Here is a 144,179-nt window from a genome sequence, read left to right as displayed (position 1 = left end):
TAGTAACCTCCATCTCCACTGCATTTTAGTCATTCACTGAATGAGAAATTGTCATTTCTTATCAAGTCTTTAAGGACCCAAACCCTTAAATTTCCTCCTTTAGCTCTACAGTTCTCTGTTCTACATCCTCACACATAATGAGCCTGATATTTAATCTCTTCATGAGTATTTCCTGGTCTTCTAGTCTGCTGATCTGCTTTCCAATTCTTCTATCTTACCACCCCAATTTTTAGTTAACAATTTGTTAACTAAATATGTCCTAAGTGCAAAATCCCAAATGTATAATGTCTTATTTTTTAATCTCTGTGTTTTCTGGTTTTCCAACCCCACTGACTGTATTGTTAAAAAGCTCAACACTTTGTCACTTGTGTCCACCATAATTCATGGTATCTAGTCTGAGGTAAGCCTTACCTGCTGTCTAGAAGCTTTTTTACTTTTTGCTCATAATAAGTTCTAAAGTGTCTCTATGAAGGTTCAATCCTATCCTATTTCCACCCACACTAGGAATCGTACCTTGAGACTACAAAAGCCAATACTTTTGAACACAGCATCCTAACTTTCCTTCTCCCACTTCAAAGGCAAAAGTTTATTTGCCTAAAAACACTAATCCCTTGCTCAAAAACTTCCAGTGGTTTCCCACTGCCTTTGGTGTAGAGTCCAAACACATTAGCCTCCCATACAAGACCCTCTAGAAAGTGGCACAAATTTACCATTCTATAATAGTCTTCTATTATCTTCTTAAATGACATGCCCTAAATGGCATCAAACTGAACTAGTTCTACTCCCCAAAACATCTTGCATTCCATGATGCCATTCCTGGAGGAGTGAAGATATGATCTTTCATTTATATAATCTGACTTTCAATACTAACTCATCTATTCACCAGCTTGGGGACTTCAGTCATGGTTATAGAATCAGGGATCCTCAAGTTTCTTCCCTAGCTACTTGAGAGAATCAAATAAAACAATGATTATTGCAGTGCTTGAAAAACTGCATAATGCTAGTAAAATTTAAAGTGTTCTTTCATTCAACAAATATTTATTTAGCACCCACTATTTGCCAGGCATTATAGTGCTGTTATTCACTTTCCAAATCAATGTTATATATACACTTAAGGAGACTAAACCAATCTACATCCACCAATCAACATAAGCAAAAGCAACTAACAGAATCAAGACATAAAAAAATAACCCACATAAACTTGAAGTTTGGCAGATATTCTTTTTGAAAAACATCCATTATGAATGGGTCGATGGCCTGTTTCAGCCCAGAATCATTTCCTTTGGATTATGGTTATTTGCTCATACTTTTCTGGATACCAAAATCCATTGATCCATTCAGATCAATAACCTCAACAAAGGAATTCTGAAACTTTTTAGAAATAGGAGTAGAATTTATTCCTTTCACTCCTCAGAACGTGAATCTGATTGAAAAAAAAAAAGCATGCTTAAAGTAAGCCCATGTCTTGAGTCTTTTCAATCCATGCCAGATGGAATGTTCAGGAGCAGATTGTACAAGCAGGCTTGGGAGGGAACGTGGTTTTGTAAATATAGCTTCTCTCGTTGATGGCTGTGACTCTACTTGGTACAAGGGAAGACCTTACTGAAAGAGTTTTTTCACTATATTCACCAATACAAAAAGCATACACCAAAAAGTATATTTTCTTCAGTACTGACAGACTTGTTTTACTGGTGCCAATAAAATGATTGTTGATTTCCAGAGAGTTGTGGGCAAGGCGAGGCGGGTGGACAAAAAGCTACCCAGTGAACAAGCTGTTTCTCTCTCTCTCCCCACCCCTCATTTTAAAAATATCCAAAATAGAAATTTCAAAGCTTGAAAAACTTCAAGGCAATTTAATTTAAGTTGCTTCCCATGACTTTAAATACTAAATGTTCACACCTACGTCAGTACTACATTGAGAACCTCCCACTCAGAGACTGTATTTAGGAAAGAAAGGATGCCGTGGTCTGAGATGAGGCCTAGATTTGAGGGACCTTGAGTTCTTAGACAAGTTCTTCAGCAAGACTCCACAAAGTTCAGCAGATTTAATTATTACTCGCCAGTGAAGGGTCAGGTTAGGAAGTTTCCCTTTAGGGATAATTATTGGAGATAAAAATATTTACTACAAGATAAACACAGTAAAATCCCTGTATAACCTGCTTCATCATTCACATATATCCTCCTCCATGCAATGGTTTTTTTTTCCTAAGAATCTGGATACACATTGAGTTTCAGCCTTCAGGACTCTCCTGTTATAATCCTGAAGGACAGACATTTCTATTTCTTCCCACACTTAGGCACTGACCACAATCCATGCTCTATTTTCTTTAATAATGGTTGCACCTTTATTAGTTTTTAATATATGGTGTGAATTTACTGATCATCCCTTTTCTGGGAAAGCAAATCTGAGTTTTAGTGTTTAAGCCACAACAAAGCTAAATTGTATATCTGGCATATTATTTCACACTCCACCATTTTCATGTTTTTTTAGTTTAAGCCAAGCCAGGTGAGTAGGCGTCATCCAAGATAAAATCTTACTGACTTTTTTTCCCCCAAAGAAAAGCTGGCGAACAGGAGGTGATAAATGCTATGCTTCCTACTCAGACTCTGTCACATAAGATGTCAGTTTTTTATTTTAATTATATTCTTTGCCAGCTCAAAGAGGCAAGTGATTTTGCTACATATTATCCTACCTTTGTTAGAGTTCCTCACAAGCAGCAGTGAAAGGCCTTTCATTTGTTGTGCCAGAGCTGTTCTTAATATCCAATTCCAAACCAATCTCTTGGCATCCTAGAGAAAGAAACAGATTATTAGTTGTCAAAAAAGCAGCCCATATGATTACTAAAATGCAAGCCAGGTATGAATAATGAAATACTCTTCTGAAACAATATAGCAATTGTAGAGTTTTTCTTTTAAACAAAACCTATATACTTAATCTGCTGAAGTAGTAGCATTGACCAAATGAACTAACATAGTACAGCATCAAGAAGATGCTATAAACAAAGGCAAAACTAAGAGCTTATATCTTAATTGGATTTCCAAGAATTAGACCCTGACATGAGGATTGTATTGCCAGCTAGGGGGAAGGCATCATTTTCAAGGACAGGATCCATTATTAAGCCAGCCACTACAGTGGACAACTGAAGCTTAATCCTGAGGAAAAATATGGAAAATGTTATAAAATATATGCCTCAGGATTATCCCACCCAGAGACCAGGGGAACTGGGACAATTATACCACAATTATTGGCAGTCATTGGTTAAGGACTGCCAAGGTGGAGGAAGGGCAGAAATTATTTCATCAATATTTATCACCTACCTTGACCATTTTAGGAGAAGCCCTCAGCCCCAAGAAATGTAGACGGAGCTAGAAGAGGGCTAGACCATACCATCCAGTCAAGTCCAAGGGAAAGAGCAGCAGACTACAGCATCTGCTACAACTCTCCTTTGTACCTAATTATGTATCTTTAGTTGAGAATGTTGTCCTAGTCTTTGTCATGGGACCTGCAGTTAGGATCAACAAATTTAGCAAAAAAATAAAAGATTTTTACCTAGTTAAATTTATATTTTATATATATTAAAATTATATTTCAGATAAGCAACAAATCATTTATTTGTATATCTTTTATGAGATGGTCAGATGTGGTCAGATGAGGAGAGTCTCAGGAGAAAAACAAATTTTATTTTACTCACTGATCGTAGAGACAGGAGGCATGGCACACCATTCAAAGTCATATGGGAAAGATACCAGAATGGTTAGGAAGCAGAAATCAGGAGCAAGGAAAAGGTTTGGGTAACTGTCTTTATTGGGGTTTCCATAAGAAAGTCAAGGAAGGGCAGGGTCAACAGTTTAAGACTGACTAGATTGAATAATTTCATCAGGCTTTGGACTTTAGGGGTGTTTCTTAGTTTGCCAGGCAACTTGCGATGACTAAAGCAGAGTAATATGGTCTTGTGGGGTGTAGAGGCCAGATAGAGAAAGTGTAGCCCTCAAATGGTTAGTTTGCACATCAAAAATATGCTCTGCTTAGGCCCTTTGCGATCTCTAAGAATTGGCTAGCTCAGGGAGGAGCAATCATTCTCCAGCCAGAAAGGTTTTGCTTTTATTTTAGGGTGTCAAAATATCATAATATATAGAAACCTTAAAAATATTTACAGTATAGTATAAATATGTCCATAACAGCAAATGGTTTGTTGTTTATCTAAAATTTAAATTGATCTTGGTGTCTTGTATTTTATCTGGCAACCTTACCTCTAGATAGACATGACAGATAGAGGCAACAAGGTTAGCATGTCTAGGAGAGAACAATGTACACTTGTACTTCCTCTACCTCCCCCCCCTTACCTACATCTTCCACTTGTCATTTACTTGAGTCAGACACTTTGCCTTCTGTGTGAAAGATAGAGGTGGTGACCCTGTTCAGTTTATTTATGGGAGGAAAAGGGACAGGCATTTGATCCTAGATATGGATAGATGTAAGTCTTTTTCATGTTGATGTGTATGCAATAAATAATAAAATATGTTCACATTTATTGAAGCTTTTCTTAATGCTAAATACCAATTTATATGATTTATACATATTGTTCAGTTAATCCTCACAACAAGATTATGAGGTAGGTACTATTATTATCCCCAATTTACAGATAAGGAACATAAGACACAGAAAAATTAAGTAGCCTGCCAATAGCTACATAGCTAAAAACTATCTCTGAAAACTATGCTCTTAACCACCATGCTAAAGATTGAAAGAGGGGATGGTTGATGAGAAACAGGATAAGAGGTTCACAAAGGAACAGATGTGAGAAAAAGGTGGAAAAAGATCTCTGAGCAGTAGATTGGACTTGAGAATTCCAGATATTTTGAACAAACTGAAGAAAAAAATACCCCACAAGAGAAGGGAAAGAGAACACATAATTATCTAACTGCTTTTCCTGCCACCATGGGAAAGGAAAGTTAGGAAGCAAAGCTACCAGGGCAATGGGATCTAGGTAAGTGCTACAAATGAGCTAATGCAGATCTAATTGTCGTTATCACTATTGTAAAAAATTATAAACCTTGTTTAAATAAATACAACACCTCAAACTTGACAGATACTTCCCAATTTTTTAAATTAAAATTACCCCTTTTATAGTAATGAATTTGCAAATGCAAATAAGATATCCACAAAAAACAAAAGCAAGATAAAGTGAAACTGAAGAAAGTGAAGTTTTATAAAAGAACACTTGAGAATAATAAGATATTATCTTGCCTTTGAACAGAAAATAATTCTGGCTGGAAGCTAATGTAGTTTCCACACCTTTCAAATAGCCAAACTATGTCCTTGAAATATGATGTTCTCTTGGCAACTAGGAATGTAATGTAATGAGATGGTACAGAGTGTAATTTGGTATCCAGCCCTAGCCTGGCTGTGAAATGGGGGCAAAGAACAGCAGCAGAAAAAAAAAAAAAAGCAACCTGGAAAGCAGTCACTGAGGTCTTTTCAGTAACCAAAGATGTTAGTAAGTCTGGAAGAGAGAGAGGTAAAATTGCAGATAGCAACATCTTCCAACAGCCAACAGAGAGAAGAGAGTTCACAAAAGGGCACCACACAGAAGGCACACCTGCAAATCCAGTTCTTTTGGTTATCCATCAGAATAATGAAAATGGAAAGATCAAAATAAATTCATTATTTTTTGAAAAAAGATTTTTTCTGGCTCTGTGCCATGAAGAGGTCTGGAGACACTGACCCTGAATAGCAGTGAACACACCTAATGCCCAGATTTGGTGTTTAAATACCATTTCTCTCTGAAAGGAAACAGGGCTGCTTAGAGAAATGATTGTTCATAGGTCTGGGGAAGGAAGAGTATGGGAATGAGCCTGAAATATTTTTCCATGCCAGAAAGCAAAAAAAAAAAAAAAAAAAAAAAAGCAAAAACCAAAAAAACACTCAATGAGTGCTAGAAGGACATAAGAGCCAACTTGAAGGAGGTCCTACTTGGCAAATTTGAGACTATTTGAACATCAAAAGGAATAATGGCCATAAATTATTACAATGCTAAATAAATAAAAATCCATGGGTACAAGTGATACTCAAGGAAAAGAGGGAGAAGAAAAGAAATGTCCTTTCTACAGAAAGATGTCAGCTAATAAAAAACAAAACAAAACAACAACAAAAAAGGACTGACAAAAATCACCCTTTGCAACCATAACATAATTATTGGTTGGTACAAGAATGTTAAAGTCACTGGGTAAAGGTTTATTGGGGGAACAAAATATTTGGATGGTGTCAAAATACCTCCCTTTGTATTACTTGGTAATTGCAAAGAGGAAGGTTTTTCTTTCATCAGAGAAGTCTGGTGGAACCAATGGAGCAGTTATCTATAATATGAATATGATAATAGTAGCTACATCAGAGAGTTATTATAAGGATGAAATAAGCCAATCCATGTAAACTACATACCACTGGACCACAGAGTTAAGGCACAATAATTTAACACTATAATAATTACAAAAATAATACTTGCTATTCATATTATTTTATCTAAGATGAAGGATACCAGAGGCCTAAAGTCCAAGCAGGTCAAATGATTTACTTCTCTTTATTTTCCACAAAGATCATAGCCTAATCAAAACTTTAGTAGTTGGATGGCTAATATAAAAAATGGCAAAAGTAAGAGCATTGATCTAAAAGCAGAGAGTGCCCCAATATCTAGAAAGAGTTTGTGTAGACAATTTACTCCAGACCTTTCCAGAGTATGCTGTTCCCTAGCTGTCTAGCAAAGAAATGCAGACTTCTTATTCTCCTCCCTTTCCCATAGCAAGGAGAAGGAGGGAGTAAAGAGATTCAAATAGAAAGAGATGGCTAAGTCTTTTTCCAGTTGGCAGCATCCTTGGTCCCCGTGACCACTACTGCTTTAAGGAAGAAAATGCTCTTGAAGATCTGAAGTGGGGATCCAAAAACAAAATGGTGTTTGAGATTTCCCCTAAAAGAAACATATTACTCCAATGCAAGTTAATTTAGTTCCCTCCTGCTAATATTTCACACCCTACAAAGTGTGTCTGGATGAGAAATTGTACCCCTTTAAGTTGATCAGTCCTCAAAACTCTTCATCTTCAGAGTAAGGTGAAGCAGTAATGATAGAGCCAGTAGGAGTTTTCTATGAGCATCTCTTGGCTTACATCTAGATTAGCAGGTGTTTTTGGACCTTATTCTTTTTTTTAAAGATTTATTTTTTAATTTTAGAGACAGAAAGAGAGAGTGAGAGTAGGGAGGCGGGAGGGGCAGACAGAGAGGGAGAGAGAATCTCTTTGCTGAGCGCAGAGCCTGACACAGGGCTTGATCCCATGACCTTGAGATCACAGTCCCAGCCAAAAAGCAAGAGTCAGTTGCTCAACTGACTGCACCACCCAGTTGCCCCCATAGACCTTATTCTTTTAGTGCAATCCTGTCTGAATGGACTCCATCACCAGCACCTGCATCTCTTTGCCAGAGAGTTTTCTCTAGCAATTTGGACCAGCTCTATCTACTCCACAGCAGATCAGAAGTCCTAGAGAATTAATGCCCCTTGGAAAAGTCTTCAGTGCATGACAAAAAGGACTTGGAGTATTTATTCCCCAGATCTCTATTACCTTAGGTGGGATGACTCTAAGGTGAGTTCTCCAATAGAATGAAGCACTAATTTCCCACAATGCCATCTTGCTTGATAAAAAACACTTTATCGGCTGCCTTTCCTTCTCTGTCTCACTTTCCTACTTCTTTATTGATATTTTCTGAGGTCACCTTCTTAATAAGCTATTTGTGCCAGAATCCTTGTACTTCTGGGAGAACACAAATAATGATGGTTTCCTAAACCAAAATTACCACTTCTAACATCACAAATGAACTGCATGATCAAGTCAATCATGAGGACGAGTATAAAAAGCTACACTGGGGCACCTGGGTGGCTCAGTGGGTTAAGCCTCTGCCTTCGGCTCAGGTCATGATCTCAGGGTCCTGGGATCGAGCCCCACATTGGGCTCTCTGCTCCGCGGGGAGCCTGCTTCCTCCTCTCTCTCTGCCTGCCTCTCTGCCTACTTGTGATCTCTGTCTGACAAATATATAAATTTAAAAAATCTTAAAAAGCTACACTGACAATGTGTATCTATAACCTGAGAGAGAATGTAGAACCCTAGGAGAAGTCTCCAGGTGTCTGCTATATATGCCTGTCTGAATGTCTAAGGATGGTTTATAATCTATCTTGGGCAAAGTTAGTAGATATATATGGGATATATAAGTAATATATATACTTATATGGGATGTCACTGAAACATTTATCTACTGTAACAACATAAACTCTGGAATAGTATCCTAAAAAATGTCAAGAATGGTTCCAGGACAGTTGTGATAGGAACAACAGCTGATTTCTGGGCCAAGGTCATTTACTAACCAGTAGGGTAATATTTCACAATTTTAATAATCAGTGCAGCCTACTAGTGTATCTGCCCTGTCCTAAAGTACTAAGATGATTTTTATTTTTGGATGAATAGGAGATTCCCAAGGTTAAAAAAAATAGCCTCCTTATTGCCAGCACCTCAAAAAGAACTGCAAATAATAGTGCAGTACAATCTGTGGTATACAATGTGGTCTGAGAATTAAGTGATTTGGCATAACAGTTACAACCTGGGCTATCAATTTTAGAAAAATTATCCTACAACAAAATACACTGAGTATCAAAAACCAAAAATAGCATGTTTTAGCTTTTTCTTCAAAATGACTTCAGGGTCATTATTACAAATAACAATTTTCACTGTTTTGTAGCTAGGCTGGAAAAAGCAATTGTAAAACAGTTGACTCCATACTATACACGACAGTTTTTACAAAGTAATTATGATAAAACAGCTGTGTGACTTTTGGGCACATTTGCTTTCCTTAGAATATTTACAACCATGAGGATTTTTTTTCCAAATCTTAAAGAGCTATTTTAAACACTTCTCTTACAGGATTACCAGTAAAAATATAAATTCAATTAGAGATGCCATTTCTGTAAACTCTGTTGGAGCTTATAGAATACCAATAGGGAAATATCAGAATGCAGAATAAAAGATAAACCTGATTCACAGTATATGAGGGATAATTGTATGAGTAGTTCACCTACATGAAAACCTCAAAAAGCATACCTTCAGCTTCAGATAACAGTTGGATCCTAAAAAATCCTTTTAAAGTAAATCAGTTTTCAAAAAATATAGATATAGTTAAAAAATAAAGAGGGGTGCCTGGTTGCTCAGTCTGTTAAGCCTCTACCCCGGCTCAGGTCTTGATCCCAGGATCCTGGAATCAATCCCACATTGGATTTCCTGCTTAGTGGGAAGTCTGCTTCTCCCTCTCTCTATGCCCCTCCCCACCATTTGTGCTCTCTCTCTCAAATAAATAAAATCTTTAAAAATAAGAATAATTTTTAAAATTTTCAAATAAAGATTATTTTCCAGTAATTTCTTTTGAAACTAAGTATGATGAATATTCAGAGAAAAAAATAACAATAAATATAAAGTAACTATAACCTAATAACTATGTAACTATACAAATGCTCTAGAGATAGTGTGAGATTTTTTAAAAAATTTTTAAGAAAAGAATAAAGTTGTATCAGAGATTTCCATCAAAAACAGACCCTGAAAAAAAAAAGAAAAAAAAAAGACTCTGCTTCCAGAGAAGATGGCAATATGAGCCTAAGTGTCTAATCCTTCTTATTGTTTCCTATATGTCCCATATCTTTGATGGTTTTTTTTTCTTTCTCACTTTCTTTTATATTGAGTGTTTTTATTCTCTCTTTTTTTAATATTTTATTTATTTATTTGACAGAGAGAGGGATAGCGAGAGCAAGAACACAAGCAGGAGGAGTGGGAGAGGGAGAAGCAGGCTTCCTGATTAGCAGGGAGCCCAATGTAGGGTTCGATTCCAGGACCCTGGCCTCATGACCTGAGCTGAAGGCAGACGTCTAATGACTGAGACACCCAGGCACCCTTTATTGCTTTTTAGCAATGCATGATTCTCATACTGTGCGGTATTTATCTTAAAATTACAACATATATCCTTGGCTTGTTAAAGTCTAATGAAAAGTGGTACCACTTCCCAGAAAATGAAAAGACCATGGTACTCTTACTTCATTAACCCCCTTTTCACGTTGTTTGTTGTATATTTTAATTCTAATGGTATTTTTAAATTTAATTTTATTTCAGTGTTCCAAAATTCATTGTTTGTGCACCACACCCAGTGCTCCATGCAATACGTGCCCTCCACAATACCTATCACCAGGCTCACCCCACTCCCCACCGCCCCCCTCCAAAACCCTGTTTGTTTCTCAGAGTCCACACTCTCTCCTGGTTTGTCCCCCCCCCCAAAAATTTCCCCCAACTCACTTCTCCTCCCCATCTCCCAATGTCTTCCATGTTATTCCTTATGCTCCACAAGTAAGTGAAACCATTTGAAATTCTAATGGTATTTTAAATCACATCAAACATTACACTTTCATGGATTTTGGTTTTCAGCAGTTTTACTAATATATGCCTCAGTATGATTTCTTTGAATTTTTCCTGCTTCGGATTTCTATAGTTTTTTGAATATATAGCCTGATGTTTTTTATCTGTTTTTGAAAAATTGTCTTTCAAACATTGTTTCAGCTCAATCTGCTTTCTCTTCTCCTTCTGGAACTTCAATCATCTTTATTAATTGAAAAGGAAATTAATGAAAAAACCAGACTGTTTCATTGTTCTCCATTTATCTTTAATGCTCTTGTCATATTTTTCATCTTTCTGTTCTCCATGCTTCAGTCTGGATATTTTCTTCTCATCTATTCCAGTTTATTACTCTCTTTTCAGTTGTGTCTAATATGCTATTAAATCATTTATTGAGTTCTTAATTTCTGAAATTTTATTTTCAATTTCTTGCATTCCCATTTGAAAATACTTTATATTTTTCATTTCCCTGTTTAAATTCATGTTGTTATTTAAATTCTTGAAAATATTAATCAGCTGTTTGAGTGTCCATGCCTAGTTAAATACTTTCTTCAAATTTTCCTGGGTGTTTATTTTTCTATTGTCCTTTGATCAGTTTATATTGTGTGCATGACTGGTTATTTTTCATTGAATGCTAGCCATTGTCTATGAAAATTTTAGAGATAATTTGAGGCTGTTGATGATGTTATATTTCTCCAAAGAGTATTTATTCTTGCTTCTGGCAGTCAGTCTAAAAAAGATTTCTAATCTTTAATGCTATCAAAGATTCAGCTGACCCTAAGTGAACTTCTGACTTAGGGAGAGCAGGTCTATTTCTGGTTCACCCTAACTCTTAGGTAGTCCTTTAGGGTTGGAATTTAAGACCAAGAGTATTTATGGGGCTATAACTCCATTGCATGTATTAAACTCTATTTTTTGCCCCCAAACTGCCACAAATTCTACTTCTATTTTGACTTCTTTTTTCTCTGAGATATTAACTCTGCATGTCCTTGCTGTATAGTGACTCTGATGATTTAAAAAAAATGTTTCATCCAGTTTTGCTCTCTCTTCTCTTCAACATGGTTCTGAAACAAGCTAGTAAATCATTTTTAGAAACACACCTCTTTCCAGTTGGCTTTTTAGTCTCCTATCTTGAAGATGAGTAGACAATAAAAGCTTACCCAATTCTGAAAAGAATTTGAATATAGAAAAAAGAACATCAAGTTACTCACCTTAAATATATATATATATATAATTTTTATCTGTCAATTATACATCAATAAAGTTGAAAAATTGTGCTAAGACAGTTTAATACACATATGGAAAAATAATAAAATTGGATCTCCTGTCCACAATCAGTTCAAGATTGCTTAAGACCTTAAAATTAAAAAGCCAAAATCTTACACTAAAAAGTAAAAGAATATTTTAAAAAATAAAGAACTAGAATATTGAAGATAGACCAAAACTAAGAGATTAAAAAGTGCAACCCCCAAAAAGCATATGCTATGCTAATAGAAGTCCAGCAAGGTGTCATAAATATCCTTAGAGAAATAAGAGAAGATAGTGTACACATGAAATAAGAAAGAATGATACAAATTTTTTATAATAAGTCAAATTATAAAATAGCAACTTGAAGAATTGAGAAAATTTTGAAAAGAAGTAAATACACTTGCAAAAATTTTTCAAATCAAACATCTTGGAAATCCTAAAAAAAAACCCAGAATCATATGCATGTATATGGCCTGGAAGCCATGTGACTCAGAGAAAATATTAGCCTTATATTCTTTTTTACAGCCTTGGAGAGAGAATCAGGATAAAATTAAGCAATGGATTTTAGTAGCTAATGATTAGTGATAAAAATATCAAAAAGTTTTCAAGGTATAAATTTTTAACAAATGCTTTATGATAGTAATTAATTATTAAATATTAATCCCTTGTTATTTGGATTTTATTTATTATTATTATTATTCTTTTGAAATTTGACTTTCTTTTTATTATTTTGGTTTTGTGGGGTTTTTTCCTCATTTTTTTTTTTAATTTTATTTTTTATAAACATATATTTTTATCCCCAGGGGTACAGGTCTGTGAATCGCCAGGTTTACACACTTCACAGCACTCACCATAGCACATACCCTCCCCAATGTCCATAACCCCACCCCCCTCTCCCATACCTCCTTTTGTGAGATTAAGAGACACTTATGGTTTGTCTCCCTCCCAATCCCATCTTGTTTCATTTACTCTTCTCCTACCTCCTTAACCCCCCATGTTGCATCTCCTCTCCCTCATATCAGGGAGATCATATGATAGTTGTCTTTCTCCAATTGACTTATTTCGCTAAGCATGATACCCTGTAGTTCCATCCATGTCGTCGCAAATGGCAAGATTTCATTTCTTTTGATGGCTGCATAGTATTCCATTGTGTATATATACCACATCTTCTTTATCCATTCATTTGTTGATGGACATCTAGGTTCTTTCCATAGTTTGGCTATTGTAGACATTGCTGCTATAAACATTCGGGTGCACGTGCCCCTTCGGATCACCACGTTTGTATCTTTAGGGTAAATACTCAGTAGTGCAATTGCTGGGTCATAGGGTAGTTCTATTTTCAACATTTTGAGGAACCTCCATGCTGTTTTCCAGAGTAGTTGCACCAGCTTGCATTCCCACCAACAGTGTAGGAGGGTTCCCCTTTCTCCGCATCCTCGCCAACATCTGTCATTTCCTGACTTGTTAATTGTAGCCATTCTAACTGGTGTGAGGTGGTATCTCATTGTGGTTTTGATTTGTATTTCTCTGATGCCAAGTGATATGGAGCACTTTTTCATGTGTCTGTTGGCCATCTGGATGTCTTCTTTGCAGAGATGTCTGTTCATGTCTTCTGCCCATTTCTTGATTGGATTATTTGTTCTTTGGGTGTTGAGTTTGCTAAGTTCTTTATAGATTTTGGACACTAGCCCTTTATCTGATATGTCATTTGCAAATATCTTCTCCCATTCTGTCAGTTGTCTTTTGGTTTTGTGAACTGTTTCCTTTGCTATGCAAAAGCTTTTGATCTTGATAAAATCCCAATAGTTCATTTTTGCCCTTGCTTCCCTTGCCTTTGGCGATGTTCCTAGGAAGATGTTGCAGCGGAAGAGTAAATATTATTATTATTTTTTTAAGATTGTTTTTTTGAGAGAGAGAGAGAGAATGAGAGAGAACAAGAATGAGAAGGGGAAGGTCAGAGGGAGAAGCAGACCCCCTGCTGAGCAGGGAGCCTGATGTGGGACTCGATCTTGAGACTCCAGAATCATGACCTGAGCTGAAGGCAGTCTTCAACCAACTGAGCCACCCAGGCGCCCTGTTATTTGGATTTTAGAAATTATATTTTTATAAAAGGCACAAATACATGAAATATATGGTCTAATCTGACGATTCAGTCATCAAAGTCATTGAAAATCTGACTCTTTGAATTTTGCTATCCTGGATGGACATCACTTCTTATGAAAATGTATCCAAATTTTGGTCACTCTAGTGTCTAAGAAAATATAAAAGCAGCATAAATGCTAACCTTTAGAGTCCAAACGTATAAAATAAAGACAAATTCCCAGAAACTGTACTAATGATCTGCATTCAACCCCACGGTTTTCAATCTGATACTGTCTTGATCACAGCCAAACAGAATGTAAGCTCTACTCTCAAAATCCCATAAGAGATTTTAGGACAATTATTTTATTCTTCCATTTTAACTTTTACTATTAATCATAGAACCTGTAGTGTTGAGAAACAATGCAGAGAAACTACTATTTGAAATATATGCTTAACATAACAACATTATGAAACCACATGACATAATATGGTAATTAGTCAATATATATTCTGAGCTCTTTAGCAAACCCTACTCAATAATTAAGTTATTTCAAGTTTATGTGCCACATCATATCATAATATATTTCTTTTCTCACAAATGGAAAGGGGAAGAGGAATTGTGTTATCGTCTTCACCTATTCCCACCCTTGACAGCCTGTAATAAGCTTTGAGATTCTCCTCCTCCTTTACTACAGAACAGTAAGTCACCTAGTGTTACATAACACTCAGTTCCTAGGAATCTAAATTTCTCATTTTCTCCTTAATCTCAAAAGTGCTTATTGCTTAAAGCAAACAACAACAACAAAACAGTTTTAAGGAAATATTGACGACAACAAAAAGAAGGGGGGAAATTGCGAACAATTGCCAGGATGTGCAAACTGTGATGATTGTCTTTCCATGCACTCAGAATCATGCAAGTATCAATTCTCCATTTGCATGAACCTGAGAATGAGCATCTCCTTAGTTTGTGCCCTAGGCACCTTGTTTGTCTCACCCTATGTCCTACTATGAATGGAAAAAAAAATTTTTAGAGATTTATTTATTATTTTGAGAGAGAAAGAGAGGGAGAGAGAGCTCGCACATGTCGTGGGGGGAGAGGAAGAGGGAGTATCTCAAACAGATACCCTGTTAAGCACAGAATCCCATGTGGGCTCAATCCCACAACCCTGAGATGTGACCTGAGCCAAAATCAAGAGTTGGATGCTTAACCAACGGAACTACCCAGGTGCCCCAGTGCAACATATTCTTGACCTATATGTTTGAGGAAATTATTGCAGCATCAATTGTGACTACTGAAACAAAATAGGTGCTATAGAGGATAAATTGAATAAATTTTGATACATACTTATAAAATTAATAGAATACTACGGTGTTGTTCAAAAGAATGAGTGATCTCTCTATGTAATGATATAGAAAGATCTCTAATGTCTGTCATTATATGAAAATATCAGAAGAGCAGAACAGTGTTTTTCATATGCTCCAATTTGTGATTTAAAAAAAAAACCTTAAAGACTATTTTATTTAGTTTTGCATAAAATGTCTCTAAAAGGAAACAAACAAAAAAACCCTCTAGCTAATAGCTGTTGCTTCTTGAAAAGGGAACTAAGCTGAAAAACATCAGTTGGAAACAGAGACTTATTTTTTGAACTTTTAAAATATTGTTTCAAGTGTATATGGTACCTACTGAAAATTACAGAAACAAATAAAATGAAAGCTTTTCATTGTACTCAGCAAAAAGAGGTTGCAAATAACCTTAGTAGTGGTTCCTTCAGAGACCTGGTAGGCATAGGAACGATATTGCACTGGATTAAAGAATTAGACTGAAGTAAATGGGGACATTCTACTGACATTTTAAAGCTCTTTGGCCCTGGATAGGATAAGAGTAATAAGATAGTAGCCAGGCGTGGACTGAAGGTGATGAAATTGAGGGGTTAAATATCTACATGAATACTGATGTCACTCAACAGAGCAGAATACAGTGGGTAACTTACTTAAATAGTCTCTACCCATTTTGCTTCTACATCTAAATAAAGGTTAATGGCATATCCAGTGCTTTGCAGGATCCAAGAATGATTGTCTAAAAGTTATTTACTGGAATTGGACAACCTGATTTCAATTGGACAATCGGCTTCTGGCTCAAACTGTGTAGGATTGGCGAGTTATTTTATTTCCCTGTATCTCACTTTCCTTACCTGCCAATTTCATATATATATGCTTTGAGGATTAAATGAGTTAATAGAGGTAAAGTACTTAGAACGATGCCTGGCACATAGTAAATACTGTGTGTATTAGTTTGCTAGTGCTGCCATAACAAAATGCTAAACATTGTGTGGCTTAAATCACAGAAATATATTTTCTCATGATCTTGTAGGCTAAAAGTTTGAGATTAAGGTGTCAGGAAGGTTGGCTGCTTCTGAGACTTCTCTCCTTGGCTTGTAGATAATTATCTTTTCCCTGTATCTTCACATGATTTTCTTTCTATGTGTGTCTATGTCCTAATCTCTTCTTCTTATAAAAGCACCAGTAATATTGGATTAAGGCTTACCCTAATGCCCTCATTTAACCTTACATACCTCTTTAAAGTCCATACTTTCTAATAAATCGCATTCTTGAGTACTGGGGTTAGGACTTTAACGTATGAGTTTTGGGTGGACATAGTTCAGCCCATAACACTCTGTTTGTGGCTGATGTAGTGTTCAGGATAATGGCAGATGTTTGGATACACAAGAGATCAGTGATACTTTGTATTAGTGTCTTCATGGATTAAGGGGAGGACCAGGGGCTTTATAGATGACAGCAAGGAGAAAGGGGAAAGAGTGGTTTAACCTCTGGAAATTAAAATGAATAATTATTGCTTTAACTTGATTCATTATTTAAGTCCTTAGAACCTCTTAATGGAAAACATTAAGAAATCTGTGGACACAAGTAATTTGTGTATACAATGCTCTAGCTTAGCCCTTAGCTTTTATTTGGATAGGGAATAATGAAGTTTGGGGGAGAGTTATATACCGGCTAGCACAAAATTTGAGTTAAATCTGTATGTATGCAATATATTCTTATCATGAGGTCAAATTTCTGTTTAGCTCTAATTACTAACAATATCAGAGATTTTTTTAACAGAAATATATTTTTAAAAATAGTTCTAAGAACTGTTGACTTATAACTTTGAGATTATCAATGTTTATTATCAGAAACTACATTTGTTAGCACAGAAAGCAGGATTTGTTGACTTCAAATTGTAAACTATGGTGACTAAATTTCTGTAATCTATGGAGGTTGCATTTAACACTGATAATCACTGAAGGTTAAATTTACTCATCATTTTTGGATAATTAACCTGCTTACTATGACCATACTGATCGAGCTTTAATTACTTAGCCATTATAAAAGATGATGCAGATTCCTTTAGAATTCAGAACATGTCTAAAGAATTTTTGTGTAAAAGTTATTTTCCATGTAAAGTAAATAGCATACAGAATAACTGGAAACAAGGCTGAATTTCAGTGTTCCATAATGAGCTGGTAGCATGAACATCAATGGGGTGTTTTTCTCCAAGAAGATGGAAAAACAATGTCCTAAAAGTGACAAGGGGAACTGAAGTGTGGAAAAAGAGTATTCCCCCTTGAAAGGGCTTTACGTGAAGCTGAGTCTTTGAAGGGAGAGGCCTGGCTCTGTTTCAACAAGAAGACAGAGGAAATCTCCAAGAGGAGGATGAGAATATGGGAAGTTTGTAACCATAGAAAAGGGAGTTCTTCAGGGTTCAGGGGAAATTTTTTGGAGAGTGGCAACCAGTGAGAGTTTGGAATGGGAGTGAAAAGGCACAGGGCATTCTGAAAATGTGAATGTGGCAGAGGATGGTCAGAAGACCCGAGACTTCCTATATTTGGGAGGTGACCAAGTGTTACAAAGATAAGAGATACATGGATTTAGCTTTCCATAATTCTGCCAAGTTAATCATTCCACTGGTGGACTGGATGGGCACTCAGGCCTTTCAAGCATCAGCCAAGATCCAGATGGATTGTATTTTCAATACAGCTCAAGTCAGGATGCCTGAGTGGCTCAGTTAAGCATCTGCCTTTGGCTCGGGTTGTGATCCCAGGATCCTGGGATCAAGTCCTGCATTGGACTCCTTCCTCCGCAGGGAGACTGCTTTCTTCTTCTACCTCTGCCTGCAGCTCCCCTGCTTGTGTTCTCTCTCTCTCTCTCTGAAAAAAAAAAAAATATATATATACATATATGTATATACATATACATATATACATATACACATATATATATACACACATGTCATATATGTATATATATAAATATATATAAATATATATAAATAATATACATGTCATACATATATATATAAATATATATATTTATATATATATATATATACATGTCATACATGTATATTATGTGACATATAATGACAGCTCAAGTTACTGGGAAAGGATTCCAGCCTCTTAAGAGGGTCAGGCTGAGGTCTTCATTAATTATGAAGCTCCAGGGGCACCTGGGTGGTTCAGTGGGTTAAAACCTCCGCCTTCGGCGCAGGTCATGATCCCAGGGTCCTGGGATCGAGCCCTACATTGGGCTCTCTGCTCAGCAGGGAGCCTGCTTCCTCCTCTCTCTCTGCCTGCCTCTCTGCCTACTTGTGATCTCTGTCTGTCAAATCAATCAATCAATCAATCAATCAATCTAATTGTGAAGCTCCATAGGAGAGGATTTGGGCTCCAGACTATTGGAAATGGGCTCCTTGGGAGTCATTAGAGCCCAGGCAGATACATCAGATGGTCTGGTCCCTAGGAGCTAAGGTTTACTTACGATCTAACTGAAGTCCTGTATCTTCTTATTAACCTTGAATACTCCTGGTGAGCCACATACAGATGCAGGGTCTTATTTACCAGTGCAGAGAGGAAGGTGTGGCTAGATGAAATATGAAAAGCATGACAGAAAAAAGTTTTGAAAAGAATGAATTGTTGACTTCTGAGTATGTTGAGTTTGGGAACATAAGTGGACCACTCAGGTATAACTGAGCAACAGGTAGTTTTAACTGTAGCCTAAAGAGAAAGGAAGGCAGGGAAGTTGGGAAACTTGCCAAGAGAGCTTCATCCTGTCCTCATCCATGGTATGCCTGGATTGTTGGGGAAAGACTGTATGTTGGCTCTCAGATTCTTTCTCCTGCTCCCTACCTCACTCACTTTATTTGTCATTTATCCTTTCTTCGGTTTCTGCCTCTTTTTCCACTTGACCCTTTCCCTTATCCATCAAGCATGCTTAGGTTTTCATTGCCTAAATAAATGTTCCTGAGTTCTGATTCTTCTGCAAGCTACTGCCCCCTACCTCTTCACACACATTCTTTTTTTTTTTCATAACTTTTTCCAAATAAGAGATGTATTTGGTGCCTACACTTTGTTTTTCTACTCTTTAGTTCCCTGAGATTTCACTTTCATAACCCTGTGGGAGATAGTCCTTAATTCATTTGGGGAGGTGGGTGGAGAGATCAGTGAAATAAATAAAGGGGATGAAGAAGTATAACATTCCAGTTATAAAATAAGTCATGGAGATGAAAATTATAGCACAGGAAATATAGTCAGCAATATTCCTGGGATGTCTGGGTGACTCAGTGGGTTGAGCATCAGACTCTTGGTTTTGGCTCAGGTCATGATCTCAGGGTCGTGGGATGGAGCTCCATAATAAGGCTCCTTGCTCAGTAGGGAGTCTGCTTCTCTCCCTCTCCTTTTGCCCCTTCCCTGCTTGTGTGCTCACTCTCTGTCTTTCTCTCAAATAAATAAATCTTTAAAAAAAATAATGTTGTAATAATGTACAGATGTACAGATGACAGATGTTAACCACACTTACCATGGTGAACACTGAACAATGTACAGATTTGTCATATCAATATATATTGTATACCTGAAATTATTATGACATTATATGTCAATTATACTTCAATAATAATTTAAAAAATTTTCTCTGATGACAAGCTAGTTTTCAACTAATTGCCAATTACAAGTAGTCATCCTGCTGACCTCTTGGCAGTGTTCTGTATTGTTGAGCACACTTTATTGATTCTCTTTCCTAGCCCTTGGCTGCTTTTCTTCCTCATTTTTCTCCTATCTCTTTTCTCTAAGCTTCACTAGATCCTCTTCCCTGGTTTTATGTTAAAGTTAGATATTCTGTATATTCTGTCTGTTGGATGCTTCATCCACCTAAAATCATGAGGAGGGTGGCTACCTGAAGCTTTGAGGTGCTCAGGGACACATTCGCCATTTGCAATCATCAATGTCATTTTAAGGACTCACCACCACCACCTGCTGCCACAACCATCAACAGAAGGAGAAGCAGGAAGATTTGTATGTGGATTTTCACCTAATATTCAAATGACTAAAAATATTTCACTAAAATAGGAGAGTCACAGAATGCAACCTACCACTTTGCATTCTGCAACTCTCAGCTCCAAGCTCCCAAAGCGGATTAAATTTGCACCACTTGCATTGCCCTGTATTGTGACCTCTACTACATTCCTTCAAGTAAAGGTGGTTCCTGACAGGGTGTTGAGAATTGGCACCAGTTAATTATCATCAAACCTACCCTCCTTTGTCCCTCTTATGTGTTGTCAGTATGATGAAATTCTGTAGGATTAAGACATGAGGACATTTAAGGTTCTATGAAAGTAAGCAGGTCATAATTGGGTGTTAGAAGTTTTACGCATTTGCTCTGACTCCCAAGCTTGGTGTAAGATATCAGGTCTGAGACCCCTGGTGCAAGACTGCCTTTGAGCCTCTTATCTGTCACTTTGCTTATTTTCTCAGCCCACCTAATCTCCTTCCCTAGCCCTGATTCCTGTCCTGGTCACTCTCAAGTAATCCATATCCATACTTCCAAGTGCTGATTGGATAACTCCACATAGATGTCCTGCAGGTAGCTTGACCTCAATTCATAACTGAACCTATTTCCTGTCCCCCCAACCCTTCATTCCCTCTCCCCAATAAAAACATACCTGTGGTCTCTACCTTCATAAATACCAACTATCCCCAACTCCTTCTCTCTTTCCAACCCCAGCAAACATTTCCCTTGATATTGACTCTTTGATGTTTCTCCATCTGTTAACTCCCTCACCCCCACTTCCACTGCCCTAGTTTCATGCCTCATCATTTACTGCCTGGATTTGTAATAACCTCCAGCTACTCCCCTTTCCAATCTGTCTTTTACAGTTTTGTCAGAAATGTGTTCCTTTAAAAATAAATATATTCAGTTCCTGGTTAAAAGTCTCTATGGAGGGGCACCTGGGTGTCTCAGTTCGTTAAGTGTCTGACTTCAGCTCAGGTCATGATCCTGGGGTCCTGGAATTGAGCCCCACAGGCCCCATGTATTCTACCTCTCCCTCTGCCTCTCCTACTGCTGGTGCTCACTCTCTTGAATGTGCTTGTTCTCCCTCCCTCTCTCATAAATAAATAAAATACTTCTTTAAAAAAAAACCTCTGTTGAAGCCTTGTTACATGCAAGACTAAATCCAAACTCATTAACCTGGCTTTCAGGATTGATCATTATGTGACTCCAAAATAATTTTCCCTTAGAGATTTTTTTAAATTTGTGTAAAATTTACATACAGTGAAATGTACAGATATAAAGGGTACAACTTGATTACTTTTGACAAATGTACACATACCCGTAACCAACACCTCAATCAAAATACAGAACATTTCCATCACTCTAGAAAATTCCCTCATGCCCTTTTCAGTTTCCACATTCCCATAGAAAATCACTATTACAATTTTTATCATATTGATTAATGTTGTCTGTTCTCAACATGAAGAATGTGTTATTTTTTCACACAACATAATGGTTTTGAGGCTCATTCATACTGTTTCACGTATCAGTTGTTCACTTTTTTTTATTGCTGAGGGGTATTCCATTCAATTTAAAGTTCTTTCTGTTTCAGGGTCATAGTGATAAAGCAACTATAAATGTTCTTTTTCTTCATTAAAATTTTTTAATTTATCAATTTTATACATGTAGATCTAATTCATTCATTTTAATAGTCCTATAATATCAATTGAATGAATATGCCACAGTTTATTTCCCTATTGATAGACATTTATATTCTTTCTAATCTTTTATAAACAAGGCCTTTGCACTAATCTTGTGTGCCCATGTGAGGTTTCTCTAAGTAATTACCTGGAGGTGGAGTTCTTAGACAATAGAGTAGCTTATTCTACCATTATTGCCAAGGTGTCCTCCTGTTTGTTTCTATTCTCATCATCCGTGTTTGGTATTTGCTGTTTTTCCACATTTTTGCTGATTCCTAACATTTTTAGACCTTTTAATTTTTGCCAGTGTGATGGGTATCATTGATTACTCATGACCTTGAACATCCTTCAGTATGTTTAATGACTCTTTTGATTTTCTTTTCTCTGAATTATCTGTTCATATCATTTGCCCATTTTTCTATTGATTTTTTGCCCTTACTGATTTGTAGAAATTCTAATTTCTGCATCTCTAATCCTTTGCTTATTTTATGTGTTGGAAATGCCTTCTTCCAATATGTTGTGGTAAGTCTTTTGACTTGGTTTTTAGTGACTTCTATTTTAATTTATCAGTCCTTTCCTTTAAGGTTTAGATTTTTGTGTGTGAGTCTTATTTCCTTTTCTACTTTGATAGTATAAAAGATATTCTCTTATATGAGTTTTATTGTTTAGCTTTTTACATTTAGGCTTTTAATCCATCTGGAATTTATTTTTTAAATTTATTTTATTTTTTTAATTTAAAATCCATCTTGTTTCATTAAATCTTCTCCTACCCTAAAATCCACTAATTAACATATAATGCATTATTTTTTTCAGGGGTACAGATCTGTGATTCATCAGTCTTATGTAATACCCAGTGCTTATTATAACAAATACCCTCCCCAATGTCCATCACCCAGTTACCCCAACCCCCTCCCTCATCCCCTCCAGTAACCCTCAGTTTGTTTCCTAAAATCCAAAGAAGACATACAAATGGCTAATAGACATATGAAAAAATGTTCAACATCATTAGTCATCAGGTAAATACAAATCAAAACCACAATGAGATGCCACTTTACACCAGTTAAAATGGCAAAAAATTAACATGACAGGAAACAACCAGTGTTGGCGAGGATGTGGAGAAAGGGGAACCTTCTTACACTGTTGGTGGAAATGCAAGCTGGTGCAACCACTCTGGAAAACAGTATGGAGATTCCTTAAGATGTTAAAAATAGAGCTACCCTACAACCCAGCAATTGCACTACTAGGTATTTACCCCAAAGATATAGATGTAGTGAAAAGAAGGAGCACATGCACCCCAGTGTTCATAGCAGCAATGTCCAGGATAGCCAAACTGTGGAAGGAGCCAAGGTGCCTTTCAACAGTTGAATGGATAAAGAAGATATGGTTCATATATACAATGGAATATTACTCAGCCATCAGAAAGCATGAATACCCAACACTTTCATCGACATGGATTGTGTTTCATCAACTGGAGGGGATTGTGCTAAGTGAAATAAGGCAAGTAGAGAAAGATAATTATTATATGGTTTCACTCATATGTGGAACATAAGGAATCATGTGGAAGACCACAGAGGAAGGGAGGAAAACTGAATGGGAAGAAATCAGAGATGGAGATAATCCATGAGAGACTCTTGACTCCAGGAACCAAACCGAGGGTTACAGAGGGGAAGGGTGTCAGGATGGTGTAGTTGGGTGATGGTTATTAAGGAGGGCACATGTTGTGATGAGCACTGGTGTTATATGCAACTAATGAATCGATGAACACTACATCAAAAACTAATGATGTACTATATGATGGCTAATTGAACATAATAATAATAAAAAAGAGTCTCTTATGGTTTGTCTCTCTTTCTGGTATCATCCTGTTTCATTTTTTCCTCTCTTCCCCTATAATGCCCTTCCTTGTTTCTTAAATTCCACATATCAGTAAGATCATATTACTCAGCCATCAAAAAAATGAAATCTTGCCATTTGCAATGACATGGGTGGAACTAGAGAATATTATGCTAAGCACTAGAGAATATAAGAATATTATGCTAAGTCAGTCAGAGAAAGACAATAATTAGCCTTCTTATATATGAACGTTTTGTGAAATTATGCTTTCATTTTTCTCGGGTAAATATATAGGAGTGGGGTTGCTGGTTCACATGTATAGTTATATATATATATATATATATATATATATATATATATATATATATAGTTGTACACTTGTATAGATGTATAGTTACCTGTCTAATAAAAGTTGGTTAAACAGTTCTCCAAAGTGATTTTATCACTTCCATGTCTCCAGCAATATATGAGTTGCTCCATATCCTTGATAAAATTTGGTGTTGCTGGTCTTTTTAATTATAGCCATTCTAATAGTTGAATACTGGTTTTAATAGCTCACTGTGGTTTTCTTTTCTACTTCCTGGATTACTAATAAATTTGAGCACTTTTCTATGTGCTTATTGGGCATTACTATGTCTTCTTTTCCTAAGTGTCTTTTCAAGTATTTTTATCATTTAAATTGAGTTTATTACCTTTATATTATTACATTAAAATCATTTTTTTAATATCTTTACTACAAGCCCTTTGTCAGGCAACTGTGTTGTGAATACTTTCCGCCAGTCTCTGGCTTGCCTTAAATTTTCTCTATTGTCTACTTTAATAAACAGAAGTTTTAAATTTTTATGAAGTCAATTTATCAGTTTTTATTTTATGTTTAATGATTTCTGTGCCCTATTTAAGAAATCTTTACCTATGCCTAGATAACACAAAGTCTCTAGTAGCTTTCTTCTAGAAGTTTTATAGTTTTAGCTATTGCATTCACACCTATTATACAACGTGTGTTTATGTTTGCATATGTTCTCAATATTCATTATTTTCCATATGAATATCCACTTGGTCAGGAGTCATATGTTTAAAGGAATTTCCTTTCCCTATTGAATTGCTTTAGCGCCTATATTAAAAATCAGTTGACCTTACAAACCTGGATCTACTTTTGCATTTGTTATTCTCCTCCATTCGTCTGCTTTTATGCCAATATGATATCATATTGATTAATGTAGCTTTATAGTAATTCTTGAAGTTATGCGGTGCAAGTGGCCCAGCTTTTGTGTCTTTTCCAAGGTCATTTTTTTTAAATTTAATTTCTTTTCAGTGTACCAGAATTCATTGTTTATGCACCACACCCAGCGCTCCATGCAATACTTACCCTCCATAATACCCACCACCAGGCTCCCGCAACCTTCCATCCCCTGCCCCTTCAAAACCCTCAGATTGTTGTTCAGAGTCCATAGTCTCTCATGGTTGATCTCATTTTGACTATTCTACGTCCCTTGAGTTTTAGTATAAGTTTTAGATCAGTTTGTCAAATTCTATTTTTAAAAACCTGCTACAGTTGTGATTAGGGTTGTACCAAATCTATAGATGAAATTGAAGATAATCAACATCTTAATATTGAATTTTACAATCTATTTACCATGGCATAATTGTCCCACTTATTTAGGCCTTTTATAATTTCTTCCAGCAATATTTTATAGTTTTCAGTGTAGAAGTTTATCTAGTATTTGTTAAATGTACTAAGATGTATTTATGTTTTTGACATTATTACAAATGGAATTTTCAAATTTCATTATTCAATTACTTGCTGCAAATACTTAAAAAAAATCAAGTTGGATTTTTATATTGGCCTTGTATCCTGGGCCCTTGATAAATTCACTAATTAGTTCTATTGGTTGTCTTTAGACTCCTTAAGATTTTCAAAGTAAAAATCACATTGACTATAAAAATAAAATAGTTTTACTTTTTCTTTCCAATTTGTATACCTTGTTTTATTGCCTTATCACATTAGGCAGGATCTTTAGTATGTTGTTGACTAGAGATGGTAAAAGAACTTCTTCAATTTGTTCCCAAACTCAGGGGAACACGTTTAACATTTCATCACTAGGGATGATTCTAGCTATATGCTTTTTTGTAGATGCCTTTACTCAAGTTGAGGAAGCTCATTTTATTCCTAGTTCTCTGAGTTTCTATCATAAATAGATGTACAGGTTTTGTTAAATGCTTTTCTTCATCTATCAAGATAATATTATAGTTTTTCTCCTTTATTCTGTCAATGGTTAATTACATTGATTGATCTTAACATTTAACTAGCTTTATATTCTTTAGAGAAATCCTATTTGGTTATGGTGTATTGTCCTTTTATATATTTTTATATATGCAGTAATATATGTATATATATATATATATACACAATATACTATAGATTATGTATAATCTACTACTACTTTTATATGTTCTTGGCTTCAATCTACTACTACTATTCAATCTACTACTACTATTGTTTTGTTAAGGAATTTTGCATCTGAGTTCATAACACACATCAATCTATAAGTTTCTTTTAGTCTTTGTCAATTTTTGATATTGTGATTTTGCTGGTCTCATAAAACCAAGTTGAGAGGTGCTAACCCTTCTCCTATTTTCTGAAATAATTTACAAAGCATGGGTAATATTTCATCCTTAAGTGTTTGATATAATTCATAGGTAAAGCAAGATGGTTTTGGAGGTTTTTGTGTAAAGAATTTGTATTAGCAATTTCATTTTTAATAGATACAGTAAATTCATATTTTCTATCTCTTGTTAATTTTCTTTTGTAATTTTCTTTTGATGAATTTGTCCATTTTATCAAAAATATTGAGCTTATTGGGATGAATTTGTACATAACACTGCCATAGTATCCTCTTAACATCTATAATATTTTTAGTGACATCCTTTTTTTAATTCATGGTATTAAGAATTTGTGCTTTACTTTTTCTTGATCATCCTCCAGAGTTTTCCAATTTTATTTATTCAAAGAATCAACTTTTGGCTTCGTTGATTTTCTGTTGTTTATCCGCTTACTGTTTTATTGATTTTTTTTCCCTCATCCTTATGATTTCCTTCCTTTTATTTATTTTTTTTAATTTATTCTTCTTATTTTATCTTTTTTAGGGAGGAAAATTAATTTGGTTTTAAACTTTTCTCATTTTAAATATAAGCATTTAAAACAGTGAACTTTCCACTGAATACTGTTTTCATAGTATGCCACAAAATTTGGTATACTTTCACTCGGTTCTAAATAATTTCTAATCTCCCTTAGAATTTCTTTTTTGACCCACATTTTATATAAAATGTGTTGTTTAATTCCCTAATATTTAAGGACTTTCCAGATGTCATATTGTTATTGATTTCTAATTTTCTTCTATTATAATCAGAGAATATACCAAGTAGGATTTTGGCCTTTTGAAATAAATTAAGACCATTGTTATGACCTGGCATATGGTCTATCTTGGTGACTATTTCACAGACATGTGAAAAGAATATGTATTCTGAGGGGGGTCGGGAGAGGGTGGTGGGGTTATGAACATTGGCGGGGGGTGAGTGCTGTGGTGAGTGCTGTGAAGTGTGTAAACCTGGCGATTCACAGACCTGTACCCCTGGGGCTAAAAATACATTATATGTTTATTAAAAAAAATTTAAAAAGAAATAAAAAAAAAGAATGTGTATTCTGTACTTTTGGAATAAAATATTCTAGAAATATTAATTAGGTCAAGTTCATCAATCATCTTGTTCAAATCTATTATATCTCTACTAGGGTTTTTTTGTTTTGTTTTGTTTTGTTTTTTGTCTACTTGGTCTATTAATTCCTGAAAAGGGAGTCTTAAATTCTCCACCTTGATTGTGAATTTGTCTCTTTGCCTCTTTATTTTGTCAGTTCTGAGTTTATGCATTTTTAAAAATGTTATTTAAGTTTCTTATGTATGTCCTTCTGGTGAATTGACCTTATCATTTTGAAATAATCTTCTTTATTTTTGTTTAATGTACCATGTTTTGAAGTTTATTCTGTAATAAATTAATATAGCTACATCAGCTTTCTGTTGCTTACTGTCTGTGTGATTTATCATTTTCCATTCTTTTATTTTCTTTATATAAAATGTGTTTCTTTAGAGTGCTTATAGTTGGATCTTGCTTTTTTATAGTCTATAGTTTTCTGCCTTCTATTTGAAGTATTGAATTAATTTACATTTACTATAGTTATTGATAAAATTTAGTGTAAGCCTACCATCTTGCTACTTGTTTTCTAATTGTCCTATTCATGTTTTGTTCCTCTATTCCTCCCTTCCTGACTTCTTTTGGATTAACAAATATTTTTTATTATTCCATTTTAATTCCTGTATAATACCTCTTTGCATTTTTTCGTGCTTATTTTAGAGCAGGGTTCCTTGGGGCATTTCGGTGGTGAACATCCAACTTGGTTTCGGCTCAGGTCTTCACCTCTGGGTGGTAGGATCAAACCCCACATGGGGCTCTGCACTCAGCACAGAGTCTGAGATTCTCCCTCTGCCCCCTCCACTCCTGCTCCCTCTCTAGAATTAATAAGTCTTTTTTTAAAAAAAACAGCATTATTTCTCAACCTCAGCACTATTGACATTTGTGATCAAATCATTATCTGTTGTGGGGGCTGTCCTGTGCATTGTAGGATGTTTAGCAGCATCTCTAGCTGGTACTTACTATACGCCAGTAACATCTTCCAGTTTTGAAAATGAATGTGTCTCCATACATTGTCCAATGTCCCCTGAGAGGCAAAATCATCCCCAGATGTGAACTATTGATTTAGGAATATAATATGCATTTTAACTTATCATAATATAATCAAAATAACATTGTAACTCTTAATATAAAATGTGAGAACATTTCAACAGCAAAATTCTGTCTTCCCCACCTATATGATATTATCATGTATTTGACATTTATATAAATATAATAAAACCCATAATATAGGGTATTGTTTTTACTTTAAATAGTCAGTTGTCTTTCTAAGAAATTCAGAGTAGAAAAATACAAGGACATTTATACTTACCTGTTTGTCATTTTTGGTAACTCCTCCTAAATTTGAGTTTCTGTCTAATGTCCTTTCTCTCCAGTTTAAAGAACTTCCTTTAGAATTCCTTTTAGGGCAGGTCTACTAGCAACAAGTTCTCCAAACTTTTTCTTATCTGAAAATGTCTTCATTTTGCTCTGCATTTTGAAGGATGTTTTCTGTAGATGTTTAATTCTGTTTTGTGTGTTTTTTTTCATCACTTTAAAGATACCATTTCATTGAATTATAACCTCCATTGCTTCTAATGAGAAGGCAGCAGTTTGACAATGATGTGCATAAATATAGTTTTCTTTGTATTTATTCCATTTGGAATTCAGATATCTAAGATCAGAAGAGTGATTGTTTTTAAAACAAATTTGGGGAAATTTTAGCCATGCTTTCTTTAAATATCATTTTCTTTCTCTTTCTGTCTCCGGTTTCAACCATGTTAGACAATTTGATATTATTCCACATATCACTGAAACTTAGTTATTTTAGTCTTCCCCCCATCTTTCTTTCAGATGAGAAATTTTGTTGATCCAGCTTCAACAGACTTTTCTTCTGCAACCTCCATTTTGCTGTTAATCTCATCCAGTGATTTTCTTATGTTGGATATTGTACTTTTCAGTTATAAAATAATTAGTTTATATTTATAATTTCTATTTATCTGCTGAAATTTCCCATCTATTCACTCATTATGACCATAATTTTCCTTTAGGTTTTAAAAACATATTTATAACACCCACTTTAAAATCCTTGTCTGCTAATTCCAACAGCCATACCCTCTCTTGTATTTCTATTGACTACTATTCTTGACTCCAGGGCACATTTTCCTGCCCTTTTGCATGCCTGGGATCATTTTATTTTGTATGCTGGATATCATAAATGGTAAGTTGTGGAGTCTGTATTATTTCTTCTTCTTTTAAAGAATGTCGAGTTTTGTTTTGAAAACCTCTTTAATTACTGGTGGATACTTTAGGTCCTGTTTGGCTTAATTTTATTCTGTTAGAGTGGGTCATTAACTTTTCGTTCTTTTCTGTAGAATATGGTCCTTTTTCCTGAGGTGTGGGCTTCTCAGATGAATGCCTAAGGTGTTTGTTCAGTGGGATCTCTCCTCTGGAGTTAGGCCAGAATATTAATATATTTTAGCACTACATAACCTATGGTATCTCCATTTAGCAATCAACCTCATCTTGCCAACACGTTTGTTTCTTGTTTTGTTGATTTTAGCCATTCTGACAGTTGTGAGGTGATATATCATTGTAGTTTTGATTTGGACTCCCTTGATGATGAATGATGTTGAGCATCTTTTCATGTGTCTATTGGCCACCTGCACTTTATCTTACCCGAAAGACCAAGAAGCAATTTCTGTTAGCCATCTTATGTCTTCTTTGGAGAAATGTCTTCTGCCCATTTTTAATTGGGTTATTTGTTTTTGGGTGCTGAGTTGTATAGGGTATTTATATTTTTTGATATAAATCCATGATTGGATATATCATTTACAAATATCTTCTCCCATTCATCATGTTGTCTTTTAGTTTTCTTCATTGTTTCCTTCACTGTGCAGGCAGTGAAGGAATAAAAGACAGCAGGTCTTTTATTTTGATGTAATCCCAATAATTTACTTTTGCTTTTGTTTCTCTTACCTCAGGAGACATAACTAGAAAGGTGTTGCCATGGCCAATGTCAGAAAAATTACTGCTTCTGCTCTCTTCTAGGATTTTTAGGGTTTCTGGTCTTACACATAGGTCCTTCCCCTTTTGAGTATACTTTTGTGTAAGGCATAAGTAAATGGTCCAATTTCATTCTTTGCATGTTGCTCTCCAGTTTTCCTAGCACCGATTGTTGAAGACACTGTTTTTGTCCATTGGTTATTCTTTCCTGCTTTGTTAAATATTAATTGACCATATAGTTGTGGGTTCATTTCTGGGTTTTCTACTCTGTTCATTGGTCTATGTGTCTGTTAATGTGCCAGTACCATACTGTCTTGATCACTACAGCTTTGTAATAGGACAACTTGAAGTCTGAAATATTGGCGCCTCTGGTTTTGCCTTTCTTTTTCAAGATTACTTTGGCTATTCGGGGTCTTTGTGGTTCCATACAAATTTTAGGATTGTTTGTTCTACCTCTGTGAAAATTGCTGTTGGTATTTTGATAAGGATTGCAATAAATGTGTAGATTCCTTTTGTGTTATAGGCATTTTTGCAGTAGCAATTCTTCCAATCCATGAGCATGGGATGGTTTCCAATTTCTTCGTGTCATCTTCAATTTCTTTCATCAAGGTTTTATAGTTTTCAGAGTACCAATCTTATGCCTCTTTGGTTAGGTTTATTCCTAGGTACCTTATGGTTTTTGCTATAATTGTAAATGGGATTAATTCCTTGATTTCTCTTCCTGCTGTTTCACTATTATTTCTATTGTATAGAAATGCAAAAGATTTCTGTATATTGATTTTGTGTCCTGCAGTTCATGTATCAGTTCTAGCAATTTTTTGGTGGAGTCTTTTGAGTTATCTATTATGGAGTATCATGTCATCTGCAAATAGTGAAAGTTTGACTTCTTTACTGATACCTTTTATTTCTTTTTGTTGTCTGATTGAGGGGTTTAGGACTTCTAGTACTACCTTAAATAAGAGTGGTGAAAGTGGACATCCCTATCTTATTCCATGCAGATCTAAGAGGATAACCTCTTGTTTTTTCCCTTTTGAGGATAATCTTTGCTGTGGGTTTTTCATAGATGTCCTTTATGATGTTGAGGTATGTTCCTTCTATCCCTACTTTGTGGAGGGTTTTTATCATGAATGGATGTTGTACATTGTGAAATGCTTTCTTTGCATCTATTGAAATGATCATATGTTTCTTTTTCTATTAATATGGTGTATCATGTTGATTGATTTGCAAATATTGACTCACCCTTGCAACAGAGTAATAAATCCTACTTGACTGTGGTGGATGCTTTTTTTAGCATATTGTTGGATTTGGTTTGCTAGTATTTTATTGAGGATGTCTGCACCTATTGGCCTGTAGTTCTCTTTTTTGTGTGGTGTGTCATCTGGTTTTGGAATCAGGATAATGCTATCCTCATACAATGAATTTGGAAGTTTCCCTTCCTTTTGAATTTCTGTAATTGTTTGCAAAGGATAGCTATTAACTCTTCTTTAAATGTTTGGTAGAATTCTGGGCATACCTCTTTCACACCTTTTATGAGTCCCACATACTTATCCCTTTGCTGTTTCTTCTGGGATGACTACCTGTGGATGCACTCCAGACCATTGCCTCTAGGCAATGTTGTCAATGTCTCGTTACTAGTCTTTAAAGAAAATCTCCAGATTTGAATCTCACTTTCTTTTCTGTAGTATCTTCATTTGAAGAAATTAAAGAATGCACAGTTTAAAGTTGAAAAAGCTTTCAGCAGTAGTCCTACTCAGGAAGAAACCAGAGGTGTCCTGGAGCAGCTAATGCCTGGGCATTGTAAGTAGAGCACATTCTTTAGACGTATCTAAATTTCTTTATAGGAACTGCAACATGGCATTTTACTGACTCCTGAAGAGTTCCTTGATCTAAGTATATTCTGGGTGTGGGTTGGGGGGTAGCTAACAAAACCCCCTTATGTCTTTACTGCTTAGGAAACCTCATACAAATTGTGCTTCTATGTTGTACCTCAAGAACCCAGGATTCCCCTAGGTAAAGTTATAAACTAGACTTTAAAATGACCCTAGGTGCACTGGGTGTTATACACAACCAATGACTCTTTGAACACTACATCAAAAACTAATGATGTACTGTATGTTGGCTAACTGAACATAATAAAAAATATTCTATGTGAAAAAAAATGATCCTGGCTTACATGTTTAAATCTGTCCCTATATTTTATATATGCATTTTTAATATCACATTCTGTCTACTATATTGCAACATCCTTGAGGATAATGATTGAATTTATTCTTTAACTAACAGGTTTCTGTTCTCTCTGTCAGCCTATTTGGCCCCTGATATAAAATTGTATACCCAAGCAATGTAAGTTGCCTAGTTCTGAACCAAATGGTTTCTCTACAATTATATTATAAACCATCAGAAAAGCAATACAGTCATTCAAATTGGTTTCTAGATATAAAATGGCTCTTAAAATGAAAACATGGCCAGTAGAACAATATTCCTGGAATGACATTTATTTACTGACATTCAGTCATTCATCATTGTAAAAGGATTATATATCTATGAAATAGAGATCCCAAGATGAAAATTTTCCGGTGATTAACTGACAGTGAATAGCAATGGGCATTCAAACATGGGGAATAGGATTTAACTATTTCCATGCAGGTTGAATCCCAGGTTTCTTTCCTTTTTCTTTTTTTAGTTTTTTTTTTATTATTTTTATGAACATATAATGTATTATTTGCCCCAGGGGTGCAGGTCTGTGAATCATCAGGCTTACTCATTTCACAGCATTCACCATATCACACACCCTTCCCATAAGTCCATAACCCATCCACCCTCTCCACACTCCCCCTCCCTGCAGCAACACTCAGTTTGTTTTGTGAGATTAAGAATCTCTTATGGTTTGTTTCCTTCCTGATCCCATCTCCTTTCATTTTCTCCTTCCCTACCCCCCAACCCCCCTGCCCTTCCTCTCAAATTCCTCATATCAAGGAGATCATATGACAATTGTCTTTCTCTGACTTATTTCACTCAGCATAATACCCTCTAGTTCCATTCATGTCATTGCAAATGGCAAGATTTCATTTCTTTTGATGGCTGCATAGTATTCCATTGTGTGTGAAATACACACACAAATATATATATATATATATATATATATATATATATATATATATATATATATATATATATATATATAACATCTTTATCCCTTCATCTATTGATGGATATCTAGGTTCTATCCATAGTTTGGCTATTGTAGACATTGCTGCTATAAACTTTCAGGTGCACATGCCCCTTTGGATCACTACATTTGTATCTTTAGGGTAAATATCCAGTAGTGCAATTGCTGGGTTGTAGGGTAGCTTTATTTTCAACTTTTTGAGGAACCTCCATGTTGTTTTCCAGAGTGACTGCACCAGCTTGCATTCCCACCAAAACTCTAGGAGGGTTCCCTTTCTCCACATCCTCGCCAACACCGGTCATTTCCTGACTGGCTAATTTTGGCCATTCTGACTGGCTGGTGTCAGGTGGTATCTCATTGTGGTTTTGATTTGTATTTCCCTGATGCCGAATGATGTTGAGCACTTTTTCATGTGTCTGTTGGCAATTTGGATGTCTTCTCTGCAGAAATGTCTGTCCATGTCTTCTGCTCATTTCTTGATTGGATTATTTGTTCTTTGGGTGTTGAGTTTGATAAGGTCTTTACAGATTTTGGATACTAGTCTTTTATCTGATATGTCATTTGCAAATATCTTCTCCCATTCTGTCAGTTGTCTTTTGGATTTTTTGGCTGTTTCCTTTCCTGCACAAAAGCTTTTGATCTTGACAAGGTTCCCAGAGTTCATTTTTACTTTTGCTGCCCTTGCCTTTGGCGATGTTTCTAGAAAGAAGTTGCTGTGGCTGAGGTTGAAGAGGTTGCTGCCTGTGTTCTTCTCAAGGATTTTGAAGGATTCCTGTCTCACATTGAGGTCCTTCATCCATTTTGAGTCTGTATTTCTGTGTGGTGTAAGGGAATGGTCCAGTTTCATTCTTCTGATTGTGGCTGTCCAATTTTCCCAACACCACTTATTGAAGAGACTGTCTTTTTTCCATTGGACATTCTTTCCTGTTTTATCCAAGATGAGTTGACCATAGAGTTGAGGGTCTATTTCTATTCTGTTCCATTGATATATGTGTCTGTTTTTGTGCCAGTACCATACTGTCTTGATGATTACAGCTTTGTAATAGAGCTTGAAGGTAGGAATTCTGATGCCACCATCTTTGGTTTTCTTTTTCAATATTCCCTTGGCTATTCAGGGTCTTTTCTGGTTCCATATAATTTTTGTATTATTTGATACATTTCTTTGAAAAAAAGTTGATGGCATTTTGATAAAGCTTGCCTTAAATGTGTAGATTTCTCTAGGTAGCATAGACATTTTCACAATATTTGTTCTTCCAATCCATGAGCATGGAACATTTTTAAATTTCTTTGTTTTTCCTCAATTTCTTTAATTAGTACTTTATACTTTTCTGAGTACAGATCTTTTGCCTCTTTGGTTAGGTTTATTCCTAGGTATCTTATGGTTGTGGGTGCAGTTGTAAATGGGATCAACTCCTCAATTTCTCTTTCTTCTCTCTTGCTGTTGGTGTATAGAAATGCAACTGATCTGTGCATTGATTTTATATCCTGACACTCTACTGAATTCCTGTATGAGTTCTAGCCATTTTGGAGTAGAGTCTTTTGGGTTTTCCACATAAAGTATCATATCATTTGCAAAGAGTGAGAGTTTGACTTCTTTGCTGATTCAGATTCCTTTTATTTCTTTTTGTTGTCTGTTGACACGAGGACTTCTAGTATTATGTTGACTAGCAGTGGTGATAATGGACAGCCCTGCAATGTTCCTGACCTTAGGGGAAAAGCTCTCAGGTTTTTCCCATTGAGGATGATATTTGCTGTGGGGTTTTCATAGATGGCTTTGATGATATTGAGGTATGTGCCCTCTGTCCCTACACTGTGAAGAGTTTTGATCAAGAAAGGATGCTGTACTTTGTCAAATGCTTTTTCAGCATCTACTGAGAGTGTCATATTGTTCTTGTTCTTTCTTTCATTAATGTATTGTATCTCATTGATTGATTTGCAGATTTTGAACCAACCTTGCAGACCAGAAATAAATCCCACTTGGTTGTAGTGAATAATCCTCTTAATGTACTGTTGGATCCTTTTGGCTAATATACTGGTGAGAATTTTTCCATCCATGTTCATCAGGGATATTGGTCTATAATTCTCCTTTTAGATGGGGTCTTTGTTTCATTTTGGGATCAAGGTGATACTGGCCTCATAAAATGAGTTTGGAAGATTTCCTTTTATTTCTTTTTTTGGAACAGCTTCAGGAGAATAGATATTAATTCTTCTTTAAATGTTTGGTAGAATTCCCCTAGGAAGCCATCTGTCCCTGGACTCTTGTTCATTGGGAGATTTTTGATGACTATTTCAATCTCCTTACTGGTTATGGGTCTATTCAGGTTTTCTATTTCTTTCTGGTTCAGTTTTGGTAATTTATACATCTCTAGGAATTCATCCATTTCTTCCAGATTGTCCAATTTGCTGGCATGTAGTTGTTCATAATATGTTCTTATAATTGTTTGTATTTCTTTTTTAAAAATATTTTATTTATTTATTTGTCAGACAAAGAGAGAAAGAGAGCGTGCACAAGCAGGGGGAGCAGCAGGCAGAGGGAAAAGCAGGCTCCACTGAGCAAGGAGCCTGATGCGGGGCTCAATCTCAGGACTCCGGGATCATGACCTGAGCTGAAGGCAAATGCTGAACTAACTGAGCCACCCAGGTGTCCCCAGTTGTTTGTATTTCTTATGAGTTGGTTGTGATCTCTCCTCTTTCATTCATGATTTTATTAATTTGGGTCCTTTCTCTTTTCTTTTGGATAAGTCTGGCCAGGGGTTTATCAATCTTATTAATTCTTTCAAAGAACCAGCTCCTAGTTTCATTTATCCGTTCTACTGTTATTTTGGTTTCTGTTTCATTGATTTCTGTTCTGGTCTTTATTATTTCTCTTCTCCTACTGGGTTTAGGCTTTATCTTTCTCCAGCTCCTATCGGTGTAAGGTTAGGTTGTGTACTTGAGACCCTTCTTGTTTCTTGAGAAAGGCTTGTATTGCTATATACTTTTCTCTCAGGACAATCTTTGCTCTATCCTAAAGATTTTGAACTGTTGTGTTTTTGTTCTCATTTGTTTCCATGAATTTTTTTTTCAATTCTTCTTTAATTTCCTGGTTGACCCATTCATTCTGTAGTAGGGTGCTCTTCAGCCTCCATGTATTTGAGTTCTTTCCAACTTCCCACTTGTGATTGAGTTCTAGCTTCAGAGCATTGTGGTCTGGAAATATGCAGGGAATGATCCCAATCTTTTGGTACCAGTTGAGAACTGATTTGTGACCCAGGATGTGATCTGTTTCTGGAGAATATTCCATATGCACTAGAGAAGAATGTGTATTCTGTTGCTTTGGAATGGAATGTTCTGAATATATCTGTGATGACCATCTGGTCCAGTGTGTCATTTAAGGCCTTTATTTCCTTGTTGATATTTTTCTTCAATGATCTGTCCATTTTAGTGAGGGGGTTGTTAAAGTCCCCAACTATTATTGTATTATTGTTGATGTGTTTCTTTGATTTTGTTATTAATTGGTTTATATAGTTGGCTGATCCCATGTTAGGGGCATAGATATTTTAAATGGTTAGATCTTCTTGTTGGACAGACACTTTAAGTATGATATAGTGTCCTTCTTCATCCTTATTATAGTCTTTGGCTTAAAATTTAATGTATCTGAAATAAGGATTGCCACCCCAGCTTTCTTTTGTTGTCCATTAGCATGGTAAATTGTTTTCTACCCCCTTGCTTTAAATCTGGAGGTGTCTTTGGGTCTAAAATGAGTTTCTTGCACAAAGCATATCATTGGGTCTTTCTTTTTAATCCATTCTGATACCCTGTATCTTCTGATTGGGCATTTAGCCCATTTACATTCAGGTTAACTATTGAAAGATATGAATTTAGTGCCATTGTATTACCTGTAAGGTGACTGTTACTCTATATTGTCTCTGTTCTTTTCTGATATTTTAGTTTTAGGCTTTCTCTTCACTTAGAGGACCCCTTTCAATACTTCCTGCAGGGACAGTTTGGTGTTTGCAAATTCTTTTAGTTTTTGTTTGTCCTGGAAGCTTTTTATTTCTCCTTCTATTTTCAACGACAGCCTATGTAACCCCTAGCTGAGAGCAGGTCAGAAGAGATGTGCAGTTGGGTGGAGAAAAATGGGGAAAATATATATATATATTAGACAGGTTAATAGAACAGAGCCACACACTTGACTTTGGGTGTATTTTGGTCTGTTAGAAGAAACTGCCTCCCAAAATTTTAAAGAAAGAAAAACTTATATATTTACAAAAAAAAGGGTAACATGATGGAGGGATGAAATATGACTGTAAAGACGAAAATTAAAAAAGGTTTTAAAAAGAATTGATATGAATTTGGTTGAAAAAAAATGGAGAGAGTGTAATCAGGCTGGAGACTAGAACAAAGTCATTCACTAGATTTAGGGTATATTTTGATCTGTTAGAAGAAACTGTATCCCAAATTTTAAAGAAAGAAAAACTTATATGTATACAAAAAATATGGTTAAATATAATGAAGGGATAGAATATAACAATGAAAAATTAAAAAAATTTTTAAAAAGGTATTGATAAGATATGTGCTGTATTCCCCTAGCTCTGAAGTTTTGCAGGTCTCACTGATCGATAAACTTGGTCTTGGCTGGATGTTCTTGTTGCTCTTCTGTGGGAGGGGTCTGTTGCAGTGATTCTCAAATGTCTTTGCCCAAGGCAGAATTGCACCACCTTTGCCAGGGGCCAGGCTAAGTAATCTGTTTGGGTTTGCCCTCAAGCATATTAGCTTTAGTTCCTTAAATGCTTTCCATACAGATTTGGAGGATGGGAATGAAGATGGCAGCCTCCCAATCTCTGGCCCTAGAAGAGCTGAGAATTCAGGTCCCATTCTTCAGTGTGTTCTCAGAGAAAAGCCATCAATCACTCCTGTCTCCCTGGTCTTGGGCCGCACTCCTAGCTCACCTGGACTGGGACCAAGTGTTTCTGTCTCTCATGCACGGCCCTGTTTGGGGTCTCCAAACCCAGCAGATTCCTGCAGCATATTACCCCACCACTCCTCCTGGAGGAAGAAGGTGAGTCTCCCCAGATTTGCTGCTTATTGGATCCCTGCTCAAATAGCAGTGGCCTGACTGTGCCTCTGGTCATGATTCAAGGTAATCCCAAGCTTAGAGCCCCTTCTTGACTCTGTCTTTGCAGACGGCTTCCCTGCTCCAATACTTGGGAGCTCTGCCACACTCAAGCACCCCCGACTTTCTGTGACCCCAAGGGACCTGCGACTACACTGTCCCCGTGAGGGCTCCACTCCCTGCTTGGCCTCTGGAGTGATGTCCCTCAGTGGAGCAGACTTCTAAAAGTTCTGATTTTTGCTCTGATGCTCTATGGCTTGCCAGGAGCTGGCACCGCCCCCCTCCCCCCCGCCACAGTCTGTCTTCCTGTATATCACCTGGGATTCACTTCTCCGCATGTCCTACCTTCCAGAAATTGGTCTCTTTTCTGTTCATAGAATTGCTGCTATTCTTCTCTTCAACCCCCTGTTGAGTTTGTAGGTGTTCAGAATGGTTTGATAACCATCTAGCTGAATTCCTGGGACCCGACAAAATTTAGGTCTCATACTCCTCTGCCATTTTGTTCCTCCAGGTTCTTGTTTTTAAATTAGGAAAGAGATTAATATTTGAATGGATTTAAAAGGTAATTGTGAAAAACTGCATTTCTCCAAGGTTTGTAAATCTAAATTTCTTCTTTAAAAAAAAATCTGATTTTAAGGTTTTGGAGCTCACATTTACCTTCCTTTTCAATTACTTGCTAACAGTAATTTCTCTTTTCTTGCCAATGATAATGGAAATGAATCCAACAATCATAAAGAGTTATTACTGCAGTTGCTTCATGCGAAATAATTCAAATTTCTGGGCTGAAACCAACTGCTGAAACATCAGATAGAGATGAGAAACCTTTGAATCCTTGAGGAAGAACAAAACGTAGTAATTTTTAAATGTGTATATGACTAAGGTGCCTGGGTGGCTCAGTGGGTTAAAGCCTCTGCCTTCAGCTCAGGTTGTGATCCCAGGGTCCTGGGATCGAGTCCCGCATTGGGCTCTCTGCTCAGCAGGGAGCCTGTTTCTCCATCTCTCTCTGCCTACTTGTGATCTCTGTCTGTCAAATAAATAAATAAAATATTTTTAAAAATGTGTATATGACTATACATTTTACTGTCACACTCAAGGATAGTTGCATTGATGCAATTGCCTCCAACGTTCAAAAGATGGAAAATTAACACACAGAGGCTTCACTCAAAAATAAGATTCTCTCAATGGAACTAAAACAATAAAAGTTATTTTAACTTCTGTCTATTAACATATCTGAGCTGCAAGGAATATATAAAATTGAACAAGTTCTAAACCTGTCATATAAATCCCATCTATTGAATTCCTAATTTCAGGGTTTATATTTTTTAGTTTTATAATTTCTGATTGATTCTTACAGCTTCCCATTTTCTACTGAAATTCCTCATCTTATCATGTAATTTATTGAACATATTGAGTTAAAATATATGGCTAATAAATCAATATTTGAATCAAGTAGGACTTGATTTTTTTTCCTTTTTATTTTTAAATAAATTGTGTCTTTTGCCATGGTTGGTTTCAGGTTTACTAACTGAACGCTGGACATCATGTTTTTAAAAAAATGGTAAAAGTTAATGTGAGGCTTTAAATGATAATTATCTTCCTCCAGAGGTGAGTTACTTTTGCTTTTGACAGAAAGTTATGGTAGGGGCAGGTTGTCTTATTTTGACTGGGATTGAGATGATTTGAAGCTTTGTTTAAATTTTTATGAGAGCGGGTCCATTACTAGTTCACTCATTATTTTATTATCATTGTGGCAAAATTCATGTAACATAAGACTTACTATCTTAACCATTTTTAAGTGTATGGTTCAGTGATATTAAGTACATTTACTTTGTTGTTAACAATAACCACCATCCATCTCCAGAACTCTTTTCCTATTACAAAAATGAAACTGTACCCATTAAACAATAATTCCCCATAACTCCTTTCTTTCTTTCTTTTCTTCCTTTCATCATTCCTTCCTTCCTTCCTTCTCTCTCTTTCTCTCTCTCATAAGTCTCCTCTTTTCCTACATGCCCCAGCCTCTGGTAACCATTATTCTATTTTCTGTTACTATGAGTTTGGAAATTATATATATATATATATATATATATATATATATATATATATATATTTCACCCATAAGTGAGATCATGCAATATTTTTCTTTCTATATCTGTCTTATTTCACTTAGCGTAATGAACCTTTAGGTTCATGCATATTGTTGCAAATGGCAGGATGCATGTGTGTTTGTATGTGTATGCCATTCTCTTTATACATTCATCTGTTGACAGACATTTAGGTTGTTTCCATATCTTGCCTATTGTGACTAATGCTGCAATGAACATGGGAATGCAGATATCTCAAGATAGTTTTTTTTTATTTTTTTTATAAACACATAATGTATTATTAGCCCCAGGGGTACAGGTCTGTGAATCACCAGGTTTACACACTTCACAGTACTCAGCATAGCACATACCCTCCCCAATGTCCATAACCCCAATCAAGATAGTTATTTTATTTCCTGTGGATACATCCTAGCCAACACATCTTGAACATTCTTTCATGTATCCATTAGCTGCTTGTATGTCTTCTTTGGAAAAATGTCTATTCAGATCCATTTTTAAATTTGCGTTGTTTGGTGTTTTGCTACTGAGTTGTATGAGTTCCTTATATGTTATGGATGGTTTCTAAATATTTTTTCCATTCCATAGATTGGCTTTTAATTTTCTTAATGATTTCTTCTGCTCTTCAGCTTTTTAGTTTTCATATACTCCCACTTACTTATTTTTACTTTTGTCACTTGTGGTTTTGGTGTCATATTCAAAATAATCACTGCCAAGACTCGTGTCAAAGAGGTTTACCTTGTTTTTTTCCATGGTTTTTGGTTTTATGATTTCGAGTCTTATATTTAAATCTTTAATCCATTTCAAATTGATTTTTATGACTGGTGTAAAATAGGAGTCTGATTTAATTCTTCTATATATGATTATCCATTTTTCCCAACACCAATTTATTGAAGAGACTATCTTTTCCTCTACTGACTATTTTTGACTCCTCTGTCAAATATTGATTGACTATATCAGTGTGGGTTTATTTCCGGGCTTTTGGTTCTGTTCTATTTGTCTGTATGTCTGTTTTTATGGCATTGTTTTCATTACTATAGCTTTGTAATATAGTGTGAAATCAGGACGTGTGATGCCTCCAGCATTACTCTTCTTGTTCAAGATTGCTTTAGCTACTGAGGTCCTTTATGGTTCCACATGAATTTTAAGATTTTTTTTTCTATTTCTGTCAAAAACACAATTAGAATTTTGGTAGTCTGTAGAGTCTGAGTCTTTGCTGAGTCTGTAGAGCACATTGGATAGTATAGACATTTTGTAGTATTAAACATTTTGACAATGTTAATTCTTCTAACCTATGAGCACAGTGTTATTATTTAGGTCTTGTTAAATTTTTTCCATTAATGTTTTATAGTTTTCTGTGTACAAGTCTTTTACCTCCTTCATTAAATTTATTCCTATTTTATTCTTTCTGATGCTGTTGAAAATAGGATTTTTTCGAATTTCCTTTTTGCATAGTTCATTTTCCAGTGTGTAGAAGTTAAACTGATTTTTGTATGTCAATTTTGTAAGTCTACTGAAATTGTTTATCAGTGCTAGCAGTTTTTTTTTGGAGTCTTTAAGGATTCCTATGTGTAAAGTCATGTCATCTACAGAGATAATTTTGCTTCTTCCCTTATAATTGGTGTGCCTTCTATTTCTTTTTCTTATCTAATTGTTCTGGCTAGGACTTCCAATGCTGTGTTGAATAGAATTGGTGAGAGTGGGCTTCCTTGTTGTGTTCCCAATCTTAGAGGAAAAGCTTGCAGATTTTCAACATTGAGAGTGATGTCAGGTGTGGGATTGTTGTATATGGCCTTTACTATGTTGAGATGCATTCCTTCTATACCTACTTTGTTGAGAGCTTTTATCATGAAAGAATAATGAATTTTATCAAATATCTTTTCTGTATCTGAGTTACTCACATAATTTTTATCCTTCATTTCATTAATGTAGCGTATCATGTTGGTTAATTTGCATATGTTGAACCATCCTTGCTTCCCAGGGATGAACCCCCCTTGATCATAGTATATGATCACTTTAATGATCTGTTGAATTAATTTGCTAATATTTTGTTGAGGAATTTTGCTTCTTTGTTCATCAGTGATACTGGCCTATAGTTTTCTTTTTTGTAGTCTCCTTGTTTGGCTTTGGTACCAAGAAAATTAATGCTGGCTTTGTAATATTAGTTTGAAAAAGTTCTCTCTTCAATTTTTAGAGGAGTTTAAGAAAGATTTGTATTAATTCTTCTTTAAATATCTGGTGTATTTTACCAGTAAAGCCATCTGGTCCCAGACTTTTCTTTATTGGGAGATTTATTACTAATTCAATCTTCCTTATTATTGCTATGTTCAGATTTCCTATTTTTTCATCATTCAGCCTTAGTAGATTGTATATTTCTAGGAATTCATACATTTCTTCTAGTTTATATAATTTGTTGGCACATAATTGTTCATAATCATTTATGATCCTTTGTATTTCTGTTGTGTCAGTTTTGTAGTGTCTACTCTTCATTTATGATTCTATTTGAGTCTTCTTTTTTAGACTCGCTAAAGTTTTATGAATTTTGTTTACCTTATTTAAGAAACCAACTCTTATTTTCCTTGTCTTTTATATTGTCTTTCTGGTCTATTTTTCATTTATTTTTGCTCTGATCATTATTTCCATCCTACTAACTTCAGGCTTAGTCTGTTTGTTTGTTTGTTGTTGTTGTTTTTCTGTTTCTTTGAGGTGTAAAGTTAGGCTGCTTTTTGAGATCTTTTTTTTCTTTTTCCTTTTTTCTTAATATAGGAATTATCACCATAAATTTCTTTTTCAGCACTGCTTTTGTTATATTTCACATTTTGGTATGTTATGTTTCCATTTTAGTTGTCTCAGGATATTTTTTATTTACTTTTTCATTTCATCTTTGACCCATTGATAGTTCAGGAGTCTGTTGTTTAACTTCTACACATTGTGAATTTTCCAGTTTTCATCCTGTTATTGATTTCTAGTTTCACACCATTGTGGTCAGAAAAGATGCTTACTATTATTTCAATCTTAAATTTGTTAAGATTTATTTTATTGTATAACATATCTACCCAGGGTAATTTCCATGTGTAATTGAGAAGAATGTATATTCTGCTGCCTTTGGATAGAATGTTTTGTATGTATTTATTAGCTCCATTTGATCTAAAATGTAATTCAAGTTCAATATTTCTTTATTGAATATCTGTATAGATGAGCTATCCATTTTTCAAGGCAGGGTATTGAAGTCCCTTACTGTTCTTGTAATGTTGTCAGTTTCTTCCTTAGGTGTGTTTTATTTGCTTTATATATTTAGGTGCCTTGATGTTGGGTACATAAATGTTTGCAATTGCTATATCCTCTTGATGAATTAACCCTTTTATCTTTATATAATGATCTTTTTTGTATCTTGTGACTATTTTTGACTTAAAGTCTATTTTTTCTGTCATAAGCATAGATGTCCCTGCTCTCTCTTAGTTTCAGTTTACATGGAATATGTTTTTAATTCCTCTGTTTTCAATCTATGTGATCCTTAAAGCTGAACTGAGTCTCTTCTAGGCAGCATATAGTTGGGTCTTATTTTTTTTCTCCATTCAGCCACTCTGTATCTTGAGAATTTAGTCCTTTTACATTTAGTGATTATTGATTGATAAGGGCCTACTATTGCCATTTTGTTCATTGTTTTTTGGGTATTTTGTAGATTTTTTTTCTTGATCTCTTGCTATATTCCTTTGTTATTTGATCATTTTCTGCTTTGATTAGTTTCTCTTTATCTTTCATGTATCTATGATAGGTTTTTCTTTGCAGTTACCACAAGGCTTATTTAAATTGTCTTACAGCTGTCTTTTTAAAGTTGATAACAACTTAACTTCCACTGTATATAACAGCTCTATACTTTTACTCCTCTTAACATTTTATGTTTTTGATGTCACAGTTTATATCTTTTTATATTATGCATCATTAACAGATTATTGTAGCTATGGTTATTTTTAATACTTTAGTCTCTTAACCCTTATACTAGAGTTATGTGTTACATACCACGATTACAATATTAGAGAATTTGACCATATATTTACTTTTTCCCTTGAGTTTTATACTTCCATATGTTCTTATGTTGATATTTAGTGGCCTTTTGTTTTAGCTTTAAGAACTCCCTTAACACTTTTTGTAAGGCTGGTCTAGTGATGAAGTCCTTTCACTTTTGTTGGTTTTAGAATATATTTATCTATCCTTCACACCTGAAGCACAACTTTGCTGGGCCAAGTATTCTTGGTTGGCAGTTTTTTTCTTTCAGCATGTTGAATATATCATCTCACCCCCTTCTGACTTACAAGGTTTCTGTTGAAAAATTTGCTTATAGTCTTATGGAAGTTTCCTTGTACATAAAAAAGTTGTTTTTCTCTTGCTGCTATAAAAATTCTCAGTCTTTAATTTTTAACAATTTGATTACAATGTATCTTGGTGTGAGTATCTTTGAATTCATCTAAAATTTTAAAGATTTTATTTATTTATTTGACAGAGAGATAGAGAGCACAAGTAGGCAGAGCAGCAGGCAGAGGGAGAGAGAGAAGCAGGCTCTCTCCTGAACAGGGAGCCCAATGTGGGACTCGATCCCATGACCCCGAGATCATGCCTTCACCTGAGCTGAAGGCAGCCGCTTAACCGACTGAGCCACCCAGGCGCCCTGAATTAAATTTAATATTCTTGGGGCCCTGGATCTGATGTCTTTTTCTTTTCATAAATTTGGGGAAAATTTTTCCAACCATTATTTTTTAATAAGATTTCTCTCCCCTTTTCTCCCTTTTCCCTTTCTGCAACTCCCATGATGTGTGTATTGTCTTTTTGATGGTGTCCCATAAGTCTCTTAAGCTATCTTAACTTTTTTCATTCATTTTCTTTTACTTCTCTGATTAGATGATTTCCACTGACCTATTTTTGAGTTTGACAGTCCTTTCTCTCATTTGATTTCGTCTACTGTCATATCCCTCAATTGAATATTTTTGGTTCAATTATTGTATTCTTCAGATATATTTTTTGTACTTGGTACTTTTTAATATTTTGTATTTCTTTGTTAAAATTGACACATTGTTCATGAATTGTTTTTCTGATCTCAGGGAGCATATTTATGACATTATTTTGAATTCTCTGTTGGGTAAATCACTTAATTCTGTTTCATTATGGTCAGTGTCTAAAGATTTATCTTATTCTTTTGTTTGGAACATATTATGTTTTTTTTCAATTTCTTTGATTTTATGTGTAGTTTTTGCACATTAGATAAAACAATCATCTCTCCACGTCTTGATAGAGTTACCTCATATAGGATATGAAACTCTACTCAAACTAGCCCAAAGCTCTGGGTGCCTGTAAAACTTGTGCTTGTCTATACCACCATTTTTTTTCTTAGTGCACCTAGGAGATTAAGGTGTGTGAAGTCCTATCAGTGCCATAAGAGTGGGAGAAATGCTCACATGCCTATTCAGGCTCCTGGAGAACTATTAATTACTGGGTAAGGCACTAGATGCAAGCTAATTGGAAGTCTGACCTTCAGGCAGCTTCTGGGAGGGTTGGGATGTTAGATATGCTGTCTATCCCCTATCAGGAAGATAAGGATTATTAGGGAAGGTAAGAAGAAGGATGGTCTTCCTATGGGCTCTGTACTGATCGAGGAGGAATAGCTGCTCAGAGTACTTGTGTACCCATTAAAAAACAGCTCTTTGTTCTCTGTGGTCCTGCTGGACTCACAAATGCTGAGTCCTGTCAGTTCCCAGACCTAGATAATTCAGGAGCCCATCCCTCAGATAGTAGCTGTGAAAGTTAGGGTGCTAGATGTGTGGCCAAAATTCTCCCCTCCTCAAGGAGAAGCTGAAAGTTGTGAGTTCTGTCTCAGTTTTGAGGCACTGTGCCAAAAGGAGGGTTTATGGCATGAGTGTGTCACAGGTTTTCCCACCATTTCGATGTGGTTATTTTCTCAGTTTTCTGATGTGTAGGAGTCACTCAACTAGCTTCTGGATTTCTCTCAGCATGAGCTGATCTATGTGTAGCTATGTATTCAAAATATCCACTGGAAGAGGAAAGATTAGGAGCCTCCTATTTTACCATCTTGCTAATGTACCAGTTCATACTTTTAAATAAGGTATAGTCCTTCAGGATTTCCAACTGAAACTCATGAGTATTCACAAGAGGTCCTCCTCATTGTAGAGTCCTGTACTCCAGTTTTTTTTCTCCAAACCCATGAGAATCCTAAATCCTCTGTTCAGTTTCTCAGCCTCTCAACTACTGCCCTCAAATTGGCAAATGTGTCAGGAGCTTTTGATAAGTACCTTAACCTGTCTGAATCACAGTTCCCTTACCTATAAAATGGGGCTAATACTACACACCTTACAGTGTTGGAAGACTTGAATGCAAAAACTTTTGTGACACAAAATGGTGTGATGCTTGGTACTTAATAGCTTCTCAGTACATGTCATTTTTCTTTTGTGGATTTTACCCTTCCTCTCAAAATGTTTAAGGAGAAACTACACTGACAGTCAAATGGCAGTTGTTCTAGACAGGATTTGAAAGGCAGAAAAGCCTTATTTCAATTGTCTTTTCCTAGCATCTGAAGTACAAATACCCTATGCTTAACTTACGTGTGGAATCCAGCATCACTGTTCACCTTTTTTCAAAATAAAAGCACAAGTTATTTAGAGTAAAGTATCTAATTCAGAGTGCAATATTTATAGACTAATTTGAAATTCCTTTGTGGAAGAATTCTAGCATTTTTCTTACCCTTGGAAAAATGAAAATGTATAGCATATGTATAAATATTAGAGGTCAAAGGGTGCACATGGGTTTGGGGATGCTTGTATTCAGTTATTCTCTCTCACATGCACAAAAAGGGTATAAAAATGGAAACCTTGGACACTACTTTACAGAACCATGAATCCTATCACAGAAAACGCCTCTTTTGTTTTCCTGTTCACTTATAAAGATAAGCTTCCTTATCAGAAGCTGGAGACTTCTTTGAGGCAGGCATCTGGAAAAAAAAATGCCATAATGCGAAATACTTACCTCCTTATCGCCAAGAAATTGGCATCCTCAGTCTGCATGAGAATAGCAATGGCCCTGCCATGGTTTACCACCATAATGCATTGGAATACATTATGAATACTGGGCTCCTGAGATACTTTTTAAAAAACAATGTTATTGAGTAATTATTTACATACAATAAACTGAGGCCATGTTAAGTGTATATTTTCATGAATTTTAATAATACATATGTATGAAATTACCAACATAATGAAATTATAGAAAATTTCAACATTCCCACCCAGAGATTCTTTGTGCCTCTTTGCAGTACATCTTTTCTTCCACACTGGTCCCAGACACCCACTGATGTACAGCTACTATAGATCAATTTAAATTTCTATATTAGCTTACATTTTCTGGAATTTTATGTTAATGTAACCATACAGTAAAACCTTTTGTATCTATATTCTCTCACTTACCATAAATATTTGCGGCATATCATATTGTTGTATGAATCGATAGTTCATTTCTTTGCATTGCTGAATAGTATTTCATTATGTACATATACTAAAATTTATCTTTTCACCTATTTTTAATTTAAATTTTTATTTTAATCCCCATATAGTTAACATTCAGTATTATATCAGCTTCAAGTGTACAATATAGTGATTCACTAATTCTATATATTACTCAGTCCTTATCAAGATGAGTGTACTCTTAATCCTTTTCACCTATTTCACCTGTCTGCCTACCCACCTCCCCTCTGTTAACTATCTGTTTGTTCTCTATACTTAAGAGTCTGTTTTTTAGGCTGCCTGGATGGCTCAATCAGTTAAGCATCTGAATCTTGATTTTGGCTCAAGTCACGATCTCGGGGTCATGAGATTGAGCCCCACATCGGGCTCCATGAAGCCTGCTTACAATTCTCTCTCTCCATCTTCCTCTGCCCCTCACTACCACTCATGTGCTTGCTCTCTCTCCTCAAAAAAATCATACAAATTTAAATTTAAATAAGAATCTGGACTTTTGATAGGTCTCTTTTTTTCCCTTTGTTCATTTTGTTTCTTATATCCCACATATGAGGGAAATCATATGGTATTTGTCTTTCTCTGACTTACTTCGCTTAGCATTATACTCTCTACCTCCATTGATACTGTTGCAAATAGGAAGGTTTCATTTTTTTATGGCTGAGTAATATTCAATTATAAATCAATAAAAAATATATGTATTTCACCTATATATATAGATATCTCACATCTCCTTTATCCATTCATCTATCACTGGTCATTTGGGCTGCTTTCATAATTTGGCTATTGTAAATAATGTTGCAATATACACAAGGGTGCATATATCTTTTCAAATTAGTGTTTTCATATTCTCTGGGTAAATATAGAGTAGTGGAATTACTGGACCCTATAGTAATTCTATTTTTTATTTTTTGAGGCACCTCCATACTGTTTTGTACAGTGGTTGCCCCAGTTTGCTCTTCTACTAACAATGCCTTTGTCATGAACTCCTTTAACTTTTGTTTTTCTGAGAAATTATCTCTTCTATTCTGAATGATAGCCTTTCTAGATAGAGTATTCTTGGCTGCAGATATTTCCCATTCATTACTTTGAATATATTATGCCACTTTCTTCAGGCCTGCAAAGTTTCTGTTGAAAGATAAGCTTATAGCCTTATGGGGTTTCCCTTATATGTAATTATTTTCTTTTCTCTTGCTGCTTTTATTTATTTTTAATTTTTTAAAAAAAAATTTTAAAGACTTTATTCATTTGTCAGAGAGAGAGAGACTGAGAGTGAGCACAAGCAAAGGCAGTGTCAGACAGGAGGAGAAGCAGGCTCCCTGCTGAGCAAGGAGTCCAACTTGGGACTCAATCCCAGGACCCTGGGATCATGACTTGAGTCAAAGACAGATGCTTCACTCTCTGAGCCACCCATGTGTCCCTTTCTTGCTGCTTTTAAAATTCTCTCTTAATCACTATTTTTCGGTCATTTTAATGACTGTGTCTTGATGTGGACCTCCTTGGGTTGATTTTGTTGGGGACTCCCTATGAATCCTGGATCTGAATTTCTGTTTCCTCTCCCAGACTCAAGAGGTTTTCAGATACTATTTCTTCAAATAAATTTTCTGCTCCTTTTCTCTTTCTTTTCCTTCTGAGATCCTAAAGATGCAAATATTATGCTTGATGGTGTTGCTGAGTTCCCTCAATCTATTTTACTTTATTTTTATTCTTTCTCCTGTTCAGCTTAATTGCTTTCCATTACTCTGTCATCCAGATCCCTGATCCATTCTTCTGATTCCTCTAGTCTACTATTCATTCACTGTAATATATTTTTAATTTTAGTTATTGATTTCTTCATCTGTGATAGTTTTCTTTTTCTATCTTTTTGTAAGGTCTCACTGAGATCCTCTACTCTTTTCTCAAGTTCAGTGAGTATCTTTATAGCTATTACTTTAAATTCTCTATCAGGTTTATTACTTATCTCTGTTTTATTGAGATATATTGCTGTGATTTTGTCCTGTTCTTTCATTTGGGGCATACTCCTCGGTCTTATTTTGTCTAACTCTCTGTGTCTTTTCTCATGTTAGGAAAGTCAGCTATGTCTCCTGCTCTTGAAAGTAATGACCTTATCAAGTAGTGACCCTTTAATGCCCTTCAATGTAATGCTCCTGTTCATCAGAACCTGGCACTTCAGGGCTGTCTCCTATGTGTGTTGCATGTGCTCTGCTGTTGTGTCTTGTTTGCTTTATTCAGTCCACTCATCACCAGTGTCTCTCTTTGCCTATTATGGGCAGTGTTCAGTCCCTATGCTATTAGATGGACAGTCTGGGCCCACCTTGGGCTTAAGCTGAGTCAGACCAGGCATTTGCCAGAAATGCAGTAGCACCAAACTGCAGAGCACTTTGCCGGTGTTGTTTTCTGACACCTTTCATTGGTGGGCAGAGCCTACATTCAGACAAGCTGTCCTCCACCCATCCACTGCTGGGGCTGTAGTCTGACTGGTGTGTGGTTATATTTCTCTCTCTTCAGGGCAGGAGCCACTCTAGAGTGGTGATGGTTCCTATTGGGGTTGGTTGTACATTACCCAGCCTATGGTACTCAGCAATGAAATGAACAAATCATGTTTACATGTAAAAATGTATAGCACATATTTGCAAAAAAAAAACACATAAATTTAAAAATGAGCAAAAGAAACCAGACCTAAAAGAGTATATATAGCCTATTCAATTTATACAAAGTTCAAAAACAGGAAAAACTAGTGTATGGTATTTAAAGTCAGATAATAGTTACCCTTGTTGGTTGAGGTCAAAGGATGGGATATGGTATAAGTAAATGGAAGTAGACATAAGCAAAGTTTCTGGGAGTACTGGTAATGTTCTATTTATATAGATATTGGTTACATTATTGGTGTTCAATTTGTGAAAATTCCTCAAGCCACGTACTTGTTTATTTTTGTGCTTCCCTATGTTTTACTTCAATTTTAAAATTCAAAAGAAATTAACCCCTTACTCTTTCCCCCTACTCCCAAAATTCAAAACCCTTTCCAAGGCTACAGCCTTCTTTCATTGATTATTTTCAAGGATCTACTTAAAAATTTCCTCATCAGAAACTGGGATAAAACCATTTTTTTCCAACAATAAGAATTTAGGAAAATCCCCTCTCCCACAGCTAGATGGTTATCTCCCTTCTTGTTGCCCCATATGGGAACAGAAAATAAAAATTCACAATAAAAAGGAGAGACTTGCACTTCATAGTGTCTTTAGGTAAAAATGAGTACATCTGGCAAGTTAATTCTAAGGAGCAGTCTTTGAGAATGAGTGACTCAGCAAGTCAGTAAGCACAAAGCAAAGAAGCAAAAACGTGGGTATTAAAAGGATTTTTTTATACTTCAGTTTGTTTAGGAAAAATAATCAGTGATCTTGGCCTGCTTCCACTAGTAAGTAGTGCTCTCCATATTGAACTACAGTTTCCAAAAACCAGCAGCCACCACAGCCATCAAAACAGTCCAGAAATTTAGATACACTGAAACCAGAGACCAGCTGCTTAAAATAAGTGAAATGTGTTGGTCTTTGAGTACATGTTCATATTCATTAATTAAGCAACTTAAATCATGTAACAAGAGAATAGCCAGATGCATAACCAATTTTTCTCTTTGAATGCATCAGGCAATTATGAAACCATGGCTTACATGGCCAAGTAGTTCCTTGTGAGATTGTAACCAACCCATTGTTGTTTATCATTCAGTTTTACTATTTGCTAAATTTCCTAGGTACAGCAAAAGTTGCAAAAATCTGTGTTACTCCTTTGCTTATGCTTATCAGAAGAAATGCATTTGTTGTCTCCTTAAGATACATATGAATTCTGCATCTAATGTAAACTGTCTGATCTCAAAGCAAAGTGTAACTGGATACTAACAGAGGAATTACTTAGTGTCTGGCTAGCCATAGTGTGGTTCCTGGATAGCAAAATTGGCTTTTCCTAGGAGATTGTTAGAAATGCAGACTCTCTAAATCAGGCTGATAAAGATGAATACCATATAATTTTACCCAATTGTGGAATCTAAAAAAAATGAATAACCAAACACAAGTAGAATCAGACCTATAAATACAGAGAACAAACTGATGGTTGCCAAAGGGGAGGGGGTGGGAGGTACAGGCTTCCCAGTCATAGACTGAATCAGTCATGGGAATAAAAGGTGCAGCATAAGGAATATAATCAATCATATTGTAATAGTGATATAGGGTGACAGATGGTAACTACACTTCTGGTGAACACACCATTCTGTATAAACATGTTGAATCACTATGTTGTACACCTGAAAGTAATATAATGTTGTACGTCAAATACACTAAAAAAAAAAAAAAAAAGAATGTAGACACTCAGGCCCTGCCCACACCTACTGAATTAAAGTCTGCATTTTAACCAGTTTTCCAGATGACGTCTATACACATTCATCTTTGGGAATCACTGCTGTAGGGTAAATAGAAAACACTAATTTTGAATAGCAACAGAATTTTCCCCGTATTGTATTAAATATAAAATGTTCTTTTTTATATAATGTAAAATAGGTACCAATTTGGAGATTGTGGTCCAGCTCTCTCCAAGCATAGAAAAGAGATGCTCCTATAGATGTTCCTGACGGTTTATGAACAGAGACAACCTATTAAAATTACCTACATTACTGAACGCCTTATCTGGTTAAACCTATGTTTCTGTTAAAGGAAAAAAATGAATTGTTTACAGGGAATCTAGGAGTGCTGGGACCACGGGTTAGGATGGTCAGTATAGCCCACCCATAAGTCCAAGGTATCAGATGCTTAGAAGTGCACATGCTGCTGACCACATGTCCACCTGTGAAAGACTTGTGCTTTGTGGGCAGGTGAACCACTGTAATGCGAAATGAAATGCCACTATTCTTATGTGTGGCAAAGACTGCTTATCATCCCCCAGTATCTGTTCTCCCTTTCTTCCTTTTAATATATTAGAACCTCTCCACACATATGGAGTTTTATCAAGGCCTACAGTTGGCTAGCTAGTGAGTACAGTTTTCATCCTGCCTTATAGGAGATAGATATATAGATATATATATATTATATTTACATATATATTTTTATATTATTTTATATGATAATATTATAATAATAATTATAATAATAATTATAATATATAATATATATTATTTTACATATATATTTACATATATATTTACATAATATATTTACATATATTTACAGTTTACATTAGATGCAGAATTCATATGTATCTTAAGGAGACAACAAATGCATTTCTTCTGATAAGCATAAGCAAATATAAATATAAATATATATACATATGTATGTATATATATTTAAAAGGAAAAAAGTAAACTGTTTGGTTTACCTCCCTCTGTACTCTCTTTCCTAAGGGCAGAAATGTAAATGTGGTGCCGAGGAAACAACTTTGCCCATCTCTACAAGAGCAACTCCCTAGAACAGAAAGCTGAAACTAAGTATCTACAAAGAGAAATGCCAGCAGGAAACAAGCTCCTTTGCCCTGTAGAATCCCAGAAAGGTTGAGAAACCAGACACACAAATACCTCAGAAGGTTAAGTGAAATATAAGAAAACTGATTGAAAGTGTATGGAGCCCCCCACTATAGGTTCTTTCTATAACCCTGCCCAGCCAGCTGCCACTCTGCAACTCATAATGAACCTGGGACAATTGAACCTGAGAGGCCCCAGAGCCTGGCACAATAAAGGGTATGGAAGAGAAGCAGGTGAAATTTTTGAAGTTCCTTTCCTTTTTTTAACTTCTAGAACCCTAGCAGTTAGGCTTCTACTACTCCAGGATGGAAGTTGAAAGAGTCTTTTTCTGAAGAAACAATCCCAAGAGAAAAACACTTATAGACACTTATATTTGAGGGTTATCCAACAAATTACTTGAGTCCCATTCAATCATGCAGAGCTATATAAATGGAATATTACTAAGCCATAACAAAGCATTAAATCTTGCCATTTGCAGCAACATGGATGTATCTAGAGGGTATAATGCTAAATATAATAACTCAAAGAAAGACAGATATCATATTATTTCACTCATGTGTCTAATTTATAAAAATAACAAACAAAGAAAAATAGACAAACTAAAAACCAGACTCTTAAATATAGAGAACAAACCAATGGTTACCAGAAAAGAGGTAGGTTGGTAGATGGGTGGAACAGGTAAAGGGTATTAAGGCTACACTCATCCTGATGAGTACTGTGTAATGCATAGAATTGTTGAATTACTATATTGTACACCTGAAACTAATATGACACTAAACATTAATTAAATTGGAATTTTTAAAAATAAAAATAAATAAATACACTTATAAAAATGTTCAAACTAAAAATAGTTAAAAGAAGGTAATGAAGTTATAAAAGAGACAATAGGACACTTCCTAGAAATTATAGACATGTTTTTAGAGTGCAAAAACTCACCAAGTGCCAAGTAAAATATAGATAGTAAGAACTACACATCCACCAGGCACATCATTTTGAGTGTTAGAATGACAGGGAGATACAGAGAAACCCTAAAAATTCCTAGAAGAAAAAAAAAATTTCTTCACTAAGAATCAGGAATCAATTTATTGTCAGACTTTCCAGCAGCAACACTGGAAGCTGGAGCAATGCCCATAATATTTTGATTAAAGTTTATTTCCAATCTGGAATTCTACCTGCAGCAAAACTAACATTCAAGAGGGAGAGAAGAACATTTTCAGGCATGAAAGAAATCTAAAATATATTTCCAGAAACCTACTCCAGAATGTGCTTTATTAACACAAAGGAGTGAACCTAAAAAGTGGAAGACTTAGGATCCAGGAGACAGAGAAGTCAACACAGGAGAGAAAAAAGAATTTCTTTATTAACAGAGGAAATTAACATGAAGTTGGTCTAAAGAAAAACTAATTCAGATTAAATCAAGATAACAGGAGATTCTAGGACAGATGGGACAGATGTCTCATGGGGAAAGAGTGGGGAGATTGGCTGAGAGGATACCAGATGTGTTTAATGGTGTTGAGAAGCATCTATAACTCTAAGGAAATGGGGAAGAATTAGTGGTTGGTTCACAGAAACTAAACAAACATAAAGAAAAGGCAATTATTACCTAGAGAAAAAGATGTATAATAAAGGAAACGGAATTATCGCATACTATATACCCCAAAAGTGAACAGTTCTACATAGTCATAATAGTGTTTGAAGCAGGATATTCATTTAACCAAAAATTATGTTACAGCTATATTGGAAAGCTTGAGAGAGAGAGAGAGATGGGTATGTGTAAGTGTACTAGACTCTAATCTTCAACCATAGAAAGTCAATAAATAAAGTACAAAATAGATAATATAAGAAACCACAGTATAAACATATTGTGTATAATTATGTAGGTAAATAGAATAAATAGCTAAAAGAATTGAAAGTTTTCTCTGAGGAGTGGTTTTTGGGGAGCAGGAAGGAGTGAAGCGGTAACTGTATTTTCTTACAAGTATTTTAGTGCTAATTGTGCTTTTTAAAATTAAGTACATTATTAATTTGATAAAAATAAAATAAAAGTATAGGCAAATCAACAACAAATTAGTTCTCCCAGAAGTATTCTTTTACAATTCGGATTCTCCCTCACAAACCCTGAAATGATTTATTTCTTGTCAAGAAATGTCAAGCAGTGGGAAGCAAGTACGTAATATTTGTGGCGAGCCCAGTATCCCTGAGATCACATCATAGTCTTCCACTTACATGAGGACTGGTCCTAGTCTACTATTAGTATGTATATCTGATAATATTGTGACTGTAATTTCTAAATAGGGTCAGCATTCTTGAGTAAACAGTTATGGCAGGATGATTAAATGATAAAAATCGAACCCATAGCATTTTAGCAGGAGTCACACAGTCCTGAAAGTAGAGTGAGCATCAGAACACCTGGATAGAGGAGTGTAAGATATAAACTTGGGTCTCACTATCCTAATCGTTCAGGAATCTTACTTTCCTAGCTAAGAATCATCATCAGTTTCATCTGACATGAGCAGCAGTCTTCCTCCAGGCAATACTAGATAGATGAGGCAGAATGGCTCAGATCCAGAGCAGAGTTCACAGGGCCAATAGCCGCCTGAGCATAAGGGAAGCCAGGCTGAAAAGAGCCCTTCAGTTTTTATTACTCATTATCCTGACTTAGTGGTTCCTCAGCCATCTTTGTGACAGCCGGGAACAGTGACTGGTGGAGCATTCAGTCAACAAATGTTACCATCACTACAATAATAATCATGTTATCACCCATGATAATGGTGTTTGTTCTGAGAGAAGACCTGAGGTTTCCATTTGGGAAAACTTAGAGAAGAAAGGTGATGTAAGCAAGACAGGTATGCCGGTAGGGGAGAAAAAAAAGGCATGTGGAATTAAGAGTGGAACAAAGGGGTAAAAGAGAAGTGGCAGTGAGGAAAGTGGCGCAATAAGACCTACACAATAAAATTTTTTTAAAAAACTGGTTTTACAACAATCTTGAGAATAAGATGTTTTTCTGCCACAGTCACATTATATCCACTCTGTAATGTGTTCATTAGTCAGATATACAATTGGGGATGTTTTTGATGATACAGTAGATACTGTCAGTGTTCCTCTTTTGTCCTCTTTGATCTCCTTACCACAACCATTGCATACCAGCCTGACCTCCAATAGCCTGTACATTTGTCTTTGCCAGAAGGCTGACCTGGGGCTGCTAGAACCGAGTTTATCTACACATACAATAGTACCTGGGACCAATATTCCTCCAGGGAGAGCCTTGAACAGATGGCTAATGGGTATGGAGGTACAAATGTCTTGGATACCTGGCTCCTTGGGTGGGTTATGCTACAATGTATATTTTACCACATTTCCAATGTTTTTCAATGGGAACAAACTTTGGTTGTCTACTTTTTTAAAAAACACCTTTTATTGACTGTTTTCCTTTCCATGTATCACCTCCCGTTTCCTACCCAGTGTTTCCTACCCAGTGTTTTTATTACCTCCCTAACATACATTCCATTTTTGTCTGATAGTATGCCTCTGCGGAAAACCCAACCAAGACAAACTTCTACTCACTTTCACACATGGCCAACATGAAGGGTTGACCTGTAGTATGTTATTCCTGCTAACTGAAACAGGGTCAGGTAGAGCCCAGATAACAGACAAAGGATGACTAGTAGTTGCAGCTCCTTCCCAAGATGCACCTCTTCCACAGAAAAAAATTTTTTTTTATCTAATGGGACCCAGCAGGCCAGGGTAAACAATGCAGGAAGTTCAATACAAAGAAGATCCCTAAATATAATATATCCAAGGAAGTCTGTATTTATAATAGTCTTAGGATGGAAGAAGCAATGACAATTTGTTTTTTAATGTAAGATTATATTTCTTTCACACAATTCAGAGCAACATGCTGCATGCCAACCAGGGTTTGGTGTTTGTTTTATGTGGGAATAATCATAAAGTTAACACTGGCCTTACTCTATAGGAGATAAATATAATTATTATATATATTAAGACATGATATATTTATTTGTAATATATTATTATCATAGGCCTATGACATATAATCATTATCATGTAGGTAGTTGTGTTAATATGTAAAGTATCAGTGGAGGGGATCACTTTGTCTTGGTCCAAGGGACTGGAAGTCCTCATGGCAGGACAATGATTGAAATTGTCACTCCTCCTGCAGAGATACCAAACACCAAGAACTATCCCTTAAACCCCCAGACTGATTGTTTTCCAGAAAGAAAAAAAAAAAAAAACAAAGGAAAGATGATGAAAGAGAGTTGAAAAATGTCCTTGGTCCAAGAACATTGTAGCTAGGTAGAAGGAGAGATGGGATATCCCCTAGCCAGCTAATCCTTAAAAAGCCTTCTAGATTGGATCCCACATTGGGTACCAGACCAAGATAACAAAGGACACCTTAAAAGATAGTAAATGAAACAAAAGAGTTGTTTCTTGGTGTGGTTCTAAAATCCTCAGAAAATAATGCAGAGCTATCTTAAGACATAATAAAAATATAACCAAAGTGGGAGACAATTCTAGCTCCCAGTACAGCTCAATGAGTGATTAAATGCAGAAGTGGCTATAGCCACATCAGACAGCAGAGAATTTAGTCCCTGAAATAATTCAATAAATATTTACTGAACATAAGCCCACAGTAGCAGGATACTCTGCTAAATATCAAAGATACAGTCCTCAGTAATAAAAGAATGAATTCTTACATGGTGCTGAGAACATACCAGGCACTATTCTACTTAGTAAGATTCACACAACACGCTGTTAGATATATATCCTTGTAATCCCTCTTTTAAAGATGGGGACAGAGGTTAGACAGCTGGCCCATGGCCATACCAATAGTGCTAGAACTGGGATTTGAACTCTACGATGTGCTGTCTTCCATATAGTCCTAGTCTATATTGGTCTCTTGTCTTGGAGTTTACATTATGGTGAGCAAAAAAGATCTCATATAAGACATTAATCATATTTGTTATCATTTAATTTCAATCTTAATCTAGACATTGTAGGAAGTGCTATGTACAGAGTGCCCTGAGCATATTCAGCAGCTTATCCACTACATAAATACATATTAGTAGCCTACTCTGTGCTAGTTTCTGTGGGAGATACTAGAAATTTAATGAGAACAAAACGGATACCTCCTCTGCTGTCTTATGGAGGGAAAGGGATGTCAGACATTATGTGACTAATGACACACATTTATATGTGATTACAAAGGTGGTAAATGCTTTGAAGCAAAGTACTGAACATATAATAGGAGGACTTGACGTTTAAAATGAGATCAATTGAGATCCGAAGGATGAGTAACAGTAACCTTGGCAAAGAGAAGAGGAAAACACATTTCAGAAAGGCATGTGCCAAGGCTCTGAGGTTAAAAAACAAAGGAAAAAAAGAAAGGAATATCTAAGGCAGTGAGAGAAGTGGTGAAGCTGGAGCCTAGTGAGTGGGATGGAGAGTGGTATGCAATGAAGGAGGGGTGGGTGGGCAAGGGTCACATGACTTATCAGCCAATCAGCATGCTTTTGAAATTGAAATGGGTGCTGATAATAATTAAACAAGGAGAACAGCCATAAACAGATACTGAATTGGGTGAACTGGGCAGATGGTAACTAATTTGTAAGGCCTTATAAAAGATTCATCCTCTAGCCTTAGAACTATAAGAAGCCATTGAATGATTTTAAATTAAGGATGAGGAAATGTATAATTATATTTATTATGATTATTTTTAATAATACTCTTGCTGTTATGTAGAGAATAAATAAGAGAACAAAAGTGAATGCAGGGGAACAAGTAAGGACATTTTAACAATAATACAGGTGATGGTGCTTTGGACCAGAGTGAAAGTCATAGAGATTGTAAGAAGGAGAAGGAACCTAGTGATCATGAGTGGTAAAATTAACACAACTTGGAACTGATTGAATTTGAGGAATAGAAGATGACACTGGAGCAATCCAGAAACTGTTTAATGAGGTTAGGAGAAGTGAGAAAGAAATGGCTAAATAAAGAATGAAAAATGAAAGAAATGATCAAACAAAATCTAATAAAAGATTGTCTTCTTTGTTTCCTTCTGGAAATTTTAGATATTTAGGTTTTATATTTGTCCCTGAACCTTTGAGTTAATATATTTACATTACAAGTTTTTCTTTTTTTCTTTTTCTTTGTTTGCATATGAATAGCTAAGAGTCATGGCCTTTATTAAAAAATACTTTCTCCAATAAAACATCTTTTCACTTTGGGAAAAAAATGGCTGCCATGGGCATTTGATGACTCAGGAGGAATTTGAAATGGTCTAAGAAACCTGCCATACCAGCACTGGGGCTACTTTTCATAGTCCCGGTGTTCTCTACCATGACTCATAGATACAAACCAATTTTTGCTGTCTGGACACATACGCACTATAAGAGAATGCATGTATATTTGAAAGATCTACAACTAAGTGAGTGGCGGAAGCAGGGAGATGTTCAAGGTTGGCAACAGGATTTCAAGAAGGAAAGGTATCTTGAGAAAGATTTGAAAGACAAGAAAGGAACCTGGCTTGTAAAGGAAATAAGTATTCCATATACAAGAAAACTCATGTGAAGAAACCCATTTGGGTTGTGTGTTAAGAATACGTTAGTGTGTTTCCAAAATTATTATTTAATGTTTGAGGATGTCTTTTGGGTTTTGTTTTTCAAATATAATTAACATACAGTGTTATATTACTTTCAGGTGTACAATATAATGATTCAACAATTCTTTACATTTATCAGTGCTCATCAAGATAAGTGTACTCTTAATTCCCTTTATCTATTTCACTCATCCCTCTACCCACCTCTCCTGTGGTAACCACCATTTTGTTCTCTGTATTTAAGAGTATGCTTTTTTGTACATTTCTTTTTTTTCTTCGTTTGGTTGGTTAGTTACTTAAATTCTGCATATGAGTGAAATCATATGGTATTTGACTTTCTCTGACTAACTTATTTCACTTTTAGAGTGTTTTTTATTAAATAGCAGAAAATAAGGAACCTAACCCAAAGTAGTTTCCCTTCCACAATAATCATTTTCTGTCTTTCTGAACCACTGTCAAATGTAATCAGATTCTGCCCCAACTGAAACAACCAAACTGGGGTTGGGAGATGGGGAAATCCCTTCAAGGGAATGTGTCCAAAGCACACTGATTTTCCTTGTGGATAAGTGAAGTCAGAATATAAACTTCTCTTAGCTAGTCTATCTTTTTTGTTGTTGTTGATTTTACTTATGTCTGAGGCTGATCAAAGTAAACCATGTTTAAAACAGCTCTCAATCAAATTCAAGTTCTCTTATTGATTTTAATAAAAATATAAATGTCACCCTTTCCAAAATTATAATCCTCATTCTCATTTGATGTGGACATTAGAGTGCAAGTATAAGCAGAAATTCTAATTATTATTGATATTTCTATAATGGCTCCATTTTTTTATTTAGTTGCATTATATCAGGCTGATATTTCACTCTTTCTACCAAGAATTCTGAAGGAAAAGAAAGATGATGATGCTTCAAAGCAGTTTGTCTTTACTGGGTAACAAATAATTCATAGTTAAAGACTTAGTCTTGGGATGAGATCCAGAGTAGTTACTCCAATTCTCATATTTTTAAAACTTAGAAAGTGAATCTCAGAAAAATCACTTGCCCAAAATTACATGGCAGAGTCAGAATAAGAGTTTAGTTTCCTGATGTCCAGGCCCTACTGTTTTCACCACATTGCATAATCCTAAAGTTTTGTTGGGCTTAATGTCTCATGAAGTTTCTAACAAGCTAATAGTGTGAGAAGAAATGATGATTTATTTAATTAGTATATTCCAGATGGAAAATAGTCATCTCTTTTAATATTAGTGTTCAATTTCTTTTAACATGAATGTTAATCAATGTCCTCTCTTAATGTGAAGGTAACTATAACTTCTTTTGGTCATTATATTGTAATGGGAGACTTTTCTGTGGTAGAATACAGCTAATTTCAAGAAAACCTCACAAATTCAATCTTAGGTTGCATTCTCATTTAATCTCCACTCAGATTTAAATCAGAGGAACCAGCTTCCTTTGAAACTGTAAAAAATAATAAACATGTTATTTGTGTTTTATTCAAATATAAAGCCAACAAAAAATGGCAAGATTAATTTGTACTTGATTTTGTTTAAAACTTTTGAAGAGGAATTACATCTGTTATATATGTTCAAATAAATATTCGTGTTACCTCAGTCCTTCATTGTTGAAAACAGACACGGATTTCTGTAATGGTTAAGAGATGGAAATGTTTTGATTAAAGACTTCTTTTACATAGGAAAGAAACATTAACCACATCCAGTTTAAAATGTTCTGATATTTGTATTTCTTAAGAAACAATACAAAAATTATTAGTGACCCAAATTACTTCATCTTGAAACTCAATCGGTTCCCCCTTGTTCTGTGGTTATCAAATGAGTTTAAGTTTTTGGTTACATAATTAACTAATATTTATAAAACATGATTTTAACTGTCCTAAAAAAAAATCTTTGCGCTGTCTTATAACCTTAAGCTTCTATCCTGACTCATTTATTTTTGAAAACATCAAACTTCTCAGGAGAGTATCTTCTCCCCTTGGCTTCGACTTCTCTCTCAGTCAATTTTTAATTCCTACCTCCATTGAAACTTAAGTCATAAAAGTCACTAATGAATGGCTGGCTTTTCTAGCCACTAACAAGATCTTTTGGTCTTTTTTTCTGTCATCATTCTTATTAACATTTACCCACACCATTTGACATTGTTGACATTGATATTATTTCTTATCATCTAGATTGCTAAACTATCCTGGGTCTTCAGTTGCATATAATATCCACTGTTCATTATATCACATGCCCTCCTTAATGCCCATTCCCACAAACACCCCTCCAGAAACCCTCAGTTTGTTTCCTATAGTTAAGAGTATCTTATATTTCATCTTCCTTTTGGATTTTATCTTGTTTTTTTTCCCTCCCTTCCCCTATGATCTTCTGTTTTGTTTCTTAAATTCCACATGAGTGAAATCATATGATAATTGTCTTTCTCTGACTAACTTATTTTGCTTAGCATAATACCTTCTAGTTCCATCCACATTGTTGCAAATGGTAAGATTTCTTTTTATTTTTTATTTTTTTGGATGGCTGAGTAAGATTTCATTGCATCTATATACCACATCTTCTTTATCCACTCATCTGTCAATGGACATCTGGGCATTTTCCATAACTTGGCTATTGTGGACATTGCTGCTATACACATTGGGGTGCAGGTGACCCTTTAGATCACTATGCTTGTATCCTTTGGGTAAATACCTAGTACTGCAATTGCTGGGTAATAGGGTAACTCTATTTTTAACTTTCTGAGGAACTTCTGTACTGTTTTCCAGAGTGGCTGCACCAGTTTGCATTCCCACTAACACTATAAGAGAGTTCCCCTTTCTCTGCATCCTTGCCAACATTTGTTATTTCCTGACTTAATTTTAGCCATTCTGCCTGGTGTGAGGTGGTAGCTCATTGTGGAAAACCTCAGACTTTTTGGAAGTATGCCTTGACAATCTCTGCAGGTCCCCATTTAGTATCTCATGTATATTTGTGAAGATAGGCACTCTCACCAAGAACCACTGTCCTAGCCCAGTGGACTGCAATATTCATGCAAGGTCCTCAATAGTACATCCTTTCTGGGTAACACTTTGTTGAGATTGATCCTGGGTTCTCAAATATCTTATAGATATTTAAGGATTCTATTTTTTAATTGCCATATGATCCCTCTTCTCCCTATGGACCTATACTAGTACAAGGGACAAATTTGAATGACAAATACCATGCTGTACTCAAAATCCCCATGACCTTGGAATTTCTAAGCTGTTATTTATTAAACTACCATTATTGGGCCTTCCTCTTTCTTTCTTCAGGGTGATCAGGATCACAATAGGGCCTTTTCACCCTATAGGAAGTTATTATCAAGCTTATGTAGAAAGTTCTAAGACTCAATATGGAACCCTTGCTATACTTCTAATATTTAAGCAGTTTGATTGGTGCAGCCTAGTGGAAAAAACAGAGTAAGCATCCTATAGGAAGTCACACATGGGCTGAGGGTTAACAGATGAATCAAGAGTATCCCAAGTAAAGATGAGGAATGATAATGTCATCAATGAGGTAGAATAAGCAAAGTATCTGTTTCATTTTAACATTGGATCACATAAGCTATTATTGTTATATAGTGCACATGGTGTGTGTGTGTTCCATTTCCAGTTTTACACATTAACAGATCACTAATCTAGTCAGTGTCAATAGACTGATAGAATTTGAACACACCAATGTATCATGGTGATGCTTATTTGAATATTTTATGCAGACACCAAAAGTTACAGTAATACCTATGAAAATCATAATTGGTAATCAAATTAAAATATTTATTTTAATTATAATAAAATGAAATTACCCTTATAGTTTCAAAAAGCATGGACAAAAATTTTTTTAATTTAAAATGAAGGCATACAACTGAGATAGATTTGAGAGCAGATGTAAAAACTAGTACTATGACCAGAACAGGAAAGAAACAAACTAGAAGAAGGTATGCCACATATTTCACAATGAATGGCAATTATAATCTGCAACAGCAGAACAAAACAAAAAGCTACTTGTGTGTAAAACACTTTAGAAAAAATTAAGTGGAAAATATTAAGAGATATTTTCAGCAGATACATAGTGAATTTGATAGGAAGTTCTGTATGAATAGTCAAAAAATAATGAAATCAGTCACTAGGAATCAATGAAATGTCCAACAAATTTTTAAAAAATAATTTATTATTTTGGCTAGCTATAAATTGAGTGGTTTAGATTCCTGCACAAAAAAATAACAAAACCCATGCTTAGATAGAGAAACAATAAAAGATTTATCATTACAGTTATGGAAATTGGGTTAAAAAATTATAAGGAGAGGCATCTGGGTGGCTGTCAGTAGAGCAACTGACTCTTGATTTCTGCTCAGGTCATGATCTCAGGGTCATGAGATGGAACCTCACATAGGGCTCCATGCTGGCCATGGCTTAAGATTCTCTCTCTTCCTCTTCTTCTGCCCCTCTCTTCACCCTCAAAAAAGAAAGTCATAAGGAAAATATTTTAAATAGTATTTTACAAAAAGTGAAATAATCTCAATTATGCCACCAAACAATTACCTGTGGCATACAAGAACTTTCAATTTCAAAGATCAATTGATTCAAAATTTGAAAAATTACACATGCTTTTCTGTAGCTTTAGATGAGTTATGCAATGTAAGTGACACTGCCAAATAATACTTTGGGTACATATGTCTCAAAGGACTTATAAATTACAAAGAAATTATGTCAATTAGCAGCCTAAAATTCAAATTTATGGGACAGGCATTTTTTAATCTTTTACATCTGTAAAGGAAGAATTTCAGCTAGATATAAAAAAAATTCATTTTTATCATAACAGGTGATGCTTCAGCTGTGTTAGTTTAAAAAATACAGATTTATTGAATTTTTAAACAAAAGACTGATGTTTCCCTTATTGTTTTTTTCCACTGTATAATATACATTATAAATTTTTGTGCTCAGTTTTTTGAAGCAAACCTAAGAAAAGTGTCATGGATATAGTTATTGAAATTGTTTGGTACACATGCAAATGCTATGAATCATTGCCAGTTTATGGAACTGTTGACAGAAATAGAAGACAATGATTGTCTGGTCTTTGCCAATACTTATTGACTGAATTGCAGAACAACTCTGAAAAGATTTATTGTACTGTACTATTAAATAAAATTCAGTATTTTCTTAAAGTAAAAAGAGTACTTGCCAGATAATCAAAGACAAAAATGGCAGTGGGATTTACATTTCTTCACTGATATCAAACTACACATGAGAAAACTAAACTTTTTATACCAGATTTATTGAAATATAATTCACATAACATACAATTCACCCATGTAAAGGTACCATGCAATGCTTTTTTAGCATTTTCACAGAATTGTGTAGACATCACCACAAGTTGAGAACATTTTCATCATCCCAAAAGAAATCCCATATCCATTAATAGTTATTGCCCAATTCCCTCCCAGTTTCTCCCTTTCCCCTGCTGCTGGCAGCCATCAGTTTACTTTCTGTCTTTATAAATCTGCTTATTTTGAATATTTCATCTAAATGGAATCATACAGTATGTAGTTCTTTATGACATACTTCTTTCAATCGTCATAATGTTTTCAACATTCATCCATGGTATAAAATATATCAAGCACTTCATTTTTTTATTGCTGAATATTATTCCATTATATAAATATGCAACATTTTATTTATCCATTCCTCAGTTGGTAATATTTGTATTGTTTCCACATGAAACATGACTATGAAATTCATGACTATTATGAATAATTCTGTAGTGGACATTCATATACAAGTTTTTGTGTAGACATGTTTTCATTTCTCTTGCATATATACTTAGAAGTGGAATTGCTAGACCATACAGTAACTACATGTTTAACTTTATGAGGAACTGCAAAACTCTTTTCCAAAGTGGTTACCCTAATTTAAGTTCTTAACAGTATATGAAGGGTCTAATTTCTCCACATTCTTGCCAACATTGTTTTCTTTTAAGTTTTAATATAAATTCCAGTTAATTAACATACAGTGCAATAATAGTTTCAGGTGTACGATATACCAATTCAACACTTCCATACAACACCCAGTGCTTATCACAAGTGTACTCCTTACACCCCATCACCTACTTAACCCAACCCCCACCCACCTCCATTCTTCTCTAAAGTTAAGAGTCTGTTTCTTGGTTGTCTCTCTTTTTTTCCCTTTGGTCATTTGTTTTGTTTCTTAAATTCCACATATGAATATTTGTCTTTCTCTGACTAACTTATCTCACTTAGCATAATACTCTGTAGCTCCACCCACATTGTTGTAAATGAAAAAATTTCATTCTTTTTTAATAGCTAAGTAATATTCGGGGCACCTGGGTGGCTCAGTGGGTTAAGCCTCTGCCTTCAGCTCAGGTCATGATCCCAGGGTCCTGGGATCGAGCCCCACATCAGGCCCTCTGCTCAGCAGGGAGTCTGCCTCCCCCTCTCTCTCTGCCTGCCTCTCTGCCTACTTGTGATCTCTCTCTACATCAAATAAATAAATAAAATCTTTTTAAAAAATAGCTAAGTAATATTCCATTGTATTAATTATACCACCTAGTCTTTATCCATTCATCAATTGATAGACACTTGGACTATTTCCATAATTTGTCTATTATAGATAATGTTGCTATAAACATAGGGGTGCATGTATCCCTTCAAATAACTATTTTTGTATCTTTTGGATAATACCTAGTAGTGCACTTGTTGGATCATAGGGTCATCTGTTTTTTACTTTTGGGGGAACCTCCATACTGTTTTCCAGAGAGGCTTCTCCAGTTTACCTTCCCATGAACAGTGCAAGAGTGTTCCTTTATCTCCACATCTTCACCAACACCTGTTGTTTCTTGAGTATTTTATTTTAGGTATACTGACAGGTGTGAGGTGGTATTTCATTGTAGTTTTGATTTGTATTATTTGTATTTCCCTGGTAATTAGTGATATTGAACATATTTTCATGTATCTGTTAACTATCTCAATGACTTCTTTGGAAAAATGTCTGTTTATGTGTTCTGCTATTTTTAATTGAATTATTCATTTTTGGGGTGTTGAGATGTTCTTTATATATTTTGGATACTAACCCTTTATCAAATATGTCATTTCCAAATATCTTCTCTCCTTCCTTAGGTTGCCTTTTAGTTTTGTTATTCATTTGGTTAGCTGTGCAAAAGCTTTTATTTTGATGAAGTCCCAATAGTTTATTTTTACTTTTGTTTCTCTTGCCTCAGGAGACATATCTAGAAAGGTATTGCTATGGCCAATGTCAGAAAAATTACTGCTTCTGCTCTCTTCTAGGATTTTTAGGGTTTCTGGTCTCACACATAGGTCCTTCCCCTTTTGAGTATACTTTTGTGTAAGGCGTAAGTAAATGGTCGAATTTCATTCTTTGCATGTTGCTCTCCAGTTTTCCCAGCACCAATTGTTGAAGACACTGTTTTTGTCCATTGGTTATTCTTTCCTGCTTTGTTAAATATTAATTGACCATATAGTTGTGGGTTCATTTCTGGGTTTTCTACTCTGTTCATTGGTCTATGTGTCTGTTAGTGTGCCAGTACCATACTGTCTTGATCACTACAGTTTTGTAATATAACAACTTGAAGTCTGAAATATTGGCACCTCTGGTTTTGCTTTTCTTTTTCAAGATTGCTCTGGCTATTCGGGGTCTTTGTGGTTCCATACAAATTTTAGGATTGTTTGTTCTACCTCTGTGAAAATTGCTGTTGGTATTTTGATAAGGATTGCAATAAATGTGTAGATTCCTTTTGTGTTATAGGCATTTTTGCAGTAGCAATTCTTCCAATCCATGAGCATGGGATGGTTTCCAATTTCTTCGTGTCATCTTCAATTTCTTTCATCAAGGTTTTATAGTTTTCAGAGTACCAATCTTATGCCTCTTTGGTTAGGTTTATTCCTAGGTACCTTATGGTTTTTGCTATAATTGTAAATGGGATCAATTCCTTGATTTCTCTTCCTGCTGCTTCATTATTGGTGTATAGAAATGCAAAAGATTTCTGTATATTGATTTTGTATCCTACAACTTTACTGAGTTCATGTATTTTTTCTAGCAATTTTTTGGTAGAGTCTTTTGAGTTATCTATTATGGAGTATCATGTCATCTGCAAATAGTGAAAGTTTGACTTCTTCTTTACTGATGCCTTTTATTTTTGTGGTTGTTATTATCTGATTGTTGGGTCATTAAATAAGAGTGGTGAGAGTGGACATCCCTATCTTGTTCCTGACCTTAGAGGATAACCTCTTAGTTTTTCCCTGTTGAGGATGATATTCACTGTGGGTTTTTCATAGTTGTCCTTTATGATGTTGAGGTATGTTCCTTCTATCCCTACTTTGTGGAGGGTTTTTATCATGAATGGATGTTGTACTTTGTCAAATGCTTTCTTTGCATCTATTGAAATGATCATATGGTTCTTCTCCATTTTTCTATTAATGTAGTGTATCATATTGATTGATTTGCAAATATTTAATCACCCTTGAAACCAAGGAATAAATCCTTCTTGATTGTGGTGAGTGCTTTTTTTTAGCATATTGTTGGATTCAGTTTGCTAGTATTTTATTGAGGATTTCTGCACCTATGTTTGTCAGAATTATTGGCCTATAATTCTCTTTTTTTGTGGTGTCCTTATCTAGTTTTGGAATCGGGGTAATGCTGGCCACATAGAATGAATTTAGAAGTTTCTCTTCCACTTGAATTTTTGGAATAGTTTGCAAAAGAAAGGTATTAAGTCTTCTTTAAATATTTGATAGAATTCCCCTGTGAAGCCATTTAGCCCTGGACTTACAACGTTTGTGCAGAGGCTTTTGATTACTAATTTAATTTCTTTGCTGATTATTGGTCTGTTCAAATTTTCTATTTCTTCCTATTTCAGTTTTAGTAGTTTATATGTTTCTAAGAATTTATCCATTTCTTCCAGGTTGTCCAATGTGCTGGCATATAATTTTTCATAATATTCTCTTATAATTGTTTGTATTTCTGTGATGGTGGTTGCTATTTCTGCCTTCTCATTTGTGATTTTATATACTTGAGTGCTTTCTCTTTTCTTCTTGATAAGTCTGACTAGAGGCTTATCAATTTTATTAATTTTTTCAGAGAACCAGCTCCAGGTTCAATGATCTGTTCAGCTGTTCTTAGTTTCCATATCATTTATTTCTGCTCTAGTTTTTATTATTCCCCTTCACTTGCTGGCTTTAGCCTTCATTTGTTGTTGGTTTTTTTTCCTAGCTTCTTATGTGTAAGTTTAGTTTGTTTATTTAAGATTTTTCCTGTTTTGAGGTAGGCCTATATTGCTATATAATTTCCTCTTAGGATCCCTTTTGCTGTATATCAAAGCTTTTGGACTGTCATATTTTCATATTCATTTGTTTCAATGTATTTTTTATTTCTTCTTTGATTTCCTGGTTGACCCATTCATTCTTTAGGAGCATGTTGTTTTGCCTCCATGTATTTGTGGTCTTTCTACATTTTTTCATGTGCTTGACATCTAGATTCACAGCATTGTGGTCAAAAAGGTGCATGTTATGATTTCAATCTTTTCTGTATTTGTTGAGGACTGATTTGTGACCTAGTATATGATCTATTCTATTGCATGTCCCATGTGCACTTGAAAAGAATATGTATCATGCTGCTTTAGGATGAAATGTTCTGAATGTATCTATTAACTATCTCTGGTCCAGTGTGTCATTCAAAGCCTTTGTTTCCTTGTTGGTTTTCTGTTTAGGTTATCTGTCCATTGATGTCAGTGGGGTGTTAAAGTCCCCTACTATTATATTATTATTAGCAATGAGTCCTTTTATGTTTGTTATTGTTTCTTATATATCTGAGTGTTCCTATATTTGGTGCAAAAATATTTACAATTGTTATATCTTCTTGTTGGATTGTCCCCTTCATGATTATATAATTCCCATCTTTGTCTCTTTTTATAGTATTTGTTTTAAAGTCTACTTCATCCCATAGAAGTATTGCTACTCCAGCTTTCTTTTTACATCCATTTCTTTTGACATGCATTTATATGATCAATGTTTCTCCATCCCCTCACTTTCACATTGCAGGTGTCTTTAGGTCTAAAATGAACCTCTTGGAGGAAGCATATATATGGGTCTTTCTTTTTTATCCATTCTGACACCCTATGTCTTTTGATTGGAGGGAGAATTTATTTTTTTGGAGGGAGAAAATATTTTTACATTCAAAATAATTATTGATAGATAAGTATTCCCATTTTATTACTTGTTTTGTCATTATTTCTAGATATTTTCTCTGATCCTTTCTTATCTGTGTCACTTTTAGTCTCTCCTTTGCATTCAAAGAGTATTCTTTAATTTTTCTTGCAGGACTGGTTTAGTGGTCACGAACTCCTTTAGTATTTGTTTGTCTGAGAAGCTCTTTATCTCTCCTTCTACTCTGAATGATAGCCTTGCTGAATAGAATATTCTTGGCTACAGATTTTTCCTAATCAGCACTTTGAATATGTCATGCCACTTTCTTCTGGCTTGCCAGGTTTCTGCTGAGTAATCTCCTGCTAGCCTTATGGGTTTTCCCTTGTAATTTAAGAACTCTTTTTGCCTTGCTGCTTTTAAGATTTTATCTTTATCACTATATTTTGCAAATTTAATTACAATATGTCTTGGTGATGTTCTGTTTTTGTTGATTTTGATGGGATTTCTCTGTGCCTCCTGGATCTGGATGTCTGTTTCCTTCCTCAGATTAGGGAAGTTTTCTGCTATTATTTCTTGAGTTGAATTTTCTGCACCCTTTTCTCTCTCTTTTTCTTCTGAGATTCCTATAATACAAATGTTGTTTGGTGGAGTCACTGAGTTCCCTAAGTCTATGCTTGCGTCACATAATTCTTCTTGCTTGATTTTGTTCAGCTTCAGTACTTTCCATTATTTTGCCTTCTAGGTCACTGATTCATTCCTCTGCTTCTTCCAGCCTGCTGTTCATTGCATCAGGCCTATTTCTAATCTCATTTATTGCATTCTTCATCTCTGGTTGATTCTTTTTTTAACTCCTTTATCTCCATGGCAAGGGTCTCACTGGTGTCTTCTATTCTTTTCTCAAGTCCAGTGAGTATCCTTAGGATTGTTGCTTTAAAATCTCCATCAGGCATGTTACTTATATATGTTTTGCTTAATCTCTGGCTGTAGTCTTATCTTGTTCTTTCATTTGGGATAAATTCCTCCATCTTGACATTTTATCTAAGTCTTTGCCTTCCTCTCTGGGTTAGGAAAGTCAGCTATATCTTCTGCTGTTGAAAGTAATGGCTTTGTGAAGTAGTGGTTCTGTAGTACCCTTCACTGCAATGCCCCTGTTCATCAGAACCTGATACTTCAGGTGTATGTCCTATGTGTGCTGCATGTGCCCTGCTGTTGTGTCTTAGCTGCTTTTCTCAGTCCACTTATCTTTTTGGTTCTCTTTGCCTGTTGGGGGCAGTGTTTGTTCCCTGTGCTGTTAGTTGACCAGTCTGGACCTACTTTGGTCTTGGGTTGAGTCAGATCAGGCATTTGCCAGAGACACAGTAGCACGAAACTTCAGGGCACTTTCCCTCTGCTTTCTAATATGAAACAATATGTAGAGAATGTACTTATAATTGATAATATTATATAAGTTGGCTACAAAAATACTCCAGGAAAAATTTTTTAAATTCTTTTTTTATTTTGACTAACTGAGTTGTTTTTTTTTTTTACTTTATATAACATCTTTGAACCTATTAATCACACTAAGTTGACACAAGATTTGGTGAATTTAGTTAACTTAGACAGATGTAGTTTTAAACAGATATGCTTTTCATTGAAAACAAATCAGTGCTTCTAAAAACAATAAACCAGTTTTGTCAATGTGGATGCAAATAGTAAAGGCACATGATTTTTTTTTTTTTTGGTACTTGCTTGATTCAAGTTATTGAAAAACTGTTAAATACATCTGGAAGAACTTAGGTATGTGAATCTATTTTTTCAACTGAAAATTATATGAAATCTAAATCCAGTTCAAGAATTTCAATAAAAATTTAGCTCACAAATGGAGACATAATGTAAGTACAAAGCACATGTCAATTTTCAATGGCTATTATGAAAAAAATACATAAAATATCTCAACAACATATTTTTCATCTTGATTATATATAGAAATGATATTTGCATTTATTGGGTTAAATAAATTATGTCCTCTAAATTCATTTGACCTATTTCCTTTTCCTCTTTGTAGTGATTAATTTCAAGTTTGATCTATACTGTTAAGGGGAATATCGGGACCAAAATTCTGCATATAAAAAAATACAATGAAATGAAATAGGAGAGTAGGTATGTCATCATGAAATTAAGTTGCCTAAACTGGAACTTTCCTGCCTTTTCACGGTTTAGGCCCAGTGCACCCACAAATAGAGAACTCTTTCTGAAGATCAGAAGTGGGTAATCTTGACCCAGAGGGATTAAGGGGTTAAGACCAATTTAAGTTGTGGTGCTTTGGTACCTCTGAAAATTCTTGTCCATCTATATATTTCTTCATTCTCTGGGATACCATATCATGCTTGGGATATGCAAACAATTTTTGAAGCAAATCTATATAAGTAACCAAGAAATACACATGACTAGTATATAATATTATTTCCACTTGCAGCCAGCCAGATGTAACCAGAACTGGACAGGAATAATACTACAGGGAAAAATTTAGAAATTTTAGTATAAGAGGTAAACTGATTGTTAAATGGAAGATTACAAAAGAAGCAGCAAAGAATTATTTATATATATATTATATATATATATGCTATATATGCTACTATTTTATATATGATATATATATACTACCTTTAAGTATAAGTACATTTAAAGTATGTATTTTAAAGTATGTATGAATATATGAAAACATATACATATATCCTTATGGAATGATATATAACACATGTTCAAAATATTAATAGTGGTTTTCTCTGGGAAACAGAATTACAGGTGATATTTTTCTTTTGCTTGACTCTGTTTTATAAATTATCTACAATGAACATGTATCCCTTTTTTTCTGGGGGAAAAATGTCTTTTAAAAAATAATCTGAAGACCTCCTGCCTATGTAATGGAAAACTGCAGTCTTCTGAGCAGAGCATGACTAGAAATAGAAGAAATTACAAAGAATAAAAAATCATCACCTCCCCTGAACACACAGCATAAAGATGAAAAGGCCTTCCAACAAATTAAGTCTCAGTGAAATTCTCCAACAGCCACTTTAGACTCAGCTGGAAAGCACACATTTTTTTCTTTGTTGCTAGGCTTAAGATGCCTGGTCACAGGCTCACTGGAGCGAAGTGATACCAGCCAGCCTCTCCCAAGCTCACCCAGCACATGGTTATCTGTGCAGTGCAGTGTAGCAGGTAAGGTTAAACTTTGCAGGACACCCCCCACTGAATCTGTTCCTGAGAACACATGAAAACCCCATTAACAAATTCTCAAAGTTTGCTACTGTATGCTGATTTTGCACATTGCTCTCATTCTCTTAAAATGCAAACAGGATGGATTGATTTCGGAGAGTAAAATGCACAGAAAATGATTTAAGGTAATGGGTGAGGGTGGGATTCAGTTTAAGAGTTAAGTGTCTGGAAAGTTTAGATTTCCATGGTCAATTGCATACTAAAGAATTTTCCCAAGTGAGTCTCTTGGTTATAAAGCTTTACTTTCTAAGCTCCAAACCCAATCTGCCCTGCTGTATTCTTTCTTCTGATATAGGGGCTGAGAGTTAGCCAGCCACTTCTTTGCTTGGCCAGATTTGCCCTGTTAGACTCTGCCAATAGGGGATCTCAGGAGAGAGTCTGGTGAGGAAGATGGAGGGAGAAGTGACTTATCCCCATTTGCTCACTGTTTCTGTCAGCATCACTTTCCTCACCCTGGCAGTGACATTTGCTCCCTCAAAGATATCAGCACCAGCTGAGCAGTACCCCCTCCTCCAAGCTACTAAATTTTAATAATCCCAACCTCTTCTCTGTATTCCTCAGTCCTGGGGGTAAGAGCAGTTTATTATATTTGGAATCTTGCAAGATCTTAGTGTTTCCCTTTTGCCTTTCTGGATCTCCAATATCTGGTTAACAATTTGTTATATTGAATTCTCTTTTGAAACAGCTAAAGTGGTTTCTGTCTCCTGACTAAAACTGACAGCAGCCAGAAAATTCAGTTTTGAAAAAGGTGAGGGGCACATTAATAGAACATACTAGACCACTTTCTTTTGTTCTAACAGTTGGTCCTCTAATTGAGGAAATGAAGCAAATAAATGAAACCATGTGTATTTATAAAATATACATATTACTAAGGACAGCTATACAGACATTTTAGTAATTGGGACCAGCTGTAGCTGGAGTAACCTAAGCCATGTAGTTAGTTCAAGAAAACTTCAAGAAGGAAATGAATTTTAGGGATGAATGATATAGACTCTCAGAGAGAAGGAAGGTCATTCTGGTATGGGCAATGTCATTTGCATAGGTTTGAATGAGAAAACAAATGAACCACATGTACAAGGAAACTAGGACAGTCTTCCATCATTCACCTCCTTCCCAGAACTTAGCACCTAGCCTGGAACATCAGAGATGATCCATAAATATTTGATTAATTATTGAACTCAATAATTGAATTGTTTTGTTTGTATAGAGATATTAGGTTATCTTACTCTTGGAAGTCTTACTTATGCATGACAATTTAGAATTATACCAAGTTCACAATACTAGTAGACAGGAAGAAGATACCTAGGAAGTATGATAGGAGGATGGGAAGTTTGGAGACAACAAAGAACTATTGCCTGAGTGCAGAAACCTCTGGACTTCAGCATCAATGACAAATGGTAAGCAAATGGAAGAAGAGAAGAGTAGAAGAAAGAATCTACAGTACCTGGAGATCAATTTAACAACAAAAGAGAGGGGATAAAAGCTATCATTTCAGTGATATGAATCTGAGAAAGGAAAAGAACTGCATAGGATTTGGGGAATGTCCAAATGGATATTGCCTGTGAGCAGAAGGTGGAAACGATCCTAAAAGAAAGGAGAAAATTTCAGGCCTGGAAACGAAGATGTATAACCCATATACACATATAAATTGTGACTGGGTAATCAGCAGTGTGAAAAAGAGAGGGGATTCCAAAGGCAGAAGAAACAACTATGTACCTAGAGGATTTTTAATGTAATTTACAATGACCAGTTATTCTGCTTGTAGAGAGGGAACAAACAAACAAAAATGGGTTTAAATTAGAGCTTGAGGGATTTAGATCAAAATCAATATTTGCTGACAATGAGAGAGGTTACAAAATATCCTTATCCAGACTATTTTAAAAATAACATTAATTCTCATTTGTCTATGGTGGTATGACTGTGGACATGCATAAACTTATTAGAATATAATTTATTATTTGATTTCCCTTACATCATAATGCTTGCCTAGGACTTTAAATGGTTAGTTAATTCACTCAAGGTCATGTACAGTGAGAGGCAAATAGAAAAAAATTTACCAAGTCTGAAGTGGGTTTCATCTAAAATGATCATGCTATATCTCTTCCTTCAAAGAAATAATGAACAGAAAGAGTGCAGTCTCTTGGATGTCTGGTGATTCCCACCTAGACAGAACTGTCCCTGGATCCTTACTATTCTCACTGATGTGGAGTAGCAGAAAGGGTAGACAGTCAAGTTTGAGGGAAAAAAAGTCAGCTAGCTTATTTTTCTCAAAATAACTAAAACTTTATACTTTCCACCCTTTTCAAAGAAATGCGAACTATCAACAACAAAAATAATAAGAGCAACCATTTCTAACTTTGACACTCAGTTGACATCTCCATGATAAGGATTTTTCAAACATCATTTCATTTAATCTTCACAATAACCCAACGATACAGATACTATTTTTTACAGGATGAGTTGTGTCCCCCTCAAATATTTACATGTAGAAGTCCTAACTTCCAATACTTAAGAATGTGACCTGAATTGAAAATAAGATTGTTACAGATATAATTAGTTTGGATGGGTCATGCTGGAGTATGGTGGGCCCCTAATCCAATGATTCACATCCTTACAAAAAGAATACCATAGGGATTTTGAGTCCAAGATGGCAGAGGAATAGGAGACCTTAGTTTCGTCTGGTCCCAGGAATTCAGCTGGATAGCTATCAAATCATTCTAGCACTTGCAAACTCAACTGGTGATCTAAGAAAATAATAACTGCAAATCTACAACTGGAAAAGCTACCACTTTCTGCAAGAATGACAAGATGGAAAAACTCAACTCAAAAAAAGAGAACAAGAGGTAGTACTGGCTACCAGGGACCTAATCAGTATGGATATAAGTAAGATGTCAGAACTAGAATTCAGAATAACAATTATAAAGATACTTGCCAGGCTTGAAAAAAGCATAGAAGACACTAGAAAATCCCTTTTGAGAAATAAAAGAACTAAAATCTAATCAAGTCAAAATCAAAATGGCTATTAACGAGATGCAATAAAAAAGTGGAGGCCCTAACTGCTAGAATAAATGAGGCAGAAGAGAGAATTAGTGATATAGAAGACAAATGATGGAGAATAAAGAAGCTGAGAGACATATAAACAACTACTGGATCATGGGGAGAGAATTCAGGAGATAAGTTATACCATAAAGCAAAACAATATTAGAATAATTGGGATAAAAGAAGAGGAAAGGGGAGGGAAGACCATATAATAGAACAAATTATAGTGGAGAACTTTCCTAATCTGGGGAAGGAAGCAGGCATTCAAGTCCAGGAGGCACAGAGAACCTCCTCAAAATCAACTAAAAGAGGTCAACACCTTGTCATATAATAGTGAAACATGCAAATCTCAGAGACAAAGAGAAAATCCTGAAAGCAGCTCAGAACAAGAGTTCCATAACATGCATGAGTAGAAACATTAGACTTGCAGCAGACCTAACTACAGAGACCTGGCAGACCAGAAAGGACTGGCATGATACATTCAGGGTATTAAATGAGAAAAATATGCAGACAAGTATATTCAGCAAGGATGTCATTAAAAACATAAGGAGAGATAAAAACTTTCCAGGACAAACAGAAACTAAAAGAATTTGTGATCACTAAACCAGCCCTGCAAGAAATATTAAAGGGGATCTGTTAAGAGAAGATATAACCCAAAAGTAACATAGATCAGAAGGAAAGAGACAATATACAGAAACATTGATTTTACAGGTAATACAATGGCACTAAATTCATGTTTCAATAGTTATTCTGAACATAAATGGACTAAAAGCCCCAATCAAAAGATACAGGATTTCAGATTGGATAAAAAAAAAACAAGACCCATCCATATGCTGGCTGCAAGAGACACATTTTAAACCCAAAGACACTCCCAGATGTAAAATGAGGGGATGGAAAACCATTTATCATGCTAATGGACATCAAAAGAAAGCTGGGGTGGTGATCCTTATATCAGAAAAATTATATTTTAAACCAAAGACTGTAATAAAAGATGAGGAAGGACACTATATCATACTTAAAGGATCTATGCAACAAGAAGATCTAACAATTATAAATATTTATGACCTTAACAGAAGAGCAATCAATTATGTAACCAACTAATAACCAAATTAAAGAAACACGTTGATAATAATACAATAATAGGAGTGTACTTCAACACCTTACTCACAGCAATAGGCAGATCATCTAAGCAGAACATCAGCAAGGAAACAAGAGCTTTGAATGACACATGGACCACATGGACTTCACAAATATATGGAGAGCATTCTATCCCAAAGCAACAGAATACACATTCTTTTCGGGTGCACATGGAACACTCTCCAGAATAGATCACATACTGGGTCACAAATCAGGTCTCAACTGGTACCAAAAGATTGGGATCATTCCCTGCATATTTTCAGACAACAGTGCTTTGAAACTTGAACTCAATCACGAGAGGGAATTTGGAAGGAACTCAAACACTTGGAGGCTAAAGAGCATTCTACTAAAGAATGAATGGATCAAACATTCATTATGGATTAAAGAAGAATTTTTAAAATTCATGGAAACAAATAAAAATTAAAACACAAACTTGTTAAAAAAAAACTTTGGGATGCAGCAAAGGCTGTCCTAGGAGGGAAGTATATAGCAATACAAATATCTCTCAAGAAACAAGAAAGGTCTCAAATACACCCAGCTAAACTGACACCTGAAGGAGCTGGAGAAAACAGCAAATAAAGCTTAAACTAAGCAGGAGAAGAGAGCTAATAAAGATTAGTTCAGAAATCAATAAAATAGAAACCAGAAGAACATAACAGATCAACAAAACTAGGAGCTCATTCTTTGAAAGAAATAGTACATTGACCAACCCCTGTCCAGACTTACCAAAAAGAAGAGAAAGGACCCAAATTAATAGAATCATGAATGAAAGAGAAGAGATTACAATGAACACCAAGGAAATACAAACATTTATAAGAACATATTAATGAGGAACTATAGGCCAACAAATTAGGCAAACTGGAAGAAATGGATGCTTTCCTAGAAAGTTGTAAACTACCAAAACTGAAGCAGGAAGAAATAGAAAACTTGAACAGACCCATAACCAGCAAGGAAATTGAAGGACTAATCAAAAACCTCCCAAACAAACAAGAGTCCCAGGATGGATGATTTTCCAGGGGAAACCAAATATTTAAAACCAAATATTTAAAGACAAATTAATACCTATTCTTCTGAAGCTGTTTCAAAAGATATAAATGGAAGGAAAACTTCCAAACTCATTCTATGAGGACAGCACTACCTTTATCCCAAAACCGGATAAAGACCTCACCAAAAAGAATTACAGACTAAAATCCCTAATAAACATGGATGCCAAAATTCTTACCAAGATACTAGTCAATAGGACCCAACAGTACATTTAAAGGATGATTCACCATGACTAAGTGGGATTTATTCCTGGGCTGCAAGGTTGGTTCAAAATCTGCAAATCAGGGACGCCTGGGTGGCTCAGTTGGTTAAGCAGCTGCCTTCGGCTCAGGTCATGATCCCGGCGCCGTGGGATCGAGTCCCACATCGGGCTCCTTGCTCATCAGGGAGCCTGCTTCTCCCTCTGCCTCTGCCTGCCATTCTGTCTGCCTGTGCTCGCTCTCTCTCTCTCTCTGGCAAATAAATAAATAAAATCTTAAAAAAAAAATTAAAAAAATCTGCAAATCAATCAATGTGTTACACTACAAAATAAAAGAAAGGACAAGAACCATATGATCCTTTCAATTGATGCAGAAAAATTATGTGAAAAAGTACAGCATCTTTTCTTGATTAAAACTCTGCACAGTGTAGGGATAGAGGCAACATATCTCAATATCATAAAAGCCATCTATGAAAAGCCCACCGCAAGTATCATTCTCAATGAGGAAAAACAGAGTTTTCCCCCTAAGGTCGGGAACATGACAGGGATGTCCACTTTCACAACTGTTGTTCAGCATAATTCTAGAAGTCCTAGTCTCAACAATCAGACAACAAAAAGAAACAAAAGGCATCTGAATCAGCAAGGGAGAAGTCAAACTCTCACTCTTCATAGATGACATGATACTCTATGTGGAAAACCTAAAGATTCCTCCCAAAATTGCTAGAACTCATACGGGAATTCAACAAAGTGGAAGAATATAAAGTCAATGCACAGAAATCAGTTGCATTTCTATATACTAGCAATAAGACAGAAGAAAGAGAAATTAAGGATTTGATCCCATTTACAGTTGCACCAAAAACTGTAAGATACCTAAGAATAAACCTAACCATGAGGCAAAGGATCTATATTCATAAAACTATAGAACAGTCATAAAAGAAATTGAGAAAGAAAAAAGAAATAGAAAAATGTTCCATACTCATGGATTGGGGGGAAAATATTAAAATGTCTATGCTACCTAGAGCAATTTATACATTCAATGCAATTCCTATCAAAATACCACCAACTTTTTTCACAAAGCTGGGACAAATAATCCTAAAATTTTTATGGAACCAGAAAAGACCCAGAAGAGCTGGAGGAATGCTAAAAAAGAAAACCAAAGCTGGTGGCATCACAATCCAACTTCAAACTTTTTACAAAGCTGAGTACCGTCAAGATAGTATGGTGCTGACACAAAAACAGACACATATATCAATGAATAGAATAGAGAACCCAGAAATGGACCTCAACTCTATGGTCAACTAATCTTCAACAAAGCAAGAAAGAATATCCAATGGAAAAAAGACAGTCTCTTCAACAAATGGTGTTGGGAAAATTGAACAGCCATATGAAGAAAAATTACACCATATACAAAAATAGACTCAAAATGGGTGAACAACCTAAATGAGACAGAAATCCATCAAAATCCTAGAGGAGAAGATAGGCAGCAACCTCTGTGACCTGGACCATAGCAACTTCTTGCTAGATATGTCTCCAAAGGCAAGGGAAACAAAGGCAAAAGTGAACATTGGGACTCCATCAAGATAAAAAGCTTTTACACAGCAAAGGAAAGAGTTGAGAAAACCAAAAGACAACCAACAGAATGGGAGAAGATATTTGCAAATGTCTTATCAGATAAAGAGCTAGTATCCAAAATCTATAAAGAACTTATCAAACTCAACACTCAAAGAACAAATAATCCAATCAAGTAATGGGCAGAAGATTGGACAGTCATTTCTCCAAAGAAGACATACAAATTGCCAACAGACACATGAAAAAAAAAATGTTCAACATCACTCAGTATCATGAAAGCACAAATCAAAACCACAAAGAGATACCACCTCACACTTGTCAGAATGGTTAAAATTAACCACTGAGGAAACAACAGATGTTGCCGTGGATGCAGAGAAAGGGGCAACCTCTTACACTGTTGGTGAGAATGAAAGCTGGTGCAACCACTCTGGAAAACAGTATAGAAGTTCCTCAAAAAGTTGAAACTAGGGATGCCTGGGTGGCTCAGTTGGCAAACATCTGCTTTCAGCTAAGGTCATGATCTCAGGATCCTGGGATTGAGTCCTGCATTGGGCTCCTTGCTCAGTGGGGAGCCTGCTTCTCCCTCTGCCTATTGTTTCCCCTACTTTTGCTCTCTCTCTTTCTCTGAAAAATGAGTAAAATATTTTTTAAAAAGTTTAAAATAGAGCTATCCTATGACCCAGCAATTGCACTACTAGGGATTTACCCCAAAGATACAAATGTAGTGATCCAATGGGGCACCTACACCACACAGTGTTTCTAACAGCAATGTCCACAGTAGCCAAACTATGGAAAGAGTCCAGATGTCCGTCAAGAGATGAATGGATAAAATAAAGAAGATTATATATATATATGTGTATATATATATGTGTGTATATCTATATACACATATATATATACACACATATATATATATATATATGACTATAACTCAGCCATCAAAGAAAATGAAATCTTGCCATTTGCAATAATATGGATGGAATTGGAGGGTATTATGCTAAGCAAAATATCAATCAGAGAAAACAATTATCATATGATCTCACTCATACATGAAATTTAAGAAACAAAACAGATGATCATAGCAGAAGAGAGGAAAAAAGAAAACAAAATGAAATCAATGAGGGAGACAAACCATGAGAGATTCTTAATTATAGGAAACAAACTTAGGGTTGCTTGAGGAGAAAGGGCTGGAAGGATGGAGTAACTGGATGATGGGCATTAAGGAGGGCATGTGATGTAATGAGCACCAGGTGTTATATGCAACTGAAGAATAATGGAACTCTACCTCTGAAACTAAAAATACACTATAGTTAATTAATTGAATTTAAATTAAAAAAGAATTTAAAAAGAATTTTTAAAAATAATATATAAAAAAAGAATACCATATGAAGAAACAGATACATAGGCACAGAGAGAACACCATATAGATTGGCTTATGTTGCTGCAAGCCAAAGAACTACCAGAAGCTAAGAGAGAAGCTTAAAATGGATCTTTCTCTAGCAGCATCTGAGGGAGTGTGGTCCTGCCAGCACTGTCATCTTGGACTTTTAGCCTCCAGAACTGTGAGACAATACATTTCTGCTATTTAAGCCACCTTCTTTATGGTACTTAGTTACAGCAGCCATAGCAAACTAATATATTATGATTATCCCTATTTTATGGCTGATAAAAATAAATGATAGCTAGTAACATGGCTTCAAAGCCTAAGTTTTAAGGGCTTGTATGAACACTCTTACCAGTAGTGATAAAGGAAGGTTATATTGAAGAAATGGTGATAGTAATAACTGAGTAATTCCCTGACTATATCTTGAATTAACAGCCATAAGAAAGTATGTTTGTAGATACATCACATGATACACACATACACAGGAAGTATAGACCTTAATTCCTACATCCCTGATCACTTAAAAAGAACAGTGGTATTTTGCACACCAGATGTAGACTGAAGAGTTGTGAATTTCAAGTCTCAACACCAACACTAACCTTTTGTATACTGACTTTTTGTGTACCCCAGCCTCAGTTTCCTCATGTGTAAGAGGTAGTGAAAACTTTCTACAGTTGTGAGAATTATGTAAAATATTTAAGAATACATTTTAAAAACCATACAATGGTGGGCAAACATAACTAGGATGTGACCAAGTTTCATCTACCCATAAAGAACATAACAAGGTGAAAGTGATAACAATTATACTGATAGGAAAAAGTGTGAATTTCTTTCAGTGACACTAAAATTATCCATATATTCTTAATTCACATAACCTATGTGTCTTTTCATTCCCAGTGGGGTACAGTTACTATAATTATAAAGTTATAGGGGGCTCCACTACCATCTCCTACATATGCACCCAAAGTTGGCCTTGAGTGTCCTAGCTTGTAGTTCTAATTTGAAACCACTACTACTGTATTTGGTAAGAAATTAATTTAGTTTTGTAGTTAAGAAAACAAAAGCTTTGTTTGGGATTCTTTGGGAAGCTGGTTTTCAGACTTCTTTTTACTGCTTTCCAGTGACCAGCCAGCCTAAAACTGAATTGGACCTCCCACTGCCTCAATACACATCTGGTGTTTTTTAATGAAGAAAGGGAGACAAGGAAAATAGGCCTTTTATTAAAGGCAGAGGAAGTTTTCTGTTTTCATTCAAGAGCCAATGAGCAGCAACCAAACAAGACAGAGAACAATGAACTACTACTGGGTTTATCTTCCAAATGCACCTGTTTGTGACAATCCAGTGAATGCCAAGGCTCCTGATATTTGACTAGAAACAGAGACCCCTTTGAGAATCACCTTAAAATCTTGCAGAGGTAGAGAGAAAAAAGAATCCAGTCTGGCTTGTAATGCACAGTTTAGAAAAGAGCATTGGTAACATTTTATTGGACACACTAAAGGATCAAGATTAGGAAAACTTGCAACATTATTCAAAGGAGTACATCTTGAACAAAAAAATACCTTTTCTCATACTGCCATGTTTTGAAATCCCTTAGCTCCACCCTCCCCTCAACCCTAGATCAAAAGAATTATTAGGAAAGGTGTCAATTTATTGACCACCCCTTAATTCAGAGATGCTTGTTCCCTGAGCCCTCTTCTAATCTGCTCATGAGCTCTTGATGTCTGCTATGTACCAAAAGTTTGTATCTACACAAAATTCAGATGTTGAAACCCTAATCCCCAGTGTGATGATACTTGGACATGGGGCCTTTGGGAGGTATTATGTCATGAGAGTAGAGCCATCATGAATGGAATTAGTGTTCTTATGAGAACAGACACAAGAGAGATGATTTATCTGCCATCTGAAAACATGGCAAAAAGAGTCTTCTGTGAACCAGGAAGAGGGCCTTTACCAGAATCTGACCATGCTGGCCTCCTGATCTCAGAATTCTCAGCCCCTAGAACTATGAGAAATAAATATCTGTTGTATGAGCCATTCAATTTACATTCAGTGTGCTTTTTGTTAAATCAGCCCAAACTGATACTAAGACAACACTCCACAACATTTAGGACCCAAAACATACCCAGTATATAAAAAAAGAAAAGTCTGACTATAATTCAAGATTTTGATACTAAAGATGTCATATCCATCTTTCCAATCAGCATAATGGGCATCAATATATTGAATAATATACAAAACTCATGTGTAATATACTAGTGGCAGGAGGAAGAAAATAAAAGTAAAAGAGCAAATTTTTCTGAGTATACCTATTTAACTGTTGAATTAGTAAAAGTAACAAATCCTACAATTTCTTTCTTTAATTGCCTAACATCCTAAAATTTAGTTTTTGTTGACATATTAGTCCAATATCGTTGTTTCTCCTAGGCAGCAAGGGGCAGTCATTCAGGAACCAAGCTAACATAGACTCTGACATCTTTTACATATGGCTTTCAATGTTTCCCTGAGTATCAACATTTAGACATGCAGACAAGGAAGGAGAGAGAAAGTAACACTTGGGAGGTTCATATGATCAGCTTGGTAGAGAAATATATTCCACTGAACTGACTTGAATTCATCACATAGTGACACCTAATTGCAAAGGAGGATAAGAAAATACAGTATTGGTGCCCAAAATATAAAAATAAAGAATAGGGAGAAAGAGAGAGAGAGAACAAAGCTGATTATCAAGGAGTGGTCTATGCTACAATTGATTTTTTTAAATGCACTATGAGGGGCGCCTGGGTGGCTCAATGGGTTAAAGCCTCTGCCTTCATCTCAGGTCATGATCCCAAGGTCCTGGGATCGAGCCCCACATCAGGCTCTCTGCTCAGCAGGGAGCCTGCTTCCCGCCCCCCCCCCCGCCCTCTCTCTCTGCCTGCCTCTCTGCCTACTTGTGATCTCCATCTGTCGGGTATGGATAAAATCTTTAAAAAAAATAAAAATAAAAATAAGATGCACTATGATAGGGGCACCTGGGTGGATCAGTTGGTTAGGTCTCTGACTCTCTCAAATAAATAAATAAGTAAATTTTTTAAAATGTAGTATGACAGACATGTCTCTAATCCAGAAAAGCAAAAAGGAAGGAAAATTGACCATTTCACATTGACTTAAAGTCCCCACTCCTAAAGCACAGAGTTTAGAATAGTCCTCCTGTATCAGCTAGCTATTGTTGCATAATGTGTCACCCCAAAACTGAGTGGCTTACAGCAATATTCACTTACTATTACAGCTCACATGATAATGGGTAGTTCAGTGTTCATCTGACCTTTGTTGGACTTGCTAATGTATTTATATCTGCAAGTTGGCTGGCCTGTTCAATTGTCTGCAGGTCATTTGGGACTCTGCAGTAGGGTGTGCTAGGATGAGCATCTTAGGCAGCAGGTCTGCTCCACATGTCTCTCCTCTGCCTCCTGAGTCTATGTGATGGCCTAAGTGTGTCTTCCTTACAGTGAAGGCACAGATGAAAGAGAGCTACCAGAAACACACAAAGCTTCTGGAGGCCTTAGTTCAAAACTAGGGCATCATCAATTCTACTTCATTCTACTGGCCAAAGCAAGTCACATAAATCACAAAGCAAGTCAAATTCAAAGGGTGGGAACATAAACTTTGACTCTAATGGTAGGAATAGCAAAGGTTCATGGCAAAGGACATGGATACAGAAAAGAGTAAAGAATAGGGCTATTAATGTAATTTAGCTCATGCCTAATTCCAACTGAAGCTACCCTAACAGATTAAATTCACAGGAGATATTAATAGTTATATTTCTTTTAGCCCCACTTTTTTATTCAGATATAATTGGCATATAGCACTTTAAGATTTAAGATTAAGGTGTATGCATAATGATTTCATTTAGCATATATTGTGAAATTACCACAATAAGTTTAGCTAGCATCCATCATTTCATATAGATACAAAAAAAATTTTCCTTGTGATGAGAACTCTTAGGATCTACTTTCTTAATTTTCAAATACATATACCATACAGCTGTGTTAATTATAGCCTTTATGTTGTGCATTACATCCTTAGAATTTATTTATCTTATAACTGGAGGTTTGTACCTTTTGAACATCTTCCACCAATTTCACCTCCCATCTCCTCCAACCTCTGGTAACCACAAATCTAATCTCTTTTTCTATGAGTTTGGTGGGTTTTGTTTTTTGTTTTGTTTTAGATCCTCATATAAATAAAATTATATAGTATTTGTCTTTCTCATTTCACTTACAATAATGCCCTCAAGGTATATACATGTTGTCATAAATGGCAGAATATTTTTCTTTTTTATGGCTGAATAATATTCCATTTTCATATTCCATTCCACAACTTATTTATCCATTCATATGTCAATGGGTACCTAGGTTGTTTCCATGTTGGCTATTGCAAATAACACTGCTATGAACACTGGGGTGCAGATTATCTCCTTTACATAATGTTTTTGTTTCCTTCAGATATAGTCCCAGAAGTTGAATTGCTAAATCATATGATAATTCTAAGTTTTTGAAGAACATCCATACATTTATCCATAGTGGCTGTGCCAATTTACAATCCTACCAATAGTGCACGAGGGCTCTCCTTTCTCCACAACCTTGCTAGCTTTGTTATCTCTTATCATTTTGATTATTGCTCTTCTAATAGGCATGAGATGATAGCTCATCGTGGTTTTGATTTGTATTTCTCTTATGATTGACAATGCTGAGCATCTTTTTGTGTACATGTTAGCCATTTGTATACCTTCTTTGGGAAAAAAAAAGTCTATTCGAGTCCTCTGACCATTTCTTAACTAGATTACTTGTTTTGCCTTTTTTTTCTTTGCCACTGAGTTGAGTTCTTTATATGTCTTAGATATTAACCCCCTTATCAGATATATGGCTTGCAAATGCTTTTCCCATTCTATAGGTTTTCTTCTCATTTTGATTATTTCTTTTGATGTGCAGAGGCTTTTTAGTTAGATGTAGCCCTACTTGTTTATTTTTTTATTCTGTTGCTTATGCTTTAGGTATCATATCCAAAAAATCATTGCTAAGACTCATGTTAAGGATCTTTATTTGTGCATGTTTTCTTCTAGGAATTTTATGGCTGCCAGTCTTACATTTAAGTATTTAATTCAGTTCAAGTTAATTTTGTTAGTGGTATAAGATAGGGGTCTAGTTTCATTCTTTTACATGTGAATATCTAATTTTCCCAGCACAATTTATTGAAGAGACTGTCTTTTCTCCATTGAGTATTCTTGGCTCCCTTCTCAAATATTATTGAACATAAATGCCTGGGTTTATTTTGGGGCTCTTGATTCTGTTCCATTAATTTGTGTCTGTTTTTATGCCAGTACCATACTGTTTTGACTACTACAGCTTTATAATATAGCTTTGAAACCAGGAAGTATGATACCATTTGCTCTATTCTTCTTTCTCAGAATTGTTTTGGCTATTAGGGATATTTTGTGGTTTCATACAAATTTTAAGATTGTTTTACTACTTCTGTAAAAATGCCATTACAATCGTGATGGTGATTGCGTTGAATCCATAGATGGCTTTGGATAGTCTGGGCATTTTAACAATATTAGTTCTTCCAATCCATGATGGGATACTCTTCCTTTTATTTATAACTTTTTCTATTGCTTTCATCAATGTCTTGTAGTTTTCAGTGTAGAGAGCTTTCACCTCCTTGGTTAAATTTATTCCTAAATATTTTATTTTAATTTTTTAATGCTGTTGTGCATGGAATCATTTTATTTCTCTTTCAGATAATCTGTTGTTAGTGTATCAAAACACTGCTGATTTTGTATGTTAATTCTGTATCCTGCAACTTCATTGAACTCACTGATAAGATCTAACAGATTTTTGGTGGAGTCTTTAGGATTTTCATATATAAAATCATATCATCTACAAATGGAGACGATTTTACTTCTTTCTTTCCAATTTTCATACCTTTTATTTTGTTTTCTTGTCTGATTTTTCCAGCTAGAATTTCAGTACTATGTTGAATAGAATTTCTGAGAGTAGGAATGCTAGTCCTGTTTCTGATGTTAGAGGAGAAGCTTTCAACCTTTTAGGACTGAGTACAATACACTTTATATATGGACTATTTTATGTTGAGGTACATTCCTTCTGTATCTAATTTGTTAAGAGTTTTTATCATGAGTGGATGTTGAATTTTGTCAAATGCTTTTTCTGCATCTATTGAGATGATCATATGGTCTTTTTCTTTCATTTTATTGATGTGATGTATCATATTCATTCTTTTGCAGATGTTGAACCACCAATCTTATATCCCAGGGATAAATCCCACTTCATCATGGCAAATGATCCTTTTAATATGCTGCTGAATTTGGTTTGCTAATATTTTATTGAAGAATTTTGCATTTTGGAGTGCCTGGGTGGCTTAGTCTGTTAAGTTGGCTCAGGTTATGATCCCAGGATCCTGGGATCAAGCCCTGCATTGGGCTCCTTGCTCGGCAAGGAACCTGCTTCTTTCCATCCCTCTGCCTGCTTCTCTCGCTTCCTCTGCCTGCAGCTCCCTCTCTCTCACCTATCTCTCTCTCTCTCTCTCTCTGTCTCTCTCTCTGTCAAATAAATAAAATCTTTTTTTTAAGTTAAAAAAAAGAAAAGTCTTACCTCTTTATCCATTAGGCATATTCACCTGTAGTTTTCTTTTCTTCTAGTGTCATTTTCTGACTTTGCTATTAAGGTGATGCTGGCCTCATAAAGTGAGTTTGAGAGTGTTTCCTCCTCTCTGATTTTTGGGAAGATTTCAGAAAGCATTAGTGTTAATTCTTTAAATATTTGGTAGACTCCATCAGTAAAGCCATCTGGTCCCGGGCTTTTCTTTGTTGGGAGATTTTTGATTACTGATTCAATCTCTATAATAATAATTTGTCTGTTCAGATTTTCTATTTATGATTCAGTCTTGGTGGGTTTTATGTTTCTAAGAATTTTCCCATTTCTTCTACATTGTCCAGTTTGTTGGCATATAGTTTTTCAGAGTAGCTTTTTATGATTCTTTGTATTTCAGTGGTTACAGCTGTAATGTCTTCTTTTCTATTTACACTTTTGTTGATTTAGGTTGTTTCTCTTTTTACCTTGGTAGCCCCACCTAAAGGTTTGTCAATTTTGTTTGTCTTTTCAAAGAACCAGCTCATAGTTTTGTTAATTTTTTCTGTTATCTTCTGTTCTCTTTTTCATTTATCTCTGCTCTTAAGTTTATAATTTTCTTTCTTCTGCTAACTTCAGGCTCAGTTTGTTCTTTTTCTAGTTCCTTGAGACATAGAGCTAGGTTGTTTATTTGAGATCTCTCTTGGGTTTTTTTGTTTGTGTGTTTTTGGTTTTGTTTTGGGGTTTTGGGTTTTTGTTTTTTTTTTTTTTAGTAATCTCTACACCCAACATGGAACTCAAACTCATAACATGGAGGTTAGAGTTCCATGCTCTTCCAATTGAGCCAGTCAGGCACCCATCTCTTGTTTTTTAATGTAGGTGTTTATTGCCACAAACTTCCCTATCTTAGAATTGCTTTTGTTGTATCCATAAGTTTGGGTTTGTCATGTTTCCATTTTCATTTGTTTCAAGATACTTTTTTATTTCCCCTTCAATTTCTTCTTTAATTGTTGTTCAAGAGAGTGTTATTTTATTTCCATGAATTAATGAATTTTCCAATTTTACTCCTGTTACTGATTTCTAGTTTTATTCCATTGTGGTCAGAGAAGACATCTGGTATAATTTCAACCTTCTTGAATTTGCTGAAACTTGTTTGTGTCCTAACATATGGTCTACCCTAGAAAATATTCCACTTGCACTTGAGAAGAATGTGTATTATGCTGCTGTTGGATAGAATGTTCTGTATGTGTCTGTTAAGTCCATTTGGCCTGTAGTGTTCAAATCCACTGTTTCCTTATTGATTCTCTGTCTGGATGATTTATCCATTATTGAGAGTGGGATATTAAAGTCCCCAATATTACTGTACTGCTGTTTATTTCTATTTTTAGCTCTGCTACTTTTTAGCTTTATATATTTAGGTGCTCTACTTTTGGGTGAATAAATATTTAGAATTGCAATTATCTTCTTGGTGGATTGACCCCTTTATCATTATATAATTATCTTCTTGGTCTTTTTTAATATGTTTAGTTTAAAAACTTATTCTTCTGATAAAAGTATAGTTATCTCCAGACTTTTTTGGTTACCACTGGCTTTAAATATATTTTTGATGGTTATATTTATGATGAGAATAAGTAAATTGAATTCTAATCACTCCTAATATGCAGTCTCCACAGTAGACATATAAACAGGAAAACAACCCTGGGTGGTGGAGTCCAAGATGTCTATCTATTGGCAAGCATTAGTCATCCCTTCTAACATTAGTTATTGTACAAATGATGTTGCTGGTTCAATTCTAATTAGAAAAGAACATTTGAAATGTAAGCTTAATTTTAAGCCACTCATGACTTAAGGGAAAGTCTTTTCTCCATGGGACCAGTTTCCATAAGCAATTGTCATTACTGAGGAGTGGGAGAGGGGCAGTGTGATGACTAATTTTATGTGTCAACTAGACTGTGCCATGGATTGCCCAGATATTTGATCAAAAATTATTCTATATGTGTCCATGAGGGTGTTTCTAGACGAGATTAATATTTAAATCTGTAGACTGAGTAAAGCCGATTGGTTTCCTTAATGTGCACATATCTCAACCAACTGAATGAATAAATGAATAGAACAAGAAAGGCAGAGTAAGAAGATACTCCTCCTGCCAGCCAACTAAGCTGGAACATCAGTCTTTTCCTGCCTTTGATCTTGAACTAAAAATATGGCTTTTCTTGGGTTTTGAGCCTACCAGCTTTCAGACTGGCACTTACACTCTCAGCTCTCCTGGGTCTCTAGCTTGCCAACTGCACATCTTGGAACCTCTCAACCTCTATAATTACATGAGCCAGTTCCTTATTTTATGTATATCCTATTGGTTCTGAAAAATCCTGACTAATACAGGCAGCAAGGGGTAAGGTTCATTTGGAGTTTTAGCAGTCTTTGAGAGGCACTTGGGAAATCTAAACCATGTCCTTGAAAAGTAAAGCTCCAGTTTGTTTTCCCCCACTTGTCTAGCTTCAAAACACCAGCGGCTATTAACATTGATCTGTCCAGACTGCGTTTATAAAGATCTGTAAACTGATCAGAGGGGAAATTAAATTAGACTGTAATTCTGCAGCACTCTGAAGAACATTAGCTTGCAAGAACACCCAGGAGAGCCAATTAGAACCATCATGGCCTGTCTGCCCATAGAATACAAATATGTTCTCTCTCGTTCCATGAGACCTGAAGTGCTACTTGGGTAGTGCTTGTCTCATTTGGAGGGTTAGTACTGCTTGTGTCCAGAGGTACTGATCACATGTCCAGATTAGAAAATGCCTAAAGTAATCCTATTAGCAGAACTGGGCTAGGAAATAAAAGCCAGCTCAATGATGCAGCTAAGGTTAATGTTTAAAAAAAAAAAACTAGTAATATGAACTCCACTGGGGAAAAAGAACTGATCTCTGCCAATGGCCATTGGGAGAAGGAAAAGAAGTGAGAAAAAACAGAAGGGCCAATAACTCTCAAAAAGGAAAACCCCCTCCTCACCTAAGTGAAGTTCATAGTTAATTTCTAAAACCCCAGATAAAAAAGGAAAGGGACAGTAACCTGTCCTGTGTCCAGCTTATGCAAAATGCTTGCACACATGGTTTTATTTCATCTTGGCATCATCCCTCCCAATTTTACAAATAAGTAAACTGATGCTCAGAGAGTTTAGAGTAACTGGCCAAGGTCCGTCAATACAAAGTGAGGGTCCTTGGTTTCTGATTCAGGTTTGCCAGAATCTAAACCCTCTGTTCTTTCCATTACATCACACAATGTATATGTCTAAGGAAATGAGTGAGATAAAGAGAAAGTAGAAAAGGCTTAGAACAGGCAAGGAAGTTAAACCATTGCATTAAGGAAAAAAACATTCTTGATTAAAGGTAAGATTGGTTGCCATCAAAAGCTGAAGCAATGTGTGTGAAAGAGAAAAGAAGCCTGCAAATGATTAAAAAAAAGAACCCGTTCTCAAACAATGAGAAGTGCCACATAAGAGCCACATCCCAGAGTGGTATTTAATGGGAAGCACAACGTCAGAGACAGGAAGCTGATCAGCTAATGTAGAAACACATTGAATTTGGAGGAATTAACCAAGAGTAGTGATTTTGTGCCTACTTCACAACCTGGCAGAGAGAGCTGGGAAATATAAAGCACTTAGAGTTGACAAGGATGGCCCTAATGATCTTTTGTGCTTGCTTCCAGAAAGACTTAACTTTTTCTACAGTGTCCCAAGAGCAAGTTGACCACTGACATGCTCAACATGTGTATCCAGACTCTGAGTTCCCAAGTCATCTCATCTTTCTGGAATGTAATCAAAGCTCTTTTACGTCATGCTTTAGTCAGGTAGACTATTTGTTGTTTTTCAAAATGTCAAGTACTCTCTGTCATTTGGACCTTTAGACATGGTGCTCCATCTACCACAAATCTCATTCTCCTTTCCTCACACTTAACTGTAGCTCCAGTACTGACTCATAACACAGCCCAACTTACTTACTGAGATGAGCTCTATAATATGCCACCCAGCCCCCTTCAAGGAAGCACTCATTGTCCCAACTTCTGGGAATGCTGTTGTACCAAGCCTTCAGCTGGAAAACCCTTTAAGGACTGCTTTACCTGAAAAGAGTGTCCTCACCCAAAGTCATGCTCCTTCCTGCAGTCGCCTATATCCAATGACTGATAAGCACTAAAATATTAAGGTCAAACTATCTTCACCCCAAATAGGGACAACTATGAATGTACTTATTATATCCTCCAGACCTCCCCATAGAACTGTCCACACCTGCACTTGGATCTGCACTGAAGTATACTTCTTTACACAATTCTGCTTCCATCCTCTCCTTTCCACAAATATTTATCCCATGGACACTCTTAAATAAATGTCCTGCACATTAAACTCAATCTGAGTCTACTTCTTCATAAAACCAATCTGTGACACACCTGCCCCAGCAGAAAAGTGTTAAAATGGGGGAAGAACAGGAAAGATACCAAGCACTCATCACCAGTGAAACCCAACAATACAATTAAATTTCCTTCTAGTCCACTAGGAATTCAGTAAATTCAAGAACTCCTGTGCCAGTCTGAGTTTAGTTAGGAAATCAGAGGCACCATATTTATTACAAAATTAGGGAATTTAACATGGAAATCAAGATTTATACCAAAGTGGGATTTGTTGGGGGAGTAAATATCTGGAAGGGGTTGAAGCCAGAGGACAGAAGGTTTAAGGACTTCACTTAAACCACTGAAGTAGGTAAAGGGGGTGAGAAGTAGGAAGCGAGGACATTCAAGAAGCCACCATTCTGGTAACCAAAGTGGGAGCTCATGGAAAGATCTGTGAAGCTAACAAATCCACAAAATCCACTGCATATCACAAAACTGCTATATTTATGATCCACAGCAGCCAAATAATTATAGCTTCTTTCATTTCAACCTTTCAAATGTCACAGGAATAACTCTCCATTAGCAAATTCTAACCCAGAATCATACAGGAAAGAAGATTCTGGAAAATATAGTTCCCCAGCTTAGGAGGGGTGGTGGAGCCAATTGACACAGACAGTCTAGGACAACTCCTTAACCAAATAAATAAGTTCATCTGCCCAAATCCATGAATCATGCTTTGTCTTCTATCCATCAATGTAAGTGGAGTGTTAAAGCCCTCCCCACTATTATTTTATTGCTATTGATTATTTCCTTTATGTTTTTTATTAACTTTTATGTATTTGGGTGCTCCTGTGTTGGCTGCATAAATATTAACAATTGTGATACTTTCTTGTTGGATTGTTCCCTTTATGTTTATATAGTGTCCTTCTTTATCTCTTGTTACAGTCTTTGTTTTAAAGGCTATTTTCCCTGAGATAAGTATTGCTACCTTAGCTTTCTTTTCACATGCATTTGCATGATAAATATGACTCCATCCCTTCACTTTTTTTATTGTGTTATGTTGGTCACCCTAAAATACACCATTAGTTTTTGATACAGTGTTCCAATATTCATTGTTTATGTACAACACCCAGTGCTCCATGCAATATATGCCCTCCATCCCTTCACTTTTGATCTGTATATGTCATTAGGTCTGAAATGAGCCTCTTATAGGCAGCATATGGCTGGGTTTTTGCTTATTTATCCATTCCATCACCTTGTGACTTTTTAAAAAGATTTTATTTATTTATTTGACAATGAGAGAGATCACAAGTAGGCAGAGAGGCAGGCAGAGAGAGAGGAAGGGAAGCAGACTCCCTGCTGAGCAGAGAGTCCGATGTGGGGCTCGATCCCAGGACCCTGAGATCATGACCTGAGCCGAAGGCAGAGGCTTTAAACCACTGAGCCACCCAGGCGCTGCCCACATTGTGACTTTTGATTGAAGTGTTTACATGAAGTCTGTTTACATTCAAAGTAATTACTGATAGGTATTTACTTATTGCCATTTTCTTATTTCTTTTGTAGTTGTTTTTGTAGTTCTCTGTTCCTTTGTTCTCTTCTTTCAATTAGTTGGCTTTCTTTAGTCATATACTTGGATTCCTTTTTCTTTATTGTTTGGATCTCTATTACCGATTTTTGATTTGTGGTTACCACTCAGTTTGTATATAACATCGTCTGCAGAAAGAAGTCTGTATTAAGTTGATGGTCAGTTAACTTTTGAACCCATTCTTTACTCCCCCCCCCACATTGTAGATATATGGTGTCATACTTTACATCTTTTTGTTTTGTTAGTTCCTTGACTGATTTTTATGAATATTTTATTTTTACTGCCCTTGTGCTTTCTACTTTTCTTATTCCTCCTTATGATCTTTCCTTTCCACTCAAAAAGTCCCCTTTTACATTTCTTATAAGGCTAGTTTATTGGTTGTGAATTCCTTTAATTTTTGTCTTTTTAATTTTTGTCTTTAAATTTTGTCTTTCTGGGAAACTCTTTATCTCTCATTCTTTTCTGAATGATAGCCTGGCTAGATAGCCAGCCTGATTCTTGGCTGCAGGTTTTTTTCCTTTCAGCAATTCAAACATACCATGCCACTTTCTTCTAGCCTCCAAAGTTTCTACTGAAAAATCAGCTAATAGGCTTCTGAAATTTCCTTTGAACATAACTGTTTTCTCCTGTTGCTTTTAAAATTCTCTCTTTATCACTACTTTTGTCATATTAATTACTATGTGTCTTGATGTGAACCTCCTTGGGTTTATTTTGTTGCAGGAATCTGTGTCTCCTGAATCCAAATTTCTGTTTCCCCAGATTCAGGAAGTTCTCAGCTATTATTTCTTATAAAATTTCTGTCCCTTTTTTCTCTCTTCTTCCTATTGGATCCCTATAATGTGAATGTTATTAAACTTGATGGTGTAGCTGAGTTTTCTAAGTCTATTTTCATTTTGTATTACTTTTTTTTGCTCACATGTTCAGCTTGACTGATTTCTTTTACTCTGTCCTTCAGGTCACTGATCCATTATTCTGCTTCCTCAAGTCTACTGTTCATTCCCTCTAGAATTTTTTATTTTTTTTGGCAAGCATTTCTTTTTTTTTTTATTAAATTTTATTTTATCTTTTCAGTGTTCCAGAATTCATTGTTTATGCACCACACCCAGTGCTCCATGCAATACATGCCCTCCTTAATACCCACCATCAGACTAAAAAAAAATTTCATTTATTGAGATCTTCATCTCTGATTGGTTCTGTTTTAGGTTTTCTTTCTTTTTGTTGGGGCCTCACTAAGGTCCACTACTCTTTTCTCAAGTCCAGTGAGTACTTTTATAACCATTAGTTTAAATTTTCTATCAGGTATATTATTTTTCTCAATCTTGTTTAGCTCTTTTTCCATAATTTTGTCTGATTCTTTCCTTTGGGACATATTCTTCTGTTTCCTCATTTTATCTAGCTTTCTGTGTCTGTTTTTATGTTCAGAAAGTCAGCTCATCTCCTTCTCTTGAAAATAGTGTCCTTATGAAGAAGAGGTCCTGTACTGCCCTTCAGTGCAATGTTCCCCCTTCACCAGAGCCTTGCTCTTCAGGGATATCTCCTATGTGTACTACAAGCGCCCTACTGTTGTGACTGAGTCACATTTGCATGCAGTCCAGTTATCTGAAATGGCTCTATTTGCCTGTTGTGGGCAGGGTTTGGTCCCTGTGTTGTTAGAACACTGGTGTGGGGCTGCCTTGGGCTTGAGTTGAGTCAAACCAGGCATTTGGCAGAGATGCAGAAGTACCAAACTTCAGGGTGCTTCGCCTATTTCGTACACTGAGAAGCTTTTGTTGGTTGGTGGGTCCGTAGTCAGACCAGCTATCTTCCCCGAGCCCACTGCTTGGGCTACAGTCTGAATGATGTGTGTGGTTATTTTCCCTCTCTCTGGGACAGTCATTTTGGAGAGGTGCTGGCTCCTGTTGGGGATGTTTGCACAATTCCACATTTGTGGCACTCCTTTAGATGGGCTCTGGCCAAGATCCTATTGGAGAAGATCTGCAGAGGGATGTGGTGGTGAGATGCAGTGTTATCAAGGTTTACACAGTCTGCTATGGGAGAAGACCTGGACTGGAGGCTCAGCTGGAGAGGGCATATCCTCAGGATAATGTGTGGGTGGGGTGCACTGTTAGCAAGTTAGATAGTGAGTGTTGGTGTCACAGTGATTCCTGCAGGTGGGCATGTGTTTAGGCGAGGGAATGGGAGATGGAAATGGCTCCAGCAGGCTCCATTGTTCCTCTAGAAGTTTCCCAACAATCCCTGCCCTCCAGCACACACTCTATATTAGTAAACAAATCTCCCTTCTGTATGCCCCAGGCTTTTTTCAAACTTCTGCTTCTATGCTATATCTCTGTGGCTCTTTGTTGTAGTGTCCCTTTAAGGGTGGGACTCAGTTTCTTCTCACCCTTCTGGCTCTTCCAAAGCCAGGCTTGCTGATTTTTAAAGTTCCAGGTTTTCAGTCTTGCTGATTATAAGAATTTGTGAAATTCAGCCTCCTGGTTTTCAAAGCCAAATGTTGTGGGGAGTTGTCTTCCCCATTATAGTTCCTTGCTGTGAGAGTCTGTTTGTCTCCTCTCTGCACCTATGGCGTTCCTCCCTCCTGCAGATAGTCTCATGGGTCCGTCTGGTTTCTGACCTCATCTCTCTTTCCTTCCCTCTTGATGCAGCCTCTTCTCTACATTTAGCTGTGGAGAATTTGTTCTGTCAGTCCTCAGGTCATTTTCTGGGTCATGTACACTGATGTGTTATCTAATTATATCCATAGGAAAAGTTGGTCTTAGGGTCCTTCTATGCTGCCATCTTCCCTTGTGTCTGTGAGAACATCTTTTCTTAAATTTCCTCTTCTAGGAAACAAAATCAGCAGTCTCTAAGATATTGCATAAAGCTAAAAGAAATGTAGTAGCAGCCTCCTTTGTATTGTTTTCTTTCTAAACTTTAAGTCGCAAATTTAGGTTCTTTTTCTATTTGTTTTCGTTGTGATATATTTTCTTTTTTTTAAAGATTTATTTATTTACTGAGAGAGAGAAAGAGAGAGAATGTGAGTGGGGGTAGGGGCAGAGGGAGAGAACCTTCAAGCAGATTCCCTGCTGAGCATGGAGCCCCAACTCAGGGCTCAATCCTATGACCCATGAGATCGTGACCTGAGCCAAAACCAGGAGCTAGATGCTTAACCAACTGAGCCACACAAACACCCCTGTTAGGTTATATTTCCACTTTTAAGTGTGCCCCAGGACCTTGCCACTTCCAGTGTGGTCTTTGGACCAGCAATATCAGTATCATCTGGGAGTGTGTAGAAATGGAGAATCTCAAGCCCTAGTCCAGACCACTAAATAAGAATCTGCATTTTAATATGATGAGCAGGTGATTCCTACACCTTATGTTTTCATATATCTGAGGGCTTACTAATGGAGATTATTTATGCCACATGATCTCCTTGCTTTAAGCCAGGGACTTTTATTCTATGGGAAAGCAGGTGACTTCTTTGCATTAAAACTTAAGCCTAATCATTTTGGGCACTCTTGTGATCTCATGACCCCAAATGAAGTGGTCCTAGTTTCATAACTTAAGGCAACATGACAATTTTCCCATATTCAGAATGCCCTCACTGAACTTTGGCCCCATCCCTTCTACTCTTTCTGCTCCAGGTTGAGTCAGGGATGTTTGGTTTTGCAAAAGTGGTCTAGGAGGGATCTTTGGATGGTGTGAAAGATACAGAGTTCTAGAGGACAATTTCCATGATAGATTTAGACCACAATCATTATAGCATATGTTGACAGTGCTGTGCCCATATCATTTTCATGCACATCTCTTCCTAGTAGATATGCTTTCCCTCCCAACAGTCAGCACCTGGGTCTTTGTTAGCCAACTGCCCTCTGGCTGTCAGAATCTGTCTTGGCTGTGAGCACAAAAAGCCAGAAGTGCCTGAGGATTTACTTCTTCACTCCATAGCCCCTAACCTATGTTTACTTTGTATAGAAGACAAATACTCAAGCACTCTTGGACTTGGAGTTGATTGGACAAATCTGAAATGTGACCTATGAACTATTTTCAGAACTTTTTCTGTGACATATTGCTACAACAGTTTCTTGACTTCCTTTCCTTCCACTCCCCTGGTGGTTTTTTTCTGGAAACATGTCCTACTAAATCACTGTCACATGAATATTTGTCTCAGACTCTGCTTCTCAGGAACTCAACCTAAAATACTCACATTCATGGCCTCCTTTGTTATGTTCTATGGTTTGTAAGCTGATATGGAATGTATTATTTCTGTGTATTTATTAAACACCTTCTCTGTACCAGGTACTGAGTTTGGGGTGGAAATAGAGTGGTAGTAATCCCTGGGTGAACCTGAAAAACTGGGAGTTTGACAGAAAAAGGGACTGCAGACAGGAAGGACAAAAGAAAAGCCAGTCAAGTTAAACTGTCCTGAAAATCAAGCATGATGAGCACTGGGTATTATATGTGACTAATGAATCATTAAACATTATATCAAAAACTAAAGATGTACTATATGTTGGCTAATTGAATTTAAATTTAAAATAGGGTAAAAAAGAAAGTGAAGCATAAAGTGCAAAGTAAGGAGTGGGAAGTAGGATAAAGATGTAGACAAAGGGATATAACACAGGGCCTTGAATGCCATGTTAAAATACGTGGCCATCACATTGTAGTTTTGATTTGTATTTCCCTGATGATCAATGATGTTGAGCATCTTTTCATGTGTCTATCAGCCATCTGGGTGTCTTCTTTGGGAAAATGCCTATTCATGTCTTCTGCCTCTTTCTTAACTGGGTTATTTGGGTTTCAGGTGTTGAGTTTTACAAGATCTTTACAGGTTTTGGATACCAACCCTTTACCAGATAAGTCATTTGTAAATATCCTTTCCCATTCCAAAGGTTGCATTTTAGTTTTGTTGATTGTTTCCTACACTATACAGAAGCTTTTTATCTTGATGAAGTCCCAATAGTTCATTTTGTTTTTGTTTCTCTTGCCTCTAGTAAGAAGTTGTTGTGGCTGAGGTCAAAGAGTTTGCTGCCTGTGTTCCCTCTAGTCTTTTGATGGTTTTGAGTCTCATATTTAACTCTTTCATCCATTTTGAATTTATTTTTGTGTATGATGTCAGAATGTAGTCCAGTTTCATTCTTCTATGTGTTGCTGTCCAGTTTTCCCAACACCATTTGCAGAAGAGACTGTCTTTTTTCCAGTAGGTATTCTTTCTTGCTTTGTTGAAGATTAGTTGACCACATAGTTATGGGTCCATTTCTGGGCTTTGTCTTCTGTTCCATTGATCTATGTGTCAGTTTTTGTGCCAGTACCATACTGTCTTGATGACTACAGCTTTATAATAAAATTTGAAGTCTGAAATTCTGATGCCTCCAGCTTTCCTTTCCTTTTCAGGTTTGCTTTGGCTATTCGAGGTCTTTTGTGGTTACATACAAATTTTAGGATTCTTTGTTCTAGCTCTGTCAGAATGGCTTAAATCAACAACAAGGGAATCAACAGATGTTGGCGAGACTGTGGGAAAAAGGGAACCCTCTTATACTCTTGGTGGAAATGCAAACTGGTACAGCCACTCTGGAAAACAGTATGGAGTTTCCTCAAAAAGTTAAAAGTAAGTCTACCCTATGACCCAGCAATTTCACTACTAAGTATTTACCTAAAGGATAAAAAAATACTGATTCAAAGGGATACCTGTACTCCAATGTTTATAGCAACATTGTCAGTAATAGCCAATTTATGCAAAGAGCCCAAACGTCCATTGACTGATAAATGGTTAAAGAAGTGGTATTATAATGAATACTGTTATGTTGAAAATAAATTTTAAAAAATGATTAAAAAAAAGTAGTGGTATTATATATAAATATATAAATGGAATATTATTTGACCATCTAAAAGGATGAAATCTTGTCATTTGCAACGAGGATGGAGTTAGAGTATACTATGCTAAGTGAAATAAGTCAGTAAGAGAAAGACAAATACCATATGATTTCACTCATATGTAGAATTTAAGAAACAAAACAGATGAATATAGGGGAAAGAAAAAAAGAGAGAGGCAAGCCATAAGAGAGACTCTTAACTATAGAGAACAAACTGAGTATTAATGGAAGGGAGGTGGACAAAGGATGGGCTAAATGGGTAATGGGAATCACTAAATTCTACTCCTGAATCTAATATTACACTATATGTTAACTAACTAGAATTTAAATAAAAACCTGAAACAAACAAATAAATAAATGGACATAATCCGAGGTGATCTGTTAAAGGGTTAGGTTTAAGCACAGAATAGAACAATAGAGACAGATTTTCATTTGAGTCAGCCACCCTGCCAACAGCATGGATGACCAGACTTAAGAAAGACCAGTCAACCATGAGAGACTGTGGACTCTGAAAAACAATCTGAGGGTTTTGAAGGGGTTGGGGGTGGAAGGTTGGGGGAACCAGGTGGTGGGTATTAAGGAGGGCACATATTGCATGGAGCACTGGGTGTGGTGCAAAAACAATGAATACTGTTATGCTGAAATTAAATTTAAAAAATTAAAAAAAAAAGACCAGTCAAGAGACTGATAGCAATCTAGATTTGAGATCACTAGGAGGAAGGAATAGATTCAAAATTGCTGAGACTTAAATGTTCTCTTCACAAAAAAGAAATGGTAATTATTTGATGTGATAGAAGTGTCAGCTAAGAGGGAGGAGTCAAGATGGCGGAGAAGTAGCAGCTGAGACTACTTCAGGTTGCGGGAGATCAGCTAGATAGCTTATCTAAAGATTGCAAACACCTACAAATCCAACGGGAGATCGAAGAGAAGAAGAACAGCAATTCTAGAAACAGAAAATCAACCACTTGCTGAAAGGTAGGACTGGCGGAGAAGTGAATCCAAAGGGACGGAAAGACAGACCCCGGGGGGAGGGGCCGGCTCCCGGCAAGCGGCGGAGCAACGGAGCACAAAATCGGGACTTTTAAAAGTCTGTTCCGCTGAGGGACATCGCTCCAGAGGCTTAACTGGGGTGAAGCCCACGCGGGGCCAGTGTGGCCTCAGGTCCCGCAGGGTCACAGAAGGATCGGGGTGTCTGAGTGTCGCAGAGCTCGCAGGTATTAGAACAGGGAAGCCGGCTACAGAGACGGAGCCGAGGAGTGAGCTCACAGCTCAGGCTTACCTTGAACCGGTCGCAGGCTCGGTGAGCTCGGAGCGCGGCCGGAGGCCAGGGTGACGGGAGTAATTGGACGCTGTTCCCTGAGGGCGCACTGAGGAGTGGGGCCCCGGGCTCTCGGCTCCTCCGGGCCGGAGACTGGGCGGCCGCCATCTTCCTTCCCGTCCTCCGGACTCTACGGAAAGCGCTCAGGGAACAAAAGCTCCCGAAAGCAAACCCGAGCGGATTACTCAGCCCGGCCCCTGGTAAGGGCGGTGCAACTCCGCCTGGGGCAAAGACACTTGAAAATCACTACAACAGGCCCCTCCCCCAGAAGATCAACAAGAAACCCAGCCAGGACCAAGTTCACTTACGAGGAGTGCGGTTTCAATACCAAGGAGAGCAGCGGAATTCCAGAGGAGGAGAAAGCAAAGCACGGAACTCATGGCTTTCTCCCCATGATTCTTTAGCCTTGCAGTTAATTTAATTTTTTTTTCTTTTTTAATTTTTTTCTCTTCTTCTGCTAAATTTTTTTAAACTTTTACCCTTTTCTTTTTTAACGTTTTTTAACTAGTTTATCCAATATATATATATTTTTTCCTTTTTATATTTTTTTCATTATTGGTTTTCTTTTTTTTATTTGTTTCTTTTTTCTTTTTTATTTTATTCTATTTTTTTCTTTCTGAACCTCTTTTTATCCCCTTCCCCCCCCCTCACGATTTGGGATCTCTTCTGATTTGGCTAAAGCATATTTTCCTGGGGTTGTTGCCACCCTTTTAGTATTTTACTTACTCCTTCATATACTCTTATCTGGACAAAATGACAAGGCGGAAAAATTCACCACAAAAAAAAGAACAAGAGGCAGTACCAAAGGCTAAGGACCTAATCAATACAGACATTGGTAATATGTCAGATCTAGAGTTCAGAATGACGATTCTCAAGGTTCTAGCTGGGCTCGAAAAAGGCATGGAAGATATTAGAGAAACCCTCTCGGGAGATATAAAAGCCCTTTCTGGAGAAATAAAAGAACTAAAATCTAATCAAGTTGAAATCAAAAAAGCTATTAATTAGGTGCAATCAAAAATGGAGGCTCTCACTGCTAGGATAAATGAGGCAGAAGAAAGAATTAGCGATATAGAAGACCAAATGACAGAGAATAAGGAAGCTGAGCAAAAGAGGGACAAACAACTACTGGACCACGAGGGCAGAATTCGAGAGATAAGTGACACCATAAGACGAAACAACATTAGAATAATTGGGATTCCAGAAGAAGAAGAAAGAGAGAGGGGAGCAGAAGGTATATTGGAGAGAATTATTGGAGAGAATTTCCCCAATATGGCAAAGGGAACAAGCATCAAAATCCAGGAGGTTCAGAGAACCCCACTCAAAATCAATAAGAATAGGTCCACACCCCGTCACCTAATAGTCAAATTTACAAGTCTTAGTGACAAAGAGAAAATCCTGAAAGCAGCCCGGGAGAAGAAGTCTGTAACATACAATGGTAAAAATATTAGATTGGCAGCAGACTTATCCACAGAGACCTGGCAGGCCAGAAAGAGCTGGCATGATATATTCAGAGTACTAAACGAGAAAAACATGCAGCCAAGAATACTATATCCAGCTAGGCTATCATTGAAAATAGAAGGAGAGATTAAAAGCTTCCAGGACAAACAAAAACTGAAAGAATTTGCAAACACCAAGCCAGCTCTACAGGAAATATTGAAAGGGGTCCTCTAAGCAAAGAGAGAACCTAAAAGTAGTAGATCAGAAAGGAACAGAAACAATATACAATAGCAGTCACCTTACAGGCAATACAATGGCACTAAATTCATATCTCTCAATAGTTACCCTGAATGTTAATGGGCTAAATGCCCCAATCAAAAGACACAGGGTATCAGAATGGATAAAAAAACAAAACCCATCTATATGTTGCCTACAAGAAACTCATTTTAAACCCGAAGACACTTTCAGATTTAAAGTGAGGGGGTGGAAAAGAATTTACCATGCTAATGGACATCAGAAGAAAGCAGGAGTGGCAATCCTTATATCAGATCACTTAGATTTTAAACCAAAGACTATAATAAGAGATGAAGATGGACACTATATCATACTCAAAGGATCTGTCCAACAAGAAGATCTAACAATTGTCAATATCTATGCCCCTAACGTGGGAGCAGCCAACTATATAAACCAATTAATAACAAAATCAAAGAAACACATCGACAATCATACAATAATAGTAGGGGACTTTAACACTCCCCTCACTGAAATGGACAGATCATCCAAGCAAAAGATCAACAAGGAAATAAAGGCCTTAAATGACACACTGGACCAGATGGACATCACAGATATATTCAGAACATTTCATCCCAAAGCAACAGAATACACATTCTTCTCTAGTGCACATGGAACATTCTCCAGAATAGATCACATCCTTGGTTCTAAATCAGGTCTTAACTGTTATCAAAAAATTGGGATCATTCCCTGCATATTTTCAGACCACAATGCTCTGAAGCTAGAACTCAATCGCAAGAGGAAATTTGGAAAGAACCCAAATATATGGCGACTAAACAGCATCCTTCTAAAGAATGAATGGGTCAACCAGGAAATTAAAGAAGAATTGAAAAAATTCATGGAAACAAATGATAATGAAAATACAACAGTTCAAAATCTGTGGGACACAACAAAGGCAGTCCTGAGAGGAAAATATATAGCGGTACAAGCCTTTCTCAAGAAACAAGAAAGGTCTCAGGTACACAACCTAACCCTACACCTAAAGGAGCTGGAGAAAGAACAAGAAAGAAACCCTAAACCCAGCAGGAGAAATCATAAAGATCAGAGCAGAAATCAATGAAATAGAAACCAAAAAAACAATAGAACAAATCAACGAAACTAGGAGCTGGTTCTTTGAAAGAATTAATAAGATTGATAAGCCCCTGGCCAGACTTATCAAAAAGAGAAGAGAAAGGACCCAAATAAATAAAATCATGAATGAAAGAGGAGAGATCACAACTAACACCAAAGAAATACAGACAATTATAAGAACATATTATGAGCAACTCTATGCCAACAAATTTGACAATCTGGAAGAAATGGATACATTCCTAGAAACATATAAACTACCACAACTGAACCTGGAAGAAATAGAAAGCCTGAACAGACCCATAACCAGTAAGGAGATTGAAACAGTCATCAAAAATCTCCAAACAAACAAAAGCCCAGGGCCAGACGGCTTCCCGGGGGAATTCTACCAAACATTTAAAGAAGAACTAATTCCTATTCTCCTGAGACTGTTCCAAAAAATAGAAATGGAAGGAAAACTTCCAAACTCATTTTATGAGGCCAGCCTCACCTTGATCCCCAAACCAGACAAGGATCCCATCAAAAAAGAGAACTACAGACCAATATCCTTGATGAACACAGATGCAAAAATTCTCACCAAAATACTAGCCAATAGGATTCAACAGTACATTAAAAGGATTATTCACCACGACCAAGTGGGATTTATTCCAGGGCTGCAAGGTTGGTTCAACATCCGCAAATCAATCAATGTGATACAACACATTAATAAAAGAAAAAACAGGAACCATATGATACTCTCCATAGATGCTGAAAAAGCATTTGACAAAGTACAGCATCCCTTCCTGATCAAAACTCTTCAATGTGTAGGGATAGAGGGCACATACCTCAATATTATCAAAGCCATCTATGAAAAACCCATCGCAAATATCATTCTCAATGGAGAAAAACTGAAAGCTTTTCCGCTAAGGTCAGGAACACGGCAGGGATGTCCGTTATCACCACTGCTATTCAACATAGTACTAGAAGTCCTAGCCTCAGCAATCAGACAACAAAAAGAAATTAAAGGCATCCAAATCGGCAAAGAAGAAGTCAAACTATCACTCTTCGCAGATGATATGATACTATATGTGGAAAACCCAAAAGACTCCACTCCAAAACTGCTAGAACTTGTACAGGAATTCAGTAATGTGTCAGGATATAAAATCAATGCACAGAAATCAGTCGCATTTCTCTACACCAACAATAAGACAGAAGAAAGAGAAATTAAGGAGTCCATCCCATTTACAATTGCACCCAAAACTATAAGATACCTAGGAATAAACCTAACCAAAGAGACTAAGAATCTATACACAGAAAACTATAAAGTACTCATGAAAGAAATTGAGGAAGACACAAAGAAATGGAAAAATGTTCCATGCTCCTGGATTGGAAGAATAAATATTGTGAAAATGTCTATGCTACCTAAAGCAATCTACACATTTAATGCAATTCCTATCAAAGTACCATCCATTTTTTTTCAAAGAAATGGAACAAATAATCCTAAAATTTATATGGAACCAGAAAAGACCTCGAATAGCCAAAGGAATATTGAAAAAGAAAGCCAAAGTTGGTGGCATCACAATTCCAGACTTCAAGCTCTATTACAAAGCTGTCATCATCAAGACAGCATGGTACTGGCACAAAAAACAGACACATAGATCAATGGAACAGAATAGAGAGCCCAGAAATAGACCCTCAACTCTATGGTCAACTAATCTTCGACAAAGCAGGAAAGAATGTCCAATGGAAAAAAGACAGCCTCTTCAATAAATGGTGTTGGGAAAATTGGACAGCCACATGCAGAAAAATGAAATTGGATCATTTCCTTACACCACACACGAAAATAGACTCAAAATGGATGAAGGACCTCAATGTGAGAAAGGAATCCATCAACATCCTTGAGGAGAACACAGGCAGCAACCTCTTCGACCTCAGCCGCAGCAACATCTTCCTAGGAACATCGCCAAAGGCAAGGGAAGCAACGGCAAAAATGAACTATTGGGATTTTATCAAGATCAAAAGCTTTTGCACAGCAAAGGAAACAGTTCACAAAACCAAAAGACAACTGACAGAATGGGAGAAGATATTTGCAAACGACATATCAGATAAAGGGCTAGTGTCCAGAATCTATAAAGAACTTAGCAAACTCAACACCCAAAGAACAAATAATCCCATCAAGAAATGGGCAGAAGACATGAACAGACATTTCTGCAAAGAAGACATCCAGATGGCCAACAGACACATGAAAAAGTGCTCCATATCACTCGGCATCAGGGAAATACAAATCAAAACCACAATGAGATACCACCTCACACCAGTCAGAATGGCTAAAATTAACAAGTCCGGAAATGACAGATGCTGGCGAGGATGCGGAGAGAGGGGAACCCTCCTACATTGTTGGTGGGAATGCAAGCTGGTGCAACCACTCTGGAAAACAGCATGGAGGGTCCTCAAAATGTTGAAAATAGAACTACCCTATGACCCAGCAATTGCACTGCTGGGTATTTACCCTAAAGATACAAACGTAGTGATCCGAAGGGGCACGTGCACCCGAATGTTTATAGCAGCAATGTCTACAATAGCCAAACTATGGAAAGAACCTAGATGTCCATCAACAGACGAATGGATAAAGAAGATGTGGTATATATATACAATGGAATACTATGCAGCCATCAAAAGAAATGAAATCTTGCCATTTGCGACAACATGGATGGAACTAGAGGGTATCATGCTTAGCGAAGTAAGTCAATCGGAGAAAGACAACTATCATATGATCTCCCTGATATGAGGGAGAGGAGATGCAACATGGGGGGTTAATGTGGTAGGAGAAGAGTAAATGAAACAAGTTGGGATTGGGAGGGAGACAAACCATAAGTGACTCTTAATCTCACAAAACAAACTGAGGGTTGCTGGGCAGAGGGGGGTTGGGGGGGGGGTTATGGACATTGGGTAGGGTATGTGCTATGGTGAGTGCTGTGAAGTTTGTAAACGTGGAGATTCACAGACCTGTACCCCTGGGGGGAAAAATATATATATATATATGTTTATAAAAAATAAAATTATAAAAAAAAAAAGAAGTGTCAGCTAAAACTGTCATAGTAATTACATTGCAATATATAAATATTTCACCTCAACGTGTTGTATGCTCTAAACTTATACAATGTTATATGTCAATTATATCTCAAAAAAAGAAATAAATATTTAGAAAGAAAGTCATTATATCTGAAAAGTAATATGGTTTATCTCAAAGTATGTGATATACAGAAAGCATTAGCTTTTATACTGGACCGCAGACATTCGCCGTTGTTCTTGAGCTCTCATCCTGAATGATCTAAGGCTCACAAGGAGTTTTCTCAAGACTTGAGATCTACAAGACTTTTGTTGGCAGATGAACCTAGAAGCACAGAACTTAGATCAGAGATCTTAAATAATAAGAGATAGTGCCAGATTTGTGAACAGGCTCTCGCTTCCCCAATAAAAGAAGAGAGACCTGGAGTAAGCCACACCAAGTAAGAAGTAAAGTCAAACACCTGAAATAATAATATGAAGTAAACAAGTATCAAGAAGATTAGGAAATGACATGTTGAAATAAAAGATGCCCCCCCAAAATAACTGCTAATTCATTTGCACTGTGAATTATCGCGCTTTAAATAAAGATTTTTAAAACTGCCAGATTGCCCTACAACTAGAAGTCATCATGAAGAGATCCCATCACCTATTCCTGTCTTAGCAGAATGTGTACCTAGCAATAATTCTTCGGAGGTTTTACAAACTGATTTTTTTCCCACCTATTAGTCATCAGTGCTAACACTTTCCTGTAGCACCTTAAGATCAAACTAAACCAGACAGGACCAAAGGAGTTAGAGCAGTTATTCTCAATCTTTACCACACAGTAGAATCACCAGAGAGCTACAAAAAAGTACTGATGCCTGTAGTACAATCCAGATTTAATTGATCTGGGGCTTTGGACATCAGGATCTTTTTAAACTCCTGGTTGATTCTGATGTGCAGATAGAATTAAGAATCACTGCTTAGGACACTGGCCCCAAAAATGACCCTAGCTGGAAAACAGCATTAAGTACCCTTTTTTCCATTCCCCGGCAGCCCTATAGAGTCTGAGTGGAGGGTAGCACCCACTTTTTGCGTATGCTAGCAGCAAGAATACTGGAAATATCACTTCAGTTTATTTACGGTCCAGCTCCTTGGGTGTCCTAGATTTAAATGAGAGAGACACATAGTATGTGTAACTTTTTTCAGTAAGGAAGGGGTCTGTCAGTGAAATGGACACATTTCCAACACCAAAAGGGATCTCAGTGCTTTTTTTGCTGCACATTGAAAATCTAACAGTGTGAGCTGTTTTATCTTGAGGAAATTACCTCATTGAATTTTGGAAGGAAAAAAAAAATCACTGGAGATTAAACTTAATAATAACACACAGAAACATAAAATATGAAAATTAAATAAGGAATTATATATATACATTCTGGCAGAGTGAGAAAGTTGTAGCTAAATATAGCCTTAATATCTGTAAAGGTGGCAAAATTGAAGGATGATGCTTATGATTACATGATAATAATGAAAAGCTCTTCAAATGATTGAATACTTGGGTTTCAATGAAAAAAAAAGAGTCTCTTTCAGAAGTAAGGAGGTGAAAGAGCCTAGGAATTCTAAGTCTAAAGGGACTGTAACCCAAAGCCAAATCTCAAGGTATAAGGGCTAAATTTTAAGGAGTACTATATGTGTGCAAAGTGCTGTGTGAAACATTTTATTCGCACAATGTACCTAGAAGGTAGATACTACTAATTCATTCTGATGATACTATATAGAGATAATAAGTTTCTTCTTCATAGAGTTTTGTGAGGATTAAATTAGTTAATATATGAAAGTACTTAGAAGGCTTAGAAGGGTGAATAGCATATTATCTGTTTTAATTATTATGGCTTGTTATCCTGAAGATCAGAGAAAAAGGAATTTTTTTCAAAGACAAAGCTATGATATAAACAAGAAAATAAACCAAGAACAAACCAGAAACTTTGAGGAAATATTAGAAAATTGAAGTGAGTTAGAACCAGGCCAGTGAGGGAGACTGAGCAGGGTAGCCATAACCCAAAACATCAGCAGGAGGAGCAACCTTTTGCAAGGGTGATCCAGAGGAACTAAAATCTAGAGGGGCACCCACAAAGATCAAGCATGGGCCTGGAAGGATAAATATAGCTGGTCAGTGACAATACTACAGGGAAGAGACATCACAGATTTATGGCACCCAGCCAACATTCAGAACTGAACTCTAGAAGAAGACTTACCTGTCCTAGCTCCTGGTTTAAGTATGAAGACCTAAGAAAAAAAGCAAAATAGAGTGTGAGGAAAAATCCAAATTCCCCAAAACAGATGTGAAGACAATAAAGCCAATCAAAGCATTGGTTCCCAGAAGGGAAGTAACTAAATCCCTTCACTGCCCAAGTAAATCCTCCCTCGTTTGGCAAGTGGGAGGGTTCCCCACTTACCAGGCCACCTGACCAATGCCCAAAAGCGCATGTGAAAACTGGATGTAAGGAATGGTTTTCTAAGATAATATAATTTTCCCCAAACCGACAACAAAATTTATAGAGATATCTAAGTAGAAAAAGATTTCTAATTTGTCAACTGAGCACTAGACTTAGTTGATGTTACAGAAGAATAAAGATCTAAAGAACAGACAACTATTCTTTTAACCCACTGCATAGAAAAACAAGGAAATTTCCATGTTCTTTTGATAAACAAAGCCAAACATAGATATCAAAATCCAACAAAGATTACACAAAAAAGAAAACTAGAACCCAATCCCATATGTGATTTATAATGAAAAATTCTAAATGAAATATTAGTACATGGTTTCCAGCAGGATACGTCCCCATTACTAATTAGGGTTTTATGCCTGGGATATGGAAAATATATTAAAATAATCTGCCACATTAACTCATGTAATACTTCCTATGTGCTAGGTATTGTTCTAAGTGCTCTACGTACATCAATTTATTTCATCCTCAGTAAAACTGTTAGGAGGTAGGCACTATTTTTGTCATGATTTAGAGAGAACAAAACAGACACAGAGGCTTAAGTGATTTCCCCAAGGTTATACAGCTAGAGAACAGCAGAGCTGGAATTTGAACATAAGCAAGGTGGCTCAGAGCCTGTGTACTTCTCCACGGTGCTATATTGCATCTTGTTAAAGGAATATAGAAAAATGTTATTATATCATCTGCATAGATGCATTTGGGAAAAATCAACCTCCATCAAGAAATTATTTTTTCTTTGCTATATTTTTATTGTGGCAAAATATACATAACATAAAACATACCAGCTTAACCATTTTTAAGTGTGTAAGTCAATGGCATAAGTATATTCACAATTCTGTGTAGCCACCACCACCAGCTGTCTCTAGACATTTTTGCCAGGAATTTTTAAAGACTCTTAATAATAGGAATAGATGGGAAATTTCTTGACCAGATTAAATATATACATACATGCAGAACAATAGAAGGATTGCCATTTGAGTCACAAACAAAACAAGGGTGTCTACTCTTATAGACCATTGCTCTGGAGGCATTGACAACACAAAAATAGATAAGAGAGTTAAATTAAAGGTATAAAATTTATAACAGTCTAATATTATCATATTTATAGCTAATATCAGGATACACTTTTGAAATATAAGAGAACCAACTGAAAAACATTTATAAATAATAATAGAATGAAATAATGTGGCTAGGTATAAAAATGTACACAATTATCACATTTACAAACTACAGGCAATTAAAAGAAGCAGGAAAATATCTCAAGTTACAGTAGTCATACATACATGCAAAATACTTAGAAATGAACAAAAATAGAAATTTTATTTGCAACTCACAAACAGATTCTAAATTTCACTTGGAAAAAATAAGGCAAGATTACATACAAAAACTCAGAAAACAGACACAAATAAGAAGGAACTAGCACTACCAGATATTAAAATATAGAGATAAAACAATTTAAAAATCAATAGAGAATAATAGAAGTAAACTACATATGAAAATTTATTTTTGATAAAAGTAATAGTTTATATCCATGGAAAAGAGATGGGTTATTCTGAATTTTAATTAAACTGGGTAGCCATCTAAAAACTAAAAATTTGATTCATACCTAACATCTTATACCAAGGTAAATTCTGACTTGAAAAGATTTATTTTATTTTATTTTATTTTCAGTGTTCTAAACGTCATTATTTATACACCACACCCAGTGCTCCATGCAATATGAGCCCTCCTTAATACCCACCACCAGGCTCACCCAACCCCCCCGCCAAAACCTTCAGTTTGTTTCTCAGTCCACAGTCTCATGGTTTGTCTCCCCCTCCAATTTTCCCCAACTCATTTCTCCTCTCCATCTCCCAATATCCTCCATTGTTATTCCTTATGCTTCACAAGTAAGTGAAACCATATGATAATTGACTCTCTCTGCTTGACTTATTTCACGCAGCATAATCTCCTCCAGTCCCATCCATGTTGATACAAAAGTTGAGTATTCATCCTTTCTGATGGAGGCACAATACTCCATTGTATATATGGACCATATCTTCTTTATCCGTTCGTCTATTGAAGGGCATCTTGGTTCTTTCCACAGTTTGGAGACCATGGCCATTGCTGCTATGAACATTGGGATACAGATGGCCCTTCTTTTCACTACATCTGTATCTTTGGGATAAATACCCAGTAATGCAATTGCAGGGTCATAGGGAAGCTCTATTTTTAATTTCTTAAGGAATCTCCACACTGTTTTCCAAAGTGGCTGCACCAACTTGCATTCCCACCAAGAGTGTAAGAGTGTTCCCCTTTCTCCACATTGTCTCCAACACTTGTTGTTTACTGTCTTGTTAATTTACACCTAACTGGTATAAGGTGGTATCTCAATGTGGTTTTAATTTGAATCTCCCTGATAGCTAATGATGATGAACATTTATTCATGTGTCTGTTAGCCATTTGTATGTCTTCTTCGGAGAAGTGTCTGTTCATGTCTTCTGCCGATTTTTTGACATGATTATCTGTTTTGTGTGTGTCGAGTTTGAGGAGTTCTTTATACATCTTGGATATCAGCCTTTTGTCTGTACTGTCATTTGTGAATATCTTCTCCCATTCCATGGGTTGCTTCTTTGTTTTCTTGACATTTTCTTTGCTGTGCAGAAACTTTTGATCTTCATGAAGTCCCAAAAGTTCATTTTCACTTTCATTTCCTTTGCCTTTGGGGACATGTCTTGAAAGAAGTTGCTGTGGCCAATGTCAAAGAGGTTACTGCCTATGTTCTCCTCTAGGATTTTGATAGATCATCAGAAGTTATTGTCAATAGTTATATGCCAATAAGTTAAGCAACTTAGATGAAATGGATGCATTCCTGGAAACCTATAAACTTCCAAAATTGAATCAGGAAGAAATTGACAAACTGAAAAGACCAATATCTTGTAATGAGATGGAAGCAGTGATCAAAAACCTCCCAAAAAGACAAGAGCCCAGGACCTGACAGGTTCCCTGGAGAAGTCTACCAAACATTCAAGGAAGAAATAATACCTATTCTCCTTAAGATGTTTCAAAAAATAGAAACAGAAGGAAAATTTCCAGTCTCTTTTTATGAAGCCAGCAATACCCTGATCCCCAAACCAGGCAAAGACCCCACCAAAAAGGAGAATTTCAGACCAATATCCCTGATGAATATGGATGCCAAGATTCTCAACAAGATCCTAGCTAATAGGATCCAACAGTACATTAAAAAGCTTACCCACTATGACCAGTATTTAACCTTTGGATGCAGAGGTGGTTCAACATTCACAAACCAATCAATGTGAAAGAACAAATCAATAAGAGAAGAGAGAAGAACCACGTGGTCCTCTCAATTGATGCAGGAAAAGCATTTGACAAGATACAGCATCCATTTCAGATTAAAATGCTTCAAAGTATAGGGATAGGAGGAACATTCCTCAGCTTCATAAAATCTATCTATTAAAAACCCATAGTGAATATCTTTCTCAATGGAGAAAAGCTGACAGCCTTCCCTTTGAGATCAGGAACACAACAAGGATGTCCACTCTCGCCACTGTTGTTCAACATAGTACTAGAAGACCTAGCAACAGCAATCAGACAACAAAAAGAAATAAAACGTATTCAGATTGGCAAAGAAGAAGTCAAACTCTCTCTCTTCACAGATGACATGATACTTTTTATGGAAAACCCAAAGGACTCCACCCCCAAACTACTAGAACTCATACAGCAATTCAGTAATGTGGCACGATACAAAATCAATGTACAGAAATCAGTTGCTTTCTTATATACTAACAATTAAAATATAGAAAGGGAAATTAGAGAATCAATTCCATTTACTATAGCAGCAAGAACCATAAGATACCTCGGAATAAACCTAACCAAAGAGGTAAAGGATCTGTACTCGAGGAACTAAAGAACACTCATGAAAGAAACTGAAGAAGACACAAAAAGATGGAAGAGCATTCCATGCTCATGAATCAGAAGAATAAACCTTGTTAAAATGTCTATACTGCCTAGAGCCATCTATACGTTCAAAGACATCCCGATCAAAATTCCACCGGCATTTTTCAAAGAGCTGGAACAAGCAATCCTAAAATTTGTATGGAACCAGAAGAGACCCTGAATTGCTAAGGAAATGTTGAGAAAGAAAAACAAAACTGGGGGTGTCATGTTGCCTGATTTCAAGCTTTACTACAAAGCTGTGATCACCAAGACAGCATGGTACTGGCACAAAAACAGACACATAGACCAGTGGAACAGAGTAGAGAGCCCAGATATGGACCCTCAACTCTATGGTCAAATAATCTTCAACAAAGCAGGACAAAATATACAGTATAAAAAAGACAGTGTCTTCAATAAATGGTACTGGGAAAATTGGACAGCTATATATAGAAGAATGAAACTCAACCATTCTCTTACACGATACACAAAGATAAACTCGAAATGGATAAAAGGCCTCAACATGAGGCAGGAATCTATTGAAAAGATATTTTTATTTTAAAGTAAAATAAAACTGAAAATAAATGGAAGAATACTTTCATAATCTTTGGGGGTGGCCTTAAAGATTAAAAATCCTGAGGCCATAAAGGAAAATACTGAGGAAAAAATCTAAAACCTAAAGCCAAAAGACAAATGTCAACTTAGAAAAATATTTACAATTTATACCATAAAGTGCTACTTTCCCCAATATGTAAAAAATTCCTACAAATTAAGAGCCGATCAAGAACACAAGAGAAAAGTAGGGAAGATTATGAACATGCAGTTCACAGAAAAGGAAATGCAAATCATTCTTAAATGTATTTTAAAGGCTTATCCTTACTTATTATAACAGAAAATTATGCTTACATAAAATAGTTCTGAGATTGGTTACAATGAAATGTTTCATTGGTGAAAATGAAATAACATGCTCTGTTGGACTAATGAGAGGAAAGAATCTCTCTTGTATGTTGCTGCTGAGAGTATGAATTGGTAAACCTTCATGGAGGTAAACTGGCAATATTTATCAAAATTACAAATTTACATACCTGCTGAATCAACAGCACAACTTTTGGGAATTTATCCGAAGCCATTTGTACATGCTTATTCATTGTGGCATTGTTTGTGATTACAGAAGATTGGAAAACACTCAAAATGTTCAAAGAGGCACTGGTTAAATAAGGCATATCTGTACAAAAAATTTTTTTGACAGTTGTCAAAAAATGTGGAAATTTTTCAGGTAATGATCTGTAAAGATTGTCATGATATCATGTTGAATAAGAAAATAGTACACTAACATTTGCTAAAAATAGAAAAGAAGGAAAGAATATAGAAGGTATTATTTACTAGCACATATGTATGTAATAGTTGTTGATTCACAACCTTGGAAGTTTTTCAGGTATAATCTGAAGGTGGCATTCATATACAGAGGGCAAGAGGAGACTAAAGAAAGAGGCAAGCCACTGCATATTGGGTAGGTAGCAAGCTGAATAAGCAAGGGAACTTATTTACAAGGCTTGTCTTGGGTGCTTACATTTCCACATGCCCCTGTCCGAATCTTAAGTTTCTATAGAGGCCTTGACTGGATTCAGTCACTTACCCAGTCCAAATACCCTCAACACCACATTTCTGTCTCAAGTTTGTGTCCTAGGAGCAGCTTCTTCAAGTGGGGAATGCAAGGGTAACATGCAATGCAAGGATAGGAGAGGGGTGGGGAGCCTCCTATTGCCCAGGTCCAACTCTGGGGTCAACTGGTGGTCACATCTTATTGATGCTTTCCTCCAACAGTGTATTCATAAAATGACTCTGGAAGGATGCATATGAGAGAGGTAAAAGTTACCTGTGGGAGAGGAATTGAGCAACAGGAACCATGATGAGAGAGGTGAATTTGCATAACTTCAGAATCCCAGGGATAAAAGAAATTAAAATTACTTTGAGAAACAGTGGAATGATGCTTTTAAAACTTGGGAGGGGGAGGGCGATGATTAGGAACTTAGAGTTCATGCTTAGCCATTCTACAAGTGTAAGAATAAAATACATTTTCAGATATGCAAAAATGCAGATAATTTGCCACCTACACATCTGTAAGAAAAATGCCTTACAAAAGTTGTTATAGAAAGAAAGCAATGTTATACATGAAAGCTTGAAATAGATGAAACAATGGCAGTTGACTATGATCTGAAAGAAACAACTAGAATTTGATGCTTTTAAAATCCTTTCTCAAGTTTGGTGACATGGATATTTCTATAGGAGGAATCTCCTGTAGTGAATAGTATTCACATAAATTTACATAAACCTAATAGTACAAGTGCTATTTTATTTGCTTTAATATTTTATAATTAATCTAAAGACAAAGTTACAAAATGAAATCACATAAACCTGGATTATGTGAAAGCAATAATATAACAAAATCAGGTCATATCAGGTGGTGTGAGCCAAATTCCTCATTCTTCAGAGTGGGACATTAACAGAATATATGTAAGACATACAATTGTATGTTTATTATCTGAAATAATACTATTAAATACCAGAGAAACATATTTCAAAAAGAGTTGGTTTAAAGTGTTTACTTCTGGGCAGAGGAGCTGGGGGAAGGGAAACTTATTTTTCATTTTGAAAACTTTTATGTGGTTTCCTTTTTACCATGCAGTTAATATTTTAGATGACCTAATTCTATATTTTTATTTGTATAATATATATATATATATATATATATATATATATATATATAAAGTTTTTATTTTAATCCCAGTATAGTTAACATGCATTATTACATGTTTCAGGTGTACAATATAGTGATTCAAAAATTCTATACATTCTATGTATAGTATTCTATACATAGGATTCTATACATTACTCTATACATATACATTGCTCATCATGACAAGTGCACTCCTTAATCCCCTTCACCTATTTCACCCACCCCCCTCACCACCTCCCCTCTAGTAACTATCAGTTTGTTCTCTGCAGTTGAGTCTTTTCTTGGTTTGTATCTCTTTTTTTTCCCTTTGTTCATTTGTTTTGTTTCTTAAATTCCATATATGAGTGGAATGATATGGTATTTGTCCTTCTCTGGCTGACTTATATTTTAGTATTATTCCCTCTACCTCCAACCATGTTGTTGCAAATGGCAAGATTTCGTTCTTTTTGATAGCTGACTAATATTCCTATCTATCATCTATCTATCTATCTATCTATCTATCTATCTATAGGAATTTTTCTTTATCCATTTATTTAGTGATGAAAACTTGCACTTCCATAATTTGGCTATTGTAAGAAATGCTGCAATAAACATAGGGGTATACATATCCTTTCAAATTAGTGTTTTTATATTCTTTGAATAAATACCCAGTAATGTGATTCCTGGATCATAAGGCAATTCTATTTTTAATTTTTTGGGAAGTTCCATACCATTTTCACAGAGGCTGCGCAAGTTTGCATTCCAACCATCAGTGCACAAGGGGTCTTTTTTCTCCACATCCTCATCAACACTTGCCATTTCTTGAGTTTGGGTTTTAGCCTCTCTAACAGATGTAAGGTGATCTCTCATAATGGTTTTCATTTGTGTTTCCATGATTATAAGTGATGTTGAGCATATTTTCATGTCTGCTGACCATCTGTATGTCTTCCTTAGAAAAACGTCTGTTCATGTCTTCTACCCACTTTTGACTGGATTATCTGGAAGTTTATTGATTTGTATCAGTTCTTTATATGTTTTTCAATACTAACCCTTTATTAGATATGTTATTTGCAAATATCTTCTCCCATTCATTATGTTGTCTTTTTGTTTTGTTGATTGTTTCCTTCACTGTGCAAAAGCTTTTTTTTTATTATTTTAATTGACATATAACATATTATTTGCCCCAGGGGTAAAGGTCTGTGAATCGTCAGGCTTACACACTTCACAGCACTCACCATAACACATAACCTCCCCAATGTCCATAACCACCCTCTCCATACCCCCCTCCCTATGACAACCCTCATTGTCTTTTGTCTCATGGTTTGTCTCCCTCCCGATCCCACCTTATTTCCTTTTTTCCTTCCCTACTCCCCAAACTCCCCACTTTGCCTCTCAAATTCCTCATATCAGGGAGATCATATGATAATTGTTTTTCTCTGATTGACTTATTTCGCTCAGCATAATACCCTCTAGTTCCATCCATGTTGTTGCAAATGGCAAGATTTCATTATTTTTGACGGCTGCATAGTATTCCATTACGTGTATATATACCACTTCTTCTTTATCCATTTGTCTGTTGATGGACATCTAGGTTCTTTCCATAGTTTGGCTATTGTGGATATTGCTGCTATAAACATTCAGGTGCACGTGCCCCTTCAGATCACTACGTTTGTATCTTTAGGGTAAATACCCAGTAGTAAGATTGCTGGGTCATAAGGTAGCTCTATTTTCAACTTTTTGTGGAACTTCCATGCTGTTTTCTAGAGTGGTTGCACCAGCTTGCATTCTCACCAACAGTGTAGGAGGGTTTCCCTTTCTCTGCATCCTCGTCAGCATCTGTTATTTCCTGACATGTTAATTTTAGCCATTCTGATTGATTGGTGTGAGGTGGTATCTCATTATGGTTTTGATTTGTATTTCCCTGATGCCCAGTGATGTTGACCACTTTTTCATGTGTCTGTTGGCCATCTGGATGTCATCTTTGCAGAAATGTTTGTTCATGTCCTCTGCCCATTTCTTGATTGGATTATTTGTTCTTTAGAGATTTTGAATACTAGCCCTTTATCTGATATGTCATTTGCAAATATCTTCTCCCATTCTGTCAGTTGTCTTTTGGATTTGTTGACTGTTTCCTTTGCTGTGCAAAAGCTTTTGATCTTGATGAAATCCCAATAGTTCATTTTTGCCCTTGCTTCCCTTGCCATTGGCAATGTTTCTAGGAAGAAGTTGCTGCAGCTGAGGTTGAAGAGGTGGCTGCCTGTGTTCTCCTCAAGGATTTTGATAGTTTCCTTTCTCACATTGAGGTCTTTCATCCATTTTGAGTCTATTTTTGTGTATGGTGTAAGGAAATGGTCCAGTTTCAATATTCTGCATGTGGCTGTCCAATTTCCCCAACATAATTTGTTGAAGAGACTGTCTTTTTTCCATTGGACAATGTTTCCTGCTTTACCAAAGATGAGTTGACCATAAAGTTGAAGGTCTAGGGCGCCTGGGTGGCTCAGTGGTTAAAGCCTCTGCCTTTGGCTCAGGTCATGATCTCAGGGTCCTGGGATCGAGTCCCGCATCGGGCTCTCTGCTCAGCAGGGAGCCTGCCTCCTCCTGTCTCTCTCTGCCTGCCTCTCTGCCTACTTGTGATCTGTCAAATAAAAAAAAAATCTTAAAAAAAAAAAAGTTGAAGGTCTATTTCTGGGCTATCTATTCTGTTCCATTGATCTATGTGTCTGTTTTTGTGCCAGTGCCATACTGTCTTGATGGTGACAGTTCTATAATAGGAACTGCAGTCTGGAATTGGGAGGCCACCAACTTTGGCTTTCTTTTTTAACATTCCTCTGGCTATTTGAGGTCTTTTCTGGTTCCACATAAATTTTGGATTATTTGTTCCATTTCTTTGAAAAAAAAAATTGATGGTATTTTGATAGGGTTTGCAGTAAACATGTAGATTGCTTTAGGTAGCATAGACATTTTCACAATATTTGTTCCTCCAATCCATGAGCCTGGAATGTTTCTCCATTTCTCTGTGTCTTCCTCAATTTCTTTCATGAGTACTTTATAGTTTAATGAGTACAAATTCTTTGCGTCTTTTGTTAGGTTTATTCCTAGGAATCTAATGGTTTTGGGTGCAATTGTAAATGGGATTGACTCCTTAATTTCTTTCTTCTGTCTTGCTGTTGGTTTATAGAAATACAACTGATTTCTGTGCATTGATTTCATTGATGTCATATCCTGACACTTTACTGAATTCCTGTACAAGTTCTAGCAGATTTGGAGTGGAGTCTTTTGGGTTTTCCACATAAAGTATCATATCATCGGCAAAGAGTGAGAGTTCGACTTCTTCTTTGCTGATTTGGATGCCTTTAATTTCTTTCTGTTGCTTGGTTGCTGAGGCTATGACTTGTAGTAATATGTTGAATAGCAGTGGTGATAATGGACATCCCTGCCATGTTCCTGACCTTAGCAGAAAAGCTCTTAGTTTTTCTCTGTTGAAAATTATAGTTGCTGGGGGTTTTTTGTAGATGACTTTGATGATGTTGAGGTAAGTACTAACTTTATCCCTACACTTTGAAGAGTTTTGATGAAGAAAGGATGCTGTACTTTGTCAATGCTTTTTCAGCATCTATTGAGAGTATCATATGGTTCTTGTTCTTTCTTTTATTAATGTATTGTATCACATTGATTGATTTGCAGATGTTGAACCAACCTTGCAGCACAGGAATAAATCCCACTTGGTCGTGGTGAATAATCCTTTTACTATACTGTTGGATCCTATTGGCTAGTATTTTGGTGAGAATTTTCGCATCTGTGTTCATCAAGGATATTGGTCTGCAATTCTATTTTTTGATGGGGTCTCTCTCTGGTTTTGGGATCAAGGTGATGCTGGCCTCATAAAATGAGTTTGGAAGTTTTACTTCCATTTTTATTTTTTGGAACAGTTTCAGGAGAATAGGTATTACTTCTTCTTTAAATGTTCTGTAGAATTCTACTGGGAAGCCATCTGGCCCTGGGCTCTTGTTTGTTGGGAGATTTTTGAAGACTGCTTCAATATCCTTACTGGTTATGGGTCTGTTCAGGTTTTCTGTTTCTTCCTGGTTCAGTTTTGGTAGTTCATACATCTCTAGGAATGTATCCAGTTCTTCCAGATTGTCCAATTTGCTGGCGTATAGTTACTCATAATATGTTCTTATAATTGTTTGTATTTCTGTGGTGTTGGTTGTGATCTCTCCTCTTTCATTCATGATTTTTTTATGTGGGTCCTTTCTCTTTTCTTTTAGATAAGTCTGGCCAGGGGTTCATCAATCTTATTAATTCTTTCAAAGAACCGGCTCCTAGTTTCGTTGATTTGTTCTACTGGTTTTTTGTTTTGTTTTGTTTTGTTTTTTGGTCTCTAATTCATTGATTTCTGCTCTGATCTTTACTATTTCTCCTCTTCTGCTGGGTTTAGACTTTCTTTGCTGTTCTTTCTCCAGCTCCTTTACGTGTAGGGTTAGGTTGAATACTTGAGACCTTTCTAGTTTCTTGAGAAAGGCTTGTATCACTATATACTTTCCTGTCAGGACCGCCTTTGCTGTGTCCCACAGATTTTGAACAGCTGTGTTTTTACCTTCATTTGTTTCCATGAATTTTTTTCAATTCTTCTTTAATTTCCTGGTTGACCCATTCATTCTTTAGTAGAATGCTCTTTAGCCTCCATGTATTTGGGTTCTTTGCAGCTTTCCTCTTGTGATTGAGTTCTAACTTCAGAGCATTGTGGTCTGAAAATATGCAGGGAATGATCTCAATCTTTTGGTACCAGGTGAGACCTGATTTGTGACCCAGGATGTGATCTATTCTGGAAAATGTTCCATGTACACTAGAGAAGAATGTGTATTCTGTTGTTTTTGGGTGGAATGTCGTGAATATATCTGTGATGTCCATCTGGTCTGGTGTGTCATTTAAGACCTTTATTTCCTTGTTGATCTTTTTCTTGGATGATCTGTCCATTTTGGTGAGAGGAGTTTTAAAGTCCCCTACAATTATTGTATTATTGTCGATGTGTTTCTTTCATTTTGTTATTAATTGGTTTATATAGTTGGCTGCTCCCATATTAGGGGCATAGATATTTAAAATGGTTAGATCTTCTTGTTGGACAGAACCTTTGAGTATGATATAGTGTCCTTCCTCATCTCTTAAGTCTTTGGCTTAAAATTTAATTTATCTGATACAGGGATTGCCACCCCAGCTTTCTTTTGTTGTTCATTAGCATAGTAAATTGTTTTCCACCCCCTCACTTCAATTCTGGAGGTGTCTTTGGGTCTAAAATGAGTTTCTTATAGACAGCATATTGATGGGTTTTGGTTTTTTATCCATTCTGATACCCTGTGTCTTTGATTGCAGCATTTAGCCCATTTAGATTCAGGTTAATTATTGAAAGATATGAATTTAGTGCCATTGTATTGCCTTTAAGGAGACTGTTACTGTATATTGTCTCTGTTCTTTTCTGGCTACTACTTTTAGGCTCACTCTTTGCTTAAAGGACACCTTTCAATATTTCCTGCCTGGCTGGTTTGGTGTTTACAAATTCTTTTAGTTTTTGTTTGTCCTGGAAGCTTTTTATCTCTCCTTCTATTTTCAATGATAGCCTAACTGGATATAGTATTCTTGGCTGCATGTTTGTCTCATTTAGCGCTCTGAATATATCATGCCAGTTCTTTCTGGCCTGCCAGGTTTCTGTGGATAAGTATGCTACCTATCTAATATTTTTACCATTGTATGTTACAGACTTGTCCCAGGCTGCTTTCAGGATTTTCTCTTTGTCACTAAGACTTGTAAGTTTTACTATTAGATGATGGGGTGTGGACCTATCTTTATTGATTTTGAGGGGGATTTTCTTTGCCTCTTAGATTTTTGATGCTTGCTCCCTTTGCCATATTAGGGAAATTCTCTACAATAATTCACTCCAATATACCCTCTGCCCCTGTCTCTCTTTTTTCTTCTTCTTCTGGAATCCCAATTATTCTAATATTTTTTCATCTTATGGTATCACTTATCTCTTGAATTCTCCCCTCATGGTCCAGTAGTTGTTTGTCTCTCTTTTGCTCAGCTTCTTTATTCTCCATCATTTGGTCTTCTATATCACTAATTCTCTCTTCTGCTTCATTTATCCTAGCAGTAAGAGCCTCCATTTTTTATTGCAACTCATTAATAGTTTTTTAAATTTCAGTTTGGTTAGATTTTCATTCTTTTATTTCTCCAGAAAGGGCTTTTATTTCTCCAGAGAGCATTTCTCTACTATCTTCCATGCCTTTTTTAAGCCCAGCTAGCACCTTGAGAATCGTCATTCTGAACTCTAGATTTGACATATTACCAATGTCCATATTGATTAGGTCCCTAGCTTTCTGTACTGCCTCTTGTTCTTTTTTTTTGTGGTGAGTTTTTCTACCTTGTCATTTTATCCAGATAAGAATATATGAATGAGAGAATAACATACTAAAAGGGTGGCAAAGACCCCAGAAAAAATGTATGCTAACCAAATCAGAGGAGACCCCAAATCGGGGGGAGAAGAAAAGGGGTAAAAATAAATTTTTAAAAAATTTAAAAAGAAAAAAAATATATATATATATGACTGGTGAATAGAACAGAGCCACCTACTTGATTTTGGGTGTATTTTGGTCTCTTAGAAGAAACTACTTCCCAAAATTTTAAAGAAAGGAAAACATACATATATAAGGATAAAATAAGGGTAAACATGATGAAGGGATGGAATATGACTGTAAAGATGAAAATTTTTTAAAAATTCTAAAAAAGGAATTGATAAGTTGGTTGAGGAAAGAAAGAAAAAGAAAGTGGTGAGAATTTGCTCAGGCTGGAGACTAGAACAAAGCCCTGTGGCTAGATTTAGGTTATATTTTGATCTAGTAGAAGAAATTGTATCCCAAAATTTTTTAGAAGAAAAAACCCTATATGTATACAAAAAATAAAGTTAGATACAGTGAAGGATAAAATATGACTATAATAATGAAGGTTTAAAAAGATTTTTTTAAGAAAGGTATTGTTAAGATAAACTAGTTTAAAAATGTTAAAAGAGGAAAAGTTAAAATTAGAATAAGAAAAAAATAAAATTTAAAAAAAATTAATTAACTTTCCAAGTCTAAAGAATCATGGGAAGAAAGCCATGAATTCCATTCTTTGCTTTCCCCTCTTCTAGAATTCCGCTGTTCTCCTTGATCAGTGAGCTTGGTCTTGGCTGGATGTTCTTGCTGATCTTCTGCAGGAGGGGCCTGTCGCAGTGATTCTCAAATGTCTTTGCCCGAGGCGGAATTGCGAGGCCCTTGCCAGGAGCCAAGCTAAGTAATCTGTTCCAGTTGCTCTCAGAAGCTTTTGTTCCCTGAATGCTTTCCATAGAGCTCTGGAAGATGGAATGAAAATGGCAGCCTCCCAATCTCTGGCCCTGAGGAGTGGAGAACTTGCGGCCCCATTCCTCAGTACGCCCTTGGAGAAAAACAGTCAATCCCTCCTGTCTCCCTGGTCTCTGGCTGCACTCCGTGCTCACCCGACCTGTGACTGAGCGTTTCTAGCTCTCTGTTTGGAGTCACCAAACACAGCAGATTCTTGCCTCCAGAGAAGGAAGGTGAGTCTCCCCAGATCTGCCATTTGTGGGGTCCCTGCTCAAAAAGCAGAGGCCGAAATGTGCCATGGTTCACAGTTTAAGGTGACTTCAAGCTGAGAGCTCACTCCTCGGCTCTGTCTCTGTAGCCGGCTTCCCCGCTCTGATACCTGCAAGCTCTGCTACACTCAGATACCCCCAATCCTTCTGTGACCCCGCGGGACCTGAGACCACACTGTCCCCACGAGGGCTTCACCCCCACTTAGCCTCTGGAGCGATGTTCCTCAGTGGATCAGACTTTTAAAAGTTCGGATTTTGTGCCCCACTGCTCTGCCGCTTGCTGGGAGCCAGCCCCCCCCCCCCCGCCGCCATCTATCTTCCCCTTGCTTCGGATTCACTTCTCTGCACCTACTACCTTTTAGAGAGTGGTCAATTTTCTGTTTCTAGAATTGTTGCTCTTCTTCTCTTTGATCTCCTGTTGGGCTTTTAGGTGTTCGAAATGGTTTAATAACTATCTAGCTTAACTCCTGCAACCTGATGCCATCTCAGTCTGCTACTGCTCCACCATCTTGACTCTCCTGTGCCAAGCTTTTTATTTTGATGTAGTCATAATAGCTTCTTTTTGATTTGTTTCCCTTGCCTTAGGAGGCATATCCAGAAAAATGTTACAACTGATGTCAGAGAGATTACTGCCTGGACTCTCTCCAGGAATTGTACGGTTTCAGGTCTCACATTTAGGTCTTCAATCCATTTTGAGTTTATTTTTGTGTATGGTGTAAGAGAGTAGTCAAGTTTCATTCTTTGTCATGTAGCTATCCAGTTTTCCCAACACAATTTGTGTAAGAAACTGTCTTTTTCCCATTACATATTCTTCCCTGTTTTGTTGAGGATTAATTGACCATATAATCATGGGTTTGTTTCCTGGTTTCTATTCTGTTCCGTTGATCTATGTGTCTCTTTTTGTGCCAGTACCATATTTTTTTGGTAATTACAGCTTTGTAATATCACTTGAAATCCAGATTTGTGATACCTCAGTTCTTCTATTTCTTTTATTAGTGTTTTATAGTTTTCAGAGTACAGGTCTTTCATCTACTTGGTTAGGTTTGTTCCTAAGTATTTTATTATTTTTGGTGCAATTGTAAATGGGTTTGCTTTCTTCTTTTCCCTTTCTGCTGCTTCATTATTAGTGTGTAGAAATGCAACAAGTTTCTGTACATCAGTTTTGTTTCCTGTGACTTTACTGGGTTCATTTAATAGTTCTAGTAATTTGGGGATGGGTTTAGGGTTTTCTATATGTAATGTTTTGTTATCTGCAAATAATGAAAGTTTTACTTCTTCCTTACCAATTTGGATGCCTTTTATTCCTTTTTATTGTATAGTTGCTAAGACAATGATTTCCAGTACTATGTTAAATAAAAGTAAGAGGGGACACCCTTGTCTTTTTCCTGGTCTTAGGAGGAAAGTTCTCAGCTTTACACCATTGAGTAGGATGTTAGCAGTGGGTTTTCATATACAGCCTTTATTATGTTGAGATGTTCCTTCTCAGCCTACTTTATTGAGGGGTTTTTTTTAAGGATTTTATTTATTTATTTGACAGACAGAGATCACAAGTAAGCAGAGAGACAGGCAGAGAGAGAGGAGGAAGCAGGCTCCCCGCCAAGCAGAGATCCTGATGCAGGGCTCGATCCTAGGACCCCAGGATCATGACCCAAGCCAAAGGCACAGGCTTTAACCCACTGAGCCACCCAAGCACCCCTATTGAGCGTTTTTATCAGGAATGGATGTTGTCCTTTCTCAAAAGCTTTTTCCACATCTATTGAAATGATCCTATGATTTTTTTCCTTTCTCTCATTGATGTGTTGTACCACACTGATTGTTTTGTGAATCACACAACCCTTGCATTCTGGAATAAATCCCACTTGGTTGTGGTTAATTATTTTTTAATGTATTATTAGATTTGGCTTACTAATAAGTTGTTGAGGATTTTTGCAACTACATTCATGAGATGCATTTGCCTGTAATTCTCTTTTTTGTGGTGTCTTTATCTGGCTTTGGTATCAAGGTAATGCTCACCTCACAGAATAAATTTGGAAGTTTTCCTTTCTCTTCTGTTTTTTGGAATAGTTTGGGAAGAATAAGTATTTACTCTTCTTTAAATGTTTGGTAGAGGGATACCTGGGTAGCTCAGTTGGTTAAATGTCTGCCTCTCGATTTTGGTTCAGATCATGATCTTGGGGTCCTGAGATTGTGCCCCACATTGAGCTCCCCACTCAGCAGGGAGTCTGCTTAAGATTCTCTCCCTCTGCTTCTTCCTCCCTTCTCTCTCTGTAAAATAAATAAATAAAATCTTTTTAAAAATAAAATAGCACATATTGCATGGAGCATTGGGTGTGGTGCATAAACAATGAATCTTGGAACTCTGAAAAAACAAAATTTTAAAAATAAAGAAATAGAGAAAATAAAATATTTGGTAGAATTCAACTATGAAGGCTTGTGGTCCTGGACTTTTTTTGTTGGGAGTTTTTTGATTACTGATTCAATTTCATTGCTGGTACTCAGTCTGTTCAAATTTTTCATTTCTTCCTGGTTGAGTTTTGGGAGATTATATGTTTCTGGTAATTTATCTACTTCTTCTAGGTTGTCCAATTATATGTTGGCATGTAATTTTTCATAATATACTCTTATGATCCTTTGCATTTTTGCAATTTTGGTTGTTATTTATCCCCTTTTATTTGTGATTTTGTGTATTTGAGTCCTCTCTTTTTCTTCTTGATTAATCTGGCTAAAAATTTATCAATTTTATTAATCTTTTCAAAGAATCAGCTCCTGATTTCATTGGTCAGTTCTATTGTTTCTTTAGTTTCTATATTATTTATTTCTGCACTAATCTTTATTATTTCCTTCCTTCTCATGGTTTGGGCTTTTGTTTGCAGTTCTTTTTCTAGCTCCTTTAGGTTTAAGGTGAGGTTGTTTATTCGAGATTTTTCTTGCTTCTCAGGATAAGATTAGAATTCCTATAAACTTCCATCTTAGAAGAGCTTTTGCTGCATCCCAAACCTTCTAGACCTTTTGTTTTCATTTCATTTGTTGTCACACACTTTTTGATTTTTTCTTTGACTTCTTGGTTGGCTCATTCACTGTTTAGTAGCATGTTATTTAACCTCCAGGTTTTCCAGATTTTTTTCTTGTAGTTGATTTCTAGTTTCATAGCATTGGGGCCAGAAAAGCTGTATGGTATGACTTTGATCTTTTTGAATTTGTTGAGACTTGTTTTCTGCCTAATATGTGATTTATTCTGAAGAATGCTCCATGTGCACTTAAAAAGAATGTGTATTCTGCTCTTTCAGAGTGGAATGTTCTGTATATATCTGTTAAATCCATCTGGTCCAATATGTCACTCAAAGGCACTGTTTCCTTATTGATTTTCTGTTTGGATGATCTATTGATGTAAGTGGGGTATTAAAGTCCCCCACTGGGGTGCCTGGGTAGCTCAGTTGGTTAAGCAGCTGCCTTCAGCTCAGGTCATGATCTCAGGGTCCTGGGATAGAGCCCCACTTTAGGCTCCCTGCTCAGCAGGAAGTCTGCTTCTCCCTCACCGCCCCCACCCCCCAGCTTGTGCTCTCTGGCTCACTCTGTCTCTCTCAGTAAATAAAGCCTTTAAAAAAAAACAAATTCCCCTACTATTATTATATTATTATTGTTTATTTAGCACTTAAGTTGTAAATTACCTCAAATTTTAACGTTTAAATTATTATCATTTATTTCCTTTATGTTTGTTATTACTACTTTAAACATTTGGGTGCTCCCATGTTGGGTGCATAAATATTGACAATTGTTATATCTTCTGCTGTGTTGTCCCCTGAATGATTATATAGTGTCCTTCACTGTCTCTTGTTACAGCTTCTGTTTTAAAGTTTATTTTGCCCAATATAAGTATTGCTACCCCAGCTTTCTTTTCACATCCAGTTGCATGATAAATATTTCCCCATCCCTTCATTTTCAATCTACATGTGCCTTAATTGGTCTGAAATGAGTAACTCATAGACAGCATATAGATGGGTCTTTTTAAAAAAAAAAAAATATATATATATATATACACATATATACATACATGTATATATATATACATGTATGTATATATATGTTTCCATCCTTCCCTTGCTCTCTTCTCACAGTTAGTTGTCTTACTTTAGTGACATATTTTGATTCTTTTCTATTTATTTTTTGTGTACCTATTACTGGTTTTTGACTTGTGGTTATGATTAAGTTTGTATATAACATCTTCTGCATAAACAGTCTATATTAAGTTGATGGTCACTCAAGTTTGAACCCATTTTTTACTCTTCCTCCCCCCACATTTTAGGTATATGGCATCATATTTTACATCCTTTTATTTTGTGAGTCCCATCACTGATTATTTTCAGATACACTTATTTTCACTGCTTTTGTGCTTCTTTACTTTTCTTACTCTTGATTTAGTAATGGTCTTTCCTTTTATGGTCTTTTTTTATGGTCTTTTTTATGGTCTTATGGTCTTTCCTTTTCATTTAATGAGTCCCTTTTTAACATTTCTTATAGGGATGATTTAGTCTAGGTCATGAATTCCTTTAACTTTCATTTGTCTGGAAAATTAGCTCTCCTTCTACTCTGAATGATGGCGTGGCTGGATAGAATATTCTTGACTGCAGGTTTTTTGCTTTCAACATTTTGAATATATAATGCCATCCTCTTCTAGCCTGCAAAGTTTCAGCTGAAACTTCTGCTGATAACCTTATGGGGTTTCCCCTTGTGTGTAACTGCTTTCTTTTCTCTTGATGCTTTTAAAATTCTTCATCACTACTTTTTGCATTTTAATTATGATGTGTCTTAGTGTAGCCCTCCTTGGGTTGATTTTGTTGGGGGCTTTCTGCCTCCTGGATCTAGCTTTCTATTTCCTTTCCCCAGATTTAGGAAGTTTTCATCTATTATTTATCTAAATAAATTTTCTGTCCCCCTTTGTCTCTCTCCTCCTTCGGGATCCCTATAATGCAAATGTTATCACACTTGAAGGTGTTGCTAAATTCCCTAAATATATTCTCATTTTGCATTTTTTTCTTTCACTTTCTCAGCTTGATTACTTTCCATTAATTTCTCCTCTAGGTCACCGATTCATTCTTTTGTTTCATCTAATCTATTTATTCCATCTAGCGCATTTTTAATTTCATTTGCTATGTTCTTCATATCTGATTGGTTCTTTTTTTTTCTCATTGTTCAGGGTCTCATTGAAGTCCTCCACTCTTTCATCAAGTCCAGTGAGTATCTTTATGATAATTACTTTAAATTCTCCGTCAGGCATATTATTTACCTCCATTTCGCTTAGGTCTCTTGCTGTGATTTTGTCCTTTTCTTTCATTTTTAATGTATTCCTCTTTTTTTTAAGATTTTTTTTTTATTTTAGAGCAAGGGGAGGGGCAGAGGGAGAGAAGCAGACTCCTGGCTGAGCATGAAGCCCCATGATACTGAGATCATGACCTGAGATAAAATCAAGAGTCAGATGTTCAACTGATTGAACCACAGGCACCCATCCTCTGTCTTCTCATTTTGTCTAACTTTCTGTGTCTATCTCTCTGTGTTAGGAAAGAAGGCTACATCTGCTGTGCTTGAAAGTAATGGTCTTATGAAGAAGAGGTCCTATAGTGCCCTGAAGTGCAGTGTCCCCAGTTCACCAGAACCTGGTGCTTAGAGGTGTCTCCTAAGTGTGTTGCATGTGCCTTGATATTGGGGCTGGCCTGCCTTTTCCTTCAGTCCAATCATCTGCAATGGTTTTATTTTACCTGTTGTGGATAGTGTTTGGTCCCTGTGGTGTTAGTGGGTCAGTGTGAGGACATCTTGGGTTTTAGTTGAATCAGAGCAGGTGTTTACCAAAGTTGCAGTAACACAAAACTGCAGGGTATTTTCCCTGTGTCATCCCCTGAGAAGCTTTCATTGGTGGGTAGGGTCTGCAGTCAGATCAGGTATCTGCATCCAGCCTTCTGCTGGGTCCCCATCTGACTGGTGTGTGTGGTTATCTGTCCCTTTCTTCTGCAGCAGGAGTCACACTGGAGTGTTGCTAGCCACTGTAGGGACAGCTTACACACTCCCAGGCCTGCAGCACTGCCCTCTATGGGCTCTGGCCAAGAGCATTTTGGAGAGAGCAGATCCATCAAAGCAGTGGGTGGGGTGTGCAGTTGGGGGCAACAATTCTAGCAAGTTAGGTAGCAAGTCTTGCAGGGGGCCACATGTTCATGATGGGGAGAAATGGACAGAAATGGTGCCTGCCAGTTCCTTTTTATTTAGAAGAGTTCCCCAGGGCCTCTGTCCCTCTGGAACTCACGCTGAGAATAGTAAATAACTCTCCCTCTTATATGCCCCAGGTGCCTTTCAAGCTACTGCTTCTATGCTGTATCTTCCTGTCCTATTTACTCTGCTGTCTCTTTAAGGGTGGGGACTCAGTTTCTTCTCACCTTCCTGCCCCTGCCTTTTTAAAATATTTTATTTATTTGACAGACAGAGATCACAAGTAGGCAGAGAGGCAGGTGAGGGGATGGGGGAACCAGGCTCCCTGCTGAGCAGAGAGCCCGAAATGAGGCTCAATCCCAGGACCCTGGGATCATGAACTGAGCCAAAGGTAGAGGCTTAACTCACTGAGCCACCCGGGTACCCCTTTTAACACTGAGCCCACTGGTTTTTCTGAAACTCCATGTTTTAAGTCACACTGGCTGTATGAACTCATGGAATTCAGCCCCTCTTGTTTTTAAAGCCAAATATTATAGAGATTCATCTTCCCCCTACAGGCTATCCAGCATGGGGGATCTGTTTCTCTTGCCTTTCCATGCCTGTGGTGTCTCTGACTCCTACAGATAGTCCAGAGATTCTGTTTCATTCTGGGCCATGCCTCTGCCCTTCCTACCCTCTTCAGTGTGGCCTCTTCTCTACATTTAGTTGTGGACCTTATTCTGCCATGCTTCAGGTCATTTTCTGGGTTATTTACACTGATGTGAGTGTTAACTAGTTATTTCTGTGGGATGAAGTAAGCCTAGGGTCCTCCTATTCCACTATCTTCCCTGGAAGTCTCCATGTACAGTTCACTTTTAAAATAACATACAAAAGATAAAAAGGAAGTGAGGATAGGGAATAACTTGCTCAAAATCATATATATATATATATATATATATATATATATATATATATATATACTGTAGCCCAGATTCATCTACATGTAAAATTTTGTTTCACACTTGAGTCTGCATCAGAATCTCTAGAAGGGGTTTTCAAACATAGCTTTTTGGACTCCACCCCTAAAATTTCTGAGTCAAATATTCCAGGATGGGACCCAATAATTTGCTTTTCTAATCAGTTCCCAGGTGAAGGTGATGTTGTCAGTCCAGTAATCACACTGTGAGAACCACGTGCTTCATCATAACCCCCATTTTTGAGGTCAACAATTTGGAAAAAGAATTATTTTTAATGTGTCATAAGTTTTGACCACAGTGATTTGGCCATTGTCTTTTTTTTTTTTTTTTTTGGTAGAAGAGGAATGTGAATTTGGTTTTTCCACTTGTTCTTCCACAGGCACCAGAGAACAGAAAGTCCTTTGAATCAACCTATTATGTTAGTGATTTCCCCACTGGGAAAGCAGGCTCCATCTCCAACTGTCTTCAGTTTCTGTATTACCACTTCTGAGGCCCTGTGATATTCAGGTTCAGGAGTGAAATCTGACTGAACAGACTGAGAAAAAGAAAAAAAAGGAATTATTTCAGGATTAATATGTTTACACAAATTCAGTGGCTGGCAAGTAGTGGTCACCATGTCACTGTGGAAATCTCTGGACAATCTTAACAGCATACTGAATGGTTCAAAGGAAGTCTGTGTCTAAAGAGTTGAGCTGACAACTTAATTTAAATGATATAAAATCTCAGTGTTATCATCTATGCCCTGCCCAAACCTGATGATAGAAAACATCACAATCTTACAAATATGGTACCCAACTTAGCCTTTATCCTTTCTGTTATGTCTCCTCATTTCTTTTTAAATTATGAGCCATTTAGTCACTGACTCTTTTTTAAGATTTTATTTATTTGACAGAGAGAGATCACAAGTAGGCAGAGAGGCAGTCAGAGAGAGAAGAGGAAACAGACTCCCTGCTGAGCAGAGAACCCGATGCGGGGCTTGATCCCAGGACCCTGAGATCATGACCTGAGCCGAAGGCAGAAGCTTAACCCACTGAGCCACTCAGGCGCCCCTAGTCACTGACTTTTTGTTACATATCTCATCACCTTCCTGTGGAAAATACTACCCTTCACAACAGCTCACATCTGAAAGAATAAATGCTTTTGTCCACTGTAAAACATGCTCTAAATTACTGAATTTAGAGGTGTTCCATTTAAAAGGGGGGTATAGAAATGTCATTGGCAGTTTAGTAAAGATTGGTTCAGTGCATTTATTCTGATTAGCACCAAGGGCTTCACAAATGTTCAGACATGGAATGCCAATAAATCAATTACTCTATAGGAGCAAATCACTTGAGTAAGTGCATTAACATCGCTGAACCGCTAGGCTACCAATTAGTAACAGATTGCCTCTTTGTGCTTACTGGTGACCCACTGCAGATAATGCCACCCTGAGATGTTTAATGCATTCCTAGGGCAGGATCCAATAATCATCATCATTGTTATTTATTAGATTTATAAAAGTGCCCCTTTCCTAGCACTCCACATCAGGGAGCCAGTACAAAAGTGAAAGCATTTCAAATAAATAAATTGGAATTACCAAAAGTAATTGGTAGATTTTTTTGTAGTCTATTACAGTTAAGGTAATGCTAGCTGCTCATAACAAGGGTGACTTATAATGGCTCAAGTGTTATAGAAATTATTTCTCTAAAACCTATGTTTAAAAAAGAGCTGTTCCTAGTCAACAGGTGATTGTCCTCAGTCAAGGTTAATTTTATGTCAATTCTTGTCTGGGCCATGATACCCAAATATTTGGTCAAACTCTACTGTGAATGTCGCTGTGGAAGTATGTCTTAGAAGAGATTAACATTTAAATCAGTAGATTTTGAGTAAAGCAGATTTACCCTCCATAATATGGGTGAGCCTTACCAAAGTAGTCAAGGCTTTCAGAGAAAAAGACTGAGGCCCCCAAGGAAGAGGGAATTCTGCCAGCAGACTGCCTTTGGAATTGAGTTATATCAACTCTTCCTTGGGTCTTCAGCCCGCCTGCCTACCCTGCAGATTTTGTGCTTGCTAGCCTCCACCTCTGTGTGAATGAACTCCCTAAAATCTCATTCTCTCTCTCTCTCTCACCTCTCTCCTTCTCCCTCTCTCCCTGTCTCTCTGAATAATACATCTTACAAGGTGTAATTCTGGCACCAAGGCCCCTTCTATCCTGTGGCTCTATTGTCCTCAGTACATGTCTCTCAGGGTTTCCGTGGTTGTCTCTATGATGCCTGAAGAAGGAGAAGGTTTATGGAGAAGTGTATGTGGGAATTATTTATAGGCCATTCTACTCACATTCCATTGACTAGAAGTTAATCACATGACTACTTATACCTGCAAAGTAGACTGGAAAGTGTAATGTTATCTAAAGACAGGCAGGTCTAATGAGTCCCAAAATATCACTGCTCTATTTCTTTAAGGATTTATTTATTGCTTTGAGAGCGAAAGAGAGTGATAGAGAATAAGCAAGGGGAGGGGCAGAGAGAGAAAAAGAGAATCTCAAGCAGACTCTGCACTGAGCATAAAAGAGCCCAACACAGGACTCAGTCTCATGACCCTGAGATAATGACTCGAAACCAAGAGTCAGGCGCTTAATTAACTAAGCCACCCAGGTGCCCTAATATCATTGCTTTAGACAACAAGTCTTCACTGTCAGAAGTAGAACAGCTCTGAGAAGGGCTCTGAGGGTTATTCACCATCTTACTACATGTTGCTGACATTTCTCATCCATCAGGCCTAGTCTCTTCTCCAAAGACCAAAATAGCTTCCTAAAAGAAAAAATTAGTCTCCTCTAAAGTAAGGCCCTCTTTTTACTTACCATTATATCATCATTACATCCCTGAAATCAACCATAAATCTGAGCACATAGAAGTAATTCTATCAGTACTTTTGCATAAATGAATGAAAGACAAAGTTTCTTAAAGAATTTTATATTTAGGATGCAGTAAAAATTCTAGAAATGATCTACCAATTTTCTCACTTGATAGAGAAGTAAGCTACATTTTTAGAATGTAAGTATTTTATTCAAGGTCATATAACTATCTATGAACTGAATTCAGATAAGAACTACTCTCACCAAATAAAAAACTAATGATGTACTATATGCTGGCTAACTGAACATTCAATTAAAAAATTCAAATTATAAAAAAAAAAAGAACTAGTCTCACTAATTCCCAGCCCAATGGGTATAGCACAATGGTTCTAGGCCAAAAATTTTAGATAAATAGATCAGTTTAATCTTCATACAATTATTACATAATCATATATTATTATATAAGCATTTAATTATTAGATGATATGTGTATCTTCATACAAATAATTATTCATATAGGAGGATACATATGAAACCAATCTCATCTTTCTCTACTCCCAGAAATTCTTATCTCCAAAACCCTCTATGTCTTGGCATTGCAACTTCATATGTGTTCTGTTTGATATTTTGTCTTTTTTTTTTAACCACTGATTTCCTGCCCCCACCCCACCCAATGCCCACCTTCTCTGCCTCCTGCCACTCCTCTCTATAGGTCTGCACATGACTTCCTGTTTGTGTAACTGTCCCTGGAAGAACCAGGAAGTCAGAATAGAAGGATGGTGAAAAGGGCCAGTGATATTTGCTCAACTGTGCATCACCAAGTGGAGGTGAACCTGGCCATGTTTTCACCTTCAGACAATCTACCTCAATCCTATTTTCTACATTCCCCAATTCCTAGTGAAACATTTTTCTTAACTGTAGGAGAAGAAACAAACAAACAAAAAGAGCCTCTATACATGATGAGGGCATATACAATCAGGGAATTAGGAGTTTGTTTGCTTCTGTGCTTGTATTGTCAAAGAATGGTGAGGATAATGAAAATTACCATCTTTTGAGAGCTTACCATTGGGCAAGCATTGATGAATCACACAAACCCACCATACGCTCTCTTGGGATCATTCAACAGTGTGTGCTTCCTGATTGAGAACAAAAAGATAGTCTCTAAGGCGGAGAACAGAACTGGACCACATCAAAACTGAAATCATGACTATGGCCCAACTGTCATCATAAATATTTCCTTGTAGACATCCCAGGGGTTCACAATGGTGTGCCAAGATACACCAGGGCAACATAGTAAGTTTATACCAGTGCCATGAGGTATTTAACATTTTTCAAGGGACTATCTGACTCCATGTGAATTCCTAGTTTGAGATAGTTTAGTTCATCATTAGATTGCTGCATTCCTTTTGATGACATCATATTTCACCACTATAGGAAAACACAAGTACTTCCTGAAAATCAATGTAAAATAAGAAATGAGTATTGTAATGTCCAATGGGACTACTAGATCAAGAAGCTATTCAGTGTCCAACAGGTGTTAAGCTGTTAGACTATAATACTTATTAAGTTATTTAGACCTAACTATTTAATAAATGGAACTATTAGGTATTTGTTTTGGCCTATGTGCCCCATGAATAAATTACTGAGATTCTAAGTGTGGTGTGAACTGAGAAAGTTAGGGAACCTCTTGTGGACTTCATTATTTCTGAGGAGAGGCAATAAGGTGTGGGTTTCATGTCTTGAGCTCCCTCCCACTGTTTCCTCTCATAATTGCCTTAGTCCAGAAGCAGCAGCCCCATGGACCCAACTTACACATGCTCAAAAATTGAAACAGTGGCCTCCTTTATGCTCACTATTGTTTCCTAACATCCTCTTATATCAGAAGGATTTGCAAAGACTATCTGAGCTGATGCCTGCTTGCTACAAACACAAGTAATAAAAGTAATGAACCTCTCCAAAGTCTCAAGGATCACATTTCTGATCAAAACTGCTTCAGTGCCTTCCTATCACCTTTCCAACTGTATTTAAGCAGTGGTACACTCAGTGACTTTGTTAAGTGGCCTTTGCTCCTTCTCTGCAGTTTTTCCTCCAGGAGTTATGTTCAATGCCTGAGAGCACTGGGGCTCACACCCATATTCTTTCAGCTTCCACAGTTGCATTTTATTGGACTGAATGACCAAGTATTTAAACCAATATTTGGGCAAAACTTAAAATCAATCATTATATAAAGGACTTTGGGAACACAAGAATTAAATCTTAAATGTTTCAAAGAAAATGGAATTAGTATTCCAGTATAAAAAGTCACAGTCTTTTTTTTTTTAATTTGGGGGAAGAAATCATTTCTTAACCTTGTCAGTTACTGAAGTGCTCCTTCAGTCACTATTCTGTACATATGTGAGATGAAATAGATACTTGGTCCAAGAATCAGCATTTTTAATGTATATCCCAGATGGTGCTGATTCATTATGTCACAGATTTCATGTATGGAAAACATTAGCCTAAAGACAGGAACAGACCTCTAACTAGGATGATGGTTAGAACCAGTGAGAACCCAACTGGTGTGCCGTAGGACCAGTCCAGCAGGTGAACAGACCCCACCCTCCAATTATGCTGTGCATCAGATAGATGAGAATATCATCCAAGTCTTAGAGGTGAAATAAAAAGAAGGGGCATAGTCCAAATATTATTCTGTTATTCATGTCTTCATTCCAGACTGTATGACCTGTCACTTGATGATGTCATCAGCCCAGAACTCTAAGCCAAGAAATGTGGGTTTTTATCAAGGCTCTGTCACTGCAGTGCTCTGGGGTACTATGCAGGCCACTAGTCCAGCCATCAGCTGCTTCCTGTATATAGGAAAAATAACAGGTAAAATTGTTATCTCTAAGTTCTCCTGGGACAGTGAGAAGCCTGCAAATTTCAAATCAAGAGACCTAATTCAAATTCCAGCTCAGCCCTTTATTGGCTCTATAAATTTGTGCAAGTTACTAAATTTCTCTGAAATCCAGTTTTCTGGGAAAGATACATTTTTTTCTGGGGAAGATTGTAACTATTTTACTACATAGTCAGTGCTCAATTTTTAAATTGTGTCCCTAAGGTTCAATATTTTTAAAAACTATAATACTTATTTTATAAAACAATAATTTGTACTAATTTTGATAATATGTTGTTACCAGTACATTTAATTATTACTTTGTTATTAAATTTTTCATTGTACATATCTCGTCTCTCCCAGGAGACTAGATTTGTTGAGAGTAGAATTTTACAGGACATTTTTACTGTACTACTGTTCTTAGGGTGACCAGCCATCTCAGTTTGCCTGGGACACCAAGAAGTTCCCAGATATGGGACTTTCATTGTTAAAACCAGGAAAGGCCCAGGTAAAGTGATGAGTTGTTAATCCTGCTTTACATCCACCTTTATATCTGGTTAAATACCTAATAAACATAAGATGGATAAATGAATTGTTCTTCCCCGCTTCAATTTTAATCACTGCTTTCATTTGCTTATCATTATATAAGTAATACAACAAATCAATCAAGTTATAGTTATTTTCTATTAAAGAAGGATTCAGTTTTTGTTCATAATATATATTTTTTTAAAAGATTTTATTTATTTATTCAACAGAGAGAGAGAGATCACAAGTAGGCAGAGAGGCAGGCAGAGAGAGAGGGGGAAGCAAAATCCCTGCTGAGCAGAGAGCCCGATGCCGGGCTTGATCCCAGGACCCTGGGATCATGACCTGAGCCGAAGGCAGAAGCTTAACCCACTGAGCCACCCAGGTGCCCCTGTTCATAATACATTTGTTTTATTTTGCTAAATGGATAATCTTTGTGACAAAAATTGTTAATAGAAAGTGGTATTCTCAATAATAAGCCCTAATGGTGGTTTGCTTCTAAAGTTTAGGGTTTACAGTAATTTTTTGCAATATATATAAAACTACTCTAAAGACAAAGTGCCAAAGAAACATAAGAATTTAGTTTTAAAAAGAGTTTAAATTATTGTGACTTTTTGCATTAAGTAGACTTCTGAGTACCTTCTCTCTTAAGTACTCTTTCTTCCCTCCAAGAACGCAATTCTTAAAATTTTAAAACTGCTTAAGCAATTTGGGATTCCTCTGGGATTTTGATGCCAAAGCCTCCACTGACATTTTGAGGAGTTAATGGTTATAATTACTTTGCCTGTAGCAATATCACTGCCTTTAAAATAAGAGCCTCAAGACTCTTTTCTAATGTATTAGATTACATTCTATTCAAAAGGACAGGATTTATTATACAGAAAAATGTACTAAGGGTACACTGATCTTTCTTCCAAAGGTCTATTTTTCTAACATGAGTCTTAAAACTATTTTCACACACTTGCGGAAAAATTTATTCCTCTAGTTCTCCATTAAAAAAAAAAATCAAAGTTTCGGGCACCTGTGTGATTCAATCGGTTAAGTGTCTGGTTCTTGATTTCAGCTCAGGTCATGATCTCAGGGTCGTGGGATCAAGCCCCACGTCAGGCTCCATGCTGGACGTAGAGCCTGCTTAAGATTCTTCCTCTCCTTCTGCAATTCATCCCTCCTCCCCTATGTGCATATGCATGCTTTCTCTCTCTCTTTCTCTTAAAAACACTAAAAAAATTAGTTTGCTCTGTCAACTTTTAATTTTTATTTTCCTTTTTCAATGAGTCACTATCCTTCATTGTACAAAATTGTACAAAATCCTTGCCCCTTTGACAGGGTATCAGGCAGCAATGTCCCAGACCCTGTTGAAATGAGATTTGGACCACAGTGTCAACAGCGGATGACTAACAGCAGAAAGACCAGTAGTTCCTCACTATGGCCAATGGCATTGTAGAGTGTCTGCCAGGCCATGGCCACTGCTCAGAAGAGAGACAAAAAACTATAGCAACTGTGGCACTTGGGTCAAGCTGCCCACATTAGAACAAAGGAACAGAACATGATGCCTAGAAAGGGGTAATCATAAATTTTTTTTAAAATGTCACATCCTAGGAGTACTTAGGTACTTAAATAGAGCTGGTCTTGTAAATGGGTTGAATAAGTGGCTGACATACAGGATTGTGTGAAATGCTCCAGAAAGAACCAGGAAAGAGAGAAGACAGATATTATATGACCTAAGTGCCAACTCAATCTAGGACCTGAAAGAAGTGTCGCTCACTATCTAAAATGGTCACATAATATCTGGATAAAGATCTTCAAGCGACGGTATTCACCTCAGACCAGAGAGCTGGCCACCAGAAATGGCATTGTACAGTGGAAAGAAGTTGTTATCTCTAGCTAGTAAATATCTAATGCCATTTAAGCTCCCTGTAGCTTCAATTCATTATTGTCAGAAAAATTCAGTAAACAATATTTTCGTAACAGGACCTAAATGAAGGTAAAAGATTTTTTTAAGATTTTATTTATTTATTTGACAGAGAGAGATCACAAGTAGGCAGAGAGGCAGGCAGAGAGAGGGGGAGGGAAGCAGGCTTGCCGCTGAGCAGAGAGCCTGATGAGGGGCCCGATCCCAGGACCCCGGGATCATGACCTGAGCCAAATGGAAACCATCATGCAAAAGGAAAATAATATGAAAGTAAAATGAGGGAAAAAAAACCTCAAATGTCCATCAACTGGTAAGTGGATAAATAAACTGTGGTATATCCATACAATGAGATACTGTTAAGCAATTGAAAGGAACAGAAATGAATCTCAAATGCATTATGCAAAATGAAAGAAGTGAGACTCTATAAGGCTACATCTTGTAGGATTCCATTTACATGATTTACATTTACAAAATCATTTACATGATTTTTACAGCAAAGCTGTCAAAACAGAAATCAGTTCAGTGGTTGCCAGGGATAGGAGGAAGAAGAGGGGACGGACTACAAAGGGACATAAAGAAACTTTCCAGAGTGATGGAAATATTCTATGTCTTGATTGTGGTGGTGGTTACAGAACGGTATGTGTTTGTCAAAATGCAGAATTGTACACATAGAAAGGGTGAATTATACCCCAATAATCCTAATTTTTTTTTAAAAAGTGAGATGAAGGTACCAGATACTTAATTCTAAGTAGTTATAAAATTCTACTTCAATTACTTTGGGGAGCCATTTGCTTCCTGATACACAAGATGCTTTAGTACTTTTGGAACACATATTTGCTCTGAGTTAGAGATTATCTTCATGATCATTAATGATTAATATGGCATCCTGCTAAAAGATCTCTGCAGATCCTTTGCTGAGAGCTGTATTCCTGGTCAGTGTCTTTTTAAAAGCGATCTCCATTTGGCAAGGTCTGTATCTTCACTCAAAGTATTCCAAGCTGAATCGCTTTCCAAATGCAGGATACAGCCAGCCAGCAGGCTTTTCCTGGCATCTTATAATATGGGAAGATCCGAACTTGTTATCACCCAAAGAGAATATCCACGAGCTCAGCCATAATTACCCAGCTCTGGAGTCTTGCTTGCCCTTTCTTAATGCTAAGCAGACTGCTGCTGAATCAGAAGAAAGCCTATAGTGGTTTTTCTATTTGAAATGGCAGAATTTTCCAGGATAAGCATTTAACTGACATGAGCAGGGCTTCCCATCTCAAAATCAATTTGCAACATTTCAGTTTTGAAAGGTAAAGGCCAAAGGGATAAGAGCTTTGTTTCTTTGACAACAGAACCACATTACCTTTCTGATCTAAAGTAGATTCTTAAAATAACACACACACGCACATATTTTGATTGAGGATTTCCATTTTTGTTTTAACTCAGGGAAAACTTTTTCAACTTTTTTGACATGGTTTTCAAATATTTAGTTTTGAAAGCCATGATAATGGCCATAACTGAAGTTATATACTTAAAATCCCCAACCATCAAACATCCTCAAATGAAACAGTTGACATTTTTATTAGATGTCTAATCTGTACCTCTTTGAAATGCAACAAGGAGATGAGGCAATTATATCATAAAATATTTATAAGAAAAGCCCCAATCTTGAACAAACCTTTTGAGACTTCTGATTAGCCATTATGACAATCCTGAAACCAGAGAAAATAAAATTCCCTTTTTTTCTTAATCCCTTTTCTTATCTCTTAAAAACTGGTAGGATCTGCATGTGACCAGTTTTCTGATGTTAATTTCATGTGTTGATGGTGCACCATTCCCTTCAGTTGAGAGAATTCCATTTCATTCCTGTGGAATGCTTGTCAAATGATTTTGTTAATTCCCCCAGCCACATTCCACAAAATTGGCAATCTCAAAAATGTAAAGCTTCCCTCAGAGTCCTTTGCCAGGCACACAGGCAGCTTTAGGACTCAACCAGGCATTGAGACAGTGTTCCGGCTCTGGAGAAATGACTGATTGGATGGATTAAATGTGCTTCCAAAATGATTTCCAAATGGTTATAAAAAAGAAGGCTAATTAAATATAGTCATTGAAGAGCAGTACTTAAGTTGTCGAGCTATACATTATACATTCTTCTCAAAGAAGCTATGCTCTGGAATTTCTACAAAAGAGAAAAAATGAAAGAAAAAAAACCACCTAAATGTCCAGAGAAAAAGCAAAGGTTTAGCAAACTTATGAGACATGAACTGAAAGGATTGTGATTTGGTCATTTAAAATAATCATTAGGAAGACTTTATGACTATATGGGGGCCTTATATTAAATGAAAAAAAAGATTGTGAGGTGATATGCACATTATAATTATAATCATGAAAAATGTATGCTTGTGCACAATTGGAATCTAATAAAATATACAGAATTTTTAATAGCTCTGTTTAAATGAGGACTATATGGGTCTTTTTAAAATTTTCTTTAATTCTGTGATTCTCTTTTTAATTTAAAGAGTGCTTTTTATCTGCACTCTTCTTATTGGAGAGAAATATGAATTCTGATCACTATGAATTCAATTCAAGCTGCAGTGTTGCCTAGCAACAGGTTAACTTTTCTGCAGTGAAATTCCTCAGTAGCAGCAATATATGAAGTATCCCATGAGGAATTTCCTACCTTAAGTGCACCTCTTATTACCCTGTACTCATATTCCATTGATTTGGTGGAATTTCATAGTAACCATAGTAATCATTTGAAGATATTAAAGTGCAAAGACCTGCATTTTAAAATCCACATCCCTGGATGTTTCTGCCTTCTGTCTGGAAGAGGATTGACAGACTTTTCAAGTTTTTTTTCCAGTCTCTAATATTCCCCAGATAACACGAACAAGGAAGGAAAATGGGAAAGCTTTGATTTCTAATCTTTATGAATGGTAGCTTGACATGGCTCCTGTCAGATGTAATGTTTCCCTTTTTTATTATTGAGTTTTGGGGGATATAATGATATCATTTACTATAAAACTCATCCTTCTAAAGTGGTTTTTAGCATATTTATTTGTGGAGTTATAGAACCATCACCACAATTTTTGAACATTTTGATCACCCCAAAAAGAAAGCCCATACCCATTAACAGTCACTCCCTATTTCCCCTCAATCCTTTTCCCAGCCCCAAGCAATCACCAACTTTTTTTTCTCTATATATTTGCCTATTGTGGACATCTTGTATAAAGGGAATAATACAATATGTGATCTTTTGTATCTGACTTCTTTGATTTAGCATGATGTTTTCAACAGTCATCCATGCTATAGCATCTATCAGTACATCATTCCTTTTTATTGTCAAATAATATTCTATTATATGGATATACCAAATCTGTATCCATTCATCCATCAGCAAACATTTGGATTGTTTCTACCTTTTGACTATTACAAAAATGCTCTTATGAACATTTGTGTACAAATTTTTGTGTGGATATATTTCCCTTGTCTTAGAAATGCACCTAGGAGTGGAATTGCTAGGTCGTATAGTAATTCTGTGTTTAACATTTTGAGAAAAACTCAAATTGCTTTCCAAAGTGGCTGCACCATTTTACATTCCCAACAGTAGTATATATGAGGGGTTCTAATTTCTCCACATTCTCATCAGCACTTATTATTGTCTGTCTTCTTGATTATAGCCATCCTAGTGAGTGGAAGGTGGTATCTCATTGTGGCTTTAATTTGCATTTCCTTGATGACAATGATGTTGAGCATCTTGTCTAGTGCTTATTGGTCATTTGTTTATTTTCTTTGGAGAAACATCTACTCAAATTCTTTGTCCATTTTATTTTTTTTAATTTTTTTATTCAGTTAGCTAGCGTATAGTACATCATAATTTTTTGTTGTAGTGTTCAGTGATTCATTAGTTGTGTACACACCAAGTATATTATAAATTGGTTTGTATTGTTGAGTTGCTTTTTCTTTCTTTTTTCCTTGTGATACTTCAATTCTCTATAGAGATGTATTGAGGTCATGGCCTTCACAGGCGCCAAAACACTCATACCAAAACAGTTACCACCAGTTAGGGAGGAGAAGGGAGGGCAGTCACTGTACATCAGTGTCAATGAATGGATACACAGCAGGCCCCAGGGAATGTTCTTGATGTACATGCTCATATCTGTCTGGTGTCCTTACATCACCCTTGAAATCAAAATCTTGCTATTCACCCTCCACAGAGCAGTGCTCTTACTCTCAAACAGCACAGGATGAGTGGGGAGATCCTTTACTATAAAAAGAAAAGAATGGCCATTGCCACCACCCACCATCCTCCACCCACTATGGTCA

Source organism: Lontra canadensis, unplaced genomic scaffold (genome assembly GCF_010015895.1).
Source record: "Lontra canadensis isolate GAN:19392208 unplaced genomic scaffold, GSC_riverotter_1.0 scaffold116, whole genome shotgun sequence".
In the NCBI taxonomy this organism is placed as follows: Eukaryota; Metazoa; Chordata; class Mammalia; order Carnivora; family Mustelidae; genus Lontra; species Lontra canadensis.
Note: the sequence above shows the minus strand (reverse complement) of the source record.